At 35.9% G+C, this 144,179-nt stretch overlaps 1 pseudogene; it reads left to right on the top strand.

The window, feature by feature from the left end:
* Nucleotides 1–21,002: 21,002 nt before the first annotated feature.
* LOC103018906 (40S ribosomal protein SA-like) lies at nucleotides 21,003–118,967 on the top strand (annotated as a pseudogene).
* Nucleotides 118,968–144,179: the final 25,212 nt, after the last annotated feature.

Below are 144,179 nucleotides of genomic sequence, written 5' to 3' on the forward strand. Positions count from 1 at the left end.
TCGAATTATCCTTGGATATTACACAGGAGGCTGTCCCTGGAGTTGTGTTATTGCTCCTGATCTAGGACTGCTCACTGGTCTCTCCAGCATCCCACCTTTCATATTTCACTATCAGATCGGGGGTAGAAATGTGTAAGTTGCATCCAGGCCGAGGCAGTCTAAGAGCAAAATCAGACAGTTGGCAATTGTTTTTCTTTCCTCTGTGCCAACTTTGGCCTATTTGCCGCTATCTGTCCTTTCTTGTAGTTTTCTCTTCAGTAGCTAGCCTAAGTCCTTCTGTGGCCCCTGCTTTCTGTGCAATCCTATTGCAGAAGATAGCATGACTGTGATAGAGGAAAATCCTTCTTTCTCTATTCTTTCTTCTGCTCAATTAAATATACTTAACCGCTGGTTCTCTCTCCAGGGGTTCTTTTTGACAGCTAATTATCTAATTCAAACTGATAAGACACTGGGTTGTTAAACCTCTCATGTCATATACTTTGATTTAACAAAGATTTTTTCTGAAGGCCATCATAACTCAAAGGAGTTTCTGAAACAGGAACATTGGGCAGAGTGTTGGACCCACAGGAGTAGTGAGGTTATTGAAGAGATTGATTTTGTGCTTAAAAAGTCCAGTATCTCATAACTCACAATTTATAGCTGGTGCTCTGGCTCTGCTGTAAGGATGCTTGCCCACTGTCACATACCAGGTAAGCAGAAGTCTTCTGGGGGAATCAGCATCCATGTCCCATCTACGTGTACTGGAAGTGCCTTGAGACAAATAGAACTTTGCCCCCTGCATGTACTGTACTTTCTCCCCTTCCGCCTTTTTAATTGGCACTGAAGCTTATTTAAGTGTCAATGAGGAACATTCCTAAAATTTTGATACGGCAAAAGAGAATTTTTTTCTAATGACTGTAGTCTATTAAAATCACTACTATCATCCACTCTCTTGGAATTGCTTTTGCTGGAAGGGACCATAAAGCTGAGTCTAGTAAAAATAAACAGACAACCAGAAAACTCTATTTTTAGAGCAAACAGAGACTTAAGATGTTAAATAAAATAGTCAAATCACATTTTTCTCTATCCTTACTTGCTCCCTTAGTTAAAAACTCCCTCCCTCCCTTTCACTTTTCTTATTTCTTCCTTTTCTTCCTCTTTGTCTTCTTTTTCTCTCATACCTTCCTTACTCTCTCTTACCTCCCTTACTCTCTCTTACCTCCTTCTTCTCACTTCTATATATATGCTTTCTCTAAAAGAGGACTATCTTAGCCATTGGCCATTCCCCTGTGTGTCTTATATTTACCTATAAGGGAAGGGTGAGCTATGACTCATGAAGTTCAGATAATTCATGAATTAGCATCAGCATTCTTGCTCTGGATACTGTCCCATCCCTCACAGAACCCAGCATTTTGATCCTGCAAGCATCACTTAACTAAATATAAATGGTTCTTGACTTTTGCACTTAGAACACAATCTTAGCCTGAATTCCCTTCCATCCAAGAGATGTGTTTTGTAAATTCTACATCTATTGAGTGGACAGATGTATTTCAAACTAATTCCAATGAGAAAGCATAGACAATAAAAATCCTCACAAACATTTTAACAGGTTTTCGGAAAGAAGTCACTAGTGTACATATTCTAGAACTGGGCAATATTTTCCCCCATCTTTTATAACTGAACAAATAGGCAATTATTGTTAAAGGAATACTGAATTAATCTTAATCATTCTAATACTAGTTGATACTTTTATTGGGCTGCTAGTATGTCTAAGGAATTGTGTTAGAAAAAGTACACAGGTTCTAATCCAAACAACAAACTTACAAAGGTAGATTTTAGAAATTCAATTTAAGTATTGAGGAACTCGAGGTTCAGGAGTTAAGGTACTTGTCCATAAGTCACAGCTATTGCAGCAACACTCTGGGGGCCATGCAAGATCTTGTTTTCCATTTGTAACCACAAAGTAAACCTGGTGGCTAGAATTGCAGCCATTTAGAGTTGCAGGTCTAAAGATGTCTTTGTGAATGAAGAGATACCACGTTTTCTTTGCTCTTTTCCCTTTGCTGCCAGTCTTTCCATTAAATTGAATGTAACTGCAAAAATCAGATTTGAGGATTATCTATGGATTTCATTTTCTATCTTCCCCCAAGATAAGAAAAAACTGGCTATATCTGTAACAAATTTTTCACTTTCTTAACTAATTTATTTATTTATTAGGATTTCTATAATACTTCCCTTCTAGATATGTTGGGACATTTTAGAATGTAACATTTTGAAATTTGAGAATGTTATCTGTTTAAATGGCTCCATATATATAGAATGTTTTTACATGATCATGAGTAAGGTGATCAAAAGGACTCGAAATGTTACCTAATAAATTTAAGAATTGAAAGTTTATATTTAAATATGACATGATTATATTAAACACACGTACTTGAAGAAAGTTACTAGTATACTAAGTTTAAATTTACTTTTACCTCCATTATTTTATATTTCTAACGTGGTAAATTTGGAGTTAGTTACAGAATTCAATTTTATTGATTGACAGACCAGTTGAAAGAGGAAAAAATGTATAGATGTGTATTTTTCAAGAAAAATAATTTATATGTACACATTCATCTATGTGACAAGTGCAATATTATCATTATCATATTATTTCTAACACAAAGTAAGGTATTTGACAAGAAGACTATAAAGTGAAAGACCTTTTAAATAATCACTAGAGATTGATTAAATTATGGAAAATTTGATGACTATTTTACATAATATTCATTTTCAAGAAAACAGTACACAAGCTTTCTTATTTTCAGTCTCAAATTTGCTCACATAAATACTCATTAGAATAAAGCATTAATAGTTAGTTTATAGATAAAATTAAATTCCAAACAGGTTGCTGCCCTTGAATCCTTTCTATAAAAATAAAAAAAAAAATGTGCATCTACTGTGACCCTTCTTTTTAAAAGCACTCTGTGACTATGGGCAGATCATTTAAACCCTCTGAACTTCTGCTTCCTCTTCTTTAAAAAATGATAATAATCACCAGTCTGGTCTATCTAAAAGGTCGTTTCAGGACCAAAGATGCTGATATAAGTAAAAATGCCTTGAAGAACTATATAACCCTATGCAAGCAGGAGTTATTATAATAAATATGCAAACAACATTGTTAGTCATGGTATAACTTTTGATGGTCACTGGAATAAAATTCCAAATAACTGATTGTACTACTTTTTAGTCAATCTCTAACCATTGGAAATACATCACATTATCTCATGTGCATTTCTATAAACAATAATAGATAACGCTAGCATTACTTGATATGATGATAAGTCACAGTGCAGAATACACCTTTCTATTCATACCATTCGTGAGCATAGCAACCAGTATTTATAACAAAAAAATAATAAGAATGATTTCTGGGGGAGAGGGAGTTGTCAGACTGGATAGAGTAGGTATAAACATGTCCTCATTATGTTTCAAAAACAGAAAGGTCACTCCTCTTCTTAATTGTATGTGAAGGTGTAATGTATCTCTCCATAGGTAGATACATAGATAAACAGTAAATAAGCACATACTTTATTTTTAATAATATTCTATTAACGTCTAATTCAGGCAAGTGACAAAGGTTTATCTTTGGGAAAATAAAGCTATTTATTTAGAGATCCACTAAGGCATACTAATTTTACTTGTTATTTTATTTTGTAAAAGTCCAGAAAACACCTATAATAGTTTATTTTAAAAAATCAGTAGCTATTTTATATATGTATCTTTTACTTTGATGATTATGCATTAGTTTTTTGATATATTTCTAATGTGCTTTGGAAGAATTGCTCTCTCTCAGTGTTTTTGTTACACATACTATAGCATTTATCAGAGGAATGTAACTGTTTGTGTATATACCCTTCACTTCTAATAGACTGGATTTTTTAAGAGTAGGGAAGCAATTTTTTTTTTTTCATCACCAGAAGCTACCCCATTTGTTAGGTACTTAGGTACTTTAAAAAATATTTGTATGCTGTGAAATTATAAAGAAGTAGAAAATAGAATTAATATGGAATTAAACATATTTGGCATTAGAATTAGTAATTTCCAACAGGGGAAAACAGAAAAACTGATAAAGAGAGAAAAAGAACCATAGAAGGACAGCAATTTAGAACCAGTTCTCTTAGAGCCACTCAGGCATATATCTTTTGCTCCCCCAAATGTTACTAATTTACAAGACAATATAATAAATCATGTTAGGTTTTAATGACTCAGCAAAATGAGAAAGCTGCAAATCATCTCAAAAAATTTATAGAGACAGTGAAGGGTATATTACAACAAAAATCCTTAAAAATATGTTATTAATAATACATGTTCATCATTAGAGTACTGAAAACACAAATTATTTTTATTTTCCTCCTTTTAATATTTTCTAGAGTGATTTTTATCAATATGACTTATATTTTAAATTTACTGTCATAATATTATTTATTTTTAGTTTTGTAGTTTAGGAGCTTACAAAATAAGGATTCAATTATCTAGTAAAAGTACTTACATGGTGCTTAAGAAATGCAGAGGTGTGTATGAGAGAGAGAGTGAGAGTGTGTGTGTGTGTGTGTGTGTGTGTGTGTCTGTGTGTGTGTATGCATGGGTGGAAACACTCAATAGTCTCTTTTGAATATGTAGATAAAAAAAGGATAGTCATTAGTAAATGTTTATAAATTGAAAGAAAAAGAATAGGTTTCATGAAATTAAGAAACTTTTAAAAAATGGTTTATACATGGGAGATTAAAATATAAAAATGAGGGCCCTAAGATATTTTACCAGACATACAAACATTTAGAAAAGTACTAGCTAACTGATATATTTAACTGGGTGATTTCTGTTCTTATTCAGTCACCTTTCCATTAGTATGAAAATGTGAACACTTTGGAGCTCAGCTAATGGGTTTAAAGAAATCAAAAGTTACCTTTCTAATCTCATAGTTAACTGTGAGGCAGAACGAATGTTCTAATTACCTAAGGGGTTGAAACTATTCATGTACGGCAAGATTTAATTGATCCACATACATCCTGTAAGTAGAAGACAATAGCAGCTCTAAAGGAGTCTTCCCTCCAAAGAGCTGATGGAATTCTATGGTGACAATAGGGAAAATAAAGAATCTTTACCTTTCTTATAATTTCCTAATTTGCTCGGTAAAGCTTGATAACCTGTATCTGTCTCAAAGGGTTGGTTCCACAGCCTCACTTTATTGGTATGGACCTAGATATCATACTTTCACATGTTTAGACATGCCCTGGAGGAGGAGTTAGCACACTTTTTCTGTAAAAAGGTCACATAGTAAAAATGTAGGCTCTGCAGACCATATGGCTTCTGTTGCAACTATTCAACTTTGTAGTTGTATGGAAAGCAGTCAAAAACAATACCTAGAGGAATGGGCTAGCCTTGTTCTAATAAAACTTTATTTATGAAACAAGAAACTTGCCTACAAGCCATCAGTGACAACTGCCCAGATTAAAACCTGTCTTTAACATAACTAAAATGTCTAATGCTTAGAAATAATTTTATCTTCTACTCATCCATCTCATTCTTTTCAACATAAAAGATATAAAGTTCTAATAAACTTGTATTTAGAGAATTTCAATATATTCAGCATTGCATATATTGAATCTATTCTCACATGGCTTTTCATAATAGGAAATATTAGTTTTAAAAAAGAGTAGATATTTTAGTAAGACTGTTCTGCAACTCATGTAATTTCTAAGTAAACCAGATTTTCTCAGTGCACTGCATATTTCCAAACAATAATTTAGAGGATTTAAGTGTGTTCAGTCAGTCATTCTTGAGTAAATAATGAATACCTTAAAGAATTCATTCAGCTCCCCAAAAGGCTAGATTCTATTAAGATGCTGATAAAGATGATTTATTTTAGCTTATTGAGAGACTGAATATATACAGGAACAATGACCTGACCACACCGGATAATAGAACTCTGACCCACAACTTCTACAGCAACAAAACCTGGGAAGTCAAACCACAACCTCTGCAGCAAATAGCTCAGGAAGGTCAGAACTTGGTCAATGATGACCAGCCTCCCTATTTTTTACCCCCTCCTTCCAATACAGGACTAACCAGAGAATATGCTCCACAAATCAACCAAATAAGATGTCCCACTTCTAGGTAGCCTGCATCCAGCTTCCCCATGCCAATAATCTCCAACTAGAACAATACCTGAAGCCTTCCTTTTTTTTTTTTTTCCCCCCCCACTATAAAGCTTTCTTACTCCACTGCCTGCCTTTGAGTGCCTAATAGACATAAATGATGGGGGCTGACTCCCATGCGGTAAAAAACTCTGAATAAATAGCCTCTGGTTGGTCTTACTGGGGGAATCTTTGTATATTTCCACACTATAATCTTCACAAAGAATCAAAGTTGGGTAGATCTCAAAGTGGAAATATTACCACTCACAACTTGGTGACATTGGGCACTCTTAAAGTCTCCTGTACTTACTACAAATTCTTCATTTAAAGGTGTAATTGAAGACAGAGAAAACATAACAATACTGTTCATACACATGAATAACCTGACAAGTAACAAATGGAATGCATTGTTTGAAAGACGTGTGGCCTGATGGATGGTTCCAAGTCTAATGTCAAAGGACTATCTTTATCTGGGATGGCTCAGAAAGCTATTTTTTCCTATTCTTAAAATCCTTCCCCAACTTCTATCCAACTTCTGAGGACACCTCACAATACATATGCTTCTTGCTTATTACCCATTTTAGCCCCACACTGGAATTCTCTGAGAAACTTTGGAGAAAGTACCAATGCCTCGACTCCACTTCACTCTAAAAGAGTTGATTTAGAAGCTGAGTGTTGGACTTGACATAAATCAGTATTTTATAAAAAGTTTTCTTGAAGAATAATATACACACAGTGACGATCACATATAATCAATATCTTAAATGCACCCCAAGTTGATCATACTACGATAGAGCCAGAGTTGAGAGCCCCTGGACCAGACAATATGTTTCCAACTATGTACCCAAGGACACACCCCCATCAACTCATGTAGGTAATCCTCCTACAAATTTGCATTGTTTTGTAATATTTTATATTGACTTATCTTTGAGTAAAGGTCTTGATGATACGTTGACCAAGGAGGATGCTCTTTAACATTTTAGTCAATACCAATATGTTTCAGTTTGTAATAGTGCTTGTACAAAACTGTGCCCCTGTCAAATTTTTAAAAAATTCTCCAATATTTAACTTCTGTGTACTTTACTATGCCTGCTAGAACATTTACCAGGAAACATATTTAATGAACCACAAAAATATGCTGTGCTTATAAAAGTGTACTGTTAGAGCAGGTTGTATCAAAATCATGAGAGGCAGTGGGACTCCTGATAAAAAGCACCTAATCTGGGATTTTCTCCAAACGTGCTGAATTAGAATCTATATATATAGAACCTTGAACTCTGCCTTTAAAGAACTCCACATAATTCTACTGTGTTGAAATCTGATAATCCCCTAATTCACTTTAAATCAGTTCAATATTTTCTAAATTACTAAACTGTGCAAGATAATGTGAAGGATAAGAAAATAAATGGAAGTATAATCTAGCACCTCTGTAATTTTATAGTTATTTTAATATATTTTGCTTTCTTTCTTGGCTTAATAACACTGACCCTCCAGCCCTATAAACAGAAGTATTTTGCACACAAACATTAATTATGGTATAATTTAACAACCTCATTACTTGGTTTTAAGCTATGCACCTATATAACTTCAAAAATATAGTTGTTGGGACATCAATATCCAAACCATTTGTACGTCTCTTCAAGACCCCTTTCCTAGTAAAGGAGAAATATTACTTATAAAATAATGTATGCAAATCAAAGAGATAGTGAATATCAGGCACTTCTCAGCATTTTTATATATTATTTAATTTATTCTCAAATTTTTTCTAAATACTATTATTTCCATTTTATAGACAAAGAAGCTTGGGTGTTAAAGAGTTTTTAAAAACTTGGTCAATGTTTCACAAAGGGGCAATAACTGAGGTTATTATATATTATATAAGTCAATATACTGTAATGGTCAGTGTACTTACCAAAGTGCTCAACTGTTCAAACTGAAAGTCAACAACTCAGCCCACACTTTATTTTTGAGAATGGACATAATGAACATATTAGAAATCATCTTTCTCATTTTAGTGTTTAATTCCAAAGTTTCTAAAGCAAAATGTTTTGAAAGTCACATCAAAACTCCAAATCTATTGCTATTTTGAGTCTGCTTCTTAATGTACAGTATATTTCTATTATGTCATGAATATATTCATCTTTCTATATATGATGAATATTCAGAACTTTAAGGAATTCTTTCACGAGAGCAATTATATCAAGGGTTAGAAATTCACTGGAAATTTTTATCAAAAAAGAAAGGATGTGAGTTTTCACTGATTACATTTTTTATCATGAGTAGTATTTTACTGTATCTTTAGTGGGTAATAGAGTAATTGAGAGTATTAGTAATAACAGTAGACACTAATTCTGTATATCATTTTGTGTCTGTACTGTGAGGATGAACTAAGAATACACTGGTTTTAATATTATCTCAGAATCTGTTCTTTAATTATATGATGTGATGAATTCATCCACATATTTATGCTCAAAACATAATTTCTTATGTAATTCGACCCATTAAAGAGTATTTTTGGATAATAACAAAATTTATCTAACTTCAGCACAAATAAAACTAGAGAAAATGGGACTATTAAAGTAACAAAAGGAATTTTTTCTATGGAAAATTCACTGCTTTATTTGAATAATGTTTAAGATTTTTTTTACATCTTTATTGGAGTATAATTGCTTTACAATGTTTTGTTAGTTTCTCCTGCATAACAAAGTAAATCAGCCATACATATACATATATCCCCATATCCCCTCTCTCTTGGGTCTCCCTCCCACCTTCCCTATCCCACCCCTCTAGGTGGTCACAAAGCACCGAGCTGATCTCCCTGTGCTATGTGGCTGCTTCCCACTAGCTATCTATTTTACATTTGGTAGTGTATATATGTCCATGCCACTCTCTCACTTTGTCCCAGTTTACCCTTCCCCCCTCCCCGTGTCCTCAAGTCCATTCTCTACATCTGCGTCTTTATTCCTGTCCTGCCCCTAGTTTCTTCAGAACCTTTTTTTTTTTTTTAGATTCCATAGTTGGTGGGAATGTAAATTCATACAGCCACTATGGAGAACAGTATGGAGGTTCCTTAAAAAACTAAAAATAGAACTACCATATCACCCAGCAATCCCACTACTGAGCGTATACCCTGAGAAAACCATAATTCAAAAAGAGTCATAAGTCATGTACCACAATGTTCACTGCAGCACTATTTACAATAGCCGGGCATGGAAGCAACCTAAGTGTCCATTGACAGATGAATGCATAATGAATAATGTTTAAGATTTTTAATGTCCAATATTTTGAGTGACTAAATTATCTGAAGATTTATGAGGTGAATAAAAAATTTTAGTACTGCAGATTAAAATCATTTAGTCTAACTCCATATTGGCAGTAATTAAACTGAAAGCTTGAGAAATCAAGCCATATGGACTTGATAAAGGTCAGAAATCTAGTTATCAGTAGACTTTAGATTGAAACCGTGATTTGTACAATTTTTCTATAATCAATTGTTCCTAAAATAGGTCAAATAAAGAGTATAGAAGATAAATAAATTTCTATTATTAAAAAAGAAATGGAAGCTAACCATTATTAAGGACTTTCCACAAGTCAGACATACTACAAGTCACTTCAACATCAACCATCTTATTTAATCCTCCCAATAGCTTTAACTAGGAAGGCATTATTAATACCACTTTACAGATGAAAAAACTGAGACCCAGTAAGATTAATTTTTCCTAAGTCACACAGCTAATAAGTATCAGACACAAAAATAGAAGCCAGACAGTTGGAAAAGAGAGGAAATACCCTAAGACCCCAACTAATTTGTCATCCATTAGCCCAACTCCACTTAGTCTGCTTGGCAAATGGCAGATGTATCACCCTTTTTTTCAAACATGCTGACCAATGTCCAGGTTTATCAAATGCCACATATAACACATATAAGTAAAACTCTTTACTGCTCCACCTTCACAAACTCTTCCGGGTAATCAATCACCTATGGACCACAATGGACTAGGGAAGTGGTATCTAGTCTATTAATCTCCATACTGAGAAAGTCAGAATGACTTAGCCTTTCTGCCTCATATGAACTAAATATGCATGAAAGTATTATTTATTATTTCTCCATTTTGGAAATTCTCCTTTAGGATAAAGTTAAAGCACAATTAACTGAGAGACATTAGCCAAAATAAGTGTGCCTCTATTCCATTCCGTGAGAAAACATAAAAGACTGGCAGATGATCCATCTGTAGATGACTAAGTCCATATTTCAAAAATGAATTGTGGATAAAGAACCAAAGATATTACCCATATTCTCAAAATTGGTGATTTTTCTATTTTTGGTTTCAAGAAAATCTAGTTTTGTTCAAGTTTCCAAGAATGAAGAGGAGCCTATGGAGTTGGCTCTTACTCATTTTTATGCTGCAGTGAGAAAGCATGTCCTCAGATCCTCAAAGCCGCGTGATCCTGGATGAGACGCTTTATGTCTTGGCCTTATTTCCTCACTTGATAGCAGGAAAAAAAGGGTATCTATTTTGTAGAGTTCTTGCAATTACTTGAGTTTATAAATATGCTTAGAACAGCGCTAGATGCAGTACAAGTGCTACGTAAGTGTGACTTATTTACGTTTTTAGGACTTTGAATGAAAGTTATTATTTAAGTGTGTATTAATAAACCCCAATCCATCACTTCAAAAGCTTTTTTCCAATGTCATACAGACCCCTGACGATATAGTTTAACTTTCTGAAGCATGCCAGTTATTTTATTTCTGTAAAAGAGTAAGACCTGCTGTTGACAGCCTTGGTACTGTCTTTAGTCTAGTGACTGAAAAAGAGCAACATTTTATAACTGATGTGATATCTATCCTTTGGGAGTCAGAGCTGTCACTTTGATAATGATATTGTATTTCTAGAATGAGTATCTGAACCACAATATTAACCCTTGGATGTTCAACACCATGTCAGCATGGCTTTAATGCTAATACAATTGAAAAACTGCAAGTTTCAAGCAAACAACTTCAACTTATTTCTTAAAGATGTGCAGTATCAGATAGATATTTGACTTTTTCTAACCTGAATTTATTCATTGTTTGGATTTAACTTTAGCTTGAAAGATCAATTTCGGCATTTCCAAGTATGTTTACAGGAGAAGGGAGAGTGGTTGACAGGATATATTTAACTCAGAAATGGTGGCAAAAGTCCAATGTCCTAGTCAGAGTTTGTGCTGCTTGAATTGTTCTTTAGCCTCTTCCATGCATGCCAGGGCATATACTATAATCCTGCAGAGCAAAGAAGTGAACACTTGAAGAAATTGTCTAACTAAAATAGTTAGGGATTTGAGAACGTCAGACTGCAAGATTTGTGGTCCAATCACTAAAAGGTAGGAAATTGAGAGGAGAAAAATTATTTTCCTTATTCAAGTGAGGAGACTATGTGAATCACCTCAGAGGCTATTAGAGACTCAGAGAGAAGCTTCAAAAGCTTAACAGCAAAGGGGACCCTTCTTGACCAGGAAATTGGATTAGTCTGCCCTTATACTGAAAAACAAAAATGAGTGAATATTAAAGCAGGAGTCTGAGTAGCAGAGGAGTGGTTTATATGCATGTGCAGATGCTGCCCGGGGAAATGAAAGGCTCCATATAATGGGCAAGAAGTTACATTCTCAATCACATTTAATGAATTAATTATGATGAATGGAATTAAAATGAGCTTGCTGAAAACTGTTGTGATGGAGTGGTTAAGGAGTCATCCGGGGGGACCAAACTTGATCGGTTTAAAGTCAGACTTGGTCATTATAAATGACTTTGAAGATAATACTGACCTCAAAGGAATTGGGGGAGGACTTACTGAGTTAATTTGTGTGTGCAGCTGTGGGACTGAAAATGGACAACCCATTTGGAAATTAATCAGTCAATTTCTCATAATGGTAAATATCCGCCCATTACATGAATCTTCTAAGTATTTACTCAAGAAAATTAAAACATACGTATGTAGCAAAGATACCTTATGCTAGAATGTGTCTTTCTGAAAGCAGATATAAAAATATTGAATATTACAGTGGTTTTTATCGGAATTACAGAATTATGGTTGTTTTTTATTTTCTCCCTTTAGTCTAACTTTAGGAAATTGATTTTAGAAATTTTTAGTGTATGTAACAAGTTTCATGGCATTTAGCTATTTGTTATCTGACTCCACCACTGTAAAGATGAGAAATATAGTAGAAGATGTCAAGTCTATCAATTCTTGGACATGAATAGGAGGCTCCCCAAAGTGTTTTGCTGTACTTTCCACAGGGCTGTGCTGTCTGAGCTAAATAAATACTGAGAAACTACAAGGTTCTGAGAAATTTCTGAGCAGAGAAGTTATTTAACCTTCTCAAAAAAGTCTGTGAGAAAAGTGCTATTATTTAACTGAAGAAATAGAGAAAATTTCAAATCAAAGATGCTCAGCACCTTGCCCAGTTATAGAGTATTAGGGCCAATATTTTAAAAAACAAACAAACAAACAACTAAGCCAAATGAACCCTAAAATTCCGGTTTTCCTTATTGTACCATACTCTTCCACTAGTTTATTTTAAAGTTATAAATATTTTATTAAAACTTATAAACCATATTTCCTTAAAACTTCTATTTATTGGGATGTAGGGACCTTTAGAACCTTTGACATAGCATTATTTTTTAAAAATATCTTTATTGGAGTATAATTGCTTTACAATGTTGTGTTAGTTTCTGCCATACAACAAAGTGAATCAGCTATATGTATACATATATCCTCATATCCCGTCCCTCTTGAGCCTCCCTCCCACCCTCCCTATCCCACCCCTCTAGGTTGTCACAAAGCACCGAGCTGATCTCCCTGTGCTATGCAGCAGCTTCGCACTAGCCAACCATTTTACATTTGGTAGTGTATATATGTCAATGCTACTCTCACTTCGCCCCAGTTTCCCCTTCCCCCTCTGTGTCCTCAAGTCCGTTCTCTACATCTGTGTCTTTGTGCCTTGCCACTAGGTTCATCAGTACCATTTTTTTGATTCCATATATGTGCGTTAGCATACGGTATTTGTTTTTCTCTTTCTGACTTACTTCACTCTGTATGACAGAATCTAAGTCCATCCACCTCATTGCAAATAACTCAGTTTTGTTCCTTTTTATGGTTGATTAATATTCCATTGTATATATGTGCCACATCTTCTTTATCCATTCATCTGTCAATGGACATTTAGGTTGTTTCCATGTCCTGGTTATTGTAAATAGAACATAGCATTATTTAAACTATTTTCATTGTTATGCAGGGAATGTTTGTGTTCCCCGCAAATTCATATGCTGAAGCCCTAAGCCCCAGGGTATTCGGTATTTGGAAGTGGGGCCTTTGGGAGGTAATTACATTTAGATATGGTCACGAGGGTGTGTCCCTCATAATAGGCTTTAACAGGATTAATGTCCTTATAAGGAAAGGAAGAGAGAGAGAGAGAGAGAGAGAGAGACAATCTCCACGCATGCAGAAATAAGAGGTCCTGCGAGCACATGTTTAGGTGGTGGTGGCTGCCTGCAACACAAAAACAGGACCCTCACCAAGAACTGAATCTGCTGGCATCTTGATTTTGGACTTCTCAGCCTCCAAAACTGTGAAAAATAACTGTCTGCTGTTTAAGCCACTCAGTCAATGGTATTTTGTTATCACAGCCAGAGCTAAGACATTCATTTAATATAGTTTCTAGATTGTATTGCATTTTTTTAAAGACCTATATTCAGTCTCTTAAAATAACCTATAATAGAAAAGAATCTGCAAAAGAATCTATGTCTATATCCGTATCTATCTATATCTATCTATACCTATCTCACTCTCTCTATATATATGAATCACTTTGCTGTACACCTGAAAACAACACAATATTGTGCATCAACTATAGTTCAATAAAAATGTTTTAAAACAACAATAAAAAACAATAAACTAAAAGCTTTTGTACAGCAAAGGAAACCATAAACAAAAAAACAACCCTCAGAATAGGAGAAAATATTTGCACATGAAGCAACCGACAGGGGATTAATTTCGAAAATATACAAAGAGCTCATGCAGCTCAAAAAAACCCACAAATAACCCAATTTAAAATTGGGCAGCAGATCTAAATAGACATTTCTCCAAAGAAGACATACAGATGGACAAAAAGCACATGAAAAGATGCTCAACATCACTAATTATTAGAGAAATGCAAATGCAAATCAAAACTACAATGAGGTGTCACCTCACACCAGTCAGAATGGCTATCATCAAAAAATCTACAAACAATAAATGTTGGAGAGGATGTGGAGAAAAGGGAACCCTCCTACACTGTTGGTGGGAATGTAAATTGATACAGCCACTGTGGAGAACAGTATGGAGGTTCCTTAAAAAACTAAAAATAGAACTACTACATTAACCAGCAATCCCACTCCTGGGCATATACCTGGAGTAAACCATAATGCGAAAAGATACATGCACCCCAATGTTCATTGCAGCACTATTTACAATAGCCAGGACATGGAAGCAACCTAAATGTTCATCAACAGAGGAATGGATAAAGAAGATGTGGTACATATATACAATGGAATATTACCTAGCCATAAAAAAGAACAAAATAATGTCATTTACAGCAACGTGGATGGACCTAGAGATTGTCATACTGAGTGAAGTAAGTCAGACAGAGAAAGAAAAATATCATATGATATTGCTTATATGTGGAATCTAAAAAAAAGGGTACAAATGAAGTTATTTACAAAACAGAAGTAGAATCATGGATGTAGAAAACAAACTTATGGTTACCAGGGGAAGTGGAGGGGGGTAAATTGGGAGGCTGTGATTGACATATACACATTACTATATATAAAATAGTTAACTAATAAGAACCTGCTGTATAGAACAGGGAATTTTACTCTGTGATGGTCTATATGGGAAAATAAACTAAAAAAAAAAGAAAAATAGTGGATATATGTATATGTGTAACTGATTCACTTTGCTGTACACCTGAAAGTAACACAACATTGTAAATTAACTATACTCCAATAAAAATTAAAAATAAAATAAAATAAAAGCTTATACTAAAAATTAAAAAAAAAAAAAACAATAAAAAACAAAAAACAAAGGCTCTTTACTGATCTTTCCTACTGGTTGCTAAGTTTGTCTGGTCTCTGAACTGTGAGACTGGTCATACCTGTGTATATGGTGTTATATGTGGGTGCCCATTGTTGGAGCCCACAGCCCCAGAATTGATACAGGTACCCAAGTATCAATGTTTGGACTTCCATCTGTGCTAACATGCAGGCCATGGGGATCCAGAAATTGCTACAGATATATCTGTTTAGCTATAGCTACTGGCTGTACACCATTATCATACCATTTATAAGCAATGTCAACATCTGAATCTGCCAAAAAGATACTTCGACCTCATCAGATCTGTCTAGACTATTATGTGCTTCTTCCTCACTGCATGAACCCGATGGCCCAGAGGGCAGGAAAAACACTTTTAAGCATTTTTTCTCCCTCTCTCTCTCTATCTTCCTTTTTATGTTTCCCTAATTTACCAAAACAATCCCTCAATCTAGAAAAAGCAGACCTCTTTTTTATTTACTTCCCAAATTAATATTTTAAACAATATCTACAGAAAATCAACATATATTTTGCCTTTTAATAGTTTCTATTTTTAGAATTATTTACTTGCTACAGAATCCTATTTTTACTCTCAGGATCTAAATTTTAATTTACATTTAGTTTTTACATTTTTTCTAGATGAATTGTAAAATATCCGCCCCTACCTCTACCACAGGCAGATGAAAGCTTTGGGCTAAGGAAAGAGACTTAGTTAAGTGAAGGCAAGAGACAAATGAAACTACATGAATATTTCATAGAAATATATACCAATTTACAAAATGTGTTTTTGGCTACCAAAAATGTGACTGGGACACCCTCCTAAGTGCTGTGTGTTGTATATTTCAGTGACTTTGCATTATTCTCATTCTGAGAGATGCCACAGTGTCTTGCATTTTTTTTACTTATATAAGCAATATGCCTTTCTGAATGTTCAGTATAAGCCTCATGTTCTATATGAAATTGTTTTCAATACTTCTAGAACTGAATGATCTCCATAGTCAATAAATAACTGGCAAGCCCTCCTGTGTGGAAGGTGTGGTCTGGTCACTGTCTTTAAGGAATTTATATACAAACTTATGTAGACAAACTTTGTCTATAGCTTGTAAATATTTTAGGCTTTGTGAGCCACATGAGGGCTCTGCCACATTTCTACTTCCCCTCCTCTTCCTCCTCCTCCTCCTCTTCTTCCTCCATCCTTTATAACCATTTTTAAAAAAAGTTTTAAAATGTAAAGGCTTTGCAGCAATTTGCCCAATGTACTTTAGCTTCCTGATCCCTGTCCTAGATCAAGAGGGTGGATAATAAATACACACACAGGTGTATTTGCCTGTGTGTATATGTGTGTGGTGTGTGTGTGTGTGTGTGTGTGTGTGTGTGCATGTAGTAAATGAATGCCATGATAGAGAAACGGGTGGGCGTCTATTTTAGGTGGAAATATCAGAGAAATGGCTTCATTTGGAGCAAAACCTTGAACGTAATGAGTGAAATAATGGAGCCATGTAGAGATCTGAGACATCAATCTGGGCAGAAGGAATAGCAGGTGGAAATTTCCTCAGCTCAGGAAAAGAAAAATCCATATGACTTGGATGGAGTGAAAAAGTTAAAGTCGGATAAGTTACACAATCAGAGACAATAGGGACAATACCACTTGGAGTGGTAAACGTCATGGTGGCCATTAGGGGTGTAACGGAAGCCATTGGAGGGTGAAGGCAACTGACCCAGGAGATAGAGAAGCTGGAAGATGGCATTCCCTGCCATCTTGGAATGGAATCTTGGGTGGAAGTGGGAGGGACTGCAGCACAGCTGCTGCTTCCTACCAGCAAGATGTGCCAGCATGTCCAAGACGGTGTGTGTTTTATGCACCACTGACTCCACAGTGACCTTCTGAATAAATAAATGCGTCTCTGCTTCATTCCTGCCCATCATCTAGTGAGATGGATGGATAGATAGCTTGACTTGTTTCCTTTCCATATACGAAAGAAAAGTGATGCAGCCAATAAAGAAAAGAGATTTCATGAAAGAGAAACTGAACAACTTGGTGGAATGCTGTCTTGCTGTCAGTAAAAGGAAGACTCAGAACTAGTCTTAGATTTTGTCAATATTGGGGATTAGTAACCCTGACAAAGATGTATTCAGGGATGATAGTAGATTAATAGAGACAGATGTGTTACAGTAGAAATAATGGATATGTATAACTCTATCGAGAGGTTTTGCAACAAGGATAAGCAGATAAATAACAGGCATCAGAAAGGGGGGTATTTCTTTTTTTTTAACATCTTTATTGGAGTATATTTGTTTTACAATATTCTGTCAGTTTCTGCTGTACAACAAAGTGAATCAGCTATATGTATACATATATCCCCATATCTCCTCCCTCTTGAGCCTCCCTCCCAACCTCCCTATCCCACCCCTCTAAGTGGTCACAAAGCACCAAGCTGATCTCCCTGTGCTATGCGGCTGCTTCCCACTAGCTATCTATTTTACATTTGGTAGCGTATATATGTCCATGCCACTCTCTCACTTCATCCCAGCTCACCCTTCCCCCTCCCCGAGTCCTCAAGTCCATTCTCTATGCCTGCGTCTTTATTCCTGTCCTGCCCCTACGTTCTTCAGAACTTTTTTTTTTTTTTTTTGGTTCCATATATGTGTTAGTATACAGTATTTGTTTTTCTCTTTCTGACTTACTTCACTCTATATGACAGACTCTAGGTTGATCCACCTCTCTACAAATAACTCAGTTTCGTTTCTTTTTATGGCTGAGTAATATTCCATTGTATATATGTGCCACATCTTCTTTATCCATTAATCTGTTGATGGACACTTAGATTGCTTCCCTGTCCTGGCTATTGTAAATAAAGCTGCAATGAATATTTTGGTACTTGACTCTTTTTGAATTATGGTTTTCTCAGGGTATATGCCCAGTAGTGGGATTGCTGGGTCATATGGTAGTTCTACTTTTAGTTTTTTAAGGAATCTCCATACTGTTCCCCGTAGTGGCTGTATCAATTTACATTCCCACCAACAGTGCAAGAGGGTTCCCTTTTCTCCACACCCTCTCCAGCATTTATTGTTTGTAGATTTTTTGATGATGGCCATTCTGACTGGTGTGAGGTGACACCTCATTGTAGTTTTGAGTTGAATTTCTCTAATGATTACTGATGTTGAGCATCTTTTCATGTGTTTGCTGGCAATCTGTATATCTTCTTTGGAGAAATGTCTGTTCAGGTCTTCTGCCCAATTTTGGATTGGGTTGTTAGTTTTTTTATATTGAGCTTCATGAGCTGCTTGTAAATTTTGGAGATTAATCTTTTGCCATTTGCTTCATTTGCAAATATTTCCCCCCATTCTGAGGGTTCTCTTTTGGTCTTGTTTATGGTTTCCTTTGCAGTGCAAAAGCTTTTAAGTTTCATTAGGTCCCATTTGTTTATTTTTGTTTTTATTTCCATTTCTCTAGGAGGTGGGTCAAAAAGGACCTTGCTGTGATTTATGTCACAGAGTGTTCCGCCTATGTTTTCCTCTAAGAGTTTAATAGTGTCTGGCCTTACATTTAGGTCTTTAATCCATTCTGAGTTGATTTTTGTGTACGGTATTAGGGAGTGTTCAAATTTCATTCTTTTACATGTAGCTGTCCATTTTCCCCAGCACCACTTATTGAAGAGGCTGTCTTTTCTCCATTGTATATTCTTGCCTCCTTTATCAAAAATAAGGTGACCATATGTGTGTGGGTCTCTCTCTGGGCTTTCTATCATGTAACACTGATCTATATTTCTGTTTTTGTGCCAGTTCCATACTGTCTTGATTACTGTAGCTTTGTAGTATAGTCTGAAGTCCAGGAGCCTGATTCCTCCAGCTCTGTTTTTCTTTCTCAAGATTGCTTTGGCTATTCGGGGTCTTTTGTGTTCCCATATAAATTGTGAAATTTTTTGTTCTAGTTCTGTGAAAAATGCCATTGGTAGTTTGATAGGGATTGCATCAAATCTGTAGATTGTTTTGGATAATATAGTCATTTTCAGAATGTTGATTCTTCCAATCAAGAACATGGTATATCTTTCCATCTGTTTGTATCACCTTTAATTTCTTTCATCAGTGTCTTATAGTTTTCTGCATACAGCTCTTTTGTCTCCCTAGGTCGGTTTATTCTTAGGTATTTTATTCTTTTTTTTGCAATGGTAAATGGGTTAATTTCTCCTTCAGATTTTTCATCATTAGTGTATAGGAATGCAAGAGATTTCTGTGCATTAATTTTGTATCCTGCTACTTTACCTAATTCATTGATTAGCTCTAGTAGTTTTCTGGTAGCATCTTTATGATTCTCTATGTCTCATGTCATCTGCAAACAGTGACAGTTTTACTTCTTTTCTGATTTGGATTCCTTTTATTTCTTTTTCTTCTCTGATTGCTTTTTAAGAAGGACAATATCGAAACAACTTTATATATTCATAGTCCATTAGAGAGGTAGAAATTAATGACTCAGACAAGAGAGGGAGGGCTGGGGGGATAACGTTCTGATCTGGTGACAGGTGAGGGGATTTCCTAATCCTCATTTTGATTCTCATTTTTCCCCTTTTCCTACAGTCTTGATTTTTGCAAATAATTTGGAACTTTGTGTTGTTTCTATGGCTTTGTATTACCCTGTCATATGAAAGGGTAATTTCTCAACAAGATTAAAATCTATCTCTTTTTTCTTTGAAACATTTTCTTTGGAAATAAAAAAATTCGCATAAAAGTTGCAAGAATAGGAACTGTAACAAAGAAAACATGATTATATTTTGTATAGATTTAGCTATGTTTAACATATAACTTCGTTGCCTTTATCATTTATTATTTATTTATTTATAATTTTTTCTGAAGCATTTGGGAGTGAGGGGCATACATCCCAGACCTTACCTTTTAATATTTCAATGTGTATTTCTTAAGAATAAGGATATACTCTTACACTACCTTACTATAATTGATTAGTTATCAAGTTCAGCAAATTTAACATTGTAGAATATTTTTATCTAATCTACCATCCTAATTCCTATTTTGTCAGTCAACCCACTAATGTTCTTGACAACACATTCCTTTTTCTTCCTTTTCTGCCAGGACAGGATCCAGTATAGGACTGGGTATTATATTCAGTTGTCATATTTCCTTTATTCTAGATTAACAAAACCTCTATTTTACCATTTAAGTTATCATTGATAAATGATATACATGACCTGCTAATGCATTTATAATTCAAGGAACAGGGCAATAGAATAACCAACTACAATTTATCCCAACATTTCAATGGTGTCTAACCTGCTACAGCAACAATTTAAAACTCATCTAACCAGCTTTCCAGTCCTCTATAACAGGGGTCTCCAACCCCTGGGCTGCAGACTGGTACCGGTCCATGGCCTGTTAGGAACCGGGCCACACAGCAGGAGGTGAGCGGCAGGTGAGCAAGTGAAGCTTCATCTGCTGTTCCCCATCACTCCCCATTGCTCGCATTACTGCCTGAACCATCTCCCCTCCCCCCTCCCAGGTCCGTGGAAAAATTGTCTTCCACAAAACTGGTCCCTGGTGCCAAAAAGTTTGGGGACCACTGCTCTATAATATACTCTCGTTCTAATTATCTCTGCACTGCTCCTCCTGGGGAGGCTGCAACTTGTAACTAGAAAATCATGAGCTCGGTACAGGCATCTCTGGCTGTGAATTCTACCTCCACTGCCTGCTGACTGCATGGCCTATAGCAGGGGCCCCCAATCCCCGGGCCATGGACTGGTACCAGTCTGTGATGTGGCCTGTTAAGAACTGGGACACACAGCAGGAGGTGAGTGGTGGGCAAGTGAGCAAAGCTTCCTCTGTATTTACAGCCACTCCCCATGGCTCGCATTACTGCCTGATCTCCGCCTCCTGTCAGCATTATGGTGCGTTGTATAATTATTTCATTATATATTACGATGTAATAATAATTGAAATAAAGTGCACAATAAATATAATGTGCTTGAATCATCCCGAAACCATCCCCAGCCTCCGGTCTGTGGAAAAATTGTCTTCCACAAAACCAGTCCGTGGTGCCAAAAATGTGGCCAATAACATTTTTCTTTTTTAAATTAGGCTGTCAATTTTTGATTATGATTCTCACTTGAGCTGTTAAGAATATATGACATTTTATTTTTTTACATGACTTAATTCTCTTACTCAATTAGGAAATTATGAGGAATAACAGGGCCCAATATGTTGAACAAACTGAGCTGAGTTTTCCACTTGTCTTTCTTCTATATAATTTACCTCTTTAGCATCAGTCATAATTACTAATAACTAAATGTTTTTCAATTATATTAGTATGAATATATTTCATAATCTGAATATTTGTCAAGTGGCTTAAGAGAGTAATGGTTAAAATAAATTTTATGCAGGTGTTCTCTGATAAGCCTGGGAATGTCTTGATATCAGACCCAATTTAGGAAGCCAGTTCTCAGTGTTCAAATATGTGCAGCAAGTTGGTTATTTTGTTAAAGAGAAGGGGTTCAGTTGCTTAGAACAAATGTTTAATTATGAGTCAAAAGTAATTTTGTGATGCCTGAATATAGAGATTAAAAATGCTGCACCAATTTGCATTTAGATATTGGCAAGTTCACTGCATTATAAGAAAGTCTATTCAGTTGTAAAATAAGCTTTTTGAAGAAACATGTCTGGTTGACTAATATCTAGAAATAGTCCCAATGTTATACAGATAATCTATGGACACCACCCATGAATTTACACAAAAATTATTTTGTCAATGTAATTTTTAACATACCAAAATATATAATTCAGAAAAATTCACGAATAAAATATTTTATATTTTACATATTTTATATTTTTGTATTTATTAAAATATTTTATATTTTTATATTCATTATATTTTACCTATAAAACTTTGTATTTACTATATTACATATATAAAGATATTTAAAGGATAGTAAAAATTCACACATAAAAAGATTTATAAATCCTAAAATATTATAACAAATTAAAAAGTAAATGTATGCCAATCAAACTGGAAACACTTATCTTTTTAATCTTCTAGTAGGCATTTCTTATCTATGACAGCAAAGAAGGGGCCACACTACATTTTACCCTTCAATCTTTGCTGGAAATACAGTGAGCAAAAGTTCTTTGTTTAAAACTAGCAAAGCATGTCACAAAAAAAGAAAACTACAGGCCAATATCTCTGATGAACATAGATGCAAAAATCACCAACAAAATACTAACAAACAGAATCCAACAGCACATTACAAGGAATATACACCCTGATCAAGTGGGGTTTACCCCAGGAATACAAGGATTCTTCAATATACGCAAATCAACAAATGTGATACACCATATTAACAAACTGAAGGAGAAAAACCATTTGATAATGTCAATAGATGTAGAAAAAGGTTTTGACAAAATTCAACACCCATTTATGATAAAAACTCTCAAGAAAGTATGCATAAAGGGAACCTAACTCAACATAATAAAGGCCATATATGACAAACCCACAACCAACATTGTTCTCAACAGTGAAAAACTGAAACAATTTCCTCTAAGATCAGAAACAAGACAAGGTTGCGCACTCTCACCACCATTATTCAACATAGTTATGGAAGTTTTAGCCATAGCAATCAGAGAAGAAAAAGAAATAAAAGGAATCCAAACTGGAAAAGAAGAAGGAAAACTGTCACTGTTTGTAGATGACATGAGACATAGAGAATCCTAAAGATGCTACCAGAAAACTACTAGAGCTAATCAATGAATTTGGTAAAGTTGCAGGATACAAAATTAATGCACAGAAATCTCTTGCATTCCTATACACTAATGATGAAAAATCTGAAAGAGAAATTAAGGAAACACTCCCATTTACCATTGCAACAAAAAGAATAAAATACCTAGGGAGACAAAAGAGCTGTATGCAGAAAACTATAAAACACTGATGAAAGAAATTAAAGGTGATACAAACAGATGGAGAGATATACCATGTTCTTGATTGGAAGAATCAACATTCTGAAAATGACTATATTATCCAAAACAATCTACAGATTCAATGCAATCCCTATCAAACTACCAATGGCATTTTTCACAGAACAAGAACAAAAAATCTCACAATTTGTATGGGAACACAAAAGACCCCAAATAGCCAAAGCAATCTTGAGAAAGAAAAATGGAGCAGGAGGAGTCAGGCTCCTGGACTTCAGACTATACTACAAAGCTACAGTAATCAAGACAGTATGGAACTGGCACAAAAACAGAAACATAGATCAATGTTACATGATAGAAAGCCCAGAGAGAAACCCACACACATAAACCTTATTTTTGATAAAGGAGGCAAGAATATACAATGGAGAAAAGACAGCCTCTTCAATAAGTGGTGCTGGGAAAAATGGACAGCTACATGTAAAAGAATGAAATTAGAACACTCCCTATTACCATACACAAAAATAAACTCAAAATGGACTAAAGACCTAAATGTAAGGCCAGACACTATTAAACTCTTAGAGGAAAACATAGGCAGAACACTCTATGACATAAATCACAGCATAGTCCTTTTTAACCCACCTCCTAGAGAAATGGAAATAAAAACAAAAATAAACCAATGGGATCTAATGAAAGTTAATAGCTTTTGCACAGCAAAGTTAAGCATAAACAAGATGAAAAGACATCTCTCAGAATGGGAGAAAATATTTGCAAATGAAGCAATGGACAAAGAATTAATCTCCAAAATATGCAAGCAGCTCATGCAGCTCAATATCAAATAAAGAAACAACCCAATACAAAAATGGGCAGAAGCCCTAACTAGACATTTCTCCAAGGAAGATATATAGATTGCCAACAAACACATGAAAAGCTGCTCAACATCACTAATCATTAGAGAAATGCAAATCAAAACTACAAAGAGGTGTCACCTCACACCAGTCAGAATGGCCATCATCAAAAAATCTACAAACAGTAAATGCTGGAGAGGGTGTGGAGAAAAGGGAACCCTCTTGCAGTGTTGGTGCGAATGTAAATTGATACAGCCACTATGGAGAACAGTATGGAGGTTCCTTAAAAATCTAAAAATAGAACTACCATATGACCCAGCAATCCCACTACTGGGCATATACCCTGAGAAAACCATAATTCAAAAAAAGTCATGTACCACAATGTTCATTGCAGCTCTATTTACAATAGCCAGGACATGGAAGCAAACTATGTGTCCGTTGACAGATGAATGGATAAAGAAGATGTGGCACATATGTAGAATGGAATATTACTCAGCCATAAAAAGAAATGAAATTAAGTTATTGTAGTGAGGTGGATGGACCTAGAGTCTGTGATACTCTGAAGTAAGTCAGAAAGAGAAAAACAAATACCGTATGCTAACACTTATATATGGAATCTAAAAAAAAAAAAAAAGGTTCTGGTGAACCTAGGGGCTGGACAGGAATAAAGACACAGACGTAGAGAATGGACTTGAAGACACGGGGAGGGGGAAGTGTATACTGGGACGAAGTGAGAGAGTAACATTGATGTATATACACTACCAAATGTAAAATAGTTAGCTAGTGGGAAGTAGCCCCATTGCACAGGGAGATCAGCTCGGTGCTTTGTGACCCCCTAGAGGGGTGGGATAAGGAGGGTAGGAGCTAGACGCAAGAAGGAAGGGATATGGGGATATATGTATGCATATAGCTGAATCACTTTGTTATACAGCAGAAACTAACACAACATTGTAAAGCAATTATACTCCAATAAAGATGTTAAAAAATAAATAAATAAAACTAGCAAAGTATATAAACTCATGTACTGCACTTATGCTTATAACTGATGATTTCTACTCATTTCATATCTTCTCTAAGCACATTACACCTGTAATTTTCTTGAGGCCATCTGTAACTCGTACCAATGAAAAATCATATTTATCTCAACAAAAGCAAGATTGTGATTTGTGCAGTCCAGTGATTTCTGTGCTATGAATGCAGATTTATAAAAACACTGTCTCTGGAGCCTTAAATAGTAATAATAAGAGCTGTTGAAAAAAATCAACACGCAGTTAAAAATATCTCAATGATATTATGGACAAAAATCTGGTGATCTACAGCTAAGAGTAACATTTTTTTAAATAAGAAATATAGTTATTGTTTCCATTTAAACCTACCATCAGTTTTAGTTTTGCTTCCAAGTCCTATCACTGAAACTTAAAACACTTTCCTTCTATTTTACTCGTAAAAATTTAGGAGACATTAACTAGAGTTGGGGTTGAAGGAAAAGACTAATTTCTAAATATATTGTTTCCTCATTTAAAAAGTAAACGTTACTTTCTTATATTTTTAAAATAGGTGTTATCCATCTTTGGTTCACCCATTAAAATGCATCTGCCCAATGCATCCACCCTATGTAATTATCTGTAATCAGTACCTGTTGTGATGGGTTGCATTATTGCATTATTGTATTCAAACGTGAATGAGTTGACAAAGTGACCATCTCTCAGCTCAGTACTGATTATACATCTGTTACTTATACTGGGAATAAATTAAAATCCCACCTGACAATATCTCTATCATTGTCATTCTATGTACAAGAAATACATTATTTTGCTTCTGAATAAACCAGTTTGTCTTCAAATTCTGTATGCCTGAGTGGTCTGTTAGCTGATCCTAGGTAAGCCACAAAAACAAATGTTTGTTTTGATTTTCAATTTTTAATTATTTTGTTCTGCTGTTTGTATTTTTTTTCACCTGTGCATTGAGCTCTTATCTAGATCAAGTAAGGAATTATAGAGACACAGAGACAAGACATAAAGGCATGTTCCTTGCCTTCCATACCCAACCCTTAAATGTGCAAATTGTATTCCTGGCTCACTAACTCATGAAATGTCAGATATGACTCCCCCCATAGGATATCGGACTTTTTGAGAGAAAAGTTCCTCACCAGTGCTAGTCTTAGTATACAAACCCTGTCAGATAACAAGTCAGTATATCTAATTATATGTAATTATCAACAAGTGATCAAAGTTTATTTTTCTAGGTCAATACCATGTTCGTGCTGATATTTAGAGAGGTAGTAAGAAGATGCCTTATCAAAGCCTCCTAGAAATCTACAAAAGTTGAACAAAAAAACAGAGAGTATGTTGGTGGTTGCCAAGGCATGGGGGCTGGGGCAAATGGGGAGATGTTGGTCAAAGGGTACAAACTTTGAGTTATAAGAAGACTAAATGCTGGGGTTGTAATGTACAGCAAGGTTACGATATTTAAGAAAACTGTATTGTATACCTGAAATTTGCTAAAAATGTAGATCTTATATTCAACACACACACATACACACAAATGGTAACTATATGAGGTGATGGATGTGTTAACTTACCTTATTGTGCTAATCATCTCACAAGGTATAGGCATATCGAATAATCACTTTGTACACCATAAACTTACAAAATGTCACTTGTCAGTTATATCTCAATAAAGCTGAAAACAAAAAAGCCTCCTGAACTAGAGCTTCAAGATTCTCTTTGTTGTCACCAACAATGTCATCTCAATGGGGAAACCATTCTAAAATTTTTCATTTCAAAGCATGATGCAGTAGGGAAGGAGAAAGAAATCCTGGTAACTTTGCATTCCACATTTTGTTTTGAGGTCTTGCAGATATGAATGCATGATGAAATAGAAGCTCATGTTTAAAATATAATAACTGATATCTAGGGACTTCCCTGGTGGTAAGTGGTTGAGAATCCACCTGCCAATGCAGGGGACACGTGTTCGATCCTTGGTCCGGGAAGATCCCACATGCCACGGAGCAACTAAGCCAGTGTGCCACAACTACTGAGCCTGCTCTCTAGAGCCCGCGAGCCACAACTACTGAAGCCTGCATGACTAGAACCCGTGTTTCTCGACAAGAGAAGTCACCACAGTGAGAAGACTGCACACCACAATGAAGAGTAGCCCCCACTTGCTGCAACTAGAGAAAGCCCACACACAGCAATGAAGACCCAATGCAGCCATAAATAAATAAATAAATTTATAAAAAAGAAAATAACTGATATCTAAGAAGGAGATGCTTTGGCAATCCTGTTCCAGATGAGTCAGAGAAAACAATACCAATAACATAATATTTTAAAAGAACACGTTTATTTCAAAGAATCAGTAATTCACATAAATAGTAATCAAAAAGAGTTATGATACTTCAGTCTAAGTGCAACAAGTACTCATCCACCCTCTCATTTAATAAATATTAACTATATTAAATTTAGAATAGGTCAAGTTCAAGCTAAGGGCAGAAGTACAGAACTCTCTTGAGCTATATCTAATGTTGCTAAAAAACAAAGAAATCAGCAAGTCTTACATGGGCTTTTTATTAGGTGAGGTAGGTTATAAGTGCAATTTGAAGATCAATAATGAAATTTTAAAATTCTCAATTACATGACTGAAAAATTTCTATTAATAGATTTGCAGATGTTTTATAAAGTGATATACTTTACTTCTATCTTAAAATTAATTTCGATTTGTACATACTTAGGTAATGTGTAAAATTTAAAAATTAGGATCTTTAATGATAGAAGATTTTGACATTCCAGGGCATTCAAATTATTTTTAATTTACTAGAAACTTCTGCTTTCTCTTTTTAAAAGACCGCAAACCAAATGCTTTATCTAGACCTAATTTGGGGGATTGTTTCAAAAAGACTTTATTTTTTAGTAAATAATGTGTTTGATTATATATAATGATTTAAAATTTTTAAACAATTCAAAAAGAAAACATTAAATTGCTAATTAAATCACCTCTCAAAGATCATTTTAACTTTTCAGTACTAAATTTAATAACAAAAAGAATAAATTTTATATTATTGTTGGATAATTGATAGATATGTTACTCTGAAATATATTTGTAGATTAGTTAACGTAAAGAATCACACCTTGGGTTTCCCTGGTGGCACAATGGTTAAGAATCCACCTGCCAATTCAGGGGACACGGGTTTGAGCCCTGGTCAGGGAAGATCCCACATGCCGCGGAGCAACTAAGCCTGTGCACCACAACTACTGAGCCTGCGCTCTAGAGACCGCGAACCACAACTACTGAAGCCTGCGCGCCTAGAGCACGTGCTCCTAAACAAGAGAAGCCACCGCAATGAGAGGCCCACGCACCGCAACGAAGAGTAGCCCCCGCTCACCTCAACTAGAGAAAAGCCTGAGCACAGCAATGAAGACTCAACGCAGCCAAAAAGAAAAAAAAAAAAAGAATCACACCTTAAAGGACCAAAGCCCTTGTCCTTGGATATCTATAGTAATTTTAAATGTTATATAATCTGAAATAAACTTATAAAAGACAGTTGTGTGTCAGAAAGAAATCTTCAAAGAAGAATTCAGCAATACCAGATTTTAGTGGATATGAAGAAATAATTGAGTGCTTGACATCTAACTTTATAGGTCAAACCTGAAAAGGCAACATCTGAAAATGAACTGATATAAAATTATAGAATTTTAGTTGGGAGTTAGGTTGGTGGTTTCATAAAACAAATTGAGTATGTGACCTAGATTTCAGAAGGCACAAAGAACAAAGGAAGAGTTAGTTAAGAGCCATAAGCCAGTTTGTCCTACGGAATCTTGAAACAGCGGACGAATATGATCAGGGTCACCTATGGATGCAATCTATATGGTCAGGGAGGAGGTGAAAACATGAACCAAATTAAATTCTATTTTTCTAGTTATGAGAAATGGATATTGGGGGCATTCAGGTCTTTCAGAGCTAAAGCCAAATAACAAAGCTACTCCCATAAAGAGACTGACTATAACATGGCATATAAAATGTATCACTGTGCAGTAATAAGTGAACTGTAGTCTTTTTACTTTTATCCCATATTAAAAACTTACCAACTACTAAGCAAGTCTGCCAAACAAAAAGACAAAGTTCAGAAGATTTTTGCCATCTCAAATGGATTAATGATCTACCATTAAATTACTTCTGAAAGATTAACTTTTTAAATTTGTATTTTTATAGTTGGTATATGCAGAAAAATGTGTATGAAAATAACTTTATTTGTAAATTTAAAGGTATTGTCAATGAAAGTTTTATATATTGGTCGTGATTAGCAATGACCTTTTTCACCTGTAATAAGAGCAAAAAAGTTAAAAATGAGTTAGGTTGCATAAAAGCTATTGCAAATATCTGTGTGTGTGTATATGTGTGTGTTGGGTGTGTGTGGGGGGGGTATACAGGCCACCATGATTGTGAGTTCACATGGAAAAGACATATATATTTATGATCTTACATTCAAACTAGTATTCTTACACATTCCCCAGAATGAGACAATATATACAATATTAAATGTAAATTATATTTGCAGTTCAGTTATAAGCTGGACAAAAGTTGTAGCGAAAAAGGGAAACTTATGTCACAGAAATATTTTTATTGTATAAATTTAACTTTATGCTTATTTGCAAATTCTATGTTTGAAATAGTGTATTTGGTTCCTATCACTAATATATTTCAAACATTTGGAGCTATTTTAAAAGGCTATTAAAATAGAGGATTTTTACTAATTGCTTTAAGGTGGCCTTTCAAATTTATGTGCATAAAATGACCCTCTGTTGACATGTCCATTTCCGTAAGGATATAAGTTTGCTAAATTGAAATTTCTTTTTGTCTTTAACTCTCTAAAAAGTAGTATATATTAAGATAATATAATAATATAGAAATTGTGTGACTTAGGCAACAACTAAAGTGAATATACATCTTCAAATTAGTGTGTCAAAACCAAAAATAATTTTATTTCTTCATTTTGCTTCTTCTTTCACTACAGTGGTAGAAATTAAAATTTGTCATTTAAGAATTCTCCTTGCCCATAGATTGCATTTAAAGTGTCCAAGATTACAAAGCATATTGGTTATAAAGGGGATGGTTGAGGAGCATCTTGTCCTCAATGTTGTTTTTTGCATGAGGATACCCAGTGTCATGTGTGATCCACTGACTTCAGTGTAAGCAGAACACAGGTTGTTATTGATTTAGGCATCATTCATGTGAGTCACGTGTTGCTACTGTATCTCAGACTCTGATCCTTGGATATCAATCCTTAAATACAGAAAGGCCTAGGTGCTTAAATTCTGTGTGTGTGTGTGTGTGTGTGTGTGTGTGTGTGTGTGTGTGTGTGTGTACAAGATTGAGGGGGAGAGAGAGAGAGGGAGAGAGAGAGATAGAGAGAGAGGGAGGGTGCGAGGGAGGGAAGACGGAAGAAGAATGTTTTGCTATGTATTTAATTTTTATTAGGAATGAAAAGTCACTATTTCTAAAATATGATTCCACTACACAATTATAAACATTATTAGTAATAAACTACTGTAAAAAAAAATAGACCCAAAACATACAACTCAAACACAAGATATTCATTTTTGTATTTTTTAAGTGCTCATATAACAGCCCAAAGCAGTCATTTCATGGTTGGGTTTTCTCTGTACAATAATCCAAGGATTCCACCATTGGTAAGATAACATTATTAGTAATAAACTACTGTAAAAAAAAAAATAGACACAAAACATACAACTCAAACACAAGAGATTCATTTTTGTATTTTTTAAAGTCCTCATATAATAGCCCAAAGCAGTCATTTCATGGTTGGGTTTTCTCTGTACAATAATCCAAGGATTCCACCATTGATAAGATATCGTTAATATTCACTTGAAAAAAGAGAGTACTGAGGAGGAATCTGTTCTCTAAAAGTATTTTATTGGAAAGGTCATCCATTGCTCTTCACTTTTTATTTGCTAGAGCTCAGTCACAAAACCTACTTAATCCCAGGGAAAGATGAGAAGGTGACCTAGTTAAGTGCTAGGAGGACAAAAAGATTTTTAGGGACAACTAATATTCTCTGCAACGATCATCACTTTTGGTTACTAAATATCCCTAATCCCCGTTTTACTCAGGGAAAATATTATCCACATCCCCAAATAGAAAATAACCCCATCCAGTTAATGCGTCTGGCTCATTGTCCAAGATAGCTTGGCCAATGCACAGCTTTTGTAGCCTGGAATCCTATAACTTACAGGAAAAAATTATATACATCTACCCCACCCCCATATCTAATATATCTTGGTGGAGGAAAAAGAGAATCACAACCAAAAACAGACAACCCACCCTTCCCATTTGGAAAAGGTAAGAAACGGAATCCCAGCGGTGATGGAATCTGGCTGCGTAAGCACCAAGAAGATCCATTTTTCAGATGGTTAAAGGTATTCTCTGATCAGACCCCTGATTATCTGGCGGGAAAAAAACTCCCTTATCTATTTGTGCCTATCCATTAGCTCTGCCTCTATAATATCCTTCTCAGTGTATTATCATACATTGCGACATCTAACGTTGGTTTAGATAAATATGCTCCACTTGACTTCCTTTTTTAGCCTATTTTCTGTCTGTGCACGTTTGATGGCCTTAGAATTGTTTTATAGTCACAAGTCTTCTGTTTTCCTTGGCAATGAATCACCTAAAAACTTAGTAGAATTCTAATCTATTAACATCATATGTTTGTGATGATACTCAAAGTTCTTTCTTAGACACAGATAAGATTTTCTTATAGCCTTATTTTTATATCTATCTGTTTATGTCTCTCTCCCCCTTTCTTTCTCTTAGTATTTTCATTCCCCTTGGGAAAAAAAGGCCTTGGTAAGAAGAAAAAACATCCTTTCTCTGATCTGCAGGGTTGATCTGAAGAAGTCTTAACAAATTATTTTAACTCAATACATTTGCATCCATACCTTCTACCTTTTGGAATCTAAAGTTAGACTGGTTTTGTAAGACTGTGGAACTCAAATAAAGATAGTATATTCTCTTTATTTATGTTTTTAAACCAGCTAATTCTCATCTGAGCTCATTTTACATTCTTGTATTTATCTACTGTAAGAACAAAACATTTTGGCTCTTTCTGTCAGTTTCCCCAGAAGAATGGTCCTTAACCAGGGACAATTTTGTCCTCCAGGGGACATCTGGTAATATTGGAAAACATTCTTGATTGTCAATACTATGAGAGGTACACTGGCATCTAGCAGGTAAAGGCCAGGGATGTTGCTAAATGTCCTGCAATGCACAGGACAGACTCTCACAAAAAATAATTATCCTGCCCCAAATGACAAGTGTCACTGTTGAGAAAAGTTGTCCTAGATTTACCCGCAGTAAGTCCTTAGTATGCTCTCTAAATGATTCTATGAGACGATATTTGTGTTTTTTTGTCACTATAAAAAAAGGTCCATCTCTCCTGCCCGACACCTAACCACTGAGGCCAGTGCCATGTTTTGTTGTTGCTGTTGTTGTGGTGTCACCCTATTTCAAAGTAATAATTTCTGTATTACTTAGGATGAAATTAGCTATTAGAAGAGATGAACCTCACAGTATGAAAGATATAGAGCAAACACAATTCCATCTGATTTCTTTCTTAGATAACAGCCCCAAGTCTCTGTGGCTCTGTCATCTCCTGGGACCTCTTGGCATCCTTTGCATACAGATGGAAAGAAAAAACAAACACTGTGGTGGAGGCACATCTCCTTCATAAAATACCTGACCTAGAAACGGATGTATCACTTCTGCTCACATTCCGTTCACCAGAACGTAGTCATGTGACCACACCTGTACACAAGGGAGGCTGGGAAATGTTGTCCAGCTTTGTACTCAGAAAGAGGAGAAAATGAATATTGAGAGAATAGCTAACAGCTTCTGCGACTGATGACTTTATCACTTTCCAAGTGTGAAAATTTTAAGATCATGCTAGAATATAATCTCTATATTTGTTTCTAACTGCTGTTGTACAAAATGTCACAGGTGTAGTGATTTAAAACAACACACATTTATTATCTTATAGTTGTGGAGGTAAGAAGTTCAAAACTAGTATCAGTGAGATAAAGTCAAGGTTTCTGCAGGGCAATGTTCCTTCTGGAGGTTCTATGTGAGAGACCTTTCCATGTCCTCACAGCTTCTAGAGGCTGCCTATTATTTCCTGGTTCACAGCTGGCCTTTTCTACTCTTACCTCTACTTTGTCACATCTTTTCTCCCTCTGCTTCTATCATCTCATCACCTCTTCTGAATCTAATCCTACTGCATCCCTCTTTTTTGTTTTTGGTTTTAATAACGTCATGCTTTTATTTTTGGCTGCACTGCGTGGCTTGTGGGATCTTAGTTTCCTGACTAGGGATCGAACCTGGGCCCTTGGCAGTGAGAGTGCGGAGTCCTAACCACTGAATGGCCAGGGAACTCCTCATCCCTCTTATATTGGACTCTTTAGATTATATCGGGCCCACTCAGATAGGCCAAGATAATCTCTCTAACTTAAGATCCTTAACTAAATCACAACTGCAAATTCCCTTTTGGTATGTAAAGTAATATAGTCACAGGGTACTGGGAATTAGGACATGGATATCTTGGGGAAGGTTGCATTATTCAGCTTACTGCAGATCCAGACAAGGAGAGAATATTTACTTCCTTCACTGCTGCATTCTCAGTGTTTAATATTGTACTTTGAACAGGCTATATATACCTGATAGATATTTTTAAATGAATGAATTTATCGGTCTTTTAAATAATATATAGTTTAGCAAGCATAATGCAGTCTGTAGTCCATTTTTATGTGTTGGTGACTAAAAACTTATCAAATTTTGATTCTTGGGCAGGTTGGCAGATCAGGCTGGACTTTGACCCAGGGCCACACATCTAATGAGGAAAATCTTCGTGATTCAAACAGCATCCATGTTTTTCTATTTAATAAGCCTCCTAGGGTTCAAGATGGTGGAGTAGAAGGAAGTGTGCTCACTCCCTCTTGCGAGAGCACCAGAATCAAACTAACTGCTGAACAATTATCAACAGGAAGACACTGGAACTAACCGAGAAAGATACCCCACAACCAAAGACAAAGGAGAAGATGCAATGAGACAGTAAGAGGGGCACAACCACAATAAAATCAAATCCTATTACCGCTGGGTGGGTGAATCACAAACTGGAAAACAATTATACCACAGAAGTCCACCCACTGGAGTGAAGGTTCTGAGCCCCATATCAGGCTTCCCAACCTGGGGGTCTGGCAATGGGATGAGGAATTCCAAGAGAATCAGATTTTGAAGTCTAGCAGGATTTGATTGCAGGACTTCAACAGGACTGGGGGAAACAGAGACTCCACTCTTGGAGGGCACACACAAAGTAGTGTGTGCATCAGGACCTAGGGGGAAGGAGCAGTGACCCCACAGGAGACTGAATCAGACCTACCTGCTACTGTTGGAGGGTCTCCTGCAGAGATGGGGGTGGCTGTGGCTCACTGCGGGGAAAAGGACACTGGTAGCAGAAGTTCTGGGAAGTACTCCTTGGTATGAGCACTCCTGCAGTCTGCCATTAGCCCCACCAAAGAGCCTGAAGCCTCAAGTGCTGAGTCACCACAGACCAAACAAACAACAGAGAGGGAACTCAGCCCCTGCCACCAGCAGACAAGTGAATTAAAGTTTTACTGAGCTGTGCCAACCAGAGCAACACCCAGCTCTACCCACCACCAGTCCCTCCCATCAGGAAGCTTGCACAACCCTCTTAAATAGCTTCATCCACCACAGGGCAGAGAGAAGAAGCAAGAAGAACTACAATCCTGCAGCCTGTGGAATGAAAACCACATTCACAGAAAGATAGACAAAATAAAAAGGCAGAGTACTATGTACCAGATGAAGGAACAAGATAAAACCCCAGAAAAACAACTAAATGAAGTGGAGATAGGCAACCTTACAGAAAAAGAATTCAGAATAATGATAGTGAAGATGATCCAGGACCTCGGAAAAAGAATGGAGGCAAAGATCAAGAAGATGTAAGCAATGTTTAACAAAGATCTAGAAGAATTAAAGAACAAACACCTAGAAGAATTAAAGAACAAACAAACAAAGATGAACAATAAAATAACTGAAATGAAAACCACACTAGAAGGAATCAATAGCAGAATAACTGAGGCCGAAGAATGGAAAAGTGAGCTGGAAGACAGAATGGTGGAATTCACTGCCATGGAACAAAATAAAGAAAAAAGAATTAAAAGAAATGAAGGCAGCCTAAGAAAATACTGGGACAACATTAAACACACGAACATTCACATTATAGGGGTTCCAGAAAGAGAAGAGAGAGATAAAGGACCCAAGAAAATATTTGAAGAGATTATAGTTCAAAACTTCCCTAACATGGGAACGGAAATAGCCACCCAGGTTCAGGAAGCTCAGAGAGTCCCAGGCAGGTTAAATGCAAGGAGAAACACACTGAGACACATAGTAATCAAATTAACAAAAATTAAAGACAAAGAAAAATTATTAAAAGAAACAAGGGGAAAATGACAAATAACATACGAGGGAACTCCCATAAGGTTAAGAGCTGATTACTCAGCAGAAACTCTACAAGCCAGAAGGGAGTGACACAATATGTTTAAAGTGATGAAAGGGAAGAACCTACAACCAAGATTACTCTACCTGGCAAGGATCTCATTCAGATTTGACAGAGAAATCAAAAGCCTTACAGATAAGCAAAAGCTAAGAGAATACAGCATCACCAAACCAGCTCTATGACAAATGCTAAAGGAACTTCTCTAAGTGGAGAACACGAGAGAAGAAAAGGAACTACAAAAACTGGGAAAGAAGGAGTAAAACTGTCATTGTTTGCAGGTGGCATGATACTATACATAGAAAATTCCGAAGATACCACCAGAAAAATACTAGAGCTCATCCATGAATTAGGTAAAGTTGTAGGATACAAAATTAATACACAGAAATCTCTTGTATTCCTATAGAATAACCATGAAAGATCAGAAAGAGAAATTAAGGAAACAATCCCATTTATTATTGCATCAAAAAGAATAAAATACCTAGGAATAAACCTACTTAAGGAGGCAAAAGACCTGTACTCAGAAAAGTATAAGATACTGATGAAAGAAATCAAAGATGACAAAAAGAGATGGAGAGATATACCATGTTCTTAGATTGGAACAATCAATCCTGTGAAAATGACTATACAACCCAAAGCAATCTACAGATTCAATGCAAACTCTATCAAATTACCAATGGCATTTTTCACAGAACTAGAACAAAAAATTTCACAATTTGTATGGAAACACAAAAGACCCTGAATAACCAAAGCAATCTTGAGAAAGAAAAACGGAGCTGGAGGAATCAGTCTCCCGGACTTCAGACTATACTACAAAGCTACAGTAATCAAGATAGTATGGTACTGCCACAAAAACAGAAATATAGATCAATGGAACAGGATAGAAAGCCCAGAGATAAACCCTTGCACATATGGTCACCTTATCTTTGACAAAGGAGGCAAGGATATACAATGGAGAGAAGACAGTCTCTTCAATACATGGTGCTGGGAAAACTGGACAGCTACATGTAAAAGAATGAAATTAGAACACTTCCTAAGAACATCACAAAAATAAACTTCAAATGGATTAAAGACCTAAATGTAAGGCCAGATACTATAAAACTCTTAGAGGAAGACATACGCAGGACACTCTTTGACACAAATTGCAGCAAGGTCTTTTTTAATCCATCTCCTTGAGTAATGAAAATAAAATAGAAATAAACAAATGGGATCTAACTAAACTTAAACGTTTTGCACAGCAAAGGATACCATAAATGAGATGAAAAGACAGCCCTCTAAATGGGAGAAAATATTTGCAAATGAAGAGACCAACAAGGGATTAATCTCCAAAATATACAAGCAGCTCATGCAGCTCAATATCAAAAAAACAAACAACCCAATCAAAAAATGAACAGAAGACCTAAATAGACATTTCTCCAAAGAAGACATACAGATGGACAAAAAGCACATGAAAAAATGCTCAACATCACTAATCATTAGAGAAATGCAAATCAAAACTACAATGAGGTATCACCTCACACCAGTCAGAATGGCCATCATCAAAAAATCTGCAAACAATAAATCCTGGAGAGGGTGTGGAGAAAAGGGAACCCTGCTATACTGTTGGTGGGAATGTAAATTGATACAGCCACTATGGAGAACGGTATGGAGGTTCCTTAAAAAACTAAAAATTGAACTACCATATGACCCCAAAATCCCACTCCTCGGCACATACCTGGAAAAAAACCATAATTCGAAAAGATACATGCACCCTTCTGTTCATTTATACTATTTACAATAGCCAGGACATGGAAGCAACCTAAATGTCATCGACAGAGGAACTGATAAAGAAGATATGATACATATATACAATGGAATATAAAATTGCCAGCCATATAAAAGAACAGAATAACGTTATTTGCAGCAATATGGCTGGGCCTAGAGATTGTCATACTGAGTGAAGTAAGTCGGACACAGAAGGACAAGTATCACATGATATCACGTATATGTGGAATCTAAAAAATGGGTACAAATGAACTTATTTACAAAACAGAAGTAGAGTCACAGATGTAGAAAACAAACTTATAGTTACCAGGGGATAAGGAGTGGCATAAATAGGAAATTGAGATTGACATATACACAGTACTAAATATAAAATTGATAACTAATAAGGATCTACTGTACAGCACAGAGAACTCTACTCAATACTCTGTAATGTTCTATATGGGATAAAAAGGGTAGATATATGCATATGTATAACTGATTCACTTTGCTGAATATCTGAAACTAACTGTAAATCAACTATACTCCAATAAAAATTTAAAGATAATTACATAAATAAATGGGAATGGAGAGTCAATAATCATGGGACTTAGAAAAGCCTCCAAGATCAAAGAGACAGATAAAAGCAACCTCAACAATAAAACAATGGCAACATCAACATTCACAGAAACAAGATTTAACAAAAGAGATGAAGCATAGGAAGCGTTCAAGTGGTCTTTTAAATCACTGCAAATTATGAGATAATATTATATTTGTGAAAAAAGAACAGTATGATATTATAAAGATACATTATAGTAATAAGAATTAGCTTTTAGAACTTAAAAATATTAAAGAAAAATAATGGTAAAAATATAAAGGCAATGAAAAAGTTGGAAGACACAGTCAATGAAGTTACTCTGAAATACTTTATGACTAAAAGAAGAGGGAAAATTTAGGAGTTCGAACATCTGACAATAGGAACATGTGGTGAAAAGAAAAAAACAAAAGAATTTTAAAAAGTGACAAACAGAAAGGAAGTAATTATAAAAGAAAAATACACAAATGTTTCCCAAACATTAGTTCTTACATCATTAAATGGTCTGCCACATGCAAACACACACACACACACACACACACACACACACACACTAAATTTTGTAAAATTTCAGAACACCTTGGTTACAAAAAAAGTCTGAGAAGTTTTTGCAATTGAAAAATGGCATCCATCTTCTCAGGAACAAACCTGACTATTAGAAAAGCAAGGTGTAATGCTTTCAATATCTGAAGGAAAAATGCTTCTTAGCCTAAGATTTCCACAACCAATCAAAGTATAACTCAAGGATAAGGATAAATCAAGGCATTTTCAGAAATGAGTCATCAAAAATTTTAAAAAATTCTTTCATGTTTCATTTTTTTGGGTAAAGTTGTGAAGAGTACACACCACGAAAACAAGGCAGGAAAGCAAAAATAAGGTTATGGGATAAGGATGTAGAAAAAGAAAAGTCCCCTGACCTTAAAGTGAATCCTTCCATAAGACAGTAGAAAAAGAGGGCTGTGGGAAGAATATGTCTTATAAAAGAAAAGGAAGGAGGAAGTGCAGGAGGAGAAGAAATAAAAGAACAAGGAGAGAGAGAATTTCTTTTTTTTTTTTAACATTTTTTTTTTATTCAAAGAGAAAGTCACAAAAACTGTAATCATCCAGATCAGTTCACTCAGTCCCATGAAATTAATTTTTTTATCTTGATCTTTTGTTAGCACTTTTATGAATACATCAGTTTTCCATTAGAGTTCTGAAAATGCTTATTCATTCAGTTCAGCAGTACAGTCAGTTACCAGAAACGTGTATTGTCAGAGTCTTTTCCATGAATTCCTTGAAGATGAAACCCTTTTATAGGAACATTTTTGCAAAAGCATCAGAGTACACCCAGAACTGTCTGTAAATGACAAAACACTTAAAATTGACCACGGTTAAAGATTTGATGAAAGTTCATAATAATGCAATTGACAAGGAAATTTAGTTATTTCTGAGATATACATTTTAAAGTAGTAACTAGGATTATGACTTATAACATTATACCAGAACATATAAGATTTTTAGGAATTTCATGTAATGTCTGAAACATTTATATTAACACATTTTCACACAAATAACCCAAAGAAAGTTTAGTATTAGTTTTTTTTTTAATTTTTATTTTTTTATACAGCAGGCTTTTATTAGTCATCAATTTTACACACATCAGTGCATACATGTCAATCCCAATTACCCAATTCAGCATACCACCATCCCCACCCCACCACAGCTTTCCCCCCTTGGTGTCCATATGTTTGTTCTCTACAGCTGTGTCTCAACTTCTGCCCTGCAAACTGGTTCATCTGTACCATTTTTCTAGGTTCCACATGCATGCATTAATATACGATATTTGTTTTTCTCTTTCTGACTTACTTCACTCTGTATGACAGTCTCTAGATCCATCCACGTCTCAACAAATGACTCAATTTCTTTCCTTTTTATGGCTGAGTAATATTCCATTGTATATATGTACCACATCTTCTTTATCCATTCATCTGTTGATGGGCATTTAGGTTGCTTCCATGACCTGGCTATTGTAAATAGTGCTGCAATGAACATTGGGGTTCACATGTCTTTTTGAAATATGGTTTTCTCTGGGTACATGCCCAGTAGTGGGATTGCTGGATCATATGGCAATTCTATTTTTAGTTCTTTAAGGAACCTCCATACTGTTCTCCATAGCGGCTGTATCAATTTACATTCCCACCAACAGTGCAAGAGGCTTCCCTTTTCTCCACACCCTCTCCAGCATTTGTTGTTTGTAAATTTTCTGATGACGCCCATTCTAACTGGTGTGAGGTGACACCTCATTGTAGTTTTGATTTGCATTTCCCTAATAACTAGTGATGTTGAGCAGCTTTTCATGTGCTTCTTGGACATCTGTATGCCTTCTTCGGAGAAATGTCTACTTAGGTCTTCTGCCCATTTTTGGATTGGGTTGTTTGTCTTTAATATTGAGCTGCATGAGCTGTTTATATATTTTGGAGATTAATCCTTTGCCTGTTGATTCATTTGCAAATATTTTCTCCCATTCTGAGGGTTGTCTTTTCATCTTGTTTATGGTTTCCTTTGCTGTGCAAAAGCTTTTAAGTTTCATTAGGTCCCATTTGTTTATTTTTGTTTTTATTTCCATTACTCTAGGAGGTGGATCAAAAAAGATCTTGCTGTGATTTCTGTCACAGAGTGTTCTGCCTATGTTTTCCTCTAAGATTTTTATAGTATCTTTCCTTACATTTAGGTCTTTAATCCATTTTGAGTTTATTTTTGTGTATGGTGTTAGGGAGTGTTCTAATTGCATTCTTTTACATGTAGCTGTCCATTTTTCCCAGCACCACTTATTGAAGAGGCTGTCTTTTCTCCATTGTATATTCTTGTCTCCTTTGTCAAAAATAAGGTGACCATATGTATGTGGGTTTCTCTCTGGGCTTTCTATCCTGTAACATTGATCTATATTTCTGTTTTTGTGCCAGTTCCATACTGTCTTGATTACTGTAGCTTTGTAGTATAGTCTGAAGTCAGGGAGTCTGATTCCTCCAGCTCCATTTTTTTCCCTCAAGACTGCTTTGGCTATTCGGAGTCTTTTGTGTCTCCATACAAATTTTGAGATTTTTTGGTTCTAGTTCTGTAAAAAATGCCATTGGTAATTTGATAGGAATTGCATGGAATCTGTAGATTGCTTTGGGTAGTATAGTCATTTTCACAATATTGATTCTTCCGATCCAAGAACATGGTATATCTCTCCATCTGTTGGTATCATCTTTAATTTCTTTCATCAGTGTCTTACAGTTTTCTGCATACAGGTCTTTTGTCTCCCTAGGTAGGTTTATTCCTAGGTATTTTATTCTTTTTGTTGCAATTGTAAATGGGAGCGTTTCCTTAATTTCTCTTTCAGATTTTTCATCATTAGTGTATAGGAATGCAAGAGATTTCTGTGCATTAATTTTGTATCCTGCAACTTTACCAAATTCATTGATTAGCTCTAGTAGTTTTCTGGTGGCATTTTTAGGATTTTCTATGTATAGTATTGCGACAGTCCAGCCACCGCAGAGGGTCTTCCAGGTCCCGACGGAGAGGGGTAAGGGACTGAATAGCACCACGAGTATGGGATCAGAAGGACCAAGACAACTGATGGTTGCAAGGTGCTTTATTTAGAATCTACTGAATCTTATATATACAGAAGAGGAACTCCTTATTAGACAATGAACCCATAGAATTGCTTATCGTCTCAGTTCAGTCACCACCATGGACGTCAGCAAGTTTGCAACAACCATCCTTCAGCGTGATCTTCCCTTAACCAGGCACGCACAGCCCCCAGCCATAAGGAACAACCAGGACTCTCAGTTCCCTGAGGTCTCCTGGCCTGAGATAGCTTTGCTAATCTCTTTTACATCCCTCAGGCCTGGAACAAAGAATGTATTCCAAGTCAAGGGGGCAGAGCCCTTAAGTGACTTTGCTTTTTGTGAGAGACATACTATCTCCGCCAGGAGTTACCTCCGGCTAAGACTGCATGCCTCCCACATAGTATCATGTCATCTGCAAACAGTGACAGTTTTACTTCTTTTCCAATTGGGATTCCTTTTATTTGTTTTTGTTCTCTGACTGCCATGGCTAGGACTTCCAAAACTATGTTGAATAATAGTGATGAGAGTGGACATCCTTGTCTTGTTCCTGATCTTAGAGGAAATGCTTTCAGTTTTTCACCATTGAGAATGACGTTTGCTGTGGGTTTGTCATATATGGCCTTTATTATGTTGAGGTAGGTTCGCTCCATGCCCACTTTCTGCAGAGTTTTTATCATAAATCGGTGTTGAATTTTGTCAAAAGCTTTTTCTGCATCTATTGAGATGATCATATGGTTTTTATTCTTTAGTTTATTAATATGGTGCATCACATTGATTGATTTGCGTATATTGGAGAATCCTTGCATCCTTAGGATAAATCCCACTTGATCATGGTGTATGACCCTTTTAATGTGTTGCTGGATTCTGTGTGCTAGTATTTTGTTGAGGATTTCTGCATCTATATTCATCAGTGATATTGGTCTGTAATTTTCTTTTTTTGTAGTATCTTTGTCTGGTATTGGTATCAGGTTGATGGTGGCCTCATAGAATGAGTTTGGGAGTGTTCCTTCATCTGCAATTTTTTGGAAGAGTCTGAGAAGGATGGGTGTTAGCTCTTCTCTAAATGTTTGACAGAATTCACCTGTGAAGCCATCTGGTCCTGGACTTTTGTTTGTTGGAAGATTTTTAATCACAGTTTCAATTTCATTACTTGTGATTGGTCTGTTCATATTTTCTGTTTCTTCCTGGTTCAGTCTTGAAGGGTTATACCTTTCTAAGAATTTGTCCATTTCTTCCAGGTTGTCCATTTTATTGGCATAGAGTTGCTTATTGTAGTCTCTTAGGATGCTTTGTATTTCTGCGGTGTCTGTTGTAACTTCTCCTTTTTCATTTCTAATTTTATAGATTTGAGTCCTCTCCCTCTTTTTCTTGATGAGTCTGGCTAATGGTTTTTCAATTTTGTTTATCTTCTCAAAGAACAATCTTTTAGTTTTATTGATCTTTGTTATTGTTTTCTTTGTTCCTATTTCATTTATTTCTGCTCTGATCTTTATGATTTCTTTCCTTTTGGTAACTTTGGGTTTTGTTTGTTCTTCTTTCTCCAGTTCCTTTATGTGTAAGGTTAGATTATTTACTTGAGATTTTTCTTGTTTCTTTAGGTAGGCTTGTATAGCTATAAACTTCCCTCTTAGAACTGCTTTTGCTGCATCCTATAGGTTTTGGATCACCGTGTTTTCATTGTCATTTTTCTCTAGGTATTTTTTGATTTCCTCTTTGATTTATTCAGTGATCTCTTGGTTATTTAGTAATGTATTGTTTAGCCTCCATGTGTTTGTGTTTTTTACGTTTTTTTCCCTGTAACTCATTTCTAATCTCAAAGCGTTGTGGTCAGAAAAGATGCTTGATATGATTTCAATTTTCTTAAATTTACTGAGTCGTGATTTGTGACCCAAGATGTGATCTATCCTGGAGAATGTTCTGTGCGCACTTGAGAAGAAAGTGTAATCTACTGTTTTTGGATGAGAGAATTTTTAAGAAAAAATGATAGAACATTTGAGTGCCTGAAAAGATGTTTGAGCATTTTGAAAAATTAGTGATCAGTATGTTACCCATCTGCAAAAACACTTGGAATAATTAGAAAACAAAGCAAATAACAATTGTTGCCATGATTAAATCCAGGAAAAAAACAAATGTTTTGCAAAAGAGTTGTAATCCGTATATCACTGGATTTAACTCTACACAATGTTCACGTAGTCATAGTAGTGTAAAAATTATTGTGCACTTGTGCATCTAGCAACAGGGAAAGGACAGAAGATAGGAAGGGGAGTGCAGAAGAACTAATGCCTCAATTGAAAAAGCAAAGTCTATAGATAATATCTGTATATTTCAGCATTTTAAAAGCTATTCATACATATGAGATTACTTTTAAAAGAACTTTATGACTGGTAAATTCACTTTTGAGATTCTACTTTATTTGTTAAAATATTCATATTTGTGGTGAATTAAAACAAAACCTTATTGTAGCAAATAAGTTAAAAATTAACTGGGACCCTGACAGCTGAGCCTCAAGTCCTCAACGGCCATTTATTTCCTTTTGTCAACATGTAGTCAAGTTTCTATTTTCTATAAGGTTTGAAACCTATTAGATAAGCTATAAATGCTTAAATTTTCAAAAGATTTGTTTATGATGCTATTTTGTGTGCCCACATGATAAATATGTGAAAAAAATTTAATCTTTATCATTATCACCGCCATCTGCATCACTATCCAAATAGTCATGTCTTTATCTTCTACCAGAAGGTAATGCACCAGAACAGTGACATCCGTTAATTGCTGGCCATTCCCTTCTAGCTGCTACATGAAGGAATATTTGGTTGGGTGAAGCTCAGTCAGAGAAACATGGGGTTTGTATTCAAGGTTGAAATTACCCATTGTTCAGGGCTTTACAATCAATATAGTTATCATTTAATAATCATTACCTTTAATAATGTCTCCTTGGTATTGCCTGAGGGAGTGAGCAGCAGTAACTGAAATTCAACCACATATTTTAAAAGAAATATTCAATAGCATTTTTCCTTCAGAATAAGTTACTTTATTTAGGTAAATACTGGGAAAGTATGTATATTTAGTACATATGAGGTTTGGCTTAACTTTAATTTAGCCAAATTAATAACTAGCGAGATGCAGGAAATGTCACAGTCTCATCTAAATTCTCCATGTTTTTTGTTTGTTTGAATGAATGAACAGGTGCTATATTGACTATCAAAGTTAAGTACCATGTTGAAAGAGCTTCTCCTCAACAGTTTTTTGTTTTGGTTTTTTTCCTGCCCACCATGTCAGATTTTGCAAGGCATTTAAATGATTTGTCAGAAGTGAATGTGCTTAGTAGTCCAGGCAGTGAAGGGACCTTGAACAACAATTTTCATCAGAATAAGTAAAAAATCAGTGTTCAGAAGAATAAAACTTATTAGAAAATAAATGACTACAACTTCAAAAAGACAATATTGTATTTTAGATAACTACTGAAAGGAGTTTAAAAGAATCAAATGGTTTGAAGTATTCAGTGTGCAATTTAACAAATTAATAATTTTAACATATGCCTTACATAATTTAGACAGACATTAGTCAGTTTAAACATTCAGACAAAAATGGATGTTTTATAAGCAGAGCTATAAGATGTCTATTTAGAATACATATTTTCAAAATTTTATTAACTGTTTCCAAAACTATAAAACAGTATTTTATGTTACCATTTGAATAATATTTTTAGTATTGAAAAACAAACTTTTACATTTCAAATCTAAAGATATTCTAACATAACATGTCCATTTTCATATAGTAGCAGTATTTGATCTAACTTGTTTGTTAATTTTTATTCATAGTTAAATTTTAACATTACATGAGAAAATTATTTAGGTGGAAAATTTTTATAATACTTGAGGAGTTTTCTAAGGCTTTCAAAATCATATACAGTGTCTGCTCCAGCAATGGCTGACACCATTTTAAGACTGTCAAGATAGAATTCATTAACATATATAACTAAATCTACATCTTTTATAGAAATAGCATGGAACCCGCAATCCTTGACACATTAAAGAAAGCTGTATCCTAAATTGTGCAAATTGAGCCTCTGTTACAAAACTTACCCAAATCAAAGACCCACCATTTGCCTCTTATGACAGGATAAAAATAAGAGTCTCATAGAAACAAAATAAAAAAGACAGTCTGTCATTCTTTCTTAAAGAAAACATCTGTCAGGAACCCTTCAAAAATAATTGGGAAGAAAACGTGTTAGGTTCTGCAACCCACTGAGTCATTTTAAGGTGCATCTGAGCATGTTAAAAATGGTATTTTTTATGATCAACCTAGTTGTGCAGTGATGTATTCCCAGAGTTTTCTCAAACTTGCTTTAGAAGAACTATTTTGATTTTAACCTTACGCATTTATTCCATTAAAAGAGAACTTATAAATTTCCCCAGGCTGGCTCTCAATGTTCTAGTAGACTGTACATATTTTATTTCTAAAGTCATTGTGCTGTGATTTCTTCGGACAAATATTGTTAGGAGACCTATTGTATCTTAGAAAAATGTAGTCTAGATTTTAGTTTTTAATTTCTCTGTTAAGGAAATTCATACATTCCTCTGAGAATGTAATGCTGATATGTATAATTTGTCAATTAAAGGAAAGATCATTTTTTCCATTAAACAACAGCACTCATCAGTTTGTCAAGTTTGTATACTTGTTACTTTCTTCCAATCATTTGCCATCCACAGCAGAAGAGAGGCATGTCTTTTCAACTTTCTCTCTCCCTATACTTAATGTCTTAAATATAGCTCAGTATAAGTTTAATAATTTTAAATATATGTATAAAATTGTATTTATAAGCTATTATTTGAAGCCGAGCCTGGTAACAACATTCCTAACTATTCATATTCTATTAGAATTATGATAGTTTGTTAAATTTTAACTAGCCTCTTTGACCTGATATATGAAAATAACTTTTTGATGTAAAATTTTATTAAAAAGAAGGTTAATTTTGTTAAATGAAAAGCATTTCCAAGATTAGAAGGTTTTTATTTCATGTCATCTAATTTTACAATTTCCTACCTTCAGCCAGTGTTGATAACTTCAAATTGAGTGTGCCTGGGAGTGATGATATGGCTGCCAATCCATCAATCCTGCCTGTTAAATTCTGTTAAGCTCTTATCCATTCTTAACTCCCTTAACCCACTCATTCTTCCCCACCTGCTCTGAGTCCTATTCTTTCAATAATATCTATAAACAAACAACAATACACACACACACACACACACACACATATGTATAAAATATTCCACTAATTAGGAGAAGCAAGAGGATATGATACAAAAGGCTGAATGAGACAGGTCCTTCTCAATGACACATTTTTGCATCATTTTATCTCTCAAATACCGGGTCCAAAATACACTAGGCAATGATCGTTAACAGAAAAACAATCCCACCCCCAAATCAATTTTTACAATATAATTCCAAACTAACCGAATTTGTTAAATTTGTTATACTCCCTATAATTACTTGATTGGCACAGTAAATAATACATAAGTTATTTAATGAGTATTCACTAAAAGAATAGATGCATTTTTTAAACTAGAACTTCACTGTAGAAATACTGTGTTTGTAGTAGCCTAAGCATTAGACTGGCGGCCAAAATTTCTGATCATGTGACTACTCTCTGAATAACTGCAATGCATGTTGAAAGAGAGTGTTTCTTTACAACAATATTCTCTGTTTTGTTGGTATTGATTTATAAAAAGCTTTTGTAACATTGAGATCCATAAACAAAGGAGTTTAAACCAGCTAGATTCAGTTTTCTCTAATGTAGCAGTCCCGAGGTAAACATTCCAGGACTGGTAAAATGACTGCCATCTTCTGTATGTTGATTTTATCTCTGCATCCATTCACCTCTCACTTTGCCAGTCAGCAGGAAAAAGAAACACAGAAGACACTCAAAATGCATATATTTGAAGGGCAGAGCTGGAAATACTCATGTCTGCTCACATTGCGTTGGTCAGAATTTCATCGCTTAGTCAAAACTATAACTAGGTAGGCTGGGAAGAGCCTAACTGGGGTCGGGAATGGGGATTTGTGCTCAGCTAGAAACCAGGAGTTCTAATATTAAAGGAAGAGCAATAAAAGAAATGTAGGTGAACAAGTCTTTGTCACATTGTGCCTCTTACTTTGTATAAAGTAGGCATAATGATACTTTACATAAGTATTAGCTTCCTATTAAGTTTCATTAAAGTAGAATAAATGATAACAAGCACAGTTAAAATGCTGTTGTTATTGTTCTAGTTTGGGTACTACTGGTTTCTTTAAGTATCATTTTGGTGAAGATGCTGTTTCTATAAATGTCTTAAATGCTTTCTTTCGACCTATCACTTGTCAAAAGATGAGGGCTCTCAAGATATTCTTCCCCTTGTAAAACAAAAACACAACTCTTCTTTTTTAAAAAAAAAATTTTTTTGGATAAATTTTCAGGTATAGACCAGTCAGGCTAAGACAATAATAAAATTACGAGTAACGAAGTTTCCTTCTCAATTCATGCTTTCAATCATATATAATTAATATATCTTGGGAAAGTTGGTAATTCAACTTCAACAACATTTATTGGTTACCTATTCAACTTTGTATACAATGTCGGACTAATATATCACTGTAGGACAATGGATTAATTACATTGGGGTGACAAAGCAGGCCTCCCATAAGAGGTAAATGTTAAAGATCCAAAGGTAAGATTGAAGGGTGAATATAAGCTTGACAAGTGGATGAAGGTGTAGCTAAAAAGTGTGTGGTAGGGAGAAGGTATTCTCAGCAGAAAGAGGCACATTAGCAGTAGCATTCTGAGTTAAAATTCCATGGTGGACCTGGGAAATTATGAGTTTCATGTAGATGTTATATACAGAGTATATGGTGATCAGGGGTCCTGAAGAAGAAAAACCTATTCTATACCTACAATCTTAGTTTCCTTACACCCTTGTACTTTCATCATATCTGATGGACAAATCTCCATGGTGGACCAATAGGTGGGGTTCAGGTTGGTGAATGATTTTCTATATTCTTCCCCCTTTCAACACTATAGCAAAACTTTATTGCTTTTCACGGAAACAACTGGTGTCCTTGTTTCCTTTTTGAAACTCTTCAAATTTGGAAAATCTGCCAGCATGATCTGACTAAAATAAATCTGTCTACATAGATTTGAGACTTAATTTTTTCTGTATCTCTGTATTGCATACAGGAGAAAGTCCAAGGTGCTTTGTAAGGCATAAAAAATCCTTCCATGTTCTCACAGCTGCTTACTCTACAAACTTAATCTCTAATGCCTCCCTACCTTCTATATTAGGACCTCATAACACTTCTAGGATAAACTGCTTGCTGCCTTCATCATGTTGTTTCCCCTGTCTTTCTCCCTCATTGGCTAAAGGCTATTCATTATTTACATGCCTCCGCCTTATTCATGTTATTCAATTATGCTTTATTTACCCTTTTTATCCTCAGTAGTAAACTCAAGGTCAGTAAAATGTTAGGAACAAAATAAGTAATTGTGAAGTGCTGAATTGATGCTTGGGATGGTGGAGCATTTTAAATTCCTAAACTTTAAGAAAATTTCTATGACTATTTCACAGATGAGGAAAAAGATAGTTCAAATGTCAAAAGAAAAGCTAAACTAATGGATACTAAGTTCTGTATTGAACTTAAGGTTATTAACGTGTAATAAATATTTATTCAAATTGTTCTTGTGTTACAGATGGTTGTTCCCCTCTATTGGTCCTCTCTCTAGAGTTAGCTTTCATAAGCAATAGTGGAAAAGTTAAAGTTGTGTATATACGTGCACACACATGCACACACACTGTGGTCCAGTTAGCAACGAATCAAGTGGTGACTATTTAAATTATACAAGAAGGAAGGGTCAAGATGGCAGAGGAGTAGGAGGACGTGGAGTTCACCTCACCCCACAAAGGCATCAAGAACACATCTACCAATGGAACAATTCTCACAGAGCACTGGCTGAACACTAGCAGAGGACCTCAGACACCTAAAAAGACAAGAAAGATCCCCACATAACCAGGAAGGATGAAAGAAAGAGGAAGGGAAAAGGAAGAGGAGAGGAAGTGGGACGGAACCTGCACACCTGCGGGGAAGCTGAAGGCTTCCCAAATCTGGGGAAGCCCCCTCACCGATGGGGAGATCAGCTGGGATAGAAGGGGAGCTTTGGAGGCTCAGAGGAGAATGCAGCAATCAGTCTGTGGCAGGCAGGACAGACTGAGACCTACACAAATGGTCTGTGACATAGCCCTGTGTGCCCCAGCCTGAGACGGGTGTCTGTCAGTGCACACGGGGGCTAGGTGCTGGAACGTGGGGTTTGGAAAGCAGACCTGGGGAGGGGATTGCTACTGGTTGTGAGGAGACAGCCTGAGGGGATGGGAGTTAGGAGTTCTGCAACCGGGAATGCTTGTGGAGAGAGCCTGCACTGCCGTAGAAGCAAAGCGCCATTGTTTAGTGATGCACAAGGGGCAGGGCTGCCATTGCAGCCTCCCTCCTCACTCACCAGCCCCTGCCTCCCCAGGAACCAGGGAGGGCTCCTGCTGGAGTAGCTTGAGCACCCCTAGCCATCACTTCCTCTGCCTCCTCCCCACCTAGGCCGTCCGCTTGCCCTGATCACCACCTCACCTCCCTCCTGCCTGATGGGCTCACACATCCTGATAGCCAACCTGGCACCCTCCTGCCTGGGCAGCCCATGCACCCTGATTGCTGCATCCCCATCCTCCCACCTGACAGGTTTGTGTGCTCCGGAAGCCTCAGGAGCAGATGCTGCTGGGTAGCCCACATGCAGAAGTGGAGCTGAAACCACAGCTGAGCCCCAGGGGCTGTGTGACTAAGGAAGAGGAACTGAAATCTCTCCTCGCAGCTGCACGAACCATGGAGTTACATCTCTGCTGATGGCTTCCTAAATTCAGAGCCTGTGGAACATCCGAATGGACAAAACTGCTCCTGCAGCTGAGACTGGTCTGGCTTTAGAAGCTGTGGGCTTTGCGGGCACGTAGACTCAGGGGTTGGGTCAGGCCAGAGTCTGAGCTGCTCCACAGCTCCCAGAGGAGATCCAGGTACACAATTAGTGCAGTCCTGGGACCTGACCTCCATGGATCTGAGCCAGTGGCCTGGTGAAAACAATGCCTGAGAATCACCAGGACCAACTGATGGCATATCCACGGTTAAGGTGGGAACGAGAGCAGTGTCAACAATAGTGTACTTTGTGAGCCTGCACAATTCGTGAAAGGGGACACAACAGAGCACACTCATGGGTGAACACCTCCAGAGGAGGAATACTCAGTGGCTTCCCTCCCAGTGGCAATGCTCCAATCCTGCCATCTTTGCACTGCAGATCAGAAACACAGCTAACAAACAGATCTGGGGGCTTCTACTCCAACAACTGGGGAACAGACCTGGCCCTGACATGGCAGTGACAACCACAGAGCAAAAAGGAGGCCCTGCTCAATCTCAAGGGCAGGCTCTGGTCACCAAAACAACAGTCAAACCCCCTATCAAAGGGATAATAGCCAACATACACTGAGGAAAGAGGTGGCAGTCATCCATACTAAAAAAAATCCCTCGCACCAATAAAAAATATAAAAATTTAAAAATAAACCCACGCAGCCTACACAGGGACATTCCCACATAAAAACAGCCCTCCAAGACAGTCTGAGGATCTGACATCAGGAGGAAGAACCTCCAGAGCATTTAGCCTTGAAAGCCAGTGGGGCTTGAGTGCAGGAGCTCCATAGGGCTGGGGGAACAGAGACACCACTCTTGGAGGATGCACACAAGGTCTCACCTCCACTGTGACCCAGCACAAAGCAGTACGTCCATAGGAACCTGGGCTAGACCTACGTAGGGGTCGTTGAGTGTCTCCTGGAGAGGTGGGGGTTGGCTGTAGCTCACTGTGGGGGTGAGGGGATGGATAGCGGAGGCCCCAGGGAATATTACTTGGTGTGAGCTCTCCTGAAGGCTGACACTTCGGCACCAAGACCCAGCCCCATTCAACAGCCTGCAGGCTCCAGTGCTGGGATGCCTCAGGCCAAACAACCAGCAAAACAGGAACACAGCCCCACCCATCAGCAGAAAGTCTGCCTAAAGTCCTACTAACCTCACAGACACCCCAAAACACACCCCTTAACACGTCCCTGCCCACCAGAGGGACAAGACCCAGTTCTACCCACCAGAGTGCAGACACCAGTGCCTCCCAACAGGAAGCATGCACAAGCCACTGAACCAACCTCACCCACCAAGGGGCAGACAACAGAAGCAAGAGGAACTATGATCCCACAGCCTGCAGAAAAGAGACCACAAACACTGTAAGTTAGACAAAATGAGATGACAGAGAAATACATTGCATAAGAAGGAGCAAGATAAAAACCTACAAGAACAGCTAAATGAAGAGGAGATAGGCAATCTACCTGAAAAAGAATTCAGAGTAATTATAGGAAAGACAATTCAAAATTTCAGAAAAAGAATGGAGGCTCAGATCGAGAAGATAGAAGAAATGTTTAATAAAGACCTAGAATTACTAAAGAACAAACAAAGATGAACAATAAAATAACTGAAATGAAAAATACACTAGAAGGAATCAATAGCAGAATAACTGAGGCAGAAGAACAGTTAACTGAACTGCAAGATAGAATGGTGGAAATCACTGTCATGGAACAAAATAAAGAGAAAAGAATGAAAAAAAAATTAGGACAGTCTCAGAGACATCTAGGACAACACTAAATGCACCAAAATTCTAATTATAGGGGGCCCAGAAGAAGAAGAGAAAGAGAAAAGGCCTGAGAAAATATTTGAAGAGATTATAGTAGGAAACTTCCCTAACATGGGAAAGGAAATAGTCACCCAAGTCCAGGAAGTGCAAAGAGTCCCATACAAGATAAACCCAAGGAAGAACATGCTGAGACACAGAGTAATCACTAACAAATATTAAATACAAAGAAAAAACATTAAAAGCAACAAGGGAAAAGCAATAAATAGCATATAAGGGAATCCCCATAAGGTAATCAGCTGATTTTTTCAGCAGAATCTCTGCAGGCCAGAAGAGAGTGGCACAATATATTTCAAGTGATGAAAGCAAAAAACCTACAACCAAGAATACTCTACCCAGCAAGGCTCTCATTCATATTCAAGGGAGAAATCTTGCTTTACAGACAAGAAAAAGCTAAGAAAATTCAGCACCACCATACCAGCTTTAAAACAAATGCTAAAGGAACTTCTCAAGGCAAGGGGGAAAAAAAAAGAGGCCACAACTACAAACAAGAAAATCACAAATGGGAAAGCTCACTGGTAAAGGTAAACATACAGTAAAAGCAGGAAAACATCCACGCACAAATGTGATATCAAAACCAACAATCATGAGAAGAAGAGAAAACAAATGCTGGAAATAGGAATTGTATTCAAAATTAAGAGAGCAGCAACTTTAAAAAATCTTGTATACAGATGGACTGCTATATCAAAACCTCATGGGAAATGCAAACCAAGAAACTACAATAGATACACACACAAAAAAGAAAAAGCAACCCAAAAACAACACTAAAGATGGTCATCAAACTACAAGAGAAGAGAACAAAAGAGGAAGGGAAGAAAAAAGACGTACAAAAACAAATCCTAAGCAATTAAAAACATGGCAATAGGAACACACATATCAATAATTACCTTAAAGGTAAATGGATTAAATGCTCCAACCAAAAGACATAGACTGGCTGAATGGATACAGAAACAAGACCTGTATATACACTGTCTACAAGAGACCCACTTCAGATCTAGGGACACATATAGAGTGAAAGTGAGGGGATGGAAAAAGATATTCCATGCAAATGGAAATCGAAAGAAAGCTGGAGTAGCAATAGTCATATCAGACAAAATAGACTTTAAAATAAAGACTGTAACAAGTGACAAGGAAGGACACTACATAATGATCAAGGGATCAACCCTAGAAGAAGATATAACAATTATAAATATTTATGCACCCAACATGGGAGCACCTCAATACATGAGACAAATGTTAACAGCCATAAAAGGGGAAATCGACAGTAACACAATAATAGTGGTGGACTTTAACACCCCACTTACACCAAAGGACTGATAATGCAGACAGAGAATTAATAAGGAAACACAGGCCTCAAATGATACATTAGACCAGACTGACTTCACTGATATTTTTAGGACATTCTACCTAAAAGCAGCCGAATACACTTTCTTGTCAAGTGTACACGGAACATTCTTCAGGATAGATCACATCTTGGGCCACATATCAAGCCTCAGTAAATTTAAGAAAATTGAAATTGTATCAAGCATCTTTTTGGACCACAAGGCTATGAGATTAGAAATCAATTATAGGAAAAAAAAAAACGTGTAAAACACACGAACACATGGAGACTAAACAATATGCTATTAAATGACCAATGGATCATGGAAGAAATCAAAGAGGAAATCAAAAAATATCTAGAGACAAATGAAAATGAAAACATGACATTCCAAAACCTATGGGACACAGCAAAAGCTTTTCTAAGATGGAAGTTTATAGCAATCCAAGCTTACCTCAGGAAACAAGAAAAAATCTAAAACAAACAACCTAACCTTACATGTAAAGCAACTAGAGAAAGAAGAACAAGCAAAACCCAAAGTTAGTAGAAGGAAAGAAATCATAAAGATCAGAGCTGAAATAAATGAAGTAGAGACGAAGAAAATAATAGCAGAGATCAATGAAACTAAAAGCTGGTTCTTTGAGAAGGTAAACAAAATTGATAAACCTTTAGCCATACTCTTCAAGAAAATGAAAAATGAAAAAGGAGAAGTTACAATGGACACCACAGAAAAATGAAGCATCATAAGAGAGTACTACAAGCAACTCTATGCCAATAAAATGGACAACCTGGGAGAAATGGACAAATTCTTAGAAAGATAAAATCTTCCAAGACAGAACCAGGAAGAAGTAGAAAATATGAACAGACCAATTACAAGTACTAAAGTTGAAAGTGTGATTTAAAAACTTCCAACAAACAGAAGTCCAGGACCAGACGGCTTCACAGGCAAATTCTATCAAACATTTAGAGAAGAGTTAACACCTAACTTTCTGAAACTGTTCAAAAAAAATTGCAGAGGAAGGAAAACTCCCAAGCTCATTCTATGAGACCACCATCAACCTGACACCAAACAAGAAAAAGATATCACAAAAAAAGAAAATTACAGGCCAATATCACTGATGAATATAGATGCAAAAATCCTCAACACATACTAGCAAACAGAATCCAACAGTACATTAAAAGGATCATACACCATGACCAAGTGGGATTTATCCCTAGAATGCAAGGATTCCTCAATATACACAAATCAATCAATGTGATATACCACATTAACAAACTGAAGAATAAAAACCATATGATGATCTCAATAGATGCAGAAAAAGCTTTTGACAAAATTCAACATCCATTTATGATTAAAAAAAAAAAAAAACACTCTCCAGAAAGTGGGCATAGAGGGAACAAACCTCAACACAATACAGGCCATATATGACAAACCCACAGCAAACATCATTCTCAATGGTGAAATACTGAAAACATTTCCCCTAAGATCAGGAATAAGACAAGGATATTCACTCTCCCCACTTTTATTCAATATAGATTTGGAAGTCCTAGCCACGGCAATCAAAGAAGAAAAAGAAATAAAAGGAGGTATTTCCCTAGTGGTGCAGTGGTTAACAACCCGCCTGCCAATGCAGGGGGCACGGGTTCGATCCCTGGTCCGGGAAGATCCCACATGTCGTGGAGCAACTAAGCCCGTGTGCCACAACTACTGAGCCTGTGCTCTAGAGCCCATGAGGCACAACTACTGAGCCCACATGTCACAGCTACTGAAGCCCATGGGCCTAGAGCCTGTGTCTGCAACAAGAGAAGCCACTGCAATGAGAAGCTCACACACTGCAATGAAGAGTAGACCCCACTTGCTGCAACTAGAGAAAGCCCAGACGTGGCAATGAAGACCCAAAACAGCCAAAAATAAATAAATTAAATAAATAAATTTATTAAAAAAAAAATAAAAGGAATCCAAATTGGAAAAGATGAAATAAAACTGTCAGTTTGCAGATGACGTGATACTGTACATAGAAAATCCTAAAGATGCCACCAGAAAACTACTTGAGCTCATCAATGAATTTAGTAAAGTTGCAGGATACAAAATTAATACACGGAAATCTCTTGCATTCCTATTCACTAACAACAAAAGATCAGAAAGTGGAATTAAGGAAACAATCCCATTTACTATCACATCAAAAAGAATAAAATACCCTAGGATTAAACCTACCTAAGGAGACAAAAGACCTGTACTCAGAAAATAATAAGGTACAATAAGTTCCCTACATACGAACCCTCAACTTGCGAACTTTCAAAGAAGCAAACGTGCATTTGCATGTCCAATCATGTAAGTTAGTTCATGTGTCTGGCATATATTATCATGTGCGTGCATCCTCTGCAAGTGGTTGTTGCTTTTGTGTACTTTACTGTACAGTACTGTATAAAGTACAGTACTACAGTATCTTTATTTCTTGCCTGTTCACTCAATGCCAGCCCCTGTATGACAGCTGTTGTACTGTACCACTGTACTTTTCAAGGTCCTGTACTGTAAGATTAAACATGTTTTCTTTATGTTTTGTGTTTGTTCATTTTTTCTGTATTATTTGTGTGAAAAGTATGATAAACCTATTACAGTACAGTATTATATTGCCGATTTTGTAGTTGGGTACCTAGGCTAACTTTCTCATACTTAGGAACAAACTGAATTTACAAATGCATTCTTGGAATGGAATTCGTTCATATGTAGGGGACTTACTCTCCTGCTCAAAGAAATCAAAGATGACACACACATGGAGAGCTACACTATGTTCTTGGATTGGAAGAATCAATATTGTCAACATGACTGTACTACCCAAAGCAATCTACAGATTCAATACAATCCCTATCAAATTACCAATGGCATTTTTCACAGAATTAGAACAAAAAATTTTACAATTTGTATGGAAACACAAAAGACCAAAAATAGCCAAAGCAATCTTGAGAAAGAACAATGGAGCTGGAGGAATCAGACTCCCTGACTTCAGCCTGTACAACAAAGCTACAGTCATCAAAACAGTATGGTACTGGCACAAAAACAGAAATATAGAACAATGGAACAGGATAGAAAGCCCAGAGGTAAGCCCACACACCTATGGTCACCTAATCTATGACAAAGAAGGCAAGAATATACAATGAAGAAAAGATAGTCTGTTCAATAAGTGGTACTGGGAAAACCGGACAACTATATGTAAAAGAATGAAATTAGAACACTACCTAACACCATACACAAAAATAAACTCAAAATGGATTAAAGACCTAAATGTAAGGAAAGATACTATAAAACTCTTAGAGGAAAACATAGGCAGAACACTCTATGACATAAATCGCAGCAATATCTTTTTGGATCCACCTCCTAGAGTAATGAAAATAAAAACAAAAATAAACAAATGGGACCTAATGAAACTTGAAAGCTTTTGCACAGCAAAGGAAACCATAAACAAGATGAAAAGACAACCCTCAGAATGGGAGAAAGTATTTGCAAACGAATCAATGGAAAAAGGATTAATCTCCAAAATATATAAACAGCCCATGCAGCTCTATATTAAAAAAACAAAAAACCCAATCCAAAAATGGGCAGAAGACCTAAATAGACATTTCTCCAAAGAAGATATACAGATGGCCAAGAGACACATGAAAAGTTGCTCAACATCACTAATTATTAGAGAAATGCAAATCAAAACTATAAGGAGGTATCACCTCACACTGGTCAAAACAGCCACCGTCAAAAGATCTACAAACAACAAATGCTGGAGAGGGGGCGGAGACTAGGCAACCCTCTGCACTATTGGTGGGAATGTAAATCGCTACAGCCACTATGGAGAACAGTATGGAGGTTCCTTAAAAAACTAAAACTAGAATTACCATATGACCCAGCAATCTCACTACTGGGCATATACCCAGAGAAAACCATAATTCAAAAAGACACATGCACCCCAATGTTCACTGCAGCACTATTTACAATAGCCAGGTCATGGAACCACCTAAATGCCCATCAATGGATGAATGGACAAAGATGTGGTACATATATACAATGGAATATTACTCAGTCATAAAAAAGAATGAAATAATGCTACTTGCAGCAACATGGATGGAGCTAGAGATTATCATATTAAATGAAGTAAGTTAGACTGAGAAAGACAAATATCATATGATATCACTTATATGTGGAATCTAAAAAAATGATACAAATGAACTTATTTACAAAACACAAATAGAGTCACAGATGTAGAAAACAAACTACAGTTACCAGGGGGGAAAAGGGGGAGGAGGGATAAATTGGGAGATTGGGATTGACATATATACACTACTGTATATAAAATAGATAACTTATAAGAACCTACTGTGTACCACACGGAACTCTACTCAATACTCTCTAATGACCTATGTGGGAAAAGAATCTAAAAAAGAGTGGATATATGTATATGTATAACTGATTGACTTTTCTGTACAGCAAAAACTAACACAACATTGTATATAAACTATACTCCAATAAAACTGAAATAAGATAAATATATAACATAAATATAACATGAGATAGTGATCAATGCTATAAAAACAAATAAAGCAGGGTAAGAGAAGAGAAAATAGAAATATAATCATAGGTGATTTCCTAAAGGCTTTTCTGAGGAGGTTAAATTTGAGCAATGATGTCATCATGTGTACTATCAAGATGGGGGAAGTGACAAATCCTTTGAAAAGGCAGATAGTGATGAGGGTTTTCAAGAATGAAGTAGATACACCTAGGACAGAAGTTCAGGAAAGGACATTAAAAGAAATGAGAATTTCGAATGCAGCCGTCACAGTATGAAAATTATTTATTAGATTATGTATTTGCTTACCATTTGGTGTGTCTAGACATAGTATGTGGAATTTTGAGAGATGCAGTTAGAAAGAAGGTGTTGAAGTGGAGGGCAGTTTGTGCTATTCTAATGATTTTTTGTTTGTTTAGCAGTGTAATCAATGATAAAATCATTATTTTAACAGTTTATTTCTGGAAAAAAAACAAAAAAGATGACTTGGGGGAAAATGCAGGAATACTACCCGTAAGGTAATTTTACGGTTCTGAAAAATTGATTATTAGGATTTGACATTGGTCAGTGACAATGGGAAGAAAGAAAAGAAAGAGATTTCAGGGAGATGTCATAAGTAAGTCATACATGATTACAAAACTGACCTGATGTAGAGACTAATAAACAGGAAGACACAAGGCTAACTGGGGACTTATAATAAGGTTGAACAGGTATATAATGCAATCATATATAACAAGAAAGCTTTGTGTTTTCTTAAATATCCTTAGAAATGCGTTCCCAGAATAAATATATTTTACTTATGACCTGGTGTTTAATGCGATACTAACACAAGTAAATCAGTAGAACAACTCTTTGGAATGTTTCAACGAAAAGTAATAAGATATTCACAAATAATCCTTAAGATCTAGAGAGAGTGAAAGTTGATATAAGGGAAGAATAATGTGAAATACAAGTTCAGAAGGAGAAGAAAAATACCTGAAGAGATATCTGTATATTTCTCTATCAAGATAATTTTGCATGCATGATATAGTATATTTTTGTCTGGGAAGAGAGATAACCCAACTCTTAATGTCCCAAAAGGGAAAAGAAAAAAAAAATTATCACTGAGTGTCATAATTGTCAATCATCTCAGATGTAAAAGAGGCCAGAATAATGTTGATGGTAGAGAGAAATTGTTAACAAATATACAAATCAGGAGCTTATTGATAAATGTATGATGAAGATAGTCATAAGTAATCTAGTGAGAATGTATACTTCCATTTTAAATACCATTCATTGAATATAATGAATGATATTGTGTCCTGACATAAAAATGTGAAGTTTAAACATAAAAGCAAAATGAAAGAAAAACATTGTGTAATGCCAGACATTAATGTCTAAAGAAGGAAGAGAGTTTAAACAGATAAAATGATTTTTCATTCACAACTTCAAAATCAATGTTACAATTGATTTTTCAAACATATTATAATTTTATAAAATTAGCATTTAAGCATTCTTGAATAGAAAAATGCAATTAAAATAGATCACCATTTGATGAAAACATTATTTTAATATTGTGAAATTGTTGACTTCATTTCAATTATGTTGGAAGATACCCAGCTTTTTCTTAATTGGAATTTTCTTATCAGCATACAGTATTGATCTTTGAAATGAACCAAATGAGTCTTATTAAGGTAATTATTTTGTTTAGTATCATAAATAATAATAAAAACCTGGCAGAACTATAGTGACTTTCCGCCATCAGAGTCAGACAACACATGAGCGAAGTTCTGACAGTCAATTCCCTTATCCATGATACTCGATGTCTGAAAAGGAATTACTTTGGGACAATATTCAAATAAGTTGCTAAGAAAAAGGCAAAAAGGGAGAAAGAGCTACGTTTGTATGGTCAATAATGATAGCCTAGAGATTTAAAAATACATAATTAGTTCTATGTGACCATCTACTACCTTATTCTTGTTATATAATCTCATTGAAGCGAATAAGAATTTTTCTGCTCAAACTAGGGTGTTATAACGAACCGATCAACTTCAATATGACACAGCCTTATTGCCTTACCCCCGGAAACCGTCTCACAAAGAGTTACAGGAGAGCCATTGCTTTGTGGCCTTTCATGCTCTTCATCTCCATCTCATCAAGATCTGCATCAAAGAGAATTCTCCAAGGGCTGCCACCCACCTTGGGCAACTGCAAGGATAATCCTGACACCTCAGCCCTAAACGCCTCCACATTGCAAGCTAAGAAGAGAAGTTGTAAAGAAGCATTACTTCATCAAGTTAATACTAAGGACATAAGTTTTAATAATTACTCAGCTTTCTTTGAAAAAGTTTTATAAAATCACCATGCCTCATATCCACCGGGTACCTCAGCTTCTTCCAAAAGCCCAGGTCTATGAGGTCAACGTTCTTCTCTTGGATTCTCAGTAGAATGCCATTCTGCGTATTTTCTATTAAGACCAAATATCCCACTACCTCTCACCTCCCAGAGTCATCCCTTTTGACTCTTTAAATCCTAAATTTATGATCCTGGAATACTTAGACCCTTTTAGGTTTGTTCTGCAACTTATTTTTCTTAAATAATTTCTGGCAGTTCGCAGAGGACATTTTCTTCCAGAATCTTTCTTTTAAAAAGTCTGTTTTTTCCCTTCACATCTCACCTATTTTTCAACCTAAGAATTTGAGTCTTTATTCAGTCATTTATAGGGAATTCTCAGATATTTTCACTTTGAGTAGTGCCTCTTTTTCATATTTCATTCTTGAATTCCTATAATATATAAAATATATATTAGGAATAGTATAATATAATTATATTTATAGGAATATTGGGAATACAAAAATATAATATATAATTATATAACGTATAAATATATATTTTATATATGTGAAGAGATCTTATTTATTTATTAATTTATTAATTTATTTATATTTGGTTGCATTGGGTCTTCACTGCTGTGCACGGGCTTTCTCTAGTTGCAGCAAGCAGGGGCTACTCTTCATTGCAATGCGCAGGCTTCTCATTGCCATTGCTTCTCTTGCTGCAGAGCACGGGCTCTACGTGCACGGGCTTCAGTAATTGTGGCACATGGGCTCAGTAGTTGTGGCTCATGGGCTCTAGAGTGCATGCTCAGTAGCTGTGGTGAACAGGCTTAGCTACTCTGCGACACGTGGGATCTTCTCAGACCAGGGCTTGAACCCGTGTCACCTGCATTAGCAGGCGGATTCTTAACCACTGCACCACCAGGGAAGCCCCGTGAAGAGATGATTTATCTCTCTATATAGCTACATTTTATTTTATAATTTCCATCTATTTATCTCTCTGTAGTACACTGTGGTTAGTCTTCCTAGATCTCTCTTCAAATTCACTAATTTATCTTCAGCCACATATAGACTGTTCTTTAATATTACTAAAATGGTATTATAAAAACTATAGTTTTTCTTCTTGAAATTGGAAAGTTTTATAAAAAATAAAACATTGTTTTAAAAAGTTCCATTCTTGCTTGATGAATTGTACTCTTAAATATATCATTTTAAAAAAATGTAAACATACTTTTTAAATACCTTTTTCTTGTTCTAGTATTATTCTATATTGTTCTAATATACAGTTTTTCTATATAGATCCTCCCAATTTGTGCATTTTCTCATAGTCTTTCACTGTGATCAAATTCTCCATACACCCTGCGCATTTTTCCTCTGTCCTTATTCTCAACAGGAGCATATTCTGTGGAAGCTCCAGGCATGCTTGGTCTAGTTGTGTTTATGTTTATGGGATGGTTTCACAAATTGCCTAAAACAGATTTTCTGGCATTTGACTTTTTTTTTAAACATCTTTATTGGAGTATAATTGCTTTACAGTGTTGTGTTAGTTTCTGCTGTACAACAAAGTGAATCAGTTTTATGTATACATATATCCCCATATCCCCATATCCCCTCCCTCCTATGTCTCCCTCCCACCCTCCCTACCCCACCCCTCTAGGTGATCGCAAAGCACCGAGCTGATCACCCTGTGCTACACGGCTGCTTCCCACTAGCTATCCAACCCACCCTTGGTAGTGTATACATGTCACGCTACCCTCTCACTCTGTCTCAGCTTACCCTTCCCCCTCCCCTGGTCCTCAAGTCCATTTTCTATGTCTGTGCCTTTATTCTTGTCCTGCCCCTGGTTCATCAGAATCATATTTTGGTTATTTTGTTTAGATTCCACATATATGTGTTAGCATACAGTATTTGTTTTTCTCTTTCTGACTTCACTCTGTATGACAGACTCTAGGTCCATCCACCTCACTACAAATAACTCAATTTTGTTTCTTTTTATGGCTGAGTAATATTCCATTGTATATATGTGCCACATCTTCTTTATCCATTCATCTGTTGATGGACACTTAGGTGGCTTCCATGTCCTGGCTATTGTAAATAGTGCTGCAATGAACATGGTGGTACATGACTCTTTTTGAATTATGGTTTTCTCAGGCTATATGCCCAGAAGTGGGATTGCTGGGTCGTAAGGTAGTTCTATTTTTAGTTTTTTAGGGAACCTCCATACTGCTCTCCATAGTGGCTGTATCAATTTCCCACCAGCAGTGCAAGAGGGTTCCATTTTCTCCACACCCTCTCCAGCATTTTTTTTTTAACATCTTTATGAGAGTATAACTGCTTTACAATGGTGTGTTAGTTTCTGCTTTATAACAAAGTGAATCAGCTATACATATACATATATCCCTATATCTCCTCCATCTTGCGTCTCCCTCCCACCCTCCCTATCCCACCCCTCTAGGTGGTCACAAAGCACCGAGCTGATCTCACTATGCTATGCGGCTGCTTCCCACTAGCTACCTCTCCAGCTTTAATATTTGTAGATTTTTTGATGATGGCCATTCTGACTGGTGTGAGGTGATACCTCATTGTAGTTTTGATTTGCATTTCTCTAATGATTAATGATGTTGAGCATCTTTGCATGTGTTTGTTGGCAATCTGTATATATTCTTTGGAAAAATGTCTATTTAGGTTTATTGCCCAATTTTTGGATTGGGTTGTTTATTTTTTTTAATATTGAGCTGCATGAGTTGCTTGTATGTTTTGGAGATTAATCCTTTGTCAGTTGCTTTATTTGCAAATATTTTCTCCCATTCTGAGGGTTGTCTTTACATCTTGTTTATGGTTTCCTTTGCTGTGCAAAAGCTTTTAAGTTTCATTAGGACCTACTGGTTTATTTTAGTTTTTATTTCCATTTCTGTAGGAGGTGGGTCAAAAAGGATCTTGCTGTGATTTACATCATAGAGTGTTCTGCCTATGTTTTCCTCTAAGAGTTTTATAGTATCTTTCCTTACATTTAGGTCTTTAATCCATTTTGAGTTTATTTTTGTGTATGGTGTTAGGGAGTGTTCTAATTCCATTCTTTTACATGTAGCTGTCCAGTTTTCCCAGCACCACTTATTGAAGAGACTGTCTTTTCTCCATTATATATTCTTGTCTCCTTTATCAAAGATAAGGTGACCATAGGTGTGTGTGTTTATCTCTGGGCTTTTGGGCCTGTTCCATTAAGCTATATTTCTGTTTTTGTGCCAGTACCATACTGTCTTGATTACTGTAGCTTTGTAGTATAGTCTGAAGTCAGGGAGTCTGATTCCTCCGGCTCCTTTTTTTTTTTCTGAAGATGGCTTTGGCTATTCAGGGTCTTCTGTGTTTCCACACAAATTGTGAAATTTTTTATCTGGTCCTGTGAAAAATTCCATTGGTAGTCTGATAAGGATTGCATTGAATCTGTAGATTACTTAGGTAGTATAGTCATTTTCACAACGTTAATTCTTCCAATCCAAGAACATGGTATATCTCTCCATCTGTTTGTATCATCTTTAATTTCTTTCATCAGTGGCTTATAGTTTTCTGCATACAGGTCTTTTGCCTCCTTAGGTAGGTTTATTCCTAGGTGTTTTTTTCTTTTAGTTGCAAAGGTAAATGGGAGTGTTTCCTTAATTTCTCATTCAGATTTTTCATCATTAGTGTATAGGAATGCAAGAGATTTCTGTGCATTAATTTTGTATCCTGCTACTTTACCAAATTCATTGATTACCTCTAGTAGTTTTCTGGTAGCATCTTTAGGATTCTCTATGTATAGTATCGTGTCATCTGCAAACAGTGACAGTTTTACTTCTTCTTTCCGGATTTGGATTCCTTTTATTTCTTTTTCTTCTCTGATTGCTCTGGCTAAAACTTCCAAAACTATGTTGAATAACAGTGGTGAGAGTGGGAAACCTTGTCTTGTTCCCGATCTTAGTGGAAATGGTTTCATTTTTTCACCACTAAGAACGATGTTGGCTGTGGATTTGTCATATATGGCCTTTATTATGTTGAGGTAGGTTCCCTCTATGCCTACGTTCTGGAGAGTTTTTATCATAAATGGGTGTTGACTTTTGTTGAAAGCATTTTCTGCATCTATTGAGATGATCATATGGTTTTTATCCTTCAATTTGTTAATATGGTGTATCAAATTGATTGATTTGCATATATTGAAGAATCCTTGCATTCCTGGGATAAACCCCACTTGATCATGGTGTATGATCCTTTTAATGTGCTGTTGGATTCTGTTTGCTAGTATTTTGTTGAGGATTTTTGCATCTATGTTCATCAGTGATATTGGCCTGTAGTTTTCTTTCTTTGTGACATCTTTGTCTGGTTTTGGTATCAGGGTGATGGTGGCCTCGTAGAATGAGTTTGGGAGTGTTCCTCCCTCTGTTATATTTTGGAAGAGTTTGAGAAGGATAGGTGTTAGCTCTTCTCTAAATGTTTGATAGAATTCACCTGTGAAGCCATCTGGTCATGGGCTTTTGTTTGTTGTAAGATTTTTAATCACTGTTTCAATTTCAGTGCTTGTGATTGGTCTCTTCGTATTTTCTATTTGCTCCTAGTTCAGTCGTGGAAGGTTGTGCTTTTCTAAGAATTTGTCCATTTCTTCCAGGTTGTCCACTTTATTGGCATAGAGTTGCTTGTAGTAATTTCTCATGATCCTTTGTATTTCTGCAGTGTCAGTTGTTACTTCTCCTTTTTCATTTCTAATTCTCTTGATTTGAGCCTTTTTCCTTTTTTCCCGATGAGTTGGCTAATGGTTTATCAATTTTGTTTATCTTCTCAAAGAACCAGCTTTTAGTTTCATTGACCTTTGCTATTGTTTCCTTCATTTCTTTTTCACTTATTTCTGACATGATCTTTATGATTTCTTTCCTTCTTCTAACTTAGGGTTGTTTTTGTTCTTCTTTCTCTAACTGTTTTAGGTGTTAAGTTAGGTTGTTTATTTGAGATGTTTCTTGTTTCTTGAGGTAGGATTTTATTCCTATAAACTTCCCTCTTAGAACTGCTTTTGCTGCATCCCATAGGTTTGGGATCATTGTGTTTTCTTTGTCATTTGTTTCTAGGTATTTTTTGATTTCCTCTTTGATTCTTCAGTGATCTCTTGGTTATTTGGTAGTGTATTGTTTAGCCTCCATGTGTTTGTATTTTTTACAGTTTTTTTCCTTTACTTGATATCTAGTCTCATAGCTTTGTGGTCAGAAAAGATACCTGATACAATTTCAATTTTCTTAAATTTACCAAGGTTTGATTTGTGACCCAGGATATGGTGTATCCTGGGGAATGTTCCATGAGCACTTGAGAAGAAAGTGTATTCTGTTGTTTTGGATGGAATATCCTATAACTATCAATTGAGTCCATCTTGTATAACGTGTCATTTAAAGCTTGTGTTTCCTTATTTATTCTCATTTTTGAATGATCTGTGCATTGGTGAAAGTAGAGTGTTAGAGTCCCCTATTATTATTGTGTTAGTGTTGATTTCCCTTTTTATGGCTGTTAGCATTTGCCTTATGGATTGAGGTGCTCCTGTGTTGGGTGCATATATATTTACAATTGTTATATCTTCTTCTTATCCCTTGATCATTATGTAGTGTCCTTCCTTTTCTCTTGTAATAGTCTTTATTATAAAATCTATTTTGTCTGATATGATTATTGCAACTCCAGCTTTCTTTTGATTTCCATTTGCATGGAATATCTTTTTCCATCCCCCCACTTTCAGTCTGTATGTTTCCCTAGGTCTGAAGTGCGTCTCTTGTAGACAGCATATATATGGGTCTTGTTTTTGTATCCATTCAGCCAGTCTATGTCTTTTGGTTGGAGCATTTAATCCATTTACATTTAAGGTAATTCTTGATATGTATGTTCCTATTACCATTTTCTTAATTGTTTTTGTAGGTCTTTTCCTTCTCTTGTGTTTCCTGCCTAGAGACGTTCCTTTAGCACTTGTTGTAAAGCTGGTTTGGAGGTGCTGAATTCTCTTAACTTTTGCTTATCTGTAAAGGTTTTAATTTCTCCGTCGAATCTGAACGAGATCCTTGCTGGGTAATCTTTGTTGTACGTTTTTCCCTTTCATCACTTTAAATATGTCCTGCCACTCCCTTCTTGCTTGCAGAGTTTCTGCTGAAAAATCAGCTGTTAAACTTATGGGAATTCTCTTGTATGTTATTTGTTGCTTTTCCCTGGCTGCTTTTAATATTTTTTCTTTGAATTTAACCATTGTTAGTTTGATTAATATGTGTATTGGTGTGTTTCTCTTTGGGTTATCCTGTATGGGACTCTCTGTGCTTCCTGTAGTTTATTATTTCTTTTCCCATGTTAATGAAGTTTTCGCCTATAAGTATTCAATTATTCTCAGACCCTTTCTTTTTCTCTTCTTCTTTGGAACCCCTATAATTCAAATGTTGGTGTGTTTAATGTTGTCCCAGAGGTCTCTGAGACTGTCCTCAATTCTTTTCATTCTTTTTCTTTATTCTGCTCCCTGGCAGTTATTTCCACCATTTTATTTTCTAGCTCACTTATCTGTTCTTCTGCCTCAGTTATTCTGTTACTGATTCCTTCTAGAGTATTTTTAAATTCAATAATTGTGTTGTTCATCACTGTTTGTTCTTTAATTCTTCTTGATCCTTGTTAAATGTTTCTTGTATTTTCTCCATTCTGTTTCCAAGATTTTGGATCATCTTTACTATCATTACTCTGAATTCTTTTTCAGGAAAGTAAGTCTATTTCATCTTCATTTATTTGGGCTTGTAGGTTTTTACCGTGTTCCTTCATCTGTAACATTTTTTTGTTGTCATTGTTAAAGAATATTTTTGATAGGTGGTGCTGTATTCCTGTCCTACTGGTTGTTTGGCCTGGGACATCCAGCACTGGAGTTTGCAGGCAGTTGGATAAAGCTGGGTCTTGTTTCTGAGATGAGGACCTCCCAGAGGCCTCATTCTGATTGATATTCCCTGGGGTCTGAGGTTCTCTGTTAGTCCAGCGGTTTGGACTCAGAGGTCCCTCCACAGGAGCTCGTGCTCGACCTCCGGCCTGGGAACCAAGATCCTGCAAGCTTTTTGGTGTGGCTAAAAAAAAAAAGGAAGAAAGAAAGAAACAGGAGCAGTATAATATCAAAGAATAAAAAAATAAATAAAATTAGAAAGATAAAAAATATATTAGGAAAAATTAAACTATAATTGAAACAAGCAGTGGCTGGGGGTTCCTCCCATCCTCTTAGGTGTCTGTGGTCTCCCACCGGTGCCTGGTAGGTGCCCTAGTTGTGAGGAGATGTAAATTCTGCGTCCTCTTAGTATGCCATCTCAACTCCACCCCCGGGCAATTGACTTTTTTAAACCACTTTCTGTTTATGTCTCAGCTTAAGATTTTCATGCTAAGTTTGGGTTCAGCACCTGCCAGCCATGTAAGATCACTTCTGTAATTTTTTTCAAGATAACTTTTTTCTTATATCAGAGTCCTAGACTGGTCATGGATATTTTCTCATTCCTGTTCAGCAATTATACAGTAGTTTCCCAGCATCTGGTGTAAGGTAGGGAGCCTAATTCTAACTCCCTGGATGACATGGGTCATATAGCCTCAATAAACACTCCTGCAAGAGCACTACCACCCCAGCCCTAAAGACATATATCACAGCCGGGTATCCCTATATTGTTGTTGTTGTTGTTGTTGTTTATTGGTTTTGAGTATCTGGAAACTGATGATTTCCCCTTCTTCCTTTAAGTCCAGGTACACATTTTTGTTTACTTGTTTGTAATTTCATCTAGTACTGGAGGGGAGTCTGGGATTCTTTCATCTTCTTAAGCTACAGCAGTTTGAGTTGACTCCTCAATCCACCCCAACATAGCTTCTGTCTCTTCAGCTCCATTGAATGCTCATCACTTGTGGTCTCCATCCTGTCATCTCTATTAAGTCCTTCCCAATCTTGATTCGACTTCACTTCTTGGCATCATTGCTCATGGTTAACCACCCCTTCCTTTGTGAAACTCTTTCTTCTCCTCAGTCTATGGGACCACATTTGTCTGGATTTCCTATTGCCTCAATGGGCATTTCTTGGCCTCACTTGCTAGCCCTTCTTCTTTCATTTGACTCTAAATATTGGAATGTTGAAAGATTTTTTTTTTCTTTCCTCACTATGTTATTTCTTGAGATGATCTCATCCAGCCCTATGTTTCAAATACCAAATCAAAACCTTTATTTCCCTCCCCTTTCCTAGTGCCTTATCAGTAGGTCCCATGAACTCTCCAGGCAAAATATAGATTTAATTTCTCTACTTCTTTTCATAATGTCACTGACCTAGTCCAACCATAGTCATCTTTCACCTTAACAAATGTAAAAGCCTCTTGAATGAGCCCTCTGCTTTTACTTCCCACTCCTATCCATTCTCTATAAAGTGACCAGAATGATCTGTTTAGGCATAAATCAGAGCACCTCATTTTTTATATTTTATATTACTTATAAAAATTCAAAATTTATGTCATGGCCAACAAGAAGTAAACCATACTTCTTTCATCTCATTTTCTATGCTCCTCTTTCTCCATCATCTCACCATATTGAATGAACTCCTTCCTCATCTGTGGACATGCCAATCTCATTTCTTCCTTAGTCAGGCCTGGCCTTTATTGTTTATAGGGTGAATTGCTTTTCTGTAGGCTCTTTACAGAGCTGCCTGTTTCTCATTATACAAGCCTTGGGTGTGCAGATAGGCCTTCTCTGCCAACTCTATCTGAAATAGCTCCCATGTTTCTGCTTCACTCATTCTCTGATTCTTTCCTTCATTAAATATTTTCCAATCTGTAATTATTTTATTCATTTGCTTAAATTTTAAATTATGTTTCTTCTACCAATTGTAATGTCTACCTCACGAGTATTCCTGTTTATCTCATCTGTGGTTTTCTTTGTTGCTTCATACCCTGCCTGTTTTTCAGTGTCTGCTCAGTAATTGTTGAATGAATGAACAGATGTGTTTGCAGATAAAAGACAAGAATAACAATGACAATGATATATTAATTAAAATATATCTAGCCTTCAATATATTTTTTCGAGTCTGAGTGGAGAAATGAAGGCAAGGTCACTAGGTATGTATTATATTTAGTTACAGTAAGGTAACTTGTCCATGTTTGCTGGTGGTGATCAAAAGAGATCCGATAGTGTGTCCTTCATATGTCATTCTGTTCGTCCCAGCTAAAGAAGTAAAATTGTTAAGGAACTGTGTTCACCAAGACGTTTTAAAATTCAATGCCTGTCTTAAATAGGATGTATATTACTGTCTGTATTGATTCTTGTCCTAAAATTGAATGGTGCTTGGGAATTCATTATCAGTAGAAATGAGCAAGTATTTGAAGAATATTTAAAAACAAAGAACTAAAGTAATTATAAAGTAATTATACTGCAAAAACAGAAAATATCTCTACAATTTAAACTGCCTGGATTAATTAGTTATCTCTAAAAGTTTTCAATACCTGATAAATCATTGGCCTTAAAAGTTTCTAATCTCTTTCATATTGTTCAGTTCTGCTACAGGGACAGAATTCAGTCTTAGTTGCAGAGTGGGAAACAATTCAAAACTAATACTAGCATGTCATATAATTTAGCTGTTTTGTGTATGTACGTGTGTTTCCATAAGAAGTTAAATTGAGCAATTAATGAAATTACACTTGGGACAGACATTAACTATTCTTTTAAAAAAGACCAAAATGCTTTACAAACATAGAAAATAAGCAAGCTGTGCTCTACAGACAGATTAAGTTTACTTTAAGTGAGTTAGAGGTGCTACATTGGTGTTACGTTCTAAATTCCAGTCATAGAAAAATAATCTGCAGTGATTACATTTTAAAGTTACATTATTAAAACGTTCTTTATCCTATCTCCACTAGCATTTTCCATCTGCTCTTTTCTGCAGGCTGCATAACTCTCTTCGTGGTAACCTGATTGTGCAGTAACTAGATATGAAAGTAATGGGTTCATTGCACAAAAGTTTAATAGCAAAATTGACCAGTGTCATATATCTTTGATCAATTGAACACTATTTTTCCCTAAGGAAAAAAATGTAATATTAGCCAAAAGAACTTTATAGGGGAATTGAACTTTAAGAAGTCCCTCGAAAAAAAATGTTTGATGTGGAACAAATCAAGATTTTTGTTTCATATAACAAATTCTTATTTCAGACTGATCAAATTACATGTAAAAAAAGGGGGGGCAATCTATATCAAAATATAAGGGCCTAATTCATACAATATACTGCTTTCTGCAATCATGTACTAGTTTTCCATTGCTGATGTAATAAATTACGACAAACTTAGTGGCTTAAAACAACTCAAATTTATTATTTTACAGTTCTGGAAGGGGTCTCACTTGCCTAAAATCAAGCTTTCAGTCTGGTTCTGTTCCTTCTGGAGGTTCTATGGGACAATGTGCTTCCTTGTCTTTTCCAGATTCTAGAGTTCAAGCCCTTTCCTTGGCTCTTGGTCCCATTTATCTATTTTATTCAAAGCCAGTAATGGCTAGTAGAGTCTTTCTCACACTGCATACCCTAATTCTCTACTTCCATGATCACATCTTTGACTTTTTTATTCAGCCTACCTGGATAATCCAGGATAACCTCCCATCTCAATGTCTTCAAGTTAATCACATCTGCAAAATCCTTTTTGCCTTGTTAAGGTAACATTCACAGGTTCCAGATATTAGGGCATGAACATCTTTGGTGGCTAAATAGTCTGCTTACCACAAGCAGCATTCAAGTATATTCATTTCTCATCTGTACTGAACTCAGTAGGAAGTCAATGAAGGGTTTTAGGCAGAGAACAAATACAACTAATTTTATATTTTATAAGAATTGTGTTGGTTGCAATGTTGGAGAACAAATAGAGTGGGGAACAGTTAGGAAACCCTTGTAGTCATCCAGGTGAGAAATGTTTGTATCTCACCAGAGTGATGGTATTGACAATGAACTACAGGAGGGTAAAGATTTAGGGAGGTTATTTGGGAAATTAAAAGCATGAGAATTTGTTACAGGATTAGATGAGGCACAAGAATAAGGTAGAAATGTCTGGCATGACTATGAGATTTCTGGTTTCAGAGAGTAAGTGGTGATATAATTCAGTAGGAGAGAAAACATTGAAAAAGGACTCGGGGAGAACTTCAATTCTATTTAACAAGGAGTTAACTTCCAGACATCCAAGCTGAGATGTTAACAGCATTAAACTTCTGAGGCCTGACCAGGAGTAAAGATGTAAATTTGTGAGTCATCAAAAACACACCTAATGATGAAAGTTACTTTAAAAGAGGAAATACACTAAAAATATATGAAGACCTAGGACTTTAGGAAATTGATCTTTAAAAAGTTAGACAACAGCGATCAGGGCAGCAAAGGAATGAGAGCTCAGACTGGTAGCAAGAAACCTAGGCATGTGTTGCCATGGAAACAAAAATAGAGGCTGCTAAAGAAGTCAACAATCTTGAAAGTTGCTGAAAAATACTGTTATATTGTTGAAAAATTCTCTTTGGATTAGGGGTGTTGAGATTAATGAGAGCCTACAGAGAGTCATTTGCATGGACCTGAAACCATACTGGACTGGATTAAGAAATGGCAAAAGTTGAGAAAATGGAGAGTGTTAACAAATTTTTGACCTCTGGGCATTGGGAAGTGATAAAATGAATAGTGGCTGTTGGGGGAGTGATGCTGATTTTTTTTTTTTTTTTTTTTTTTTTTTTTACACACCAGAGGGATTTGATTACTGTGAAATACCAACAGGATCTGTTTCATGGGCACAGGAGCTGTGCAGTTAATATGAGGCCCCACGCTCAGAAGTACGTACATTGGTTTAATGTTCCGTTATTGCTCTCTTGAAATTATTAATAATTTTATTTGTGACCCTGTGATTTGTAGGTGAAATCTGATGGAACAAAGAGCATGAGACAGAGGTTTGGAGCCTGGACCTGCCTCCTGCTGGCTCCTCACCACCTAGGAATGGCTTGGCCACCCACCCACCCACTCTCCCACAGCCAGGTGTTCCTCTTGGCCCTGCACCCGGGCGATAACCAGATGGGGTCTGAGGGGGTAGGAGGCCCTCATTCTGCTGTCAAATTTTGCCCTCTTAGGGTGTGCACTCTGGAGCATCTCGGCTGCAGCCTGGCAGTGGCATGGTTGGCAGGAGACCAGGAAGTCTTGGGGGAGGCAACTCTCTTGCCCACTCCCCATCCAGGTGTGCAGTGCATCCAGGTGTGGAGGTTTAAAGGTTTAAAAGCCTTTAGGGGTTGCAGGCAGCCCCCTGCGGATTGTCATGACTGGGCAGTGAAAAGGAGAGATGCCTGGCTCTGAAGCACATGGGTGTGGAGGCTAGGGAGAGGGGGCACCTGGAAGCTGACTGTCCTGAGCAAGCGGGATGGGGGGTGGCCCTGCATCCTGGAACAGGGCGCCCATGCAACTGTGAGGGTCTGCACAGTGAGTAACCCCATTCCTAGGCAGCCCTGTCTGGACAGGCTCCACATTTGAGGAATCCTCTCTTCCTCCTTTCAACCTTCTTGAGTCTAGTTTTTAGCTCTGGTCCACTACAGCACAAGCTTCGTGTTTGAAGACAAGCTAGGAAACACAAATTGTGTAATTTGGATCACTCTTCATATGATTTACATGCTCTCTATGCATTTAAACCTAGCATTTCATGGAATAAATCATGCTAATAAGTTAAATTTTTATTTTTTCTTTGCTTGAAACAACATTAAATAGAAAATACCATGAGAGGTCAAGACTGGAAGAGGAGAAAAAGCTTTGTATCTTAGTACTTTAATCACACTTATTTTTTTGAACAAGGAACTCTCATTTTCATTTTGTACTGTGCCCAGCAAATTATGTAGTGGGGAGAGTCAAATAGTGAGGAAGAGGTTGAAGAGAAAGGAGAGGGGAACATGAATTCATTGTGTAAGATCTCTGCAAAAGTAGAGAGGTATGAGGGACTTGGCTAAGGTAGAAGGAGAAGGGGGCTTTATATGTGTTCCATGACTGAACAGCTAAGCCAGGAACTGGATTTAGAGAGTCCCAGGGAAACCATTCAGAAAATAAAATTCTAAGTCATAAAATAAATGGGAAGGGACTTCCCTGGTGGTTTAGAATCTGCTTACCAATGCAGGGGACACAGGCCCAATCCCTGGTCCGGGGAAGATCCCACATGCCGTGGAGCAAATAAGCCTGTGTGCCACAACTACTGAGCCTGCACTCTAGAGCCTGCACGCCATAACTACTGAAGCCTGCACGCCACAGCTACTGAAGCCCGTGCGCCTAGAGCCCGTGCTCTGCAGCAAGAGAAGCCACCGCAATGAAGAGTAGCCCCTGCTCGCTGCAACTAGAGAAAGCCCACACGCAGTGACAAAAACCCAACGCAGGCATAAATAAATAAGTAAGTAAGTAAGTAAATTTATAATAAATAAATAAATGGGAAAATATCTTTTCCAAAGCTAGAATTAGGCAATTTTTTGATTAGAAAACCGAAGAAGAAAATGCTGTCTTCAGAAGAATTAAACGTTCATGCTTCCATTGACAAGAGAAATAAAATGAAACAAAGTATTTCCTCATATTTAGTTATTGATCTTTAACTTGGAAATGTTTCACAAAATTAAAAATCACTTAAAATAAAACAATTAGTGATACAAACAGAACAAAGAGAACCTAGAAGGAACGTAGGGATTACATCTTACAGCATTTAGATGAACTAATTACTTATTAACTTACTCTATTTAAGTTCAATAGAAGAAATATTCCCAAGTCGGATTCATAAATTACTAAAATTAGATATTATCAGGACTTCCCTGGTGGCGCAGTGGTTAAGAATCCTCCTGCCAATGCAGGGTACACGGGTTCGAGCCCTGGTCCGGGAAGATCCCACATGCCGCAGAGCAACTAAGCCCGTGCACCACAACTACTGAGCCTGCGCTCTAGAGCCTGCGAGCCACAACTACTGAAGCTCGCGTGCCTAGAGCCTGTGCTCTGCAACAAGAGAAGCCACTGCAATGAGAAGCCCACACACCACAAAGAAAAGCAGCCTCTGCTCACCACTACTAGAGAAAGCCTGCGTGCAGCAACAAAGACCCAATGCAGCCAAAAATAAATAAATAAAATAAATTTATATTAAAAAAATAGGTATTATCAAATGAGGTAAAATTTGTTTTAATCAATGGAGTCTCAAAGAGAATAGATATATTTTCATCTGACAGGGATTATTTCTTTTTACACAATTCTATCAAATTGAATCTTTACACTATATTAATATTGTTTACTGAATGTTTGTGTTTAATAACTGATCAATTTTAACAGCATTATGATTTTAGGGAGGCTTTTTATTCAGTTGTCCCATTTATGCTACTGACCTTGTTATGAAGGTCCTTTTAATGGGTTCTTTAAGGTGTCCCCTATAAAATATAAACAAATCAGAAGCCATATCTCTTTATTCTACAATATATCTCCATTTCGCAGATTATTAAAATCAGAGATTCTTTAAATTTTGTTTGAGATTCAAATTACTATATATGGATAGGGACTCGGGAATGTGCATTACATAAAGCATGTTACATGCATGAAGGAGCATGCAAAACATCCCTTAAGATATATTGAGGTAAACATTCCCTATTTGGTATTTACTAATCTGTGCTTAAGTATGTAAACTGCAGGATTTTTTGGGGTTTTTTTTCCGGTTTGTTTGTTGGTTTATTTTAAATGTGGACTCCCCTGGACTTATATTTCTCAGTGTTCAGTTAGCGTGCTTTTTGGGCAAAGATAAATTACCTGTAAACTTTGTCTATTTTTACTGCTATAGAAAACACACACACACACACATACACCACAAACATAATCAACCAAAATTATGATAATTTTGATAGTTTCTATGAACAGATATTTGTAACATACATATGTGTGAAAGACATGATTGAGTTCAGAGTAAAACTGAGTTCATCTTCATAGAAGTAACCTAAAGATAGAGTAAGGTGGTCAGAATGGTCACATTAAAATGTCTACAAGGGCTTCCCTGGTGGCGAAGTGGTTGAGAATCTGCCTGCCAATGCAGGGGACACGGGTTCGAGCCCTGGTCTGGGAAGATGCCACATGCCGTGGAGCAACTAGGCTCATGAGCCACAACTACTGAGCCTGCGCGTCTGGAGCCTGTGCTCCGCAACAAGTGAGAGGCCCGTGCACCGCGATGAAGAGTGGCCCCCACTTGCCGCAACTGGAGGAATCCCTCGCACAGAAACGAAGACCCAACACAGCCATAAATAAATAAATAAATATTTTTTTTAAAAAAATGTCTACAAATAACAAATGCTGGAGAGGGTGTGGAGAAAAAAGAACGCTCTTACACTGTTGGTGGGAATGTAAGTTGGTGCAGCCACTGTGGAAAACAGTATGGAGGTTCCTCAGAAAACTAAAAATAGAATTACCATATGATCCACTAACCCCACTCCTGGGCATATATCCAGACAAAACTGTACTTCAAAAAGATACACGCACCCCTATGTTCATAGCAACACTATTCACAATAGTCAAGACATGGAAACAAATCAAATGTCCATCGACAGATGAACAGATAAAGAAGATGTGGTACATGTATACAATGGAATACTATTCAGCCATAAAAAAGAATGAAAAAATGCCATTTGCAGCAACATGGATGCAACTAGAGATTATCATACTAAGTGAAGTAAGTCAGAAAGAGAAAGACAAATACCATATGATATCACCTATACGTGGAATCTAAAATATGACACAAAATGAACCCACCTATGAAACAGAAACAGAATCACAGACATAGAGAATAGACTGGTGGTTGCCAAGGGGAAGGGGGTGGGTAAGGGATGAATTGGGATTAGCAGATGCAAACTGGTATATACAGAATGGATAAACAACAAGGTCCTTCTATATAGCACAGGGAACTATATTCAATATCTTGTGATAAACCATAAAGGAAAAGAATATGAAAAATAATGAATATATGCATAACTGAGTCACTTTGCTGTACAGGAGTAATTAACACAATATTGTAATTCAACTATACTTCAATAAAAAAGAAGTTGCCAATCACAAATTAAAAAATAAAAAGAGTAATAAACACATCATAAGCCGGAAATGTTCTTCCAGAATATCCATAACAACTCTTTTGGAGGCTTAGATATAAAATATAAATATTCCTTAATCCCCACCAGTTTACATGACTGCTTGATTAATAATGGGATATGTTCAAATGTCAGCCCTCCTCTATCTTGTCTGTATTTTGCAATTTGTCTGTTCAGAATTGATCACTCTCCTTACAGTTATATTAGACCCAAATTCTGTTATCACAGAGGAGCTACTGCTGATGTAACTGCTGACCAATCACCTCTTCCTATTTCAGGACCAACCTTTCATTAATTCAATAACATTTATGAAGCAGCTACTACGTTCTAGACAAATGAGGATACAAATGTTTCTCTCCTCATAGAACTTATATTCTAGTGGGGGATATACGCAGTAAATGAGTAAACACTTGATATACATAAGCGCTATGTAGAAAGTAAAACACAGGTAAGCAGTAGAGAATGATGAGGATGTAGGGAGTTCTTTTAGACTGGGTGAAATTAAGTTCTTGCTGATGAAGTGACATTCAAGCCAATACCTAAAATGAGGAATGCTGTAGAAGTGGAATCATACAGTATGCAGCTTTTTGAGTCTGGCTTATTTCATTAGCATTATGCATTTCAGATTCATTCATATTATTAAGTGTATGAGAAATTCATTTCATTTTTATGATTGCTGAATAGCACTCCACTGAATAGAGATTTTGCAGTTTGTTTTTTCATTCCCTAACTATGGGACATTTGGGTTGTTTCTTCTTTGAATAATTATGAATAAAGCAGCTATATATAAAATCACAGACAGGCTTTTGAGGGAACATAAGTTTTCACTTGACTTGGGCAATCCTCTTTGAGAGGAATTGCTGGATTATATGGTAAGCATATGCTTAATATTATAAGAAACTGCCACACTGTCCAATGTGGCTGTACCATTTTGCATACTCACCAGAAGCATATGAGAATTCTAGTTCTTCTGCATGTATTCCAGCTCTTATATTTTCAAATTTTTTTTTTGTTTAAGCTCTTCTGATAAGTGATGTTCTACATCCTTTCATGTGACATCCTTTTATCTTCTTCTGTAAAGGGTCTCCATAAGTGCTTACCCATTTTCATTTGGGTTATCATTGGGAAATTTTGAAATTTCTTGATATATTATAGAAATATATCAAGACACTTGTAAATATTTTTTCCAAGTCTGTAATTATCTTTAAATTCTTTTGAAAGTGTCTTTGAAAAACTTCAGGGTTTTTCTTTCATAGAATAAATTTGACATGTAATATTGTGTAAGTTTGAGGTGTATAGGATGTTACTTTGAGACATTTATGTATTATAATATAATTGCTGATGTAGTGATATTTATCACACTACATAATTATAGTACAATATTATTGTCTATATTTATTATACTGTGCATCAGACAGCTTATTTACTACTTCAGTTTTGATGTAGTCAATTTTTTTTTGGTGAGTCTGTTGAAGGCATTCTTGTCTTTGTTATCATGTTTTTCATTTCTATAATTTCTCTTTTATTATTTCTTATAATTTTTATCTCTCTGCTGAAATTACTCATGCATGTTGTTCACTTTTTATATGAAAGCATCTTACATATTAATCATAGCTATTTTATATTCCTTAGCAGATAATTTCAAATTCTGGGTCCTATCTAACACTGATGATTTTCATTGCTTTGTTTCTTGAGAGTATGTTGCTTTTTCTTGCTTACTTGGGTAACTCAATTTTTTTGTTAAATTCTGATGTCTTCTGTAGAGCAGTGGAGACTGAGATAAGCAGTAATTATCTATTTCTGTGGGCACAAGTCTTTTATGATAGCCTTTAATGTGGGCAGTTGAATCAATCCAACCAGGAATTGAGCTGTGTTTGGGACTTCTTGTTTCTATCAGTTCTTATCAGTTCCACACAGGCTTCGTATTCCTGTAAGGTCACCTTGTGCTTCCCAGTGAGTTTTTCACAATATCAGCCCCACCCACAGTGTAAGATTTTCCCTTTGTGCGTGTTCCTCAGAGACGTTCTTTCTCCATGCTTCTGCTCCATCCTAGTAGTGGATGCTGTTACTCGTTACTGGACAGTTGCTGGCTGATGGTGGTGGTGGTGGTGGTGGTGAATACTCATGGGAGAGTATTTGTCTGTTTCTCTGGTGTATTAAACATTCTAGGCGTGCACTGTGTTCCTGTGTCTGGTGGGGCTTCTTATTTATCTTGTCCCTCACCCAGAAGTAGGAGTTCTCTAATGATCTGGGTCCAAGACATTTTCCTTTCCCTCCTTCTTTCTAAAACCCAGTTTTTTCTTAGCCAGTGCCCCAATGTTGACTGAATTTGATGCTATTTCCCCATCATTAAAGACTTTAAAAGAGGTAATAGAGAAGGATGGAGGTGAGGCTGCTCACTTCCCCCCACACCTGAACAACATGAGGGCGACTTTCCCGGCCTCTTGCTGTGCCCAGATCTTTCTCATTCATAACCACTGATTAGTTCACTGGATAGGAGTCTGAAAGTCACTGTGAATTTCCATCAAGGGTGCCATTATTACGGTAGGTTCTATTTTCTCACTGTAGCCACAGTCAGCCTTCAGTAATTCTTTGAAAAAGATTAGCTGATTTATTGTTACAGATTCATATGACATCTGACTATTGTTTACCCCAAGGAATCAGGTGTCTGCTTCCTGTCTCTCCTTGGTGTCATTTGTCTTTGCCTAGATTTTGGGTTAGTCGGATGCCTTCCAACCTCAGTGCTTCGATGGATTTCATTAAAAAACTGTGATTTGGAGATTATCTAAATTGTGTTCTTTTTTTAAGGATGAGAATAATGCATTTTCTAGCCTTCTATGTCTGTATTAGTTTCCTAGAGCTACTGCAACAAATTACCACAAACTTGGTGGCTTCAAAAACAGAAAATTTTTTTCCTCTCACAGTTCTGGATAACAGAAGTCCAAAATCAAGGTGTGGGCATGGTCATGCTCCCTCTGAAGTTTCTAGGGGAGAATCCTTCTTGTCTCTTCTGGCTTCTGGTAGTCCTGGTGTTCCCTGGTCTGTGGCAGCATCACTCCAACCTCTGCCTCCATCTTCACAGGGCTTTCCCTATGTGCCTCTCTGTGTCCATTCTTCTTCTCTTAAGGACACCAGTCACTGGATTGAGGACCCAACCTAAATCCAGGATGATATCACCTCAAGGTTCTTAATGACATCTGCAAAATACCCTATTTCCAAATAAGGTCACATTCTGAGAGCCTAGGGGGAATGGATATGAGGGAGACACTACCCAACACACTACATTATAAGCAGAAGCTTGAACTAGATACAGAATAGTGGTAAATGATCATAACTTCTTCATAAGAATAGAATTTATACGTTTATGGTAATTAGTTCCATGATAAAGTTATTCATGCTAGAAATCTCTGATGCTGCCTCATTTTATTTTATTTATTCAACAATTATAAATTCAGGAAGTAGTACATGTTAGATACTATACTAGATGCTTTGTTTACTCTCATTGAGCTTGATTTTTCTCCTTAAAAAATTCTATAAGTTTCTCTTACTGAATTACATTTATTTTCTGTAGCTTTTTTTAAAATGTAAGAAGATTCAATAATATTTCCTATCGAGGAAAGATGTATCTTTTCACAATAACGATAGAAAACGTTAGTCTTTCTCAATATTTGTTGTTTGATTTTAGAAATGGGTAATATAGTCATCCCTCTTTAGCAGGTTCCGTGTCCTCAGGTTCAAACAATCGTGGATTCAGAATATTCAGAAAAAATAATTCTGAAAGTTCCAAACAGGAAAACTATTTACATAGCATTTACATTGTATTAACATTACTTATTGTATATGCAATCTAGAGATGATTTAAAGTATATGGGAGGATGTGTGTAGGCTGTTACACAAATACTACACCATTTTATTTATTTATTTATTTATTTATTTATTTGTTTAATGGAAAAGCATTTTATTTTAAGTATAGCAGTGTGTACATGTCAATTCCAAACTCCCAATCTATCCTTCCCTACCACCATCCCCTCTGGTAACCATAAGTTCATTCTCTAAGTCTGTGAGTCTGTTTCTGTTTTGTAAATAAGTTCATTTCTATCATTTCTTTTAGATTCTGCATATAAGTGATATCATATGATATTTGTCTTTCTCTGTCTGACTTACTTCACTTAGTATGATCATCTCCAGGTCCATCCATGTTGCTGCAAATGGCATTATTTCATTCTTTTTAATGGCTGAGTGATATTCCATTGTATATATGTACCATATCTTTATCCATTCATCTGTCAGTGGACATGGTTGCTTCCATGTCTTGGTTATTATAAACAGTGCTGCAATGAACACTGGGATGCATGTATCCTTTTGAACTATGTTTTTCTTTGGATATCTGACCAAGAGTGGGATCGCTGGATCATATGGTAGCTCTGTTTTTAGTTTTTTTAAGGAACCTTCATACTGTTCTCCATAGTGGCTGTACTAATTTACATTCCCACCAACAGTGTAGGAGGGTTCCTTTTCTCCAAACCCTCTCCAGGATTTACTGTTGGCAGATTTTTTTCATGATGGCCATTCTGACTGGTGTGATATCTCATTGTAATTTTGATTTGTATTTCTCTAATAGTTAGTCATGTTGAGCATCTTTTATGTGCCTCTTGGCCATCTGTATGTCTTCTTTGGAGAAATGTCTCTTTAGGTCTTCTGCCCATTTTTTGGTTGGGTTACTTGTTTGTTTGTTTGTTTGATATTGAGATGCATGAGCTGTTTGTAAATTTTGGAGACTAATCCCTTGTCGGCTGCCATCATACTCAACAGTGAAAAGCTGAAAGCATTTCCTCCAAGATCAGGAACAAGACAAGGATGTCCACTCTTGCCACTTTTATTCAACATAATTTTGGAAGTACTAACTATGGCAATCACAGTAGAAAAAGAAATAAAAGGAATCCAAATTGGAAAAGAAGAAGTAAAACTGTCACTGTTTGCAGGAGACATGATACTGTAACATAGAAAATCCTAAAGATGCCACCAGGAAACTACTAAAACTAATCAATGAATTTGATAAGGTTGCAGAAAACAAAATTAATGCACAAAAATCTGTTGCATTTCTATACACTAACAACGAAAGATCAGAAAGAGAAAATTAAGAAATAATCCCATTTACCATAGCATCAAAAAGAATAAAATACCTAGGACGAAACCTACCTAAGGAGGCAAAAGACCTGTACTCCAAAAACTATAAGACACTGACAAAAGAAATTGAAGATGACATAAACAGATGGAAAGATATACCATGTTCTTGGATTGGAAGAATCAATATTGTCAAAGTGACTATACTACCCAAGGCAATCTACAGATTCAATGCAATCCTTATCAAATTACCAATGGCATTTTTCACAGAACCAGAACAAAAAAATCTTAAAATTTGTATGGAGACACAAAAGACCCTGAACAGCCAAAGCGATCTTGAGAAAGAAAAACAGAGTTGGAGGAATCAGTCTCCCGGACTTCAGACTATACTACAAAGCTACAGTAATCAAGACAGTATGGTACTGGCACAAAAACAGAAATACAGATCAATGGAACAGGATAGGAAGTTCAGAGATAAATCCATGCACCTATGGTCAATTTATCTATGACAAAAGAGGCAAGACTGTAAAATGGAGGAAAGACAGTCTCTTCAATAAATGATGCTGGGAAAACTGTACAGCTATATGTGAAAAAATAAAATTAGAACATTCTTTAACACCATACACAAAAATAAACTCAAAATGGATTAAAGACCTAAACTTAAGACCAGATACTATAAAACTCTTAGAGGAAAACACAGGCAGAATACTCTTTAACATAAATCTCAACAACATCTTTTTCAATCCATCTACTAGATTAATGCAAATAAAAGCACCATTTTAAATAAGGCACCTGAACATCCTTAGATTTTGATATCCATAGGGGTCCTGGAACCAATCCCCCTGTGGATACTGAGATATGATTGTACTGACTTCAATTATTTAACAGAGTCATGGAATAAAACTTTTGTTTTCATCCATCCAAAATTAAATCACCTCAGAATAGACAATTATATGTTACTATAATAAGTAACATGTTTCCGACAAATCTGTCATTTTAATTATCTTCATATTGACTTGGTTCCCAATCAGTTCTAAAAGTAGTTTTTCTTTATATCAATATAAAATATCTACAACAAGATGATACGTTATGCTGAAACTATTAAAAAGAAAGAAACATTTTCAATCTGCAATGGTAAATATGAAAATAATGGCAAAATTAGTTGGTTAACATATGGTATATTAACAAAATATTGATCTTGGCATTTTGACTGTGGGTAAATTTCATCAAAACCAAAAACGTTTTAAGTCAGCCTAATGTGCAATATTAAAGTAAGTATTGTGACACATAAAAACATTAAATTCCATTCAAAATGTGATGAGGTTTATAGAACCAAATCTGTTAAAGTACAATTGTTTCAAACAAACAAACAAACAAAAATCATAACAAAACAGAAATAGACTCATAGATACAGAGAACAAACAAGTGGTTTCTGGGGGGATGAGGGGGTTGGGGGCTGTGTAAAATAGGTGAGAGAGATTAAGAGGTACAAGCTTCCAGTTATAAAATAAATAAGTCATGGGGATGTAATATACAGAATAGGGAATATAGTTAGTAATATTGTAATAACTTTGTATGGTGATGGATGGTAATTAGGCTTATCATGGTGATCATTTTGTAGTCTATAAAAATACTGAATACAGTACACCTGAAGCTAATGTAGTATACCCGAAACTAATATAATATTGTAAGTCAATTATATTTAATTTAAAAAGTATAATTGTTTTTCATGCAAAACATATTTTCTTATGAGAGAAAATGTAAAAAAGAATTAATATAGTAAATGTCTGAATAAAATAAATTCATGTATCAAAGTGAGGTATGAATTAGATGACTGAGTTCTAAGAGAACTTTAATTTCCAAATTTGTGAGTTTAGGGTTTAGTATACCTTATTCCATGTGATGGCTAACATGTGCCTTTGTCTCTGCTTTCTGCCACTTACCTATATTAGAATCATCTTATTAAGTCAGAAAATAACTGGCTATATTACTTAAGGGACTACCTTCTTCTCCATTAGAATGGACCAGGAATCTCGTAAATAATCACCCTATATGGAACTGGATTTTCCTCCTGTAATAGTAAAGATGGTAAACTAAGCCTTCTTAATGCTGTCAGTGCTAGTTTCATAATAACTGTGGTAACACATAATTCAAAGTCCAAAGGACAGAAGTGTATCCTTTTTAACTGTAAAAACACTGCCAGTTATAGTTCATAATATTTAAATTGTCCATATAGGCTGTGATAGCATGAAGAAGTACAGATATATTTTCTTTGAACCTTTCAGCTTGACTCTCATATTATGTATCACACAGCTACTAAAGTTTTATTAGAACTAGTTATTAGAGAGTAACTAGGTCACACAGCAGGGTACTTAGATTCCTTTTCAGATACTTGGCAAAATAATTTTGCCATACAAAAGATCATAGGGTGTTTCATGTCTTAAATATTAGCCTTGAAGATACTTGGCTTCATATCAAAATCCTGATCCAAATTTTTGATCCAAAGTCCTAAGTAAACTAACTGATTTTGATTTTAGATTAATAACATATATACCAATCTCTTCATTAATACTTCAGATGGCTAAAATCCATTGGAAAGCTTTCTGAACTTTGTACTCTCTATGCAGCCATTGGCTAGCATATTAACATTGACAACTCTGTCAAAGATGGTACAAAAACTTCTTAAGAAGGCAAAGAAGGGGAAATCCATCCCCATGAAATATTTCTATGGGGATTTGTGTGAACTTTTTCAATGAATCAGAGGAAATGCCTGGTCACATTCATATAGTACCAGAAAATTAAAATACTAATTATTATATATTCAAAAGTCAGGGGATAATTCAATATATCTCTCAACGGGGAACCAGCCTTATTTGATGTTGAGCATCAGTCATTTGTTGCTCATCTTCACTTAAATATAGAAGGCCCAGATTCAGGTGAACCTACAGATCACTGATCTCACATATTCTCACACAAACAGTTGTAACACTGTACTTAAAGGAATAATGAAGGTGAAAAATCAATAACTAATTCCTTGGTCAATTATACAGGCCCAGTGATTAGATTGCATCCACTTCATTATTGGGGGCAAATTATCCTAGTTTAATCAAATAAATTTGAGCAGTAAACTGGGTAGCAAATCCTGAGAGTGGCATGGGAAAGTAAATATGGTGAAAAGTAATATGACAATTTATCCCTAATTCCCAGATTTCCAGTTCCCTTCACAATTCTTGTCCTTGAGGCAATCACTATTTCAGTTACATACATTCAAGCATACACACTCACGCCATTTTAACCAAAAGTCATGGCACATTAAGTATACTTTTCTGACATTTTCTCTTTTATTTACTATAATGTGAAGATTGTAGTATATTTAGAAGATTGTTCTTTTTATTTCTAATTCTATCTAGATAATTCTATCTCACATTTTTAATAGGTCTGTAGTATCCTCTTGAATGAGTTCACAAAACTTCATTAAATTGATCCGTTAATCCATTAGTAATAGACATCCAGATAATTTGCAGAACTCTGCTACTATAAACAGTACTGAAATTCATTTTCAGTTTTGTAATAAAGCACATTTGTAAGAGTGTATAATTAAGATACATTTCTGGAAGAGAAAATAGTGGATCAAAGTGAATGAACATTTCAAAATTTGATAAGTATTACTAAATTGCTTATTAAGATAAAGTACAATTTACAGTCTTAAAATATTATGACAGTGCATGTCTGTGGTTTCTCATCCAATCTAGAATGTTGCCAACATTTTTACCTTTTCCAGTGGTACATGATTATGGTATTCTTTTCTATTTATTTTATTTACAAGTGATAGGGACATATGTTAAGTATTTAAAAGCCATTTGAAGGCACTTTAACTTCTGGCTGTGGAGGACTAACTTAGGTAAGACAAACCCTATAAAAGCTAGAAAAAATATTTAAAATATATAGGCTTGAAGGCAGCAAAGATCTACCGAGACACTGAGGACTTAAGGAATGAAGACACTAGTAAGAAGGGACATGAAGAAAAGTGAGCCCAACATTTTTCGACATGAGGCAGGTGTCAAAGCAACACAGAGTCTGAAAAGCTAAGCAAACCTTTCATTAGTCTCTAGGGTGAGGAGGAAAAAAATCAATTTCAGACCCTGTGGCAGTGGAGGGACATGGCAAATGCTTGCAACTTTCAGATGTGACCAATTACACACCAGGAATAGTGATGCATCAAAATAGACAAGCCTCACAACTGAAACAGAGCTCCAAGTAAGCTCAGTTCCTCGTTGGAATAAGCTACACTTTCCTCTGGAGAAAGCTGTTATTCTTCAGAGCCACAGATGATTTCTGCGATTTTTTCCATACAAAAACTAGATTCATTAAAAAAGTTAACAGGCATATTAGGATTCAAGTTTAAAGAAGAAATTAAGAGACAATAGAAATGGACTTACAGGACAGTCATATATTACATGTATTAGACAAAAAATAAAATAAAAATGCATAATGTGTTAAAAAAAATAGATGACAAGATGGAGACTTTCATTAGAGGAACTGAAATCTAGAGAAAACACAAATAGGAATTTCAGAAATTCCTATGTAGCAATTAAAATTAATGTGATGGATGTACACATAGTGATTTGGAAAGATCTTACACATTATAGAGTGAAAGAACAACTCAATTAAATTCACTTACAGTAAGAACATATGCAACAATATTATATGTTTTAGGCCAGTATGTGCATTATAAATGTAAATGTGTAGAAATAGGTCTCTATGTACATACCACAAACCACTAACAATGGCAAATATAAGGAGGGGCCTTCAAGGGATGCTGTTTGTCTTGTCTGTATGATTGATTTGTTTACAAAGTGAATGCATTCACTTATCACTGATGTAATTTAAAAGCAACTGTTACTCTAGAGAAACACCTGAATGCAGGCTCCCTCTGCTTCAACACAGTGCCTGCCTTTCCTTAATCAGGAAAAAGACAATTAACTATAATTGAGGTCTGGTGCTGTCCATGTGCTCACCTCCCATATATCCATAGAGAAAGATCCGTGAGGAGAGAAAAGAGTTTTACACCTTTGGTTCTAGGTGAAGTCCTTTCTCCAAAGATAACTTGCTGATTTAATAGAATTAATGAGATTATAAATTTGGAGGAAAATGGTAGTTGTAGAAGACACAGAGAAGATAATTCAAAAAGAGTCATGTACCACAATGTTCATTGCAGCACTGTTTACAACAGCCAGGACATGGAAGCAACCTAAGTGTCCATGGACAAATGAATGGATAAAGAAGATGTGGTACATACATACAATGCAATATTACTCAGCCATAAAAAGAAACGAAATTGAGTTATTTGTAGTGAGGTGGAGGGACCTAGAGTCTGTCATACAGAGTAAAGTAAGTCAGAAAGAGAAAAACAAATACTGTATGCTAACACATGTATATGGAATCTAAAAAAAAAAATGGTTCTGAAGAACCTAGGGGCAGGACAGGAATAAAGTCGCAGATGTAGAGAATGGACTTGAGGACACGGGGAGGGGGAAGAGTAAGCTGGGATGAAGTGAGAGAGTGGCATGGACACATATACACTGCCAAATGTAAAATAGATAGCTATCGGGAAGCAGCTGCATAGCACAGGGAGATCAGCTCCGTGCTTTGTGACCACCTAGAGGGGTGGGATAGGGAGGGTGGGAGGGAGACGCAAGAGGGAGGGGATATGGGGATATATGTATGCATATAGCCGATTCACTTTGTTATACAGAGGAAACTAACACAACATTGTAAAGCAATTATACTCCAATAAAGATGTTTAAAAAAAAAAAGAGTGGTTACATTTTTTAAAGTAACTTGTTTATTTATTTAAATAACTTGCTTGTGTTAGAAATCTTTGGTATTTGAAAACTAATGGGTTTCAACTGAATCATATAGGAGTCATTTTAGTCAATAAGACAATGTGTGGCAGCAGGGTGTCCTGGGGAGTAGAGCAGCCTGGGGAAACAAAATGCTTCCATCCTGGATAAATATCTGTCCTTGACTCATTTTCTTGACCTCAGGCAAGAAAAGTAACCATTCTGGCCTTTGTTTACTCATTTATGAAAAGAAAGATAATTTGCGCTCATTGAGAAAAAGTGGAATTTGGAATTGAGAGGGAGAAAGTGATAACAGAACTATAATCTACTTTACTATTTTTTTTAATGTAAAAAAAAAAGAAATGTTATGAGTTTTGGCCCTGCATTTTTCTCCTACTAAGAATGAAGTAACTGAGATTTTTATATGGAGAGTTTGTGGACCCAGTTCATTTTTTCCTGTCATGTTCTGCAGTGCTCTAATACCAAAATGTCTTGTGTAGAACTAATGTGATAAAGCTTGTATGTTAAGAAAATTTGTCTGAAGAAACATCCTAGCCTCACATTTTTCAAAGGATGAGCTATGAAATACTTACACCTAAAGATGCAATTAAAAGCAAAAGGAGGGCGTCTCATTTAAAATAAATTTAGATATCCTTCATAATACATTCCTGTTTCAAAGAGTCATAATACATGCTCATGTTTAAAACCTCAGAAACACTTAAGAACAGCCACTTAACTGTATATGGTCCACCGTTTCCTAAACATTTTAACAACTGTCCTTTTCCTATTAACTTTTGTTAATACAAAATCTGCAAACCTAGTGTTTTACAAAATATGCTTTGTGAAACATTTTCCTAGCATAAGAAAACACTTTGTTCTGATTTTAATTGAGCTGCACATGTTGAATAATCTATTCTAAATCCATTCCATCTGGGACACCCAAGTTGCTCTGAGTCTCTGAAACTATGTGTACACAGGAAATAGGAAGTAAGAGTCTATTAATTCAATCCACAAACTTAAGTTGGAGGAAAAAATTGAAAAATAATGATTCCTCTCTTGCCGAAGCTCACATTTTCCTGCAAGACAAATATATAAGCAAACAACTAAAAAAAAAAAAAGATGGAAATGGTACAAGTGTGAGTCTTGAGAATTTCTCTGGAAGCATTTGACTATCCTTGTTCCTTGTAGTTGTTCTTCCCCACCCCCTCTTTTTTTTTTTTTTTTTTCCCACCCCCTCTTGCATTTGACATTTACCCTAACTGGTTCTCTTCACCCCCTCTTGATATATCCAGACTGCCCAAATAATGGCTGCTAATTTTCAAGAACAATTCCTCTATTCTCAAAGTCCAGACTCTCCGAATAGTGGCCGCTAATCCACATAACCATCCAATTTGTCCATTTCCAAAATGTGCTGCACTTCAGCCGACAGCCTCTGGCTGAAGTCTACCTGAACTTTGAACAGCCTCCTGCTGTTAAAACCTGATAAAACATTTCACCCTCCTTTCTCATTTTAGATGTTCCTCTGGAACTTTTCATGTTCCACATTCTAGAATAAAAGCTCATGCTAAGGGTGGTCTGGTTGATTTCCTTCCACAAATGCTAGTAACGTTGTACATTATCAAGGTACAGTGTAAAGACAGACATCTAATCCTGCCTTCAGGATTTGGGAAGAGGAGGTAGTGCTCAAGCTAATCTTGAAGAAGTAAAACATCAACAGTTACAGTTGCTCTCAGTGTTTGTTTTTGGGAAGAGGTTGCCTGCTAAATATTTTAGATGTTTTTATTAATTTAATTTTTACAACAACCCTTTGAGGTAGGTTCTTCAGATAAAGAAATGCAGGCACAATAAGTTCAGGTAACTTGTCCAAGGTCACATAAGCCATAAAAAAGCCACATGTAAAAGGTCACATGTCATAGTAAACAGCAGAACTTACCTCAGATTTCTTGTGATGATTAAATAAGAGCAATGGATGCAGTAACGGCTCAATAAAATTCATTTATAATTATATATATATATACATATATATTATTACATGATAAGAATCCTATGAGACCATTTAATATCAATAAATTGATTCAAACATTGGATGTACATAATAAAGAGAAAGAATTTTTGTTTCCAAATCTCTGTCACAAGCTCCCTATTTCCAGAAGGTACTATATCTAGTACTCTAAGTAATATTTAAAAATATAGGTGATACCAGTATAACATAATATTAAAAGCATTATCTCTTTGTAAGTACTAGCTCTAGGTAAATATATTTTGAACTTTATGAGATTCATTTTTCTTCTTTGCAGTATGGTGATAACAATAGTACCAACTGCACTGGATCATCAAGAGGAAACACCTGCAAAGCTCCTAACAGTTCCTGGCTGGACTTAGTATTCAGTAAGTACTAGTCATGATGATAATTAGTTTCAGAAAAACAATAGTTGTAAATATTGTACCCATCTTTATATCTATGTTCCAAATATTCTTTTCTATTTCAAGGAATTATTTTCACAAAGCAAGTGTCTCCTTTAATACGTTCAACAAAAGAAGCTTTTGCTTGTGCTCTGTAGGGGCATTGAAATGCCTGTAAATTAGTTCTACAAGTGTCTCTTGTGCATCAAATCTTCTTGAGTTCCTGATGAAAACATTTACAAATGCACAGATAATGAAGGAAAATTGACACTATTCATTTTAAGAGTAATCAAAACATTTGGCATCATCATTATTTTTCTCTGTCAAAGACCAATTTTATGGATGTAACATATGGCTTCCAGGAGGTTTGAAACCATCAATAGTGAAATGATGAGGAATTTATGAAATGATTTATGTACTATGTTATTCAATACATTACTGAGCTTATGTTTTTATACATATATATCACATATAACAATAAAAACTGAGAACTTACATACCCAAAAGAGAAGACGTTTAAATAAATTCCACATAATCATGAAATTAATGTTTTAAATGATCATTTAATGGCTTGTAGAAGGAATCAGTGGTGAATTTCATGTGGATGATGAGGAACAGAGAGGTGCCGTGAGAAATTCCTAATTTATCAATTTGCAAACTAAATGGATTTGGGGTTGGAGATCAAGAGTTCTATGTTGGACATATACGTGTAGCTGAATAAATTACTCAGGAAGTAGAGAAAACATCTGGGCTGGGAAGAAAATTCATGTTGTCAGAATATAAAGGATAACTAAACCATAGGTGTGGATGAGAAAATCTAGAAAACTAGGCTTCAGCTCACCAAGACAAGAAGACAAAGAAGGCTTGAAGAACCATAATTTATGGAAAAGTTGAAGAACAAAAGATATTTACTTTGATTCATTTGTCCCGTTATCATTCACAAAATAAAATACATAATCTTGTACTGAATATTTATGTACAATTACTACAGAGTCTTTCCCCTGTTTCCGCTTGGCATGAGTTTAACAGTTTGCCAGAAATGGGATTGGTAAATTATTAATATGTATTGATATGTTTCATATATGCTTTGAATACTTTCTTCCCCACCCATGGGAATGTTCCAGGCAGTACTTTAAGACATAAATAAATACATGCTACATTCCAAGGTCGCAAATTGTCTATACCCCTTGTCCTGTTTGAAATTTCTTGCCCAGGATAGGTTGCTCAAGTTTCTAATCTGTTGTTTTATACATGGACTATTTGTGCTGAGCTACTACTGGAGTTTCACTTAAACTGCCTGCCTGCCTTTCATGGCTGTTGTTTCCCAGACACTAATTTTTCAGAATAAATGATCTCATCTCTCCAAAGTGAGATTCTATTATCAAAACTTCCATGTTTTAATCTTCTTAATCTTTCTGAAACTTAAAAAGCTAAAGACAATATATTGGGATTTTAAAAACACTATCCAAGGCGGGGAGGAGAAGACAAGGGGAGGGCCCCCTGTTGACAGAGCCTGCCCTAAAAACATCCTGTTTTCATTTTCCTCACTTAAGATGCAGTCTTGGTTCTCCTGTTCTCCTGTGAAACTTAATTAATTTACTGGCTCCCTCTGGCTACCACCTCCCATATTTTCACCAGGCCTTATTCCTCTTAATAACACAGTTTCTACTGCCTTACTACTTTCCATGTCACTCTCCAAGAAATCTCAAACATTCTTGATGATTTCTAAGGTGGTTTTTTTTTTTTTTTTTTTTTTTTTTTAACCGGGAATTTCAGGAGAAAAACTGATAGAAAACAGAAAATAAAGACACATTGGGGAAATGTTATAAAAATACAAAATGGTATCCGAGGATTTTGCCTGTTTTTTTTCTTGTCATTTTGCTCTGTCAGTAAAAACTGTTTTTTGTTTGTGTGGGTTTTTTTGTAAAAGAGTTATTCATTCACTGTATCCCATTTACTCTTTGGGCTTATGAACTTTTTAATTTTTTTTGTTTTTAAATAATCCGCTGAATTCTGTGCACCTCCTCTGCAGCTTTAGACTGTTGAAAGAGACAGGTCTTACCAGTTACACTGGTGCTTACTATGTACTATACACACAAGAACTTTATGTGTGTCAACTAATTGAGTTTTCATAACAAACACATTTTGCAAAGAGGAAATTTAGGCCCAGATTAAATTGCCCCTATTCATACAACTAGTGGTGATAAAATCAGGATTCAACTCCTGGCCTCTGGCACCAGATGTGAACAACTATCTGCTGTTGCAAAAGCAACCACAGGCAGTAAAATTTGGTAATCAGCTAGCATGGTGTTCTCATGTGAGGCTAAACTTCATTTCAGAGTAAATTACAGCCAACGTTTCCAATGTGTTTCTTAGAACAGATTCCCATGGGCTATTAACAGGTATTACCAGGGTGGAGGTGGGGGGGTGGGGGAGTGCTTTGTCAAATACGTTTGAAAAACATGGGGTTAATAAGCACTGAACAGTTTGTTTCCAGGACTTTTAACACCGTTAACGTGATATAGTGCACTGCGCCTCTAGCGGTAGGACCTTTATGCATTGTTTTCCAAATATATTTGACAATGAAACATACTTTTGGAAGAACATGTATTTAGTAAGAGTCTAGGCAGCCATTTTCAAAAACTCTGATATAAATTGTTTCTCCCTCTCTGACTATCTCAAGAAACTACTGCTTCTGTTCTCTGGAACAGGGTTTGAATAAGCTTCCAGTCTTGAGACAGAGGTCTGACACGAAAGTGGAAAGAAGAAAGGAAGAAGGATTAAGGAAGAGACTCAGAAAAACTGTTGTACATCAGTAGAAGAGGACTTATAGCCCAGACTTAGGAACAATTATCAAAACCCAGGACCCAGTTCTAGGGTTGCATTGGCCTCAGATGCTGCTTGATGCTCAAGCCCAAACTGTAGAACTGAGACCACTGAAATTCTTACTGACTCTAGTCAAAATTGATAATGACATCTGAGAACAGAGCTGAGCCTGAATATAGCTATCAAAGAGTCTTTACCTATGGGCCTTACATTTTAAATGATATGAATAGATATAAATCATGCCCCAAACTATTAGTCACTTAAGTTATTTTATCAAGCTATAGTCCCAGATAATTAATACATTTTACTTTGGGAGTACTGTTCTGTGTCAGAACACATTGTTTCCCCAGATACTAATGCTGATAGACATGGTGAAAGTGAATAGTAAAAATGCTTCAGTGAGGCTTCTTTAAGCAAACTAGAAACTGGGATGCAAGCCTAGAAATGGAAAAAAAATAAAAATATGAAATTTTTAAAAATTACATAAAAAGTAACAAAGAAGGTGGGTGTAACTCAAAGATTTCCTTTCCACAAAATTATTGGTCAAGATTGGTCTGGAGAAGGTGGACAGTTTTACCATCTCCATGCGTTGGAGACAATAATTGCCTTAACAGTCCAGGCTAGAGGGTGCAACTCAGAAATTATATGCCCTGCACTTCTGCTCCCAAGCTAAACTAGCATCTCAAAGTTTACTCTCCCAAGACTGCTATATTAGAAGGAATGCAAAGGAAGACAGAGGGGAGAGTGCACCAAGGCAGAAAAATCACTATATTAGACAAGTTATTTAACTTCTCAGAGCTTCCAAATTCTCATTAAATAGAATTATTGGGATTTTGAGGGAGCCTGATGAATGGTCTGTCTTTCCTCCCCTTAGTTGTGAACACACCAGTATATTTAAAATATTGTCTTCTTACGATGAGAAGCCTTTTAAGACACTGCAGGACTAGTCCTCTTTGCCAAGTGAATTCTGATGTCCCGAATTAGGCAGAGTGAAGCCAGCAGTCATAGACTATGCTGAACCAAGGGAAAATACTTGCTTCCTGTAGGCACGTGGCTTTTCACTTAGCACTTGGTTGACATTATAGGAATTCACATTAAACTAAAGTTTTCAAATCTCCTCATTTTGTATCTATAATGTACATTTTTATTTTGTCAAATGCCAACTGCTCTGTGTAGGGATTTTTAATTAACAAAGTTATTACATATCCATTATTTCTTTTTGTAGTAGCATAGATGATTGCACCCGAGACGTAAATCCATATATATTATGACATCTAAAACTTTAATAATTTCATATGCTTATTTCATAATTGTACTTTTGTTAATGAGTTATTTATCACCTTTTTAAATTTTGTCCTTGGCTAATGAAAGTTAAAAGTTGCTGATGCATCATAGTATCATTAGCCTCTGGGTGCTTGCTAGATCATTGCCTTATTGATGAAATCACCTTAGGACAAGGTCTCCATAACTCTTCCTCATTGGACACCTACAGGATAAATCTGCCTTTTTCCAAATTCTAACACACAGAAGATTGTTTTATAACACATCTCCTGCCTGTATCTCATTATGGTTAAGTATTCTTTTATAACAAGCCCATTTTACAACACGTTTTGGCTTACGTTGTATCACAGGAATAACTTTGCTGCTTGGCAATGAGTGCTTTCCATCCTTACAGTACATTTGGTCTCTTCTTAAGATCCCTTATGTTGAAGAGTGAAATGCTACAAATTTGTCTTTGCCTCAGCAATCAGGTATTGATGTATTTGTTCTCCCTCTGCTCATTCTCTGCAAGTCCAAATTGCTTACGTACTGAAAGCTCTCAAGGTAGTGACCTGGAATATTAACAGGTTACGTTACCTCATTAAGCAAAAGAAACCGCTCTTACTCAGAGTCTGAAGATGCTGACAATGCATTTATCCAAAAAATTATTAATGTTTGGATGGTAGTGTAGTTGGAAAGATATTCTATACGTGCAGACTGAGGATTCTCTAACTTTTCATGGGTTATCAAAATTTCACCCATTAGTTATTGCCTTTTCCTTGAAAAGTAAAGATTAATGATGTTAAAATGATACATTTTAATACAATTAAGTTACACTTCTTTCTGACTCTACCTCAGATGTTGATGATCTGGCACTTTTTTTTTTTTTTTTTTTTCCCAGCAACAGCACAAGTTCATTTGAAGGAGAAAGACAACCCTTAAATAACAGGGCAATTATTATTTTAATCAAAAGCAGTATTATATTTTAAATTAATCTTCAAAAGAGTCCCTGAAGCTAAAATTTCAAAAGTCATTAATCAATTAAGCAAAATAATACACAGTCTTTCAAAGCAATCTATCTCCTGAAGGTTGTTCAAACTATTTTCTGAGAATGAAAACTTAGCACTTTTTCTTCGGTTCCACTGAGTAGTTTTATTTTTCCAATAATTGTCCAATATGTAAAAATAATATGATGGTGTAAATATGAACATTCTAATGTTTTTAAATGGTTCTATCAGATAGGGCCTTTGCAGATGCGTTTATTTTCCAGGAACATAAACTATTGAGTCTGCTTCTCAGCTCTGCTAGTAACCAGACTATGATATTCTTATTAGACACTCAAATTCTGATAATGGGACACCACAAAGGTCACACAGCCCTTCTATTTTCTTAACAATAGTTTCCTCCGATATAGTACTCAATACAGAGTTAATCCCTACTTTCCTGGAATCTCACTGTAGAGTTTTTCATTGTAAGCCCAAACTGTATAAAAATCCCTCTCTCTTCTTACTAAGATATCCAATTCACAGTTTCTCACAGTGTATTCTCTCTCTTGCTGAAGAAAGTGATAAATCTAATAGATTTTGTTTCACTACAGATATGTTCCTTGTGATCTTTATCTGATGGGCTTTGAAAACTCTTAAGTGACCCCTGCTGCTTGCAAAACACTACTAAAACTGTATACGTCAAATACAATTGACCCATGAACAACATGGGTTTGAACTGCAAGCGCCCATTTATACACAGATTTTTTTCCCAATAGTAAATACTACAGTACTACAGGATCTGATGTTGGTTGAATCCACGGATGCAGAACCATGGATAGGGAGAGCCAACAATAAAATTAGACTCAGATTTTCAAGTGCATGGAGGGTCGGCACTCCTGACCCCCAAATTGTTCAAGGGTCAACTATGTTTAGAAATGAAGGAGCAATGTAACAGAAATGAAATGAAAGAAATATGTACACATGATAAATATCAGATTCAGTCACTTATCTTTAGAAACTAATCAAGGATCATTAGATGCTACACAGTAAATTGCTGAGTGCTGAGGTTTTTCTGCCTCCCCCGAACTATTTAATACATATTTCTTTATTTTACTATTTCTTATCTATGGCTATGCCTTTGAATTCTTTTTCGTAGCATACCACATGAACCTGGTCCCCTGAGACAATACATTTTTGCTCCAAACTTTGTCCAACCCTCTTCATGTTCAAATATGCCTACAATTACCTTGTTCTTCCAGAATATTCTTAACACAAACAAACTGAGTTGATGTTTCAATACAGAACATTTTAAGTGTCACAGAACAGGAAGCCTGAATTATAAATAGGGTTTAACCAAGGAAGAAATGATGCCATTTAAGAGTTACTCAATAGACAGCATGAAGTTGTCATTTCAGGAACACTTGAGGTAATACAGGTTTTAAATACTTTCCAATATTCCTTAGAAAGAGTATGTGCAAACATGAAGACAAGAAACAGCTTGTCACTTGCTGTTGCTGAAATGTGGTACGCAGGGAAAAAGTAGCTGGTGAGTACATTAGAGAAAAGTACAGAGCACACCAAAGAATTTGAACTTGACTTTCAGGCACAGAAAAATTCCACTCATATCTGTCATGTGGAGGAAGATGTAAATCTGTTTTACACTGTTGCAATGAGCAGGAGTATGACTAACGGATAGTAGTTATAGTTGAATTTCTGTTCAATATAAGAAATATTTTTCTAATAACGAGAACAGTCCAGAAAATATGATGAGCCAATTAGGCTAAGTGCCTCTTACTTCCTAGAAGTGACTAAGTAGATAATAAATGCCCATGCCTGAAGAATATCTTAAAAAATAATTTCTCTTTTCAATTCTATGATGCTCTCTGTTGGGATTCTAATAAACTAATCAGTGGGAGTGTTAGGATGGACACAATTGTGCTACCTTCACTAAGCAATGAATTAACACATACGAAGCATTTTAGAGTTATACAGAATAGTGACTAAGAACAGCTGCTGCCATGCCATGGTGGCAGGACAATAGGAAAGAGGTTTAACATCAGACAAACTTTTTAGATGTGATATTGCATCCCACAGAAGATGCCTTACTTTGCATGATCATAGAAGAAGTATAAATTATGTTAGTTATATCATATTAATATATGAGAATAGATATTCTATTATAATCCAATCATAGATTAATTAGTTCATCAATAATATAATATCATTCACAACAAACATTTTGAACGCCTACTAGGAACTAGGTACTCCAAGATATTTTGCATATATTTTCTCTAATCCACCGACCAACCTGAAAGACAAATATTATCTTCTTTTTACAGATCACAAAACCAAAGCTCAAAAAGATCAGCATCATTAGAGCTAATAAAAGGCATACTGAGAGATCTGTCTGTCCCCCAGCCCTATGGCATACTCATATAACAGAAAAACCACTCAATTGATTTAAAACTGTAACTTAAGTTTTTAAGACTTTAATATATTTTCCAAGTAGGATGCTAAGATTAGCCTCCTACTGTCATCAAGAGGATTTTTTATTTGTTTTTTTAATATTCTTCTTTCCAGTAACAAAATGGGAACATCCTAAACTCTAAACTCAATAAATTAAATGTAAATTGACTAACACCTATGTTTGGAAATAAATATCAACAAGAACACTGGAAAAAAGAGGTATAAATTAATAAAAATTGAAATAAATTAAGAAGTAAGTTTATGTTTAACTCAATAGATTGAAATAACTTTGGCATCTGACAAAATTGGAGTAAAGATGTTAAAAATCCCTGATCAGTCTTTAAGACATACTAGAATGTCAACTGCTGTCACTTCCAATTTCCTAAGCGGTGCATATTCCATTCTCCTTATTAATCGTCCTGTCCTAAATTCTCCAGTTAGCATCCTCTTTCGTGACTCCTCTGAAGAGTGTGAATTTCTTATAATCCTACATTTCAGATATTAAAATGATATATCCCAGATTCCATTGTAATTTAGCCCCCTGTACCATTTTCCAGTGTGACTAAACAATTAAGATATTTTATAAGAAAAAGGGTTAACAGTAAAATGTAAGTGAAGAAATACAGTTGATAGAGTTGATTCACCATGTGCTACATATTGCAGAAATAGCAAGTATTATTTTAAATGTTTTATATATATATATGTATATGTATATACATATATATATTTATGCAGCGTTATTTTCTGGTAGTTAAATGCTTTCTGTTTCTGCTCTGGGAATCAAAGATAGTCACAGAATACACAATGTACACTCACAAGCAAAAGTCAAGCAAATAAAAGTGAGTAAAGAGCCAGTAGTGTCACGAGATGGCTTTTACTTTTATAAAAGAAAATATTATAAAAATTGATGCTGAAAATGAAGTTAATTTGCGGATTAGGAAACACCTGGGAGGAAGTTAAATAATTCTAGCATACTTTCAGTCACCTGAATTTTTAACATAAGAGATAGGCTACTGGACAGTCAAAGTAACCAATGTAATGAGGTGGGAAATGGTTTCTAAAGTGTGGTTTATTACATATTTATAAATAATCTATTACTGTATATAGATTATAAATAATCTATTATGTATAATCCAGATGCTAGCCAAAGATATGAGTAACACTGTTTGTAAAAATAAAAAGTAGGTATAGATTTTAGACTGGGGTAAGCCATAATCATACATCATTAACCCCAACAATTATTTATCATAAAATTAATGCAACTGTTTGTTTGAATATTTTACCTGGAAAAAAGAGAAAAGTAAGATCTTGGACAGGGTTGCATACAATCTTATAATGGGTGGCTAGGGGATAGAAGGAAAAAAACAAAATGCAGTGAAACAGGAATATTCTTAACTCCTCCCGTCAACTGGGGGAAAAGCGTTATTTCTTAGGGGACAGTTATAAAAAGTAAGGTTATTTGTATGGATTTGACTAGGCCATTACTAAGGGGATTGAAATACATTTACACAGAGAGAGTAGTGTAGCTCTCTCTCAGCTTTCATAACTATTCTATTAGGCATTAACACAGGAAATTTCTATAAGGTCAAGTTTAGCTACTTCAGACATCCTCACAATATCTTAGACTATTTGCTGCTCAACATGTGTGATGGTTTTTTAACGTGTCAACTTGCTGGGCTAAACGACATTCCCCAGAATTCTCTTTCCTGTATGTTTTCGGTTAGAGTCGTCTGCTAGAAAATTCTTCAGGGGATGTGGAGGGTTTGAAGTAAAGCTGCAGATCTTTTGTAGTGTGCACGTGCACACACACACACACACACACACACGCACACACACAATTTAATTCCAGGAAGAAAGGTCGGAAGCAGGGACAGCTACCATAGTTTCAGCCTGTCTGTGGAAGTTCCAGTTACTGCCCTGTGGCTTTTCAGTTTCAATATTCAGCATGAAAAATTAAGATCACAACCCAACAACCTAATAGTCTTATAGAGACTATTTAACCAGCTCTCAAAATTGCATAAACTCAGATCCCTGTAACAAATCCCTTTGTGTATATGTGTGCTTATATATTCATTTGCTAGGGCTGCCATAACTAAGTACCACAGACTGGGTGGCTTGAACACCGGAAATGCATTGTTTACAGTTCTGGAGGCTAGAAGTCTGAGATCAAAATTGCTTCCTTCTGTGAGCTGTAAGGGAAATTTTGTTCCAGGCCTCTCACCTTACATGGTGTGATTTTATGGCAATCTTTGGAGCTCCTTGGCTTAAAGATACATCACTCCATCTCTGCTTTCATGTTCACATGGTGTTCTCCCTAAGTGCAAGTCTCCGTGGGCAAATTTGCCCTTTTTATTGTATAAGGACATCAGTCATACTGGACTCTATTTCAGTATGGCCTTATCTAATTACATTTGCAATGACTCTATTTACAAATAAAGCAATAATCACATCTTGAGGAACTGAGGATTAGGACTTCAACATATGAATTTTGTGGGGTGACAACTCAACTCATAACAATGCATATGTGTAGAAACACATATACACACATATGCATACACACACACACACACACACACATACAAACATCTCCTAGTAGTTCTGCTTCTCTCATTGAATGCTTAATGACAGGCCATTTATGCCATGTACTTCCACATACCCATGCCTTTGTCCAAACTAGAAATTTCTTCCTACCATTTTCACAAGAGAATACCTGTTCAGATTCTAAGATCCAAGCCAAAAGTTTTCTACAGAATATTCTCTCCCTGTTACTTTACTGGGTGAACATTGGGGGCAGAATTAATTAGGATATGCATACCTTAACTAACTAACTAACTAACTAACTAATTACATATATATGTAAGTTGTATAACTGTATAATTATTTAAAATCATTTATTGTATAATCATATAATCTATAATTGTATGAATTTGAATGCTATGAACAAAACCTTCATAAGATAAGGCAATAATCCAACACCATCTTCAACAATGTTTTCAACATTTGAGGATAAGGAACATGATTTACTCCTACTGTATGCATAGCACTGTTCATGGTGCCAAGACCTCATAAACACTTTGGGAAAAAAACCTACTGAATTAAGTACACCTTGGGCCAATTCAGTTTTTTAAACTTTTGATTAATAAGTTGCAACCATATCCATGTATATCTTGAATAACGCTTAACATTTTTAAAAGAACTACGACAGATTTAGAATACCAGGATTCTAGTCTTTGTTCTGATGCTATACAGTTGAGGCAGTGAAACCTAAAGCTATATTTCTCTGACTCCCTTGCAGCTCAAATGCAGCATGTGGTCTAGATTTCCCCAAGCAGATGTAGTCATGCAGCAGGGTGTGATGTGAGGTGATGGCTACAAGCAGGGGTGTTAGATCATCTGGAAAACGTGAACTATCTAGAAATTCAGATCGCCTCAGTAAGCTGGGGGAGTTCACAGCATCTACTCCCTGCTGTCGGAGGAACAGAGCCACAGCACCAGCCTTACAGTGTGCCGGGAAATTTCCTCTCGGAAATTTGGACACTTGGTTTCTAGTTGTGTAACATTCAAGCCCAAATCTTCAGCAGGGACTTCAGAATGTCCTTCAGTAAATCCTACTCTGCTCCAACTTGCTGTATTAGACTTTTATGTTCTGTAAAGAAGAATCTTGAAAGATGATCTATGAAAAGAAAATTTTCCTTCTCAACTACTTGAACCAGGAGACATAGATATTCTTCCAGGTGGTGGTAGGTCAGTGTTGTGGTTATATATACTCAGGAACTGGGATGGTCATTACTAGATCACGATCAAAATGAGTTTCCATGGGAAGTTGTGCAAGATAAAGAAAGGAACAAATTAACAGGGGAACACGGAAAGAGGCAAAAAATAAGAGAAGCTGAGAGTAATCCAAGAGACAAAGAGTAAAACATTTGCCTTACTTCCCTGTTCTAGTTTCCACAGAACAAGTTGTATTTAGTTATTCATAAGGTAATAGGATAATATGTCCTATGATACCCTTAACAATTAAATTCCATTTTCTCAAGTGAGCTAGAGTGGCCTACGACTTGACAACCCAAAGAACCTGGACTAAACTGTATCATCTATTATACCATCCTTACTCATTATGTAATAGCAGAAACTTAGATGATATCTTCATAAAATGTTACTGTACCTTATAATTTAACTCTAATATACAATTGTGAATATAAAGAACACTTTTATTGTTTCTGATAATGAGGAGAGAATCTCTTTCTCAGGGCTTCTGTGAATTTTAATTCGAACTGCATAGAAAAATCTCTCTAAACAGAGAAATGTTTATTTTTTTTTTGAATATTATGTATTCTGTGTTTTAGCTCAAGGCAAATATGTAGTGCCATTAGGAAGCATTAGGAAAAATACCTCACAAATTTTAACTGCTTCTCCTTGTTAAAAGAAAAGTAGGGGCAGAAATCGAAATATAACCCAGGCATCAAGATACAATGATGAAGTAAATTGTGATATATATTCATAATAAGATTTTGCATACCACCACAAAAATGAATAAGTCACCACTCTATGCAATGGAATGGATGAATCTTAACAACATAATGTTGACATTAGGAATGCATAGAGTATGATTGATTTGCATAATGTTTACAAATAGACAAAATTAAAACACATTGTTTAGGGGAAACATAGAGAAGTAGCAAAACTATAAAAAAGAAAGGAAATCATTTTCATAAATACTAGCATATGGTACTTCTGGGAAGGAGGAAGGATAAAAGGTCAAAAAAGGACAGGGCTGGAGCTTCTAGTTACTGACAATTTTCTATTTCTAACCTGGGTGTTTATATTTACATGGATGTTTGCTTTAGAAGTATTTATCGGATGGAATATGTATGTTTTCTGCTATTTTATATATTTCTTTTAAATGCTAATTAAAAGGGCTTTAGAAAAAGAAAAAGAACCCCAGGGAATTAGACTTCCTTGATTCCAAGACATCTTAGAGATATTAAAACTTGTAGAGCGGATTGTGAAAGAGTTATTTCAGCCAAAGTTTCAACTATAGTGGGTTTTTCTTTCAATTTTTCATTTTGAAACTCTAGATACCCTCTTACCCCCTCTGCCCTCTACCCTGAGCGCAGGTCTTCTCAGTTTTCCCCAACCCCTGCCCTAGGAAGAGCCCCTCCCATCACAGGCTTTCTGCAGCACCCATTCCTATGTCTGTCTATGCTTAGCTTGCTTCTGCAGGCAGCTCCTGAGCCTTCCACATGTCTCCTTCCTGCTTCATCCCACTGCAGGCCAAGGCCCATTCCCTCAGCTGAGAGGCGGCAGTGCAAACAATAAAGAAAGTTCTTTAGCTCCACAAACCTCTCTGGAGTTGAGCTGAGTCTCTACCACCATATTACTCTCTTATCCTGTAATTAGGATCAGGAGATCATCCTAGGATTGAAAGCCTCTGCATTAGTGACACATGACACACAACTATTCTAAAATCTAAGAGAGGGACGTGTCAGCTCTTGGCATCATCTGTCATTAAGTACAAAAATCACTGTGTCTAGCAACTACTTTTTTCAAAATCTGTGATGAGGTAATTTCCCTGTTTCACTGGAAATTGCCTCTCTCTCTCTCTCTCTCTCTCTCTCTCTCCACAGTTCTAGTCATTTTGTTGTATTTCAAGGGATGGAATGAATAAAAATACCTTTATGGTAGCAAATTTAACTGGAAGTCTAACTAAAAACCTGAGATGGGATCATTATTCTCCTTTCACTCATGTTTAAACATGATGCTTAAACAGATGCTTAAAGTTTGCGTAGTGTAATTAATATCACAGCCAATAAGTGGTAGAATTAGAGCTAAAAACCCAGGTCCCTCTGTCTTCAGAGCCTAAGCGTTTTACTGCTGTACAGCACGGCCGCCAGGGATTAGAAGTCAAGGATGTACATTCATCTTCACTGGCATTACTGGCACATGCAAAGCTGTTTTTGGTCACTGCTACATCCTCAGTGCACATAATGGTAAGGCGAAGTTTTTATATGTAGAGCAAAGAAAGAATATAGCACCTTGGTCTATGTGAATAAAGCACTGTGTAAACCACCCAGGAAACTTAAAAGAAGAGATGATATATGAGCCACTTGTGCTGCATAAGGAAATATTTTGGTTAGTTAGAAATCTGAGCGTCATCCTGGTCTCAGCTCCTTCCATCCCCTCTACAGCTAACCTACCAAGCTGTGACAGTTCAGTGGGTCAGTTCCTCGCCTAACCTTTCCAAAGGAAAGGGTCTCCTCTTGTTTTTCTTTCCTGGTCCCTACCAACCCACTCTCCACATTGCGGCCAAATGGATCTTCTGAAAACAAAGAAATCCTGGGCCCCTCGCCTACTTAACATCTGTGAATTGATGCCCATTTGCCCCATGGAACAAGTTTAATAAATCTGTGTATGGTTTGTACAACTCTTCATCACCTGGCCCTGATTTCAGGCATCTACTTTCTGGCATTTCTACCCCACTGCTCGCTCCCTTGCAGGCTCCCAGAGGCCCTGTGCTCCATTTCATTTTCTTAAATCAGCTGAGCACAGTCTGGGCTCCAGGCCGTGACACATGCTGTTTCCCTGACGGGACCAGTCTATGCCAACTCTCAGTGGCCTAATGCTTGTAATACACTGGCCTGCAGAGGCTTACTGCCCGCCTGGCACCGTTTCAGTGGGAGTCCCAGCAGCTCCCCAAGTACACAGTTACTTTTGTCTCCAACCCACATGAGGTATGTACAGCTGCCATGTTCAAGAGCTTTATGATAGAAATGGTATCCTCTACAATACCCTCCTGTTCATGGAGGCCTGAGGCCTGGATGCCAGCTCATTCTTTCCCCAATGCAGCGGCAGTTCCACTTGATAAATGAGGCCAACAAAACATTCTCATTTATTTTAGCTCTATTGTTTCTAAGAAAACAGCACTGTAGGAGTCAGAGATCATTCCAGAAAGGCCTTCATCAGCCCCAACCAGCCCAGAAGCTCATCATTTACTCATAATTTGTTTCATTTTGAAAAGGAATTCTGGTTAATGTAAAAAATATGTTCTTGCAGGAAGTAGGGTAGATATTCTTTAGATTTAGTTAAAAACTGAATCTTACATATATACAAGTGTAGACAAATTCCTTCCTTGGCCTTTTTAAGCATTCACTGGAAAGAATGTTCTTCCCAGACCTTTCTCTGCTTCTCCGATTCTTATGGCTCTATAATGTTCACGAGAAGTATATAATCAGGCTATAGGTATTGACCTGTGCTGATATATGGATATCTTGGAAGAAGGAAAACTTTAAAATTATTTCACCAGTCATTCACATCTAGTTATGTGTTTTATGATACGGGTTTACAAATAGCATTCTTCCAACTAAAGACCAGAGGCAAACTAAACGGCTCATCAGTCAAGGGAGGTGTGATGGGACAGGTCCCAGTTATCTATTGCTGCCTAACAAACGACTCTAAAACTTAGAATTTTGAAACAACCGTCTTATTATATCACATAATTTTGTGCATCAGGAATTCAGAAAAAGCTGGGATGGATAATTCATTTGATCCATGTGGCAGTGATGGAGGTCAGTGGGGTTATTCAATTGGCAGAGCATCTGAGGGCGCTTCCTTAACAAGCCTGGTGTCCTGGCAAGGATGGCTGGAAGGCTATTTGTATTAGGGTATCGTTAGAATTTTATAAGATAAAAAAATAAATTATATTTGTATTTATTTTTAGTCAGACTTCTTACATGAATGCTCAGGGCTCCAACAGCAAGTATTCCTGCAAACAATGTGGGAAACCGCTTAGTTTTATAACCTAACCTCGTAAGACACAAGAATCTCTTCTGCCTCACTCTATTGGTTGAAGTAATCACAAGCCCACCCATGTTTAAGGTGAGAATATACAAACGCCCTCTCTATGAAAAAAATATCAAGGAATTTTTGGCTGTGTTTTAAAATAGTAACATGGGAACTGTAAAGAAATTTCTAGCATACGTAGGACGGTTTAGGGCAGTATACTTGAGTGCGGAGTCCCTTTCCAGGAAAGAGGAAACATAGGGCCCAATTTGTTTGCTAAAAAGACCTGAATCTAGGAGGTAGAAATGTATGATTGACAAATTGCCCATTCAAACTTCAGCCAGACATAAAACTTACACCCAACAGAAATGTCTGTGAATATTAACAAAACCAAAGCCAAAATCCAGAACTGGATAAATTGCTATGGAATTTTTTAAAGTGGTATGAAAATGATTCAAATAATTGTGTATTTTATTATCTCATCCATCTAAAAGGCAGATTAAAATGTGTTAAGCTGCTTATACTGAGATTTTTACAGTTACCTCTCTCCAAATTTATGTGCTTTATCAAATGTAACTTAAACTGGAGCACCAAACGTCCCTTAATGAATCTAGATGTTTGTAGATTAATGCAAGGGCTTTCAAAATCATTTGCTATTTTTCTACAACAAATACATTTTTATTTATGATAATAACAATTATTTAGTAGGCAAAGCATAAAGCATGGCTTTATAAAGAGAAAAAGACTATATTTTAGACGCTGAGAGTAAGTTTCAAGGACAGTGAAGGACAAGGACCTATCCCAAAATAGGGGGGATAATACTCTGTGGACCTATCAATTTATCCACAAGTTAATTAAATAGTTTCCTTTCAGTGATACCCACAGCTAATAACATCCACAACAGTAATATAATTTGCAAACTCTCAACATTTTGTAAATCTTTAATGTGAAGAACTAGTAACAGCATAAAATGGTTAGGAAAAAAAATCACATTGGAATTTTGAATACCCAGTTAATCCAAGTTAATTTATGTTATGGACATTAATATAGATGTATATAAACATGTATTTAGATACATATATTATGGAATATTTATAATAGAATTTAATTTTTACAAATTTGTAACTGTATATTTGTATACAATTCCATATTTAATCCCACATATATAAGGTTCATAAAAAACTGGGATTTCTTCTCCTTCTCTACTGTACCCCAGTGACAAAAAGAGTATCCAGCACATGCTAGGGCTCAATATACACTTATCGAATTATATCTGACTCCCCCACTGTATCAAACTCAGGTCACTAACACTGTCTTGCCCTTTAGGAAATTCATCATTTTGATCAATGTGTGTTTGTGTGTGTATATCCACAAAAATATAGCTTTTCTTTTCCCTAGCCACTTTCCACTCCCTTTCACGTGCTGTTCTTTCTTCTTTTGTTAATTTCCAATAATATAAAATGAGAATTAATTATCCTTCTCCTATTTTTATTTCAGCAGTCCTTGAAGCTACATAGCTCAACTATATTTTCCATTTTTATTTAGAAAATTGACCAAACCATTTAAATTTACCAGTTTATACTATTGCATAAATAGGGAACATATGCACTTTTCTGGATGTATAGAAAAGAATCAGCTTGGCTTTGCAAGTCATTTTGGGGATGAGGATAGATGTCCTCAGAAGAAGAAACAGGTTAAAAGGCTCTTATATAACCTACAATCACTCAGTCATGAGCTTGATATTCCAAGCCCGCTTTATACATTTGATAAGGCAAGTCTTTACTGAAGAGCTGTGATCTATTCAACACTGCTTTAAACATTATGGCAAATAAAAACATATAATACAACTTCAAAGATGACATTTTCACATACATAATTATTAGAGAATGTTGTAAGATGATATATACAGATGAGACTGCAGGAAAATGGGGAGAATGATGCAAACTAGGAGAATCAGGAAAGATTTCAAGGAAGAAAATTCGAGACCTCATCTGGGTAGAAAAGAGGCAGAGACGATAATACACTGATGCTTCAGTTTAAAATCTTATCACAATTATCATTCTCCTTAGGGGCTCAGGATCTTACAGCTTTGATAAACGTTAAAGTGATTACGTTTAAAAAGTTTTCTTTCAAAATGAAGTCAGGAAAATCCAGTTATGACTTTATGGTCATTATCTTCTGTGAACAAGCAAATTTCAGGCCTCTCTGTTTGCCTATCTTCAGGCATCTTCTAAGTGTCCTTTAGAGCCCTATTACACTTCACCCTATTGCTACTGATTTATCCCGAACCCATTCCTCTGGGCCAATTGTTGTCCATGTTTCTTGCTAAAAGACTCCCTACCTCCCTTACAGAATCTCCACTTACTTCTATGTAATCCTCAAAAAGACGATTTCTAAATATCAGGAGGTAAGAGAAGATGGACCAGAATTACCCTCACTCTTACCACCACTTGCAGACCATGGAAATTTTGGAAAAACCACCACTACTCTTTTTGCTGACGTCATCTAGCTATACCCCATGTCCCCTCCCCTCACAATCTCATACAGTCTATGAGAACCTTGGCCCTAACTAAGTCTTTTTCTCCACCTGAATTCACAACAGCATCTCATTATTCATGCTAAAAAGATAAAAGCAAAGCATACCAACCTCCCACTGGTTTGCCCATTCCTAGTTGACCATTGTTTACGTAACACACAACCTCGTGTTACTGTTTTAAATTCTGTATTCCATTTGTTTTCAGCACAATTGCATTCCCTTTCTACTTCGTCACTCCTTTATACCTAAATGTAATATACACATCCTACTACAAATGCTTAAAATGTTTCCCTCCTACCTAACTTTGAATCAAACTCCTATTCAAACATTAAAATAGCACGAACGTCCACTACTCTGTAAATTCTTTGACGTTCTTGACTTGTCTAGATTTTGTGACTTTCTTCTCTGTAATCATGTAGAATTTGGTTATGCCGGGGAGAAAAAATTTTCCTCTACCCTTCTAGGTTCTATTGGTTGGTCTGTTAATTAAATTGACATAAGGTAGATTAACAGGAGAAAAAAAATAATGTACGTATGGGAGCCCTATGAGCTCAAGGAGAGGCTTCCCAACAGTCAGGCAATTGAAGCTTCTATGCCTTTCTGAGCTAAAAAGAAGAGAGTGGGGATTTGGGGCTTTGGAGGGAATGAAGACGATTCACAGGAAGATGGGAAGAGCGAAAGTTTGGCAAACAAACGCTTGTCGTGCCAAGCAGAGACAATGGGACACAGAGAGGTCTCTGAACAAACAGGCACTGCCAAGCCCTGTCCTGCCCCACCAACCACACCTACCGCTATTCCTTATAGTTCTCTCTGGTGGTAGCTCCCTTTCTGGACGAGGCTCTCTATCTAGATTTTTTTAGGCAGTTGAAGGGGACGTACAAAGCTCTTCCTGAGTCTTTTGGCTTCCATTGTTGTCGGCTCCACATAATCCACATGCCAAAGTGACACATCATGGGGAAGCTCCTTCTGAACACGTTCCATTACATGTATACTCATTTATTTGCTTGGGCTGCTCCCTCTGTAGTCAGGTGAACTTGACATGCCACTTGGGCCTCATATATCTTTCAATGTCCCTAGTAAATAGTAGTAACTCAAAATGTTTCCTGAAAGTTTGATTGTATATTCCATATACTGAATTTTTTTGTTTCTATGTGACATTGTCACTGGTGAAAACATGTAGTTGTATCAGTTGATATTAGTTTCCAGATATTGAGTTGATATGGCCTGATAATACTCTTATACCTATTGTAATATCTGTAGTCCCACTAGGTACCAGTGTAGGTTTCCTTCAAAGATAAACAATGCATGGGAATAAAATTCTATGCTCCCCTGTTTAATACCCTTTTTAGGGAATATTAAAATCATCTCTTTTATTTAAAATCCCCTACCCCAGCTGTCAGAGGAATAGAGAACAAAAATTCCATCAATGTTATAATTAACGCAGTTTGGTCTTTCTTTACTTTTCCCTTTCCATGGAGAGGAATCTGCCTCTATATCCCAAACAGATGTTTTACTCAGGCTTGTGAAACCACATTTCTGTAACTCTCCTCCTGGGCCCTATTCCCTAATGTCTGAGGCAAAATAATTTTCCAGGTTGCTAAGCAAGATTATTAAAAGGTTGAGGATTAATAATAATTTTCATAATTTTATTTTGTCTATATTTTCCCCTTCCATCACTTTTATTTTCCATTTCTAAAATTTCAAATTTCTCATAGATGGATATACATATATATGTGATATATATATATCACAGATAAAGGAACACCATAGTTTTTAAAGATAACATGCTAAAAATTTCAAATTTCTTAATACCTGCATTTAACACTGCATAGGAAAAGGAGCTAATGAATATTATTGCATTTTCCAAGAAACTATGCAAAGATTGCCTAACAACAGGATTTGACCATAGAATCTATTGTGTCACATTAAATCTATGACTCTGTATAAGCACCACATTTTCTCCTTCTTATGTCTAGTTTCTTTAATACAAAATACCAATCTGTGGGGGAGATGTAATCTTTTTTCTATACAAACACTGAATATTTTATATTTCTTAATTTATGTGATTAGAAGAAACTGTTTCCTGCCTACCTACTTTAATCTTATTGACTTGTCTCTTTTCTGATACATGGGCAAGTCAAGGAAATTAAATTGCCAAATTTTGTTTTTATTTCTGTTTGGTGACATTTAAACTTTCTCCAATGATACACTGTACAGATTTTCTACTCAGACAGAAGTCAAGGCCTCTTAATCAGTATTCTGTTTTATTTTTGCAGAGATCATCTGCTTATGAAGACTCATTAAAGCATGAGTCAGATATGTTCTAGGGTATATTTTAAGTTAATTATGTTCCAAAGTCTTACCTTTGCTGCTTTGGGCATAAATTAAAAGAGCCTAAAGTAGTTTTTTAAAAAGTTTTTCAGAAAAGTGTTTTAAAATTAATTTAAAAAGATATTTCTAGAGGAAAATGCATCCGTTTGGAGATCTGACTATAAAAGAGAAATACTACATCTTGGAAACTCTCTATCCAAGAAAAAATAACCATGATTTTATTACGGCAAAGGGTACATTTCAAGGTCACTGCCTTGCTTTGCTTGTAAAGTTTGTTTAGCAGCTAGGAGAAAACACAAAGACTCAAATTCTGGCTTCTTTTAAGTGACATTCGGTATAAAAAGTATTTGATCAAAGAGCGAAGTACAGACTCTACAAGGAAGCCATGCAATCTGAATTTGTAATGATTTACAACAAAACATTCTACTGTACTGTAAATAATATTATGTGTGCAGACTTTTCATTTTAATGTCAGAGACCATATTTTCTATTTAAGAAAGAATAAGCAGTTAAATGCCAAGTCTACATTAAAATTCAAACTTCTTTTTCTATTTAGGAAACTCCAAGATTAGTTTTCCTAGAGTCTACTGAGTCCCTAACCCCAGAGAGTGAAGATCAGGACATCCAATGAGTTAATCTTGAGTCAGATGGTTGGAGAGGATTTTATTTCAATACTACTTTTAATTTAAATGCACTCGGATATCATATCAAAATAAATAAATTCATTAACACTAAAATAGGGCATTTTAGCAATTCACCAACCCAAATAAGGACATGTTCTAAGCCCTTGGTAAAGTCTCTCAGAAGAGGAGAAACTAATTAAATTAATATCACATGCTCTCCTGATATTCAGTGGCAAGAAGAGCTTTCTTGGTGGTGTGACTTTATAGACTGTTTTAGTAAAAAAAAAAAAAAATCTTCCTTTTCTCCAACACCGGCTCCAAACCATCATGATATCCAAAATCTCCATAGAAAACTCTTAGGGTTTAGGAGTTTAAATACCTCCCATGAGATGTAAATTTAGTTAATTGAATTGAGATCCAGTTTCTTGGCTGGCCATCAAGTAATCTTAGGAAAGGCACTCAGAGTCTCATCATCCTTCCGTATATCATGCGGTCGTATTAATGGTACCTAAGAACATGTTAGCTGTTTAGCTTTAAAATTCTGTGAGTCTGTGCTAAATCTGGGACTATTAGCTAACACATCAAGATTGCCTCAGTCATCAGCATCATGGCTGAAACTGATTAGATTGGCTGAAGTTAGTTGCCTATCGAGGTAGTAGGGGAAAGCATTAGAGACAGCTGATACTACAAGAAATATTTAGCATCACAAAAGAAAAGCATGCTTTTCAGTTTGGATCACAAAATGATTTAGAAGACTTAGAACCTCGTCATTTTATTGAGTTGTATACCTTAGAAATCTCTCTCTCTCTCTAAATATATTTTGATGTGATGATGAGAACAGTATTTTTTCAGTTTTTCCTATAAGGCATAGACTGGATCAAAGTAAGTGTCCTTTCAATGAATGTATAATTGGATCAACCGGTCAATTAATATGAAAACTTGGATGAACAGATAGGCCTGAATGAGGAGCCTAACAGACAAAGTTGCTGGACATTTAATGAGTCAGTCCTTGAAATAATAAAACTTTCAAGCAAGAAGCTTGCAGAATTATATGGCAATTTCAAAGAGACAAATAATTCAAAAGAACATCTGGCATTGGTTTTTAGTTAGAGAGCAAGTGAATTATATAATTCTCTAAAAATGAATGACAATAAATAGTAAGAAATAAGACTGACAGCTAAACTAGCACTAATTAAAAGTGTGATAAACTAGGATCCCACAACCACACACACACTCCTTTGTATGCTGTGTATCTTCCTCAATCTGGAGTCCTCTATAGTTTGCCAGGTGTCCAGCTCATGTCATATATGCTAAAGTCCTGTCTATTAAAAATATTTAATGATATGTTTTTAATGCTTCCAGGGACATGGGAACCTCTCAAAGACTTAAGAATATTCAACCCTGGAATAATAAGTCTCTAATTTTAGGGCCTGCAGAGCACCCACTGATGGAGTTATTTGGTGCAGGGAACCTTTCGATGACCTTGAAAACCACCATAATTGTACACTTGCTTGGGCTGTTCTCGATTTGAGTGGTGCACGTGAATATTGGAGGCTCCTGAGCACCTGACAGGCAATATCATACATTTGTTTGTTTCACCAACAGAACATAGCATATAGTAGCAACTCAATTTTCTATTGATTCCTTTCAGCTTACCTCTCTAGTGCCCATGGAGCACTGTGGCAGAGAGATCAGCTGTTAGTGACTGTTAAAGGGCTAGGTTCTTGTTCATGTTGAGTTACTAACTTTGAGGCCCTAGGCCATCACTTAACCTATTACTTTTCTTTATTGAAAGTGTTTATTTATCAGAGTATTATAAGGAACAAATAAGAAAATGCATATCAAAATTATTTCACAAATATAAAGATCTAGATCTTTATATTTAGCTTGAGTTAAAATATGCCTGAATAATAAATACACTTTAACAAAATTAAATTCTAGAGTAGTATCATCAGAGCATTTTCTGTAATACTGCTGCATGTAGCTTAAACTAAAACAGAAACTGTATACCCATCGCAGGAGCTAAGAGAGAAGACCAGTAGAATGGAAAGAAAAGGGAAAGAGACAAAGTATGAGAAAAAACACAGAATAAGATAGCAGGGGGAAAAAAGGAAGAGTAAGGACAAGGGGAAGCAAAAAAAGGAGGGCATCTATATGGAATAGTGGAAGAATATCTATTATAATAATAGGCTTCTTCCTCTAGGGATGTTTAAACTTTCCTTGCATAGCTGAGGCCAGGACCACAGAAGATTAACAAAGCATAACGGTTAGGCAGAGGCTTCTGTCACTTAAATATACTGCTTAAAAGAGAAAGATTTTTCCTTTCTTCTTGCAGAATGTAGAAATTCACTTATTTTATTTGAGTCCACAGCAACATTATACTGAAAATGCCGTAGCAATATATAGAAACAATCCAGTCAGCAATTTTTTAACATGTATCTGAGTCTAATGAGAAATAATAAAAGACAAATGTTAAAAGTTTTACCAGTTTGCCTGTGGTGCTAAGCAGTATTTAATATTTGATTAAAATGAAAACAGGAAACCCATTTCAAAGGTGTTTTCATCAACATTTGTTTGTGTGCAAAAAAATCACTGTTATAATATACTGTGAAATTATATTGTACAGGGATTACAGCAGAATAGCATTGTGGTTGGAACACAATTTCTGGAACCAGATTACATATTTTTTTGACAGAGTGATTTGTTCATTGTGAAATCTTGGGCAAATGCTTAACCTTGTTTTCCCTTAGGTTCCTCATTTTTAACATGAAGGTTATAATAGTGGTATTGTAAAATTTATATTAGGAGTCAATTCATACAAATTATTTAGAACAAGTACAAGTTTTTGTTAAGTGTGAGTTTTTGTCTTAAACTTATTTTTAAGGGAGAATATGCAAGAGAAAGTTAAGTTAGATTTTTATTTTATTTTGATACTTCAAGTGTCCTTTATTTTTAAATGACTCCCTCCTAAATAGAACTTAAAAGTCTAGAATATAAGAAACTAATTACTTAGGGTGGAAGACACACCATAACAAAAAAAAGAAAGAAAAAAACTAATTATTTTTCAAGTACATCATACCTGCAGTAAAGAAAGATATTAAAAGAAATGATAATATTGTTACTTCTTTGTTTCTTTATTAATATTTTTACTCATGTGCATTTGAAGATTAAGCAAGTTTTTTAAGCTGTGTCTTTATCAGCTGCATGTTTGCAGCTTCTTCTCATCAAGTAACTTGAATTAGTACATAGAACTATCAAATTCCTTGACTTCTTTAATTTACTTCTCATTTTGTGTTGAAGTGCAATTACCCAATTTTCTTTTAAAATTTTCAGTTCTAATTAGCATATCAAAGTCTTTGGCATCTCAACAGATGTTACTTTACAAGAATTTTAATATATAAATATTGCAATTTTATAAAAAGATACCCTTAAAGAGCATCTTTCCATACTATTTTGGGTATACTAATGGCTAAATTAATGAGAAAAATGTAATGTAAGTGCTCAGGATAAATCCTTTTATAGACTACTTAAAAATAATCAACAGTGCGAAAATTCAAAATAGCTGAAAAAATAAATTTGAAACAAACACAAAATGCAAAACTTTCTCTTAATAAGGTATCAAAGACACAAGCAGGCAAAGCAGGTAAAATTGTTGTTTACCGTGTACATCTTCCCAACGATTAAATCACGAGGTAGCAATATTCTTACAGGTTTGTTAAGGATTACAGGTTAAAGAAATGCTGATTACAGATATATATGCAAAACATAATTTCTGAAATGAGATCTCTTCACTGATGAAACAAAAGCTGCTGATTTCCTTCTCTTTTTAATCATTTGTTTTGATCTTGTGCTATGTAAAGGAAGAAAAATAAATTTCCCTCTACCCTTCTAGATTTTTGGCTGAGACACTCCCTGTAATAAAGACCAATCAACAGGAGAAAGACAAGTTTAACAACATGTATACTACTGTATATATGGAAGATTCCCAGAAAAACTGAGTAACTCTCCAAAATGGCCCAAGCCATCACCTTAAATACTATCTCCAGCTAAAAACAACAGAAGATGTTGGGGGTGGAGGGTGCCAGTTATGGAGGGTTATTAAGAAAAGCACAGTAAATGAAGGAAAGGTTGTTATGCAGACTTAAGTCTTCTTCATTGATAAAGAGTTTCTAGATTTAGAATCATCCTCTTTTCCTGGTGCAGAGATACTCTTACAAACAGAGTTTTCCATTTTAAATGTAAATCTCTCTTACAAAAGGGTAACTTCTACTACTCATTTTTAGAGCGTCTCCTATGTCTGCTGTTTCTTAAAAAATAATCAATTCAAAATAATCCTCATGCCCAGGAGGCATATTTTGGGATGACGTATTCTGCTCTCCTTCAGCTGCTACTGACTTTTCAATTATTCTATAATACTACTAATCTTTAATCAAAATAAAACTAAATAAAAGTACTTTTCAAATAAAGCCTTTAGGAAACATATCGGAATAATGTGGAAGAGAAGCCAAGCAAACTAAATGTTATTTAAAGGTGATTTTCTTTTTCACCCCTTCTTACTTCCTCAGCACCCAACTAAATTCATCCAAATGTCAAATTCAGATCCCATGGAATACAGAGCATAAGGAAAGGATACAGGGCTGTTGACCTGAAGTAAATAGACTGCCAGATATTTCTCCAGCAAAGATAGGTGAAAATTTGAGATCAGCAGAGAATTGCAATTAAAGGTCTGCCACATTGACAAGCCACATGCAAGTCCCCCCAAGGCACGGGAAGGAGAACGCTTTTATAGAGGGGAAAAGGAAGTTGGGAGAGCTGTGGTAAAAAAAGAGTCTATGGCTTTTCATTGGCTGAGTCCTTGTCAGGAATGAAGAGGGGTCTTTCTTCTTTCTATTGGGCTCTGCTATGTTGCAGGGCCTGACAGCTCCCCTCTTCTGATCTCCAGACTCTATTTAATTAAGGTTTCTGTTATTAATTTTTTACAGGGCTTAAATTCAGTTTTGTGAAAATATGCTTCCCCAGCAACTAGTATTAAATACTTCAAACAGACAGTGGAAATTCCCCTACTGATTCTCCTAATATTACAACTATCCCAAAGTCATTAGAATGCATATTCTACTGCCTTCACCCTGCTTTGAACTCTTAACAGACTACCATAAGCATACATTATTCTGCAACGGTCTCAACGTAGAACATATTTCTTACCTTTTGTTAAACATCAGGAAGTTATCTGCTAAGCAATGATGGAGATTCTTTCTTCCACAGAATCTACAAATAAAAGTGAAAAGATTTTAAGACTCTAAATTATACAGAATACTTCATAATGAGTTTACAATTGCCATACCAATGCATTTGTTTATTTCAACATATATAAATAAGATTATAGAGAAAACAGAAAATATATTGATTCAATCATATGACTATATTTTCATCAATATCTTTTCCAATTTCTAACATCTCTGAGTAAGACTGTCAGGGTATACTCTACCTAATGGTGCCTGGCCGACGGGGCCAGGAGCAAGAATTATAATGTAGCTGTTGCCTTCCTGGCCAAACGTGTGTTCTGTGTGATATGGCTATCTCTGCCCAGAGGGAAAACACCTTGTTTTTTTTCTCCTTGATATACCCAAAAGGGGTGTCTTTTGCAATTCTTCAAAGGAAGGTTAATTTTCGTTTTTAAATTTGTATATCAGTACCAACTGTGCTCTAAGAGACATTGCAAAATAGACCAGAAAAAAAGAGTGAATTTCTCTTTTATGAGTAGTATTTACGTATCTGTTAAAAGAGTAAAGAGATGATATGAATTCATTAATGAATGAAATGCAGTTGACCTTTAAACAATGAGGGGTTGGGGGTGCTGACCCCCTTCCCCATTTGAAAGTTTTCCTACTGCCATCTCTGACTCAAAAAACAAAGGAACTGATAAATGATTCATCAAAGGGCAGGAAGCTGACACAGCTTGTATAGACTCAGGACTCAAACTCCAGTTCTTTTGATTCCACACATTGTGATCTCTAATCCAACACAAATTTTTCTTAGTTAATTTAAAGATCTGTAAAATGAAAATACAAGTACGATACTTATTGAAATAAATCTGCATATAAGTGGACCTGAGCAGTTCAAGCTTGTGTTGTTCAAGGGTCAAACGTATTACTCTTAATCTCATAAGAGTAAATGAATGAAGGCATATTGAATAGAAATATTACCCTCCAAACCAGGTTTCTTAACCTACCTCTGAACATCTTTGGCAAAATGATTTCTAATAGGACTATAATAATATACTCCTCATTTCATTGAAATACTTTGTTTTGTTGTTTTTATAATTTTTTAATTACTTGCAATAGTTGCATAGAATATTTGCATAGAATTTTATAGAATAAATTAAGTTGTTTCTTTTTTGGCTAATAACAACTTCGCTGAAATAAACTTGCTTTATATATTTCTTTGCATATATGAAAATAGGACATTCCCAGCTATGGAACTGATAGGGCAGGAAATATATGAAAATTTATCTTTCACACATTTTAATTATTCTGATAATTTTTTACAAAGGTTGAACTACACATTATTAATATTTTTAAATGTTTGTAAAATTGTATAATGCTATTTTGACTTGCATTCATTTAATTACGTATGAATTTATGCATCATTATGTTAATTTGTGTGTAAACTGCTTATTCATTTCTATGCTTATTTGATTATTCATATTTTTCAAATATATTTATAAATGTCCCTTCCCCTAATCTTAGAAATGCTGTAGGAAAAATAGGAAGTGTGTTGGAACTCGGAACTTTGTTTAGCAACTAACAAAACACCCTTACCCCTGAGATCCACCCATTTCTTTCTTCTAAGAGTTACACATAGCACACAAGCACACCATATACCATTTTTATAATCGTGGGTTTTTTTCTCTTTCCTGTAGTAGTTCTATTTATGTTCTTGATATGAATACTTTTTTGTTGTTGTTATATGTATCGCAGGTGTATTTTCCCAATCTGTGGTTTGTCCTTTAGCTTTGTATATGGGGGCTTCCAAAATTAGATTTCTAAGCTTTTCCATGCTACCCAGAGAGAGATCCATACAGCATTTTTCTGGGTTCCCAGCATAACTTAAAGGGAAACTTCACAATGTCCAGAGATTTGATGTCCTACAAATGAAGGAGGATGTCCTCAAATTCCTTGCAGCAGGAACCCACTTAGGTGGCACCAACCTTGACTTCTAAATCGGACAGTTATCTAAAAAGGAAAAGTGATGGCATTACCTCTAAATCTGAAGAGAACCTGGGAGAAGCTTCTGCTGTCCGCTTCTGCCATTATTGCCATTGAAAACCTGGCTGATGTCAGTATCATAACCTCCAGGAAGACCAGCCAGAGAGCTGTGCCGAAGTCTGCTGCTGCCATGGGCGCCACTCCTACTGCTGGTCACCTCGCTCCTGGAACCTCACTCACCGGAGCCTGGCAGGCTTCCGGGAGCCGCGACTCGTGGCGGTTCCCGACACCAGGCCTGACCACCGGCGTGAGAGGCATCTTCTGTGAACCTGCCTACCACTGCTCCGTGTAACACAAACCAGTCTCTGTGCCGTGTGTACACCGCCATCTGTGCAACAACCGGGAGCTCGCTCTGCGGGTCTGACGTGATTGATGGACGCTGACCCGGGAAGATCTGCGCATGCGTGGTTCCCTCTCCCGTGAGCACCTGCGGGAGTCCCGCCTACTCTCGACTTGTACGAAGATCCTCAACAGGTGGTGAAGGAAGGGCCGGCTTCAGCTGAGAAGGCTGTGACCAAGGAGGAATTCAGGGTGAACGGACTGCTCCAGCTCCTGAATTTACTGCTGCTCAACCCGAGGTGGCAGCCTGGTCTGAAGGCGGCAGGTGCCCTCTGTGCCTGCCCAGCACTTCCCCACTGAGAACCACAGTGCACAGCGGTCACTGAAGACGCCACTGAAGATGGGCTGCAGCTGCCGCTGCTCAGGCCACGGAATGGGAGGAGCAACCGCTGAATGGTCTTCAGCTGTTCTTCTGCAGACTCTAACCCAGAAAATGGAAATAAAAGTGATGGAAAATAAACAGCCTCTAAAACAATTTCTAAATTATGCAGTGAATTCAACTACGTTAGAAACCAGCTTGGGTCACCAGTTGGCAGTAAGTTTCCACTTTTCATTTGCAGATGATACATAAAGGCATTTATGATAATGTCCATTTCATAAAAGAAATTCAATATTTATACAAATAATTTGCTAATTCTTAAGATCTTAGCTACTTTTTAGTTTGTTTTTTCCACATTTAAAGAAAGCGATATATCTTACTCGTATTTCACACGTGATATCTTACTGCTCTATTAAATAAAAAAATGAACTTTTTATAAAATATAAAGACCTAAGTAGCTAGAGGTATATCTCTTATTAATATGTAAATTGTAAAAGTTTTCTAATTTTTGGTTTCTTTCCACAGTACTTCATATGGAAATAGTAGCAAAAGAAGTTCTTTTTCTTGTGACTTTGTTTTACCTCTTTAAAGAAATACTCTCTGAATTATTTGCTTTTTTTCTCTATTCACAGATTGATGGGCTATCTTCTGAAGCATGTACTCAAGGCTGTATTTTTACTTGGGTTTTGCATACTGAGCATATGTCTTCTGGTAAGTTGCACCTTTTGTTCTTTTTTTATGGCTTTTATGCATTGTTATTCCATTAGTACAAGGTTAGCTATTGCTACAGATGTCCCACAGAGACAATATTTCAGTGACTTTCTTGACAATGCTGAAAAGTCTTTGTTTAGCATTCACTCTGCCTTCTAATTCTGTGCTGTTAATGCCACTTTCTGTGTTCCAGTTTAATTCAGGTTGAGTTATTCTTATTCTTCCAGTCTCTAATCGCTAGCTCTTATATCTTTCAATTATACAAATCTGAGCACAGCTTTGGTCTGGATTCACACAAGCTTGGTCTGTCACTTGAGTTCAGGTCCAAAGTAGTTTTTGATGTTTGCTACAACCATTACCTCATTGTCAACCCCAGATAAAGTTGTCAGAAATTTACTGCATAATTTGGTAGGGTTTTACTTAGAATAAAATGAATTTCATTTGGAATAGACTTATGGAAAAACATGCCATTAAAAAAATTAATTTGACAGAAAGTAGAAGTATTAAAATAAGTCTACATATTAATAAAATTATTTAAATATAGTAAGTATTTATTGGTACACTAACTTGAAATTTGTAAAAATATGCACTTCAAGGCTTCTATAATTTCCTAAAGTGAATAATAATAAAAGAATATTGAACAAAACTTCCTCAAAACAAATGCAGTGCAAATAAAGATGATTTATAAACAAATTTTTCTGATTATTAAACTTTGATATAACTATTAGTCTTTGATTTATATTACCATATTTATTTGAAATTTAGCAAATGAGTTGCTTTAAAAAATGCATTTGGTAAAACCTAAAGCAATGACAAAAAGAAAAAAACAAAAACATAATTACTAAGCTAATAGTAGCAAAAAAATTACCATGCTAAAAAAGTATTAAATTAACCCAAGTAAAGGCAGGAAAGGAGCAAAAACTGGATCAAAGAACAAAGGCAGAAATAGGAAATAAAGAGCAGCTGGTATATTTAAACTCAGTCATGGTGATAACAGTATTATATATAAAAGGTTTAAACTCAGGGAGCAAGGCAGACATTATCATAATGGGTAAAAAAAAGGCTATAAGTTTTCTACATAAAAACCACTTTTAAAATGAATACATTTAAATCTAAAAGGATTGGAAAAGGTACATTATATCAAACGTATTCATAAGATACCTAGAGAAGTAACATTAATATTAGACATGGTAGATTTTAGAATAAGAAATATTACCATGGATAAAGAGGAAAATGTTATGACAGAGGGGATGATTTATAAGAAGGATATAACAATCTTAATTTTTATGCATCTAATAGATAAACTTTACATAAAGTAAAAATTAATAGAACTGATAGGATAACTAGAAGAAACTACAATTATGGATGAAGTTTACAGTCCTTCTCTCACCATCAGAAAATATTATACCACTACACTTAAATTGTATAATCTTACAAGAATATACCTTAATGTTCTCCTTCCTGTCCTTTGGACAATAGTTATTATATATTTTATGTCTACTTATGTTATAAACTACACATTTTGAATGTAATTTTTTCATATATTTGGAAGTTCTGCATAATTCTGTGAACTGATATTTTCTTGAATGGTTAATGCAGGATGTTACAAAACCATTCATCTGGAAAAGATCCATTCAAAGTACAAGATAGACTAATGAATTTTAATGTAACAAATTACAAAAATACATTAATATGGTTTCAGTTTTCTTATTGAAACTAACTTCTAAGAAGCTACCACTTACCAAGTTTTGACATTGTATCAAAGAAAAATATCTACAAATATCTGAAAAGACTTTTAAAATACTCCTAACTTTTCAAATTACTTGTCTGTGTAAAGACCAGATTCTCTTCATATACTTTTTTTTTTTTAATTTTTTTTTTATTTTTGGCTGTGCTGGGTCTTTGTAGTTGCGTGGTCTTTCTCTAGTTGTGGCGAGCGGGGGCTACTCTTAGTTGTGGTGCGTGGTCTTTTCATTGCGGTGGCTTCTCGTTGCAGAGCATGTGCTCTAGGCACGCGGGCTTCAGTAGTTGTGGCTCGCGGGCTCTAGAGTGCAGGCTCAGTAGCTGTGGCACACAAGCTTAGTTGCTCTGCAGCATGTGGGATCTTCCCCGACCAGGGCTCAAACCCGTGTCCCCTGCATTGGCAGGCGGATTCTTAACCACTGCGCCACCAGGGAAGCCCTCTCTTCATATACTTGAACTTAAAAAAGTACCATGGACTAAATGCAGAAAGAAATCTGAGAATCCAGTTATCTTATATTTATACAAACATGGCAGAAATTTTCAAAATCTAAAACATTGGACCTCTCTCTCTTATGATTTTATATATATAGTTATCTTTAATTTAAATATTTGTTTACATTAGAGATAACAATAGATTGGATTTTACTGTTGTTTTCAATCAAATACATATTAATACTTTTTCAGTTTTTATTTTTTATTGTGGTAAGAACACTAACTTGAGATCTGTCCTCTTACTGAAGTTTTAAATGCACCACTCAGTGTTGTTAAGTGTAGGTACTATGTTGTACAGCAGATCTCTGGAACTTGTTCATCTTACCTAGATGCAACTTTATACCAGTTGAACAGAAACCCCCCATTTCTTCATCACCCCAGCCCCTGGCAACCATCATTCTACTCTCTGTTTCTATGAGTTTGACTATTTTAACTTCCTCTTATAAGTGGAACCATGCCAGTGGAATTCTGTGTCTGGCTTATCTCACTTATCATAATGTCTTCCAGGGTCGTTCATATTGTCATATAAGGCAGGATTTCCTTCTTTTTAAAGCTTAATAATATTTTCATTGTATGAAATATACCACATTTTCTTTATTCATCCATCAGTGGGCATTTAGGTTGTCTCCATACGTTGGCTATTATGAATAATACTGCAATGGACACAGGTGTGCAGATATCTCTTTGAGATCCCGATTTCAATTCTTTTGGTTATATAACCCGAAGTAAGGTTGATAGATCATATGATAGTTCTATTTTTAGTATTTTGAGAAACCTCCGTACTGTTTTCTGTAATGGCTGCACTAATTTACATTTCCACTAACAGTGCACAAGGGTTCCAATTTCTCCAAATCCTCTCCAACACATTAGCTTTCAGTTTTTTAATAATTGTCATCCTAACAGGTGTAAGGTGATATCTACGTAAATAAAAGCACTTTGGGGTCCTCAATTATTTTTATACGTATAAATGTGTCCTGAGACCAAAAATTTTGCAAACCACTGGTAGAGATTCAAAGTCGTCTTTGGTATTATATTTTTTCTGCTTAAAGTACATCCTTTAACATTTCTTATAGTACTGTTCTCCTGCCAATAAATTCTTTCGGTCTTTTGTATTATTTTTTTGTCTTCTTAAAGAGTGTTTATTTTGTCTTCATTTTCAAAGGTATTTTTCCTGAGTAGAATATTCTGCTTCCTTCAGTCTTTGGGTTTGAATCTGTACATGAATATACTGAAATTCCTAAAGCTAAGCAAAGAACATCTGGCAATGGAGAAAAAAAGAACAATTGTTGGGATACCGTTTTTTTTTTTCTGGCATTTAAAAAATGTCCCCTAGTGTCTTCTGACTGGAAGGTTTTCTGCCATTATCTCTTCAGTTTGTTTTGTTTTCTCTATCTCTGCCTGTTTGTTTATTTGTTTCCATTTCCTTTTCCCATCCATGTGGTACTAACTGCATATATGTTAGACAGCTTAATATTGTCCTAAATTACACAGAGGCTCTGTTAATTATTTTCAGTTTATTTTCTCTCTTTGCTTCATTTTGGATAGTTTCTATTGCTCTGTCCTAAGTTCAATGATATTTTGTTCTCCATTATCTAATCTGAACTAATCACATCCAGTGAATTTTTATTTTAGACATTATAGTTTTAATTCTTATGAATTCCATTTAGTTTTTTTTATATTTTGTTTCTCTCCTCATTATGTTGAGAATTTCCTTTAAATCATTGAGTATATTTATGATAGCTATTTTAAGCTGTCTGTGTACAAATTTTATCATCTTTCTCAATTTTAGGAATAATTCTATTAAATGACTTACTTCTGCTTTTTTTTGGTCTTAATTTGTTGCTTCTTTACATGAGTAGGACTTTTTATTTAATGTCAGACGTGGTGAATATTATGTTTTTGATTATTTGGATAATTTTGTATTCTTTTAAAAAGTGCCTAAGTTTGTTTTAGCAGGCATTCATGTTATTTGCAGATCAAGCAGATTCCTTGACACCCTTTTAAAAAGTTTGTTAATATGGATCTGGCGTACCTTCATTTTAGGGATAATTTAGCCCTGCTACAAAGATGTGACATTCTGAGACCACTGTTTATTTCCCCAAATGTTTACTGAGAACTTTGACTTTGGTCTATGGACCAAAAGTCTATGGTCTATGTATGTGCAGGTTAGTATTCGGCTAAAGTTTTTAGCAAAATTATATGTATATTTCTGGAGCTCTTGCTCTGCATAATACATCTTCTCTGGCACTTTGGCCCACACATTCCAGCCACCTCTGCCTTCCCAGATTTCTGTCTCTGCCTCGTCAATGCAGTATGCTGTGTTCTGCTTGCTCCTTCAGTAGAATCTAGGAAGTGTGCTCAGGCAGAAAGGGCAAAATTGTAGCATTCACCTAGCATGTTTTTCCCTTAGGAATCACAGTTTTTTGTTGCCAGTAATCTCATACATGTTTTTCAGTTTGTAAATAGTTTATGGTAAAGGACAAATCTGGTACCAGTTAATGGTCAGTTCATGGTAAAAAGCAGAAATCCTCCTTGTGTCACCATTTTCTTTCATTGCCATTTTCGCTAATTTACTTAAACTTAGAATTTTCTCTTTAATTGAATTCTAACCTCGTATAATTTTCTATTTAGTCACATTGAGAAGAAGAGGGAAATAATGGATTGGGAAGTTTTGCTGCATTATCTGAAATATCAATAGCTTAAACTAACAAGCATGCGTTTTTCTCACATACAGAACTGCTAGTTAGTGAGACAGTTCTGCCTCAGGCTATAGGTTGACCGCTTCTAGCTTCAAATTTCCGTCAGGATTCAAATCTGCTCCATGTGACTCCACATTTTTTTTGGACTGGTGGCCATCTGAGACATGTTATTCTCATGGCAGGCTACAGAAGCATAAGAGGACAGGCCATCTTTCCCGGGCATATTTAACAAATCTTTTCTCATCATGCCTGATAGTATTTCACTGGCCCAAACATGTAACATGATAAATCCCAAAGTCAACTTGTAAAAAAGTGCATTGCTCCTACCATGAAGCCATGGAAAAGACAGTAAAATATGATGCTAAAATAAGACTTGAGTGAAGAATTAGAGATAATATCTCCCAAGACATTAATGGGTCTCTCTGTCATTTAGTAACGTTAAGGCAGCCAGCACTCATACAATCTTGCTATAATATTTTTCTTCACTTAAATAATTTGCTTTAGAAAATTGAAAGGGCCTGAAAAGTGTATCGCCAATAACTTCATTTGATAAGTGGAGAAAATGATGTCCCAGAGTATTTAAGCACTTTTCTAAATTTGTATAGTAAGTCATTGATATCTGACATGGAAGTAACTGTGAATAACTGTGAGTAACTGTTTGTGAATTCAGTGTTATGTTGAGTTTCTCTTACGTTCCATGTGAACTTTCAATATTTCTTTAAATATTATTATTATAATAATCTCTAGGTCCATCCATGTATTGGGTTGGCCAAAAATGTCATTCAGGTTTTTCCGTAACATCTTAGGGCAAAACCTGAATGACCTTTTTGGCCAATCCAATAGCTGCAAATGGCATTATTTCATTCTTTCTTATGGCTGAGTAATATTCCATTGTGTATATACATATATATATATATATATATATATATATATATATATATATATATCTATATATCTATATCTTCTTGCTCCATTCATCTGTCCATTCACCTGTTGATGGACATTTAGGTTGTTTCCATGTCTTGGCTATTGTAAATAGTGCTGCTATGAACACAGGGGTGAATGTATTTTTTTGAATTATAGTTTTGTCCAGATATATGTCCAGGACATGTCCAGGATATATGTCCAGATTAAAGCTATAAATTATATGGGATTGCTGGATCATATGGTAATTCTATTTTTAATTTTTTGAGGAACCTCCATACTGTTTTCCTGTGGTTGCAGCAATTTACATTTCCACCAACAGTGTAGGAGGGTTCCTTTTTCACCACACCCTCTCCAGCATTTATTATTTGTAGACTTTTATTGATGGCCATTCTGACTGGTGTGACATGGTACCTCACTGTTGTTTTGATTTGCATTTCTCTAATAATTAGTGATGTTGAGTATCTTTTCATGTGCCTATTGGCCATCTGTTTGTCTTCTTTGGAGAAATGTCTATTTAGGTCTTCTGCCCATTTTTTGATGGGGTGTTTTGGTTTTTTGTTATTGAGTTGTATGAGCCATTTGTATATTTTGGAAATTAAGCCCTTGTCATTCACGTCATTTGCAAATATTTTCTCCCAGTCCATAGGCTGGCTTTTCATTTTGTTTATGGTTTTCTTTGCTGTGCAAAAGGTTATAGGTTTGATTAGGTCCTATTTGTTAATTTTTGTTTTTTGCTTTTATTTCTTTTGCCTTAGGAGACTGACCTAAGAAAACGTTTGTACAATTTATGTCAGAGAATGTTTTACCTATGCTCTCTTCTAGGAGTTTTATGGTGTCATGTTTTATATTTGTCTTTAAGCCATTAAACATAGTTAATTTTTGTCATCTAAATAGCATGAGAAAAGGGATTTTTTTTAAATGTGGCAAATTTTTAAAAAATAAGTAAAATAGTTGTGTCCTAATTTATTTATTGTGTAAGTCCAGATTTTTACATATTGGTTTTTTAAAGAGGAACCAATTAACCAATGTAAAGAATTGTTGACTGACGTGAGCTGATGTAGGTTTGTAGATAAGGCTGAGCTACCTGTAAACATTTGCAAAAGACATGTATTTTAAAGTAAATTCTAGACTTCTGAAGAAAATTTTTAAATAGGAGGCAGGGAGAAAAGATACATTATTTGTAACAGATTAAAGCTATAAATTATTTGGAAGATGAAATAGAGAAGTAGATAAGATTTAATAGGAAGATATACAGATACAGATATAAACTTCTATCTTTTAAAGATGGTGATCTGTATCTTACCTGTAAGCTAAAGAATTATGCAAATACTCATCAAAAAATTACCTATCATTGATAATATAGAAAACATATTATTTTATTTAGATATTTTCCCATATGAAAATATTTCTAGCTATTAGATTCTCCAGGCAAATTAATACAGTAGATTTTCTTTTAAGTATTTTACTATGTAATGTATATTTTTATAAATTTCAGGGACAAAACCATAACTCAATTGTTAAATATTTCACTGCAGTCTGATAAACTCTAGTGTCAGGCTCTCTGGAATCATAACACATGCAAATATTTGTTAGAAAAGAATTTACAATACAGCCAATTCTATCTGTACAAGGAGAACATAACTCATGCCAACTCTAAAGACACCAGTGCCACTCAGTAAGCTGACCCTATGAGACTGAATTAAGCACTGTTTGTGCAGCAGGATGGGAGGAGCTGTGGTAAACACGACTCTGTTCAGGCTGTCTCCAGCTTCACCTGATGCAACCTTAATGACAATGTTGCATAGAAGCCAGAGAGAGGAATTTAGCAATAGCTTCAAGCTGTATATTCTTCCAAGTTGAGGGACCTCATAGTTTCACATTAAAAGCTCTATCCTGAAACTCTACAAGTACAAAGTTCTCAGCCAAACACAAGAATTTGTGCAGGGCACTACCTGCTTGAGATGCTGTCTTAGTCTGTTCGGTCTACTATTAACAAAGTACCATAGATTGATCGGCTTATAAACAACAGAAATTTATTTCTGACTGTCGTGGGGGCCAAAAGATAGAAATCAGTTTAGCGTGTTTGATTTCTGGTGAGAGCCTTCTTCAAGGTTGCAGACTTCTGACTTCTCCCCATATCTTTACATGGCAGAAAAAGAAAACTAGCTAGCTCTCTTCCTTCTTCTTAAAAGGGCACTAATCCCATTCATGAGGGCTCCACTCTCATGACTAATCACCTCCCAAAGCCCCACCTCCAAATACCATTACATTGGGATTAAGGTTTCAAAAACTGAATTTTTTTAGGGGGCAGGTACAAACAAATACATTAAGGTGGAGTCAGTAATGTCCTCTTATGTAATTTGTAGTAAGAAAAGGACACCTTTAAAAAATTTTTCAAGTTACAAAAATTGTTCAAGTTACAAAAATTCTGAATATACATTCATGTAGATGACTGGACGTTTATTCTACTGCATGTCTCTTCCTTTATTTCTTAAAATCCCTTCAAAGTTTCACAAGTGATATCTGAAGCTCTTTATATTTAATTTCTTTTTAAATATCACATTTCTCCAAATGACTCTCCTTATTAAAGAAAACAAAACAAAACAAAACAACTGTCTTTGCCAACATGGTGCCATTTCTTAAATCTCCAAAACTCTGGTGTTAAATGTTTATGGATGCTTTTTGGAAATAGAGGTAAAATATAAAGAGAAACTTACACTTTCCTAAAAGTGGTTTCTCTTGAACTTCAGGGTATCCATCTAGATCCTGGAAATATTGTACGTGTCAGGGATCCAGCTCAGCCTACTAAAAGAATCTTTTGGCCTCTTCACACAGTAAAATCCATAAATAACTCCACTGGCTTAAGAATATAGGGATAGTTCCTCCCACCCTAAGGTTTAAGACCTCTTTTTCCACTGACAGTGGAATACCGATTGCCTACACAGGAAAATTCCCCTAAAGATGTAATGCTATTCTAAGGCCCAGAATTGACATTTATAATAACCAATGATGTGTTACCAAAATCTGTGGGAATTAACAGTCATTTGGGGAGTTGGGAGGCTTTAACTAAAGTTTTATCCAATTTACATTATTGAACAGAACATTTCTATGTTGGTATGTGGTACCTAATTTAATTTTATGTTGACATCCCAGTTTTTATTTATTTTACAAAATTATTGAGTATCACATTTTACTTTATTATCAGGAAGAGACGATTCTACAAAAGTGTCTATCATTATGCCTATGGAAACCGAAAATTGCCAAAACTATTAAGGATCAGGTTTGCAAAAGAATAAAATGAAAATAAAAGTCATTCCTTATCTTCCACAGGAATGCAATGACACGCAGATTTGCCATATTGCATTTGAGTCTCTGTGTGGCCTTATTTCCCCAAGCATGCCAAAATTTTTTGCATTTATTCATTTTCGCTGGTTCAACAAGACTGATTTTTACCTACAACATAAAAACATTAATGTTTCAGTTTCTACCAGACAAGAAAATTTGATAACTGATTAAGCCTCTGCCTCAAATTTAGTACCCCTTCCCTGTCAGTGCTCAGACTTAGTTGGCCACGTTTTCTTTGTTTTCACAAAACAACAATACCTATATGGTATATTGTAAATGCAACATATAGAAAATATTATATATCATATATATTGTATATATGTATTGTCTATATAATGTGCATAGTCTTTATACATTTATTCTACATATGTCTATATTCAGTATAAAGTATGTACTTAATATATATATATATATTTTCTGTGTGCACATACACATTCCACACACATATAATTACTATATAAATAAATTATAATATTCAAACCATAAAAGTACAATTTCAAAGTCCTTGAATTTTACAGATGAGAAGACCTTGCCCAGTCTCCTTAGAGTAGAGATAAAGAATAATTATCTCTAATTATTTCTATTTCTACTTTTGGGAAATAGAAATTATTGTTTAAAGTAGAAATTATTGTTTAAAATAGAAATTACTGTTTAAAGTTAATACCAGGAGAAGCCGAAACCTTAAGTCCTGATTCCAGTTTAATGTTCTTGCTACCTCATCATCCTGTTTCATCCAAGAGATTCCAATAAGCCATTCCTGGAAATTCCAAACACAGATGCTTAAACTAAACAATTTGTCTATTGGCTATAATTTAAAAGCCATCACTTGCTTGAGGTATCACCTAAAACAGATTAGTTTATATTGAAGCTACATAGAAAATAATGCATACTATAAAAATTGTTTATAGGTTGTTATATTACACCAAATAAAATATGTGTGAGAATATTAAATACTTAATTGCTTTTGTGTTTTTAATCATTTTGGCTTTTGAAATATAAATGCATCACTTCACCGCAACTACAATTCTTTGCCAGGCTGAAAATACACAGTTTAGTGAACATCCTGATGATGAAAATGTACTTCAGAATACTTTCTTTTAGCATGTAATTTTTGAGTACCTGGTCCTTTCCAGGTCCTTATAAAATGTCAAAATATAACAAAATTAATATTTCCAATATTTCTCTAAAATTATCACTACCATAATGTTCAAGTGCATTGTATTCATTAGTTTGTAGAAAATGACACTATATATAGCCTGATGTTTTCCCCTCAGTGACTAGGGAGAACTAAATTTATTAATAAAAATAAATTAAGCCTTTTAAAGTGCAAAAAATTCTTGAGAAATTTAAATCTAATTTTCTAAAATATGATCTATAAAAGAGAATTCTGATATTTATATATATCAGAATATCAAAACCTTACATATATAGTACCATTATAAAATGTAGACAACTTTTAGCAAAACACATGCAGAACTCTTTTATTCAATCTTTTTTATTTAATTTAATTAATTTATTTTTGGCTGCGTAGGGTTTTCGTTGTTGCACACAGGCTTTCTCTAGTTGCGGCCAGCAGGGGCTACTCTTCACTGCGTTGCGCAGGCTTCTCATTGCAGTGGCTTCTCTTTGTTGTGGAGCACGGGCTCTAGGCATGTGCGGGCTTCAGTAATTGTGGCACGTGGGCTCTGTAGTTGTGGCTCGGGGGCGCTAGAGCGCAGGCTCAGTAGTTGTGGCGCATGGGCTTAGTTGCTCCACGGCACGCGAGATCTTCCCAGACCAGGGATCGAACCCGTGTCCTGTGAATTGGCAGGCGGATTCTTAATCACTGCGCCACCAGGGAAGTCCCTTTTTTTTTTTTTTTTTTTTTTTTTTTTGGGAAGTCCCTTTTTTATTCAATCTTGTTTTTTTAACATGGACATATTATTTTATATTCACTTTACATACAAGTAAATATCAAAATAGAAGGAATGATATAGAAAAAAATGATATTCTTTTTAGCCCCTGTGGAGGATAGCAGAAAAATAAGGCCTTTGAAAACCTCAACAATTTTCACAGTATTGTTTATTATAATCCCTAATATCTTACTTCTTTTCTCTATAAACCTGATATATCTTTGTAAAGTAGTATTATTCCTTATAACCAAAAAAACACAATTTTTTAGATCTCATTCAGCAATATTTGTTATTCACTATCAGAATATGATTAGCATTCTTAACATTTATTATCTTACCTCAGATCTGTATAAATTAAACACTTATTCATGGGACCCTAAATATTTTTTCACAATATTTTGACTGATTGTTTTAAATGACTTTTAATCTAAGTCTCCTAAATTGTCATAAAAACTAGGCTGATTCACTGTCCCTCTGAGACTATGATATAAAAGCCCATCCATCACGGTGTATCTAATTAAGAAACTAAGTTAAGAGGTGTTTGAACAAGATATTTGAAAATCTCAGGGGACCAGACAATTGAATTGGTATTTCAGACATATCAAATTAGTTAATGATTTGGGAATCTTTATTCTGCAAGAGTATGTAAATTAAAAAAGAATAATGAAATTCATTAAAGCTTGGTATCAGGGAGAAGGAGGACCCTGTGCACCATTGCATGTAATTATAAGTACCTGCTTCATTCAGATAGAAGGACAGGAGACCAGGGAAACAAAAAAAGCAATTTGAACAGATTAATTTTCATATTGGACATAGATAATTACAATTATTTTTCTTTATATTTTAGGGTATCTTTCTCATAATTGACAAATCCATATTTGGTAACCAGGCTTGTTTTCCATTTTCAATTCACCATATGAACTTGTAAGATAAATGTCTTGCCATTCAAAATGACAATAGATATTGAATTTTCTCTTGAAATTTAACAAAGTATTTTATTTATCCTGTCATCCTATTTTGATACCAAAAGAGGCAGAAGAATAAAACTATACTGCTTCATCCAAACGCTTAGAATGAATGGAGTATTAAATCTCACCCAATAGATGACTAGACTAGAATATGTATTCAAAATGTAAACAAAACCTTTTCTTATGTTCTAAAGCCATATCCTCATGGTTCTTTTTTTTTTTTTTTTTTTTTTTTTTTTTTTTTTTTTTTTTTTTTTTTTTTTTTTAGGATTTTCTTATTTATTTATTTATTTATTTATTTATTTTTGGCTGTGTTGGGTCTTCGGTTCGTGCGAGGGCTTTCTCCAGTTGCGGCAAGCGGGGGCCACTCTTCATCGCGGTGCGGGGACCGCTCTTCATCGCGGTGCGCGGGCCTTTCTCTATCGCGGCCCCTCCCGTCGCGGGGCACAGGCTCCAGACGCGCAGGCTCAGCAATTGTGGCTCACGGGCCCAGCTGCTCCGTGGCATGTGGGATCTTCCCAGACCAGGGCTCGAACCCGTGTCCCCTGCATTAGCAGGCAGATTCTCAACCACTGCGCCACCAGGGAAGCCCCACTCATGGTTCTTTTAAAGCATCTAAATAAGAATGCAACCAGTGATAATATTATTTTGTTAAATAAAATAAAAATAATAATTTCTTCTATTTTGTATCACTTCTAGTTTGTCCATCAGAAAAAACACATTCATTTTTGTATGTATCATTTTAAAAACTTAAACTCTGATAAAATATAAAGTGTTTTCAAAACTTGGATGCTTGTAGAATATGCCCTTTTTATAAAAATAGTATACTTTTACTAGATTTTTATGTATAAGAATATTGTAGAAATATAAAAACCAAATCTTGGTTTGAACCATGATATTCCACAAAAAGTTATAATATTCCAGGGGACTATAGAATATTAACACATTCCTTCCCAATGCCTCCCTCCCCCACTCTCCTCCCTTGCTATTCCCTCCAATCCACTAACCTCTATGGTACATATTTGTTTTTTATGAGATTTTTGCCTTTAGTTTTCAACCTCAGAAGCATAGAAAATTGTAAGCATTTGCAAAATGATATTTGTTGTGTCCACATCATCAAATTGATATATATCCAGTTGATATATATCAAAATCAGAACAGGTGAGAATAGAGTGGTTAAAGTATTCATTCTCAATGAAATGAATCTCATTAAGATGGAACAACACATTAACAGTAAAATAGGAAACACATATTCCTAAAGTAAGAGTAGTATTTACAAAGAAAAAAAATCCTAAAATAAAAATAAGGAATGTGAAGAAAGGATTATGAGTAAGGATATCCATTGCAATATTATTCTCAGTAGTAAGGGAGATGACAAAACAATAGGGAAAATGGTTAAATATACAATGGCAAATCCATCTAGTGCAACATGCATTGATTAAACAGGCATAGGAAGAATACTTAATGACAATATAAAATGCTCATAATTTTTTGCTAATGTTTTTATTGGAGCATAATTGCTTTACAATGGTGTGTTAGTTTCTGCTTTATAACAAAGTGAATCAGTTATATATATACATATATCCCCATATTTCTTCCCTCTTGCATCTCCCTCCCTCCCACCCTCCCTATCCCACCCTTCTAGCTGGTCACAAAGCACTGAGCTGATCTCCCTGTGCTATGCGACTGCTTCCCACTAGCTATCTATTTTACATTTGGTAGTGTATATATGTCCATATATACACTACCACTCTCTCACTTTGTCCCAGCTTACCCTTCCCCCTCCCCGTGTCCTCAAGTCCATTCTCTAGTAGGTCTGCGTCTTTATTCCCATCTTGCCCCTAGGTTCTTCATGACCATTTTTTTTTAGATTCCATATATATGTGTTAGCATATGGTATTTGTTTTTCTCTTTCTGACTTACTTCGCTCTGTATGACAGACTCCAGGTCCATCCACCTCACTACAAATAAGTCAATTTCGTTTCTTTTTATGGCTGAGTAATATTCCATTGTATATATGTGCCACATGTTCTTTATCCTAAAATGCTCATAATTTAATACTATGAGTGAAAAAGGCATAATTTGAGATAAAAGATAAATTGTACAGTGTGATACCAAAATCATTTTTAAAATTTTATAATTATATATATACATAGGAAAAAGACTGAAGTAAAACATACCACTATATTGATAAATTGAACACTGTAAGTCAAAATTAACAGTGATATTAATTTTATTCTTTAGTGATTCCCATATTTCCATATTGTTTTAAATGGACTTGTATTATTTTATCAGAAAAATCAATAATAAAAGGGTAATTTCTGTAAGATTCTTTTTTCCATTTGAAAAATATGTTTAAAAAACTAGAAAATTGCCTTTTAATAATATTGGTCGTGTAAAGCATCATGTTAAAACAAATTCATTTTCCCCAATGTGTGAGGAGGATGTTTTATTGCACAAGGAAATTCACAGTTATAGATTAGTGATATATATGTATATATATATATGTATTTAATTTTCTGGTTCTTAATATTTGGTAAAATTGTACTTAACATTTACATTTCCTGAAAAACTCCTGGCATAATACTTCACCATTATTGTAGATATTGTGGTTATCATCAAGTTCCACTTCATCTAATCTAGTTTTGACCCTTCCCAGGTTCCTTAATGGTCTAAGACATTCAAGGTAATGTCATTCCCCTGGTCAAAGTGATCATGTAAAAAAAGACTCCTAATTTAAGTCAATGAGAACCTGGAATTCTTCAGCTGGAATAATTGATTCAGCCATGTCCATATAGTATAAATTAGCCCAGTAAGAGCAAAGATTAGGGTAATGGTCCTATGGCTTGGAAGGATGCTCCCCCTTTCTGTCTAGAAGTATGCAGGAAATCTAGTCATCATGGTTTCAGTTCCCAAGAGCAAATCAAAGGAATAAGGCAGCTCACAGAGAACAGCAGTTATGAAAGTATCCTACCACTTAACTGAGTCATGCCTGAAACTCACCTTACTTAAGAGTATTTTAACTATGTGAGCCAATAATAAATATTTATTAAGGTTATTTAACTTTTGTGTTACATATAATCATCAGCGTGACACCTGAAATAATATCACAAATTTAATTTTATAGTAAAGTTCTTAAACCCTGCATCCAGTTATATTAAAACTATGGTTCAGATCATGTGCTCCGTCTTTAAAATTATATAGGATTTTTTTTTTTTTTACTGTAACACAAGAAACTAGTAATATCAGTATGACCATATTCTGCCACACTAACATTGTAAATTCTGCCTCATTTGAAGTACGTAAATGTCAGTGTGGTTTTCAACAGGGACATGGTTACTTTTTACAGGCAGAATTCTGTAATATATTCTTTTAAAAATAACATTATAATATAATTCATTTGGAAGGACATACTTAGTGGATAGGTTGTTAATTGCAAGGATGATATTTTATTTGGAGGAGTTAACTTACATACTTATCTCTTTATATTTTAGTAGTGAGACACTCATAAACTTTCAAATACAATCTTTTTATTTCCTTTAAAAATGAAATTTCCTTGCAATGATATGTTTCTGATATAACTCAGTGGTGTGTATGTTTGTGTATATTGAGTTAAAATTTTTTTTATGCATAAAGCATAGTGAAGGTATATTTTTTACATGGAACACCATGGACAGTCGCCCATGCCTTCAATGGTTTCTGAAGTGTAGCATGCCAAAATATTACAGTGAGTCTAACACAGCGATGTTAAATGTTCTTACTAAACATGTTTGCTTTTTTGAATGACTTTGAAGGCTCACTCTAAGATCTTAGATCAAAATTTACTAAAATAATATATGATTTACAAAGAAGTGTGCCATTTCAAATCTGATTGTCTTACAAAGAAGTCACATTAATTAAAGTAGCAGAATGATTTTGAAAGGCAGGACTAAATGTCCATAATATACCAACAGTGTTAAGCATTGCTTCATTGTAGAAAATGAGGACATAGAATAGCCATTACCTAATTCTACCTGAGGCCAACTTCCTGGTGAAGCGGTGTTGGGTGTGAACCACTGGACTTTTAAAACCCAAATGGGTGATTTTTCCTTATTTACCTGTTTAATGATAAATTCACAGATCTGTTGTTTGCATATAGTAAAACATATCTTTAATTTTAATATCAACCTTTTTACAATGGGAATTTCACATAAGTATCAAATGAAACTAGGTTTTAATTCAGAAATAAATGATGTTTCCAAGATGAATAAGCCAAGTAAGCACAGATTTTAGGACCTAAAATTTCTACATAGGTTAATTGTATTCCAGGTAGTAGTCACCAGGGATATGGTGATCCCAATGAGAAGAGAATAATATAGAGTACTACATAATAATTTTTAATTTATTCAAAGATGTGGATTAGGGCCTGAAGTTAAGAGTCAAAAGATGTTAAGTGTGGCCTTGACATCTGGAAAAATCAGGTGGGCTCCAAATGGCCAAACCACCAGTTTCCCTCCTCAATCCCCTCTCTGACTGCTTGGAGAAGAAACTTTAGCCAAACACCCATCCTTTATTATGGGGACCAGGCACAGATTCTGCTTATCCTTGAGTAGTGGGTGTAAGTTCCCTCCCAGCACACAGAATTGTTCAAATAAGCCAGAATGATTGGCAACCAAGGGTCCCTCCATCCTCTTGTTACTACAAAGCCTGCCTTCTACAGTCTCTGCTTCTTTACTCTGCTCTGAGTTGAAACCCCATATGGCCCTGCATGGCATGCAGGGTCCTCCTCCCCCAGGCTGTGAGTGTATGTGACTAATAAACTGTCATCTGTCTCGTGTCTTGTGCGTGTGTTACGTGCTCTACCGTCTTGGACTATTTGAGTCAAAGACTCCTCCCTCACCCATGGCGTGAACAGCTGGCTTTCAGAACAAAAGATTCAGGATCTTAAAATATTAGCTCTCATTCAAACCATGAGGCTGCTTCCAAAAATTTTAAAAGCACTACCTCAAACATTTTTAATGTTTCTTAAATGAATTTTATTGTCTGTGCAGATCACCACTTGGAATTTTCTAGTTTTCATGGTCTTTTTTATGCCTTCTCCCTGCACTCACACTCCATGCATTGCTAATTTAGAGCGCCAATGCTCTGATTACAAAGCTGGATGGAAATCTCTGCCATTCAGTCGTGACAAGTCAGTATTTTGGATCTGATTGGCTTGATTATCATGCACTTTACATTCAGGGAAATGTATGTATCTGTGTATTGTGTATGATAGTAGACTGATGGTGTGCCAGCATCAGATGCCTGCGGCATTGCTCATGTTACCCTGAAGACACAAGACCGTGACGTGTTTACCCTTCCAAGATATTAGTTTCTTTGCATTTCCCTGAACAGGTGATTTTTTTGTCAAAGAGGGCACTACCACCATGAAATGAGGTAATATGATAAACCTTTGTAAAAAGAATCTCTTTATTGGACAAGGTTAGCAAACTAATGCTGTCAGAGATTGTATTACACTATCCCCGTGTATGCCTGTAGTGCAATTTTCAGAAAAGATCACTTCAGAGAAGGAGAGAAGAAATTGCTGTATTCTCTCTCCAAAATCCTTTCAAAATAGATTTGACAGTTGAGTGATTACATTTCTAATGGAGACTGTGATAGAATATGGGAGATTAAAAACTCAGCAGCTTCATGCATAAGGCACTGAACAAAAGGGGTCAACAGAAACATGGAGCCCCCAAAATCAAACCCAGATAACTAATCAACTTAACGCTGCCCTCAATACATAGAGATTAAGATCTGTGCCTCCACAGTCTTTGTTGTTCGGGTTTCAAAACCCTATAGTTTGTCCTCCTACAAAGATCTTATCAATTTGTTCAAGAACTTTGAGCCTAAGATTAGTAACATCTGAATGTAGGAAGGGATACCTGTAGAAATGAAACTCTCCGATTCTCTTTAAACTTCCAAAAGAGCTGCTGGAGGGAAGTGTGTGAGGAATAGTATCTGTCTAGTTATTGTTTCATTTAAACTTTAGGATTTAGCACCTCAAAGGGGATAACTAAAGAGAGAAATGATGAAATATCCAATACTGATACTGTGTTCTATTGGAATTGGTGCATGCATGGGCTCATTCCCACATTTAATTTATAGAATTATTTGCGTTCAAAATGACAGGAAGCATATATCCCATAGGAGTTATAAGACATACCATAAATTAATTATCTTCTGAAAAGATAGATCAAAGATTCAATTTCCTATCTAAAGTTTTATCTTTCAGCTAATTAGCTATCACACAAGAAATACTAACAAATGGAATTTAAAGAAACATAGATGTAAAGCAAAACTACCTCAAAATAATAAAAAAGTATTGCAATCTGTTCATTGTGGTCAGAGTTCAGATATTTTTATGTTCATTTCAGTATTTTGATTGCCAGAATATTGAAGAAGTAGAGCTGTAATTCTTTCTGACTATTGCTTTTATGTCCTCCCACCCACTTCTACACAGTGTTCCTTCTGAGATTGCAGCCGAAGGCAGGCACTCCCAATCTTACCTTTCCTTGTAGGTATTAACCAAATACAGAATATCAGCCCTCCTCTTCTTATCTCTACTAAAAAAAAAGGTAAATCTTCCCTCTATTACAGCAGTATTTTAAACAAAGAGCATACTTCAGAATCACATGAAACATTTATTTGTCTGTTTGTCTATAAATTAGAGTGCCCAAGAACTACCTCAGATCTACCTGATCAGTACCTTGGCTGGAGTGGGGCCCAGCAGGTGGATTTTTCAACAATCCCTGATTAAGAAATTATGCTCTAGAGAGCAGAGGTAATTACATGGTCTTCTTGGCTGCTGGGGTTTTCCTGCAGCTGTTGTCTCTGTTGCTGCTTGCTCTGCTGCCTGAGCATCTCTTTTAATAACAGGTGTGGCAGGGCCACGGCTGGCACAGGTGGAGACCAATGCCAGCACCCTGGAGCTGGGGTCTTTATTGATGCTGTTCCTCTTTTCACACCATTAATTCTGACCTGAGGCCAAAGAAAGAATCCTTTTTAAAGGTGGAGTCATTTTCAAAATCAAAGGGTATCAAACTCTCAGTCATAATTTAGAGTCTGAAATCACAGCAAATAAAACTCCACATCACACTTATTAATAACTACTTGCTTGTAGTTAGTCATGAATTGGGTCTACTCAAAAGAACAGGAAAGGAGACAGACTTTCCCCGCAAGTGTGCAATGAACAGTGAATGGTGAAGCCAGGAGTCATGACGACAGTCAACAGTGCAGCTTGTGTGACGCAAACCAAAATGGGTAAGACTGAGTCTATTAGTGGTAGCTGGTTACTGTAATTGACACTTGTATTTGCGATCACCTCTTGAATAGTGTTTCCATAACGGGGAAGATTTCCATGAGTCCCGTCGTTCACAAATAGAAACCAGGATTTGAATTCGCAGACTCCCTAGCGTATAAAAGGTGGATGTGTGACCTATACTCTTCCAGTCAGACACACAGAGAGTTGATTCACAGCAGGTGACCGGTGGTGAGGACTTTGGACAGCAACTCCAGTGTTGCTTGTAGAGTTTGTAACAAAGTATTGGAAGAACATTGGGAGTTGTGTGATTGATTGATTTTCTGAGGCAGAAGTGGTATTGGTGCTGGGCAGTGGTTTCATACAGGTGAACACATTTCGTTTTATGCTTAATGATGGAAAGTGCGGCACCAGCACTTTCTTCAAGAGGCCAGTTCTCTCGAGACTTGAGGATGTGTTTCTAGAGGAGAAGAATCGAGATTACTCCTGTGTACTTTCTATATATCAAGCTTTTCTAATATTCTTTAACAAATGCAATTTTTGCATAAATGAGGCAAAGTGAATTTTCTGGTTGCAACTAAGGCCTCAGAGCATACATAGATGGACTGTAAGTGGTTGCAGGCAGCATACCTCCAATACATGGGGAAATTGTATTTTGCTATCTGGCAGGACAATCCTGAGGACAATAAGAATTCAGCTAGCGTGAAGCTTTATCACACGGCACCCAGTGACGAAATAAATACATGCATTTCCTATAACTGCTTTGAATAAAATACTTGTTAAAAGCAAGCTTATTGGGGGACCAACACGCTATTCAGATACATTGTATAAGAATAAGGGATTGGTTTCATGCTTTTAATTGTGCAGGAAGGCTTAGAGAAAAGAAATGGTATACTCAAAATCCTAAATTCTCAGAATATGGCATTGTCTGAGAACCATGAAATTTGTATAAGCATTCTAAAGAATCTCTTAATATTTGCTTCCAGAACATAAATGTAGCCGAAAAGCAAACTCAACATTTGATTCTTTCAATTGCTGGATTTTGATTTTAAAAATTTTTTTAATTTTAAAATGTTTATTTTATATTGGAGTATAGTTGATTAACAGTGTTGTGTTAGTTTCAGGTCTACAGCAAAGTGATTCAGTTATACATATACATATATTCTTTTTCAAAATCTTTTCCCATTGAGGTTATTACAGTATATTGAGTAGAGTTCCCTGTGCTATACAGTAGGTCATTGTTGATTATTTTATATATAGTAGTTTGTATCTGCTAATCTCAAACTCCTAATTTATCCCTCCCCCCTACCATTTCCCTTTGGTAACCATAAGTTTGTTTTCTAAGTCTGTGAGTCAGTTTCTGTTTTGTAAATAAGTTCATTTGTATCATATTTTTAGATTCCACATATAAGTGATAATCATATGATATTTGTCTTTCTCTGTCGGACTTACTTCACTTAGTATGATAATCTCTAGGTCCATCCATGTTGCTGCAAATGGCATTATTTCATTCTTTTTTGTGACTAGTAGTCCACTGTATATATGTACCACATCTTCCTTATCTATTCATCTGTTGATGGACATTTAGGTTACTTCATATCTTGGCTATTGTAAATAGTGCTTCAGTGAACATTGGGGTGCATATATCTTTTCAAATTATGGTTTTCTCCAGATATCTGCCCAGGATTGGGATTGCTGGGTCATATGGTAGTTCTATTTTTAGCTTTTTAAGGAACCCCCATACTTTTCTCCATAGTGGCTGTACCAATTTACATTACCACCAACAGTGTAGGAGGGCTCCATTTCCTCCACACCCTCTCCAGCATTTATTGTTTGAAGACTTTTTGATGCTGACCATTCTGACTGGTGTGAGGTGATATCTCATTGTAGTTTTGATTTGCATTTCTCTAATAATCAGCAATGTTGAACATCTTTTCATGTGCTTTTTGGCCATCTGTATGTCTTCTTTGGAGAAACGCCTATTAAAAAATGGAGCTGGAGAGATCAGATTCCCTGACTTCAGACTATACTACAGAGCTACAGTAATCAAAATAGTATGGTACTGGGACAAAAACAGAAATATAGATCAAAGGAACAGGATGGAAAGCCCAGAAATAAACCCACGCACCTGTGGTCAGTTAATCTACAAAAAAGGAGGCAAGAATATACAATGGAGAAAAGATGGTCTCTTTAATAAATGTTGCTGGGTGGTGAGAGAGGATTAACCAAGATGGCGGAGTAGAAGGACGTGCTCTCACTCCCTCTTGCGAGAGCACCAGAATGACAACTGGCTGCTGGACAATCATTGACAGGAAGACCCTGGACTTCACCAAGGAGGATACCCCACGTCCAAGGACAGAGGAGAAGCCACAGTGAGACGGTAGGAGGGGCGCAATCAGAGTAAAATCAAATCCCATAACTGCTGGGTGGGTGACTCACAGACTGGCGAACACTTATACCACAGAAGTCCACCCACTGGAGTGAAGGTTCTGAGCCCCACCTCAGGCTTCCCAACCTGGGGGTCCGGCAAAGGGAGGAGGAATTCCTAGAGAATCAGACTTTGAAGTCTAGTGGGAATTGATTGCAGGACTGTGACAGGACTGGGGGAAACAGAGACCCCACTCTTGGAGGGCACACACAAAGTAATGTGTGCATCGGGACCCAGGGGAAGGAGCAGTGACCCTGGGGGAGACTGAACCAGACGTACCTGCTGGTGTTGGGGGGTCTCCTGCAGAGGCGAGTGGTGGCTCTGTTTCACCGTGGGGATAAGGACACTGGCAGCAGAGGTCCTGGGAAGTTCTCCTTGGCGTGAGCCCTCCCAGAGTCTGCCATTAACCCCACCAAAGAGCACGGGTAGGCTCCAGTGTTGGGTTGCCTCAGGCAAAACAACCAACAGGGAGGGAACCCAGCCCCACCCATCAACAGTCAAGTGGATTAAGGTTTTACTGAGCTCTGACCGCCACAGCAACAGTCAGCTCTACCCACCACCAGAGCCTCCCATCAAGCCTCTTAGATAGCCTCAACCACCAGAGGGCAGACAACAGAAGCAAGAAAAACTACAATCCTGCAGCCTGTGGACCAAAAACCACAGTTACAGAAAGACAGAGAAGATGAAAAGGCAGAGGGCTATGTACCAGATGAAGGAACAAGAAAAAACCCCAGAAAAACAACTAAATGAAGTGGAGATAGGCAACCTTCCAGAAAAAGAATTCAGAATAATGATAGTGAAGATGATCCAGGACCTCGGAATAAGAATGGAGGCAAAGATTGAGAAGATGCAAGAAATGATTAACAAAGACCTAGAAGAATTAAAGAACAAACAAACAGAGATGACCAATACAATAACTGAAATGAAAACTACACTAGAAGGAATCAATAGCAGAATAACTGAGGCAGAAGAACGGATAAGTGACCTGGAAGACAGAATGGTGGAATTCACTGCTGCGGAACAGACTAAAGAAAAAAGAATAAAAAGAAATGAAGACAGCCTAAGAGACCTCTGGGACAACATTAAACGCAACAACATTCGCATTATAGGGGTCCCAGAAGGAGAAGAGAGAGAGAAAGGACCAGAGAAAATATTTGAAGAGATTATAATCGAAAACTTCCCTAACATGGGAAAGGAAATAGCCACCCAAGTCCAGGAAGCGCAGAGAGTCCCATACAGAATAAACCCAAGGAGAAACACGCCGAGACACATAGTAATCAAAGTGGCAAAAATTAAAGACAAAGAAAAATTATTGAAAGCAGCAAGGGAAAAACGACAAATAACATACAAGGGAACCCCCATAAGGTTAACAGCTGATTTCTCAGCAGAAACGCTGCAAGCCAGAAGGGAGTGGCATGAAATACTTAAAGTGATGAAAGGGAAGAACCTACAACCAAGATTACTCTACCCAGCAAGGATCTCATTTAGATTTGATGGAGAAATCAAAAGCTTTACAGACAAGCAAAAGCTAAGAGAATTCAGCACCACCAAACCAGCTCTACAACAAATGCTAAAGGAACTTCTCTAAGTGGGAAACACAAGAGAAGAAAAGGACCTACAAAAACAAACCCAAAACAATTAAGAAAATGGTCATAGGAACATACATATCGATAATTACCTTAAACGTGAATGGATTAAATGCCCCAACCAAAAGACATAGACTGGCTGAATGGATACAAAAACAAGACCCATATATATGCTGTCTACAAGAGACCCACTTCAGACCTAGGGACACATACAGACTGAAAGTGAGGGGATGGAAAAAGATATTCCATGCAAATGGAAATCAAAAGAAAGCTGGAGTAGCTGTACTCATATCAGATAAAATAGACTTTAAAATAAAGAATGTTACAAGAGACAAGGAAGGACACTACATAATGATCCAGGGATCAATCCAAGAAGAAGATATAACAATTATAAATATATATGCACCCAACATAGGAGCACCTCAATACATAAGGCAACTGCTAACAGCTATAAAAGAGGAAATCGACAGTAACACAATAATAGTGGGGGACTTTAACACCTCACTTACACCAATGGACAGATCATCCAAAATGAAAATAAATAAGGAAACAGAAGCTTTAAATGACACAATAGACCAGATAGATTTAATTGATATATATAGGACATTCCATCCAAAAATGGCAGATTACACGTTCTTCTCAAGTGCACACGGAACATTCTCCAGGATAGATCACATCTTGGGTCACAAATCAAGCCTCAGTAAATTTAAGAAAATTGAAATCATATCAAGCATCTTTTCTGACCACAACGCTATGAGATTAGAAATGAATTACAGGGAAAAAAACGTAAAAAAGACAAACACATGGAGGCTAAACAATACGTTACTAAATAACCAAGAGATCACTGAAGAAATCAAACAGGAAATAAAAAAATACCTAGAGACAAATGACAATGAAAACACGACGACCCAAAACCTATGGGATGCAGCAAAAGCGGTTCTAAGAGGGAAGTTTATAGCTATACAAGCCTACCTAAAGAAACAAGAAAAATCTCAAGTAAACAATCTAACTTTACACCTAAAGAAACTAGAGAAAGAAGAACAAACAAAACCCAAAGTTAGCAGAAGGAAAGAAATCATAAAGATCAGAGCAGAAATAAATGAAATAGAAACAAAGAAAACAATAGCAAAGATCAATAAAACTAAAAGTTAGTTCTTTGAGAAGATAAACAAAATTGATAAGCCATTAGCCAGACTCATCAAGAAAAAGAGGGAGAGGACTCAAATCAATAAAATCAGAAATGAAAAAGGAGAAGTTACAACAGACACCGCAGAAATACAAAACATCCTAAGAGACTACTACAAGCAACTCTATGCCAATAAAATGGACAACCTGGAAGAAATGGACAAATTCTTAGAAAGGTATAACCTTCCAAGACTGAACCAGGAAGA

The sequence above is a fragment of the Balaenoptera acutorostrata genome, chromosome 1 (assembly GCF_949987535.1).
Source record: "Balaenoptera acutorostrata chromosome 1, mBalAcu1.1, whole genome shotgun sequence".
Classification (NCBI taxonomy): domain Eukaryota; kingdom Metazoa; phylum Chordata; class Mammalia; order Artiodactyla; family Balaenopteridae; genus Balaenoptera; species Balaenoptera acutorostrata.